Here is a 138,607-nt window from a genome sequence, read left to right on the forward strand (position 1 = left end):
TGAGCCAGTGTATGTCTATTTTGAAGAACATCCCTTGTGCACCTGAGGAGAATGGGTATATGATGTTGTGGGGTGGAACACTCTATAGACATCTAAGACCATTTGCTCAAAAGTTTGATTTGGTTCTAATATATATTGATTTTTTTGTCTACTTGATCTGTCTTTTTTGACAGTGGAGTTTTGAGGTCTCCCAATACAATTGTATAGGGCTTATTTGATTTTTCATGTTTGTTACTAATTGTTTTACACAGTTTGGTGCACTGGTATTTGTCGCATATATATTTATGATTGTTAGCTCTTCCTCTTGGATTGTTCTCTTTATGAGATGTAGTGACCTTCTTTCTTTCTAATCAGTCTTGGTTTGAAACTCACTTAGTGTGAAAGTAGAATAGCTACCCCTGCTTTTTCCTGGGTTCCTGTCACATGAACTATTGGATTTCATCCTTTGACTTCAGTCTATGAATTTCTTTTTTAATTAAATGTGTTTCTTGTATGCAGCACATTGTTGGATCTTGCTGCTTGATCCATTCTGCCATTGATGGTTATAACTGATACGTATTGGTTTATCTTTGTGATGTAATTTTCCTGTTGTTGGTTCCCTTTTTTATTCTCCCTCCCTCTAATTGTTTGCCTTCTCTGGTGGATTCCTTCTGTTGGGGTTCATGGAGCTGGAGTCCTTATTATCTCTTTCTAGAATGTCCTTCAGAACATTTTTGCTGGTTTGGTGGTCATAAATTTCCTCAGATGTTCTTTGCAAGGAAATATCTTACTTCTTCATCAATTTTGAGACATAGTTTTGCATTTTACATCAATCTGGATTGAAAGTTGTTTTCCTTTAGAACTTGGAGTACTTCACTAAGCTCTCCTTGACTTGAGAGTTTGTGCTGAAAAGTCAGCTGTAATTCTGATGGGATTTCCTTTATAGGTGATTTGTTTCTTTTCTCTAATAACTTTGAGGATTCTATTCTTTTTTTTGTGTGTGTGTGTTTCCTTTTTATTGGTACCGGGGATCGAACTCATGACTGCCTGCTTGCAAGGCAGGTGCTTATGCCGCTGAGCTAAATCCCCAGCCCCTAGGATTCTATTCTTGTGTGGACTCTTGACCATGATATGCCTGGATGTAGATTTTTTTTTTTTTGATCATTGCTAATTGGAGTTCTTTCTATATGCCTCACTTATGTGTATGTCAAATTCTTTTTCTCTACCAGGAAAGTTTTCTATCATGATGTCTGTGAGCATTTTTTAAATGTCATTTGTGGTATTTCCTGCTGTTTCATTGGGTCCAATCAATCTTAGGTTATTCTTTGTCCCATCTAGCAGCTACCAGATTGCTTTCCCATGGACCCTTGCTAGTTTTAAGAAATCTTTATTTTCCTGGTCACTAACTGTAAGCCATTATCTGAGATCCTGGCCTCGCATTGGCCTAATCTGCTTCGAATATCCGATTGCTTAAGTATCCTCTCATTTCTTTTTTTTTTTTTTTTTTTTTGTCTTTTTTGTTTTTATCAGTACCAGGGATCGAACTCACCACTGCCTGCTTGCAAGGCAGGCGCTTATGCCGCTGAGCTAGATCTCCAGCCCCTATCCTCTCATTTGTTTCCTGTGGTTTTTTTAGTTTAATTTCTGGGGTGATGCTTATAAATTGCCTATGGTGGGTTGCTTTATTCGTAGTAGTTAGCACACTTAGGTGATGATTACTTCTCTGAGGTATCTTCCAAGTGTAGCTGGCTTTTGGGTTTTGAGTATGTTGGAAGATCTTACATTTTCAGTTTGTTGGAGATGAAAAGTTGTTGCTTGTTGGCTTGGTCCCTGTTCTTTGGACCATGCCACTGTATTGTCTGTGACCCTCAGTTAAACTCAGTCAAGACCAGCAGCTATTTAGAACGATTATGTCAATTTTGGTTATCGTAGTATCAATAGCATCAAATACAGCCTAAAAAACAAGAAACTGAGCCAACCCTTCATGTGCAACTTTTAACCATATGAACTAGGTTTGTGATTATATAACAAAATATAAAATAAACCAGATAACTATATGCAATATATATAAGTCAGTAATATGTCAGTGTTGCTCTTGGGTTTAAATTTAAAATAGATTAAGGAGAAAATAGAGAAGTGGGAGAAGAGAAAGAGATTAGAAGTAAGGTTGGGGGACAAATGAGGATCACACCAACTTGGGGAAACTGGTGCAGAAGACTTAAGGAAAAGAGAGACGGAAGAGATAAAAGCAAGAACAGAACAGAACCCCCAAAGAGGACAGGAACAGCTTTCACACTCATATAAAAACAATGAAGCAGAAAGAGACAAAACAAAACAAACACGAAAAAGACTTCACTTCCAGGATTGTCTCTGGTTTCCCTCCTAGACAGCCTGTGGAGACAGTCCCAGATTGTGCCATTCTGTCCCTGGAATCCAGGAATCGCTTTATGGCAGAGTAGTGGGGAGTCTCAGCAGGCCTGCCCTGAGACCAGACTCACTGGGCTCACTGCGGTCCAAGCAGCTTCCATGGGTCTGTGCCCAGCCGGGAGCTGCTGGAGGAAGCTGGCAGCAGTTTTTGGTTCTGTGCTTATCCTGCCCATCTCCAAAATGGCTCCTGGCTAACTGCTCTCCCCCTGCAGGAGACTAAGTCCTCCGCACTCACCGCCAGCCAGTGTAGTCCTCCATGTCTGCTGCTTCCCTTCACTGCTGCTCTTGAGGGGTAAAATTTTTCTTCCTATTCTTCATTTTGTTTTGGTACCGGGGATTGAACTCACAACCTTGCACTTACCAGGCAAGTGCTTGAGCCACTGTGCTAAATCTCCAGCCCCTGCCTTCTTCTTCTGTGAAGTTTTTCTCTTCACTCTCTCTGTGGGCTTCACTTCACACTTCAGATTTTTCCTGGGTCCGGGGGACCCCCTGCCTGCCTTCTTCTTTTCCTCACAGTGCTATATTCCAGCGTTCGGACAGTGACTCTCAGAGAGGCTGTTTTCTCTACAGCCTACTGCTCCGCCATCTTCCCAGAAGTTGCCTCACGTTTTGATTATACGATAACTTGTTAGATGTTGGTCAACTCTGTCAACGCCACCCATAGAATTATTATAATCATTAACCATTATTAGAAGTTTGTTAGCTTTGTTTCTTCTTTCAAGCTCTACCATTGCTCTACTATGAATTATCGACAATAAGAAGATGTCTTTTTTGTCTTTCCATTTCAGAACACAGACTTTTTCTCTCTCTATGCTAACATTTCTTCCTTTTTCCAGTGTTTTGTTTTCTTTTGCAGATCGTTTGGCACTTCCTTCCTATTCAGTCTCAGTGTCCCAAATGTGTCTATTTTGTATTAATATCATTGAGTTCTGGAAAAGTATAAAAATTGTTATCTTATGTACTTGTGGTAAGAGTTTTTACTTGATAGGTTATTTTTCACAAATAAAATAAACAAGAACTAGTAAAAGAAAATAACCAGAACTTATTATTAGATTTCACTAGAAACAAACATCAAAGGTATGTTCTATGTTCTAAATAAAAGACAATGTTCTATGTTCTATGTTCTAAATAAAAGACAATGTTCTATGTTCTGTGTTCTAAATAAAAGACAATGTTCTATATTCTATGTTCTATGTTCTAAATAAAAGACAATGTAAAAATAGTTGATTTAAAATAGACATGCAAGCGTATCTCATGCAAACAAGAATGGCCTGACTAGTTGAGGTGACACATGCCTGAACAACTCAGAACAGTCAGTACATGAATAAATGTGCTGCCCAAGTGATGCTTGGGGTAAACTGCTATACGGTTAAAAACATAACCTCCTTGCTAGGCATGGTAGCACACACTTGTAATCTCAATACCTAGGAGGCTGAGGCAGGAGCATTGCTGAGAGTTCAAGGCCAGCCTGGGCTATATAATGAGTGTAAGGCCAGCCTAAACTATATATAAAAACCTGTCTCAAAAATGAATAAAACAAAAAAATGTAACCTCCTTGTAGCTGGGTGGGGCATGGTGGTGCATGCCTGTAATTCTAGCACTCTGGGAGGCTGAGTCAGGAGGATTGGAAGTGTGAGCCTAGCCTGAGAAATTTGGCAATCTAGTGAGAACTCATCTTTAGAAAAGGGGAGGAAGGAGCTGACAGTGTAGCTCAGTGTGAAAGCCTTGGGTTCAATTCTCAGTACTGCTAAATAATTTAATAAAAATTTTAAAAAGCAACCTCCTTCTAAGTCTTTCCACACTCTTTAGTCCTCTTTCTTTTTTCTTAGAGCTTTATACTATTATATTGTTTTACTTGTTTATTCTTTTCTTATCAGTCTTTTTCACTGAAAAGTAAGCTCCCAGGAAAGGGACTTTTGTTCATTCTAGACTCTGGCCTATGGATTTAGAATTGTGCCTGACCCATACTAAGCACTCAATAAACAATGGCTGAATGAATAACTGTATCCCCAGCACAGCCCTGCTGTGAAAGGAGATGAAGGCAATTCTTAAGGACACTGAAACTTGAGAGAAAGATCCTCAAAGGTTTAAAAAATTTTAAGCCCCATTGATGACTGTTAATGAGAAAACGCAGAGAGGAACTTCACGCATTATAGTGTTCCCTAAGTGAAGGTTAAATGATGCCCTGCACAGGAGTTCACACAGGATAAGTGGTAGGAGACTTGAGTCACCGCCTAATACGCTGTAATCCCCGCTTCCTGGGTGCGGAGAACCACCTGCTCAATCACAGTCAGAGCTCAATCATGCTGGGAGCGGTCCCTGACTTTCTGCAAACAGCAACAGTAACATTTCAGTTACTGTTGCCAATTTGAATCTTACTGGCTTCATAGTTTCCTTTAAATAGAATCTGTAAGCTTGTTTGGATTTTATTGTTAATAGTAAGCCTAAATGCTTCAGAAGTTAGTACTTTATGTTTGTATACATCTAAAGAACATTAAGACAGAAACTAAGTAACTTTGTGAGGATTTGTATCTTTATAAAGAAACATACTTCATAGTCAAGATAATGAAACACTTTGCAAACCCTCCTATCACAGGGAGGCACAGAGGAGTCCATGAGGGGGTTCTTGGAAGGCTGGAATAGTATCCTGGAAGTTGGAAGACCACCTGGCCAGTCCAGCCTCTCATTCTGTAAGACTCTTGATTCCGGGGTGCTTCCTTGGCAGTGTCTGCCTTCCACATAAGGATACCCATGCCCTGATGCCATCCTGTCACTTCCTTGGAAGTGACTGGGCAGGGCTCCAGTCTCTGTGGAAGGCGCAAGGCCCCAGTTGCTAAGAGCTCCCTGGTCACTCCCTCCCCAAGCCTCCCAAGGTGCATGTGATGGGGAGAGGGTTATTACTCAATAGGAATTTCCCCTGATGGTTTGAATTTTTGCTCTTGCATTTGTTGGGAACTGGAAATAGCCAGGGGAATGTTCCATTTCTGGCTGGAGAGCCCAGGGAAGACAGTTAACAAGCATGGCCATGGCGATCCTTGCCCTCAGAAGTGACCTCAAGGTCACTTGCTTGGGTTTTATTCCTGCAGTTTGCAGGGAGGGCAAGTATCATCCTTAGAAAAGCCTTAGAAAAGCTGAGACTGAAGAGTTTGGCAGAGGCTGGCAACCCAAGAACCTGTCCTGCCTGCTCTGTGTCAGTTTTGCAAGAGAGCTTGCAAGGGGCAAGTTGCCCACTACCCCCATCCCAGATGAGTCTCTGCTGGGCGGGAATGGTCCTATGGCAAACATCCCCAGCTGGGCAGAAGCTGGCAGTGGAGGAATTAGGCCAGGTGAAGGCTGAGGGCTGCTACTTGGGGTACATACAGGCCAGAGTGAACTCAGTTTCTCCAGCACTGGCTTCTCAAGGGCTCAGGACTCCTGATGTAGGAACTGCTGTGTGGGCTTTGGCAAAGGACTGGCCTCCAAGAGTCACCCATGAGTTCATAACAGAGAGAGCTGAGATGTGACCAAAGCCATATTGCATTCCAGAAAGACTGAAGCAAGGCATCTGCTATGTATTGGGCCTTATATTAGGCTGTGTGCTGTTAAGTTTGGTGTGAGTGAGCCCATTAATTAGATTTCTATTGGGGCCAGGAAAAAAAGTGAAGTCTGGCTTTCTAAGCTAGCAACTCAATAAACCACAGAGTTTTTTTCTATCTCCTTCTAGTCTTCTACAAACACAAGTTGGGGATCCCTTGTCTGAAGTCCTTGGGACCAGAAGTATTTCAGGTTTTGGAATATTTATACCTAATATGATACCTTGGGGGACAGAACTCAAGTATAAACATGAAATTCCTTTAGGTTTCACAAGCACCTTGTACACAAACCCTGAAAGCAATTTTATGCCATGTTTTTAGTGTAAGTTTTAATTATGAGATCAAGTGTGCATTTTTCCATTGGTGCTGTTTTAGGTTGGCAATGTATTTTGCAGCATCTCAGATGCTAGGTTTTTGGACTAGGGTGCTCTCTGTGAGCACTGTGCTCCTAGCTCTCAAGAAGAGACCATGAGGAGACAGCGACTATGGCTCTGCAGCTTGGAATGGAAGAAAAGAAAAGAAACTCTCCAAGATGAAGGGCTGTGAGGCTCAGGGTGCTATTAGTTCCCAGAATTTGCAGATCTTACCTCCGCGCATCTCTCCACAGGGCCGGCCGGCCAAGCACACACCATACGGCAGAGAAAAGGAACCAGCCAGCACTGATTTGCGTGCTGGTGAGCTGGCTTCTGCCTTCTTTCTTTTGCTGCTCACATCAGTCCAGTTCATTTTATCCTCGGTGACAGTTGGGCTAATGGTTGAATTCTAGAAGGCAGCTCTGGCCTGGGCCTGGCTGGAGCTCAGGGAGAACTGGGGCTCCTTTGGAGCCTCCCCACTTGCTGCTGGCACAGTGCAGCTGTGCGGTGGTTTGTCCAGAACCTACAGCATTGCAACGCCTTCTCCTTCCCTGGAGAGTACAGCAGCAGAGCAGCTATGACCCTCTGAGGTCACTTTCTGGAGCATGGGTCACAGGGGAGCCTCAGCCTGCTGCCCACGAGGGAGCCTGGAGGCCCCCAATAATAGGAGCTTCAGTCCTTCCTTGCCACTGTTGGGATGAGCTCCTTGAGTTTCAGTTCACGTCCCCTTTTATGGGAAATGACAAGAACTCTGGCTACAGCCTTGGCTCCTTTGTCTCTGCACCCAGCGAAATCCAAAGCACTGATGGGAAAGGACAACAAAGCCTGGCTCCGGGAGGAAGGTGGTGGCGTGGTCTCCTAGGTGAATCTTTTCTCCTTGTTGTTCTTCTTGCTGACTCTCCCCATATTGCCCAGGCTGGTCTCAAGCTCATAGACTCCCGTGATCTAGGCAGCTGGAACTATAGGCACATATAACCATGGGTGGGGTTTAACTGGGAATTGAACTCACGACTCACCTGTGCCTGTGCTGCTGAGCTAAATCCCAAGCCTAGTTTTTTTTTTTTAAAGAACTGTTTTGCTTTGACTTTTTATTGAAAACTTACACATCATAGTTTCTCCAGCTTCCTATTAAAGCAGACAAAGCAGCTCCCACCCAAGACTAAGCAGCCTCCTCAGAGAGTCATCCAGTGAATACTTATTGGCCATGTACCATTCGTTATTAGAGGGACATGACCACAACCATCTTATTTGCTGTATTTATTTATTTATTTTGGTACTGAGGATGGAACTCAAGATTTCATACTCACCAGGCAGGCACTTATGCAGCTGAGCCAAAGCCACAGGCCCCTTATTACTTTTTTTTTTAAAGACATGATCAGTATTTATTTGTTGCCCAGGTTGGTCTCCAACTTCTGGGTTTAGGAGATCCACCTGTTTCAGCTTCCCAAGTGCTGAGATTACAGGTACGGGGGTTATATGCTCAGCTCTTGCTTGGTCTTCATCTTTACTTCCAGTAACAGGGCTGGGTTCAAAGCAGTTGCCTGATAAGCATGTGTGGAGTGAATGAAATCAATTCAGAAAATTAATAGAATATGCATGTTATTGTCTCTTATCTTGCCCATTGATTAAGTTGGCAATTAATCACTATTAGAGTCAATAGCTGTGGGAAAGGTGTTATTGACTCAGATAATAAATATGCATGTGAAGAGATTTGAACCACAAAAAGAAACCACTGTTTACCAACCACTATGGCTAGTTTTTTGTTTTAAACTGACAATACTGGGTGATAGGATACAGAAAAATTGAAATCTTCATACCATGCTGTTAAGAGAGAGTAAGTTGTTATAGCAAATATGAAAACCTGTTTGGCAGTATTTACTAAAGTGAAACATATGTCCAACTTATGACCCTGCAATTCCATTCTTAGGTATATGCTCCAGGGAAATACATGCATCTGTTCAGCAAAAATACACGTCAAAGTCTGCATAGTACTTTTTATTCATAGTAGCCCCAAACTGTAAACAATGCAAATGCCCATCAACAGAACAGTAAATTACTCAGGCTATCATCATGTAATTTTTTTTTCTTTTGTTTTTTTGAGAGAGGCTCCCACTGCTAATGCACAGGCTGGCCTTGAACTGGCAGTGATCCTTCGGCTTCATCTCCTAAATATTGGGATTACAGGTATGTGCCTCCACACCTGGCTATCTTTGTGCAACAAAACAAACAAAAGCACAACAAAAAGCTACTGATGTTACTGACATATGCCACCATGTAAATGAATTGCATAGCCATTTAATGGAACTAAAAATCCAGGAAGCAAAGTATATGTACGTATTTACCTTAAGTTCAAAAACAAGAATAATTGTTCACAACACAAAGTTAGAATGCTATTTATGAGGGTCAGAAGTATAGGATAGAAGGGACACGAAGAACTTGAGGTGCCCAAAGTGCCTTCTGTTTGGACTTGGTGGGGGTCACATGGCTGTGGACACATGCCCAGAATCACTGGGGTATGAGCCTATGACTAGTACACTTGCATGTACTTGATTGTCTTTGTTCACTAATAGGGAAATAGAATGAATATCATAAACACATGTGTACCTTGATAGCCCTAAAAATAATCAACATTTTATGTAACCATGTTTCTCTAGTGAGGGTTATTTTGCTATTTTGTTTGCTTTAGGCAGGGTCTAGCTATGTAGTTCAGGCTGGTCTTGAACTCACTATGTAACCCCAGTTGGCCTCCAATTCACAGTGATCCTCTTGACTTGGCTCTCTTAGTCTGGGATTACAGATATGTGCCACCAAGTCCAACAGCCTTCTTCTAATTGAGAAACCCAAGTTTGTTAGTTACTGTCTGAATCTATTTTATAACACTCTTCCCTCACACTGTGGCCATTCTCATCCTCTGCTTTTCTCAGAAGATGGGTGTCTTTTTTTTTTTTTTGTCTTTTTCATTTTTATCGGTACCAGGGATCAAACTCATGACCGCCTGCTTGCAAGGCAGGTGCTTATGCCGCTGAGCTAAATCCCCAGCCCCGGTGTCTTTCTTCTTGTCTGTGGATTACCCTCTAGCTGGTGTCCTTAAGCCACAGGGTCCTATTTCAGGACCCTCACCCTCCTTTGCTTACATTTTTAACTTTCTCCTCTCACCTGGCTCCTTAGACTCCTTAGACTTAGAAACTCACATTTCTGCTCTCCTAGAAGAAATCCTCCTCTGATCCCACTTTTCCCCTAACTACTGGCCATCAGGGTGCTTTTGCTTCCATATTCCCTGCCTTCATTTATTCCTCACTTCGCAGTGTTAAACTCACAGCTTTAACTACTAAAATCAACAGTCCAAATCCTCCATGAATTTTCAACCATCACAGTCAAAGAACACATTTTAGGTGTCATCTGCCTGACTCTTTCATATATCTCATGTTGCTGATTCCTTTGGGTTTTTGAAACCTCACACCTTTGACCTCTACAACGCCACAGGCTCCAGGCTCTCCTTACTTGAGGCTGTGACCATTTCTGCGCTGTCTTTCAGGCAGTCTTGTTCCTTAACTCTCCCTCTCTGAGCATCACCTGCCAGGCTCCTCACCTCATATTCTCTCAGGAGTCCTTCATGGATGGCCTCACAATGTCAGTGCAACCCCACGCAGATGGCTCACAGATTGGCTTCCCCTGGGGTCAGGGCTACTCATTCATGTAAGTTCAGTGTGTTCCAACTCAATCCATGGTTCTACTCCTGACCCTTTTCTTCTGTTCTATCTCTTTTGGTTATACTTCCTCACTCACCAGATCATCCAAACTCTAAACCTGTGCATCATGCAAGGTTTCTCAACCTCAGGCCTACTGATACTTTAGGTTGGAGAATTATTTGTGAGGAGACTGTCCAGGTTGTCGTAGGATGTCTGGCAGCATTCCTAACCTCTACCCACCAGATACTGACATTAACCCATCTAGATGACAATCCTGAATGACTCTAGACATCGACCAGTATTGCCTGAGGAGGGAAGTCCAAATATCCTAGGACTGAGAACCACTGGTCAAGGTCATGGATCTAGAAGTCACTGTAATTTTGAACTAATTACTATTTCTCTGAGTCTCGGTTTATTTTCTCTGCTAAAGGAGCTTAAATAAGATAATGCACTATATATAAGCCAGAGTCTGTTCCATGATCTGTTTCCCCTCCTGACACCTAACAAGGCTCCCAAGGCCCTTAATTTTAGTTCCAAAGTATTTTATCCATCCACTCTCATCCAGACTTACCTGCATTATTGTGGCTGCTCTTCAGCTCACAGCCAGCCTGTCGCCCTCACACACACACTTCACACAGCACAGGAAAACATCCCTCCAGCCCCGCCTGTTGCCCATCTAGGACCAGATTTCCAGGCCTGCAGGTTAAGATACCTCTGCGCACCGAAGTTTCCTGGCCAGCTGTGTTAGCTCATGCTGCTCCTTCTGCCTGGGTCAACCTCCCACACTCGATCTGCCTTTCATTCCTGCAGGTTCCCTGGAGTTTCGTTTCCTCCAAAAAGGAACCATTCAGACCAGTGTTCTTCTTCTCTGTCCCCACAGTCCCTTGTCCACTTTCTCCACGATCTACCTCAGGTATCACATTTTTGTCTAATCTGTGCATGGTAGGGGTTGTGGCCTTTTGCAAAAAAAAAAAAAAAATTGTCAAGTATGTGCACTTCTTGTCTTGTCATTCCCTGAACAATACACTATATTATTTGTGTCACATTTACATGGTATTAGATATTATGAGTCATCTAGAGACAGTGAATACAAGAAGGCCACGCACAGGTTATAAATCAGCACAGGCAACCTCATGTAAGAGACTCAAGCACCTGCAGATTTTGGTATCTGCAGGGTCCTGGACACAAGTTTGATTTCAAATGTAAGCCCGACATGCCAGGGGTTGCGATGAAAGATGGACACATCTGCTGTCCACATCAGGGTCTAAAATGTATTGAAAGTTCACTTGCATCTTCAGACTCACTGTCCTGGAGGTGCCTGTAATTCCAGCACTCTAGGAGCTGACCGCTTCCCCCATCACCCTGAGACTCTCCTTGTATTAACTCTAGAAAGTCTAACCAGGTACCAAGCAGATTCACCAATCCTGACCTCCTTCCTCATCCAGTAACAATAAAGCTGTCAAACTTAAGGGTACAGCATCGGTCTGTGGAATCCTGAGCCAGTTTCGCTCTTCGAGCCTCAGTTTCCTCCACCTGTCAGGTATGTGTATATGCGAAGGGGCCCTGGTGTGCGTAGGCCACTCAGGACCCTCCGCCCAGTTTTCAGGATGATGCTGGAGGTCTGTCCTCGGCAGACCACGCTGGTCGACCCCGTAGAAGGCTCTGGCCGCTCCAGCCCGCCGAGCTTGCCGCTGGATATGGGACAAGCCAGCCGCTCTCCAGGAAGACCGAGGCGAAGCAGTCCCAGAGCCGGACACCAGGCCGAAAAGGCAGGCGGGAGCGCCGAGCGCCCTTCACTGGCGAGAAACCTGGCCGCGGCGGGCGGGGATCGCCAGGGTCGCGGGGCCGGGCGGGGCGCGGCGGCGGCGGAGTCAGGAAATTCCTTTCCTTTGCTGGCCCTCCCCGCCCCCTTTCCTGGGGTGCCCACTGGTTACCGGGAAAGAGAAAACGAAATGCTCTCCGGCTTTCCCAGCCCCGGGCCAGCCTCTGGCTTGCGGCCCGCGCGGGAGCGCAGGGCGGCCGGTGCGCCCGAGTCTGGGGCCTCCCCGCCGGTGCGCCGGCCCAATCCCGGCGGCTCTCGGCTCCCGAACGCGCCGCTGCTCGATCGCACAGCTCTGGAAGGTGTCCCCGGCTTCGGTCCCGTTCCGCGTAAGCTGGTGTCACATGAGCCGCGGGGGAGTGGGCACCCGGGGAGTGGGCGGGGGCGTGCGCGCCGGGCGGGGCCGCCGGTCCACCTCTGTGCAGCGGCCCGCCTGACGGATGCCAGGAATTCCCAATGAGCGGCGACCGGGGGAAGTTTGGGCAAGTCGGCCTGGCCAATGGAGAACCTCGGGAGGCTCTGCCCCTTCCCCCGCCTCCGCCCGCGTCGCCTCCCGCAGTGCGAGTGTGTCGGCCGCGCTCAGTGTGCGCGGAGATTAGGTCCGAGCGCGCACGAAGCAGGCAGCCAGCGAGCTCCCGCCGCCGCCGCCAGCAGCCAGCCGCCAGCCGTCAGCTGCAGCCGCAGCCTCCGTGCAGCGCCGCGGCGGAACCGGGCGCACGGGAGCTGCCCGGCCCGCCAGCCCAGCCCAGCCCAGCCCAGCCCAGCCCAGCCCAGCCCGGCCCGGCCGACTCCCTGTTCCCCACGCCGGGGCAGCCGCCGCCGTCGCCCGGAGAGAAGGTGGAGGAAGCAAGCCATCCCTTAGCACACGCGCTCCATCATGGACCATTATGATTCCCAGCAAACCAACGACTACATGCAGCCCGAAGAGGACTGGGACCGGGACCTACTCCTGGACCCCGCCTGGGAGAAGCAGCAGAGGAAGGTTAGCGGCCGCCCCCGCCCGTGGTAGCCCCCAGCTCTGAGCCCGGAGCCCGGACCCGCTCCTCTCGCCGCGCTCCATGCGCGGGTTCCGAATGGGTTCCCGGCGCACAGGGGCGGGGGCGGGGACGTGCGGCCGCGGTGAGGTGGGGTGTTGGGTTACAGGCGCGGGGCGGAAGCCCCATGCCCGCGAACGGCGATCTGAGCGCTGGGAGGTGGCGCCGCGGGCGGGCAGGTCGCCTCGGGGCCACGATCCAGGTCACCCCGCGGCTGCCGTGAGCATCCTCGCGTGGGCAGGGCTCGGGGGCGGTGCTGTGGAGGCTGGGGCTGAGACCCCGGCTCGGTGGCTGCTGGCTGGGATCGATTTTTCTTTCCCCTCCCCGCCTCCTGGCCGCCTCCATATGGCATGCGGTGGCAGCGCGCTTCCTGGGCCGCCCGGGTCTCAGTACCTGCGGGGCCGGGCGCCCGGGGCTCTGTGTGCCCCCGACCCCAGCCCGAAGCCAGGTGCTGAAGGGGCTGGCGGCAGGCTCGGGGTCTGTTTGGAGATGGACGCGCGAGGAGCGCGCAGGAAACCGGGGTGGGGGGGTGTCCGCGGGCTCCCGGCGGGCCTGTGGGGGCGGGGTCAGCACGGCGAACCGTTTTATTGCTTAACTCCGGGCCGGTGGCACAGGCTCTGCGTGTGCGTCCTGCCTGTCTGACTCCCGCTCTTTTCTTGGTCAAGAGCGAGTGTGGGCAGCTGGGCTTGTGTGGAGGGGCCCCAGGGCGCAGGACGGGCTCCCGAGATCTTTGGGGTCAGTTGTGGATCTGTGCTTAGCCTCGGAGCTGCGTCCCGGGCTCCGCGTGCGGGGTGCTCGTTCCGCCATCGGGGCGGGCTGGGGAGCTGGCGGGGAGGGGGGGGACCCTGGTAGTGGCGAGTGGCAGGAAGGGGTCAGAAACCGCGCTTGTTGGGGAGCGGAGCGCCCCCAACGCTGCCCTTTTTCCTGCCTGCGCGGTAAGCCCTTGCCCCAGGCGGCCACGTACTCTGTCCCCCCCACTCGCCCCCAGCTGCCGGCTCCCATCCGGTCCCTCCCCGTTGCATACTCCCCCCTCCGCTGATCCGGGAGTGGGGGGGACAGGATGGCTCGTCCCTCTGGATAGTGCGGTTAGGGCTGGGCTTGAGGGAGAGTGCTCATGTCCAAAAATGGTAACATTCACTCCCTTTTTTAAACTTAAAAGGAGGGGGGAAGTTTTAGAGAGCCGACTGAAGTTTTTTTTTCCTCAGCCAAAGGCATCCTGTATTAGCTCACTCAGGAATCCTAAGCCCTGAAACGGTGCCCTTTTTACTCACATCATCAGACACGCAGAGGTAATTTAAAACACAAAATGGGCTTCCTCAAAGTGGCGTTGACCTGCATCCCTGCGCCTGGGGCTTCTCTGTGCCCGGCCCTATACAGCCACAGAATAAGGGAAGGCTCTTTGACTTTGCAGCAGTTGCTTAAATCCCTATTCTCTCCCTGTTGGTCCCCTCTGGGACAGCGGGGACTGAAGGGCTGGCCACAGACCCCGCATTCATTCAGCTTGTTTCCTGGAACCACTGGGCTGTTGGAGGAGCTGAAAATTGTTGGTGGGGGGTGCAATTTGAAAATTGCCATGGGAGACCAGGCAGGGGACTCTTATTTTTAAATTTCAAGGTGAAGCCTTCTTGAGAATAGATTTAAAGTCAGATTGGGGGGGTGGGAGTAGGATGGTAGATGTCCTGTGATCTTCCATGGGATTCCTGCCTAGGAGAAGAAGTCCCTGCTGGAAGTAACCAGTTTGAACCTGGATGGGGCAGGAGTGATGACGCTGCCCAAAAAACCAGACCTTGGAATGGCTGTGAGACTCAGTTCCTGAGGGGAAGATGGATCCTGGGTTTACTATAAATATTCAGCGTTATCACATGTATGAATGAAAACATTAAATGTATTTGGAAAGAAAACAGATTTCCTGGACTCTGATGTGGTGGAAACAGGTCGCCTTGGAAATTTGGTCATCTTGGGATAAATACAAGAGTCAAGAGCTGGTATTGGCTGCTGTGTGTCAGGCACTGTTCTAATCATGTCACCTAGATTGTCCCAGTTGTTACTCCCAACAGCTGTGCGAGCTGGGCACACTGAAGGATGAAGCTATGGAGGCCAGAGAGGGAAAGTAAGCAGCCCTGAGTCCTGGGCTGGAGCTTGGTGGAGCTGCGGTATACCTGTGTTGGGGACAGGCAGCTTCCCTTCTTTTGTCCCTGTGGCCAGGAAAGCTGGGCCTGGCATCTGGAGTCAGAGGATCTTGGGACCAGGAGAGCCCATACCTGCTTTGGGAGGACTGATACCAGGGGACACGCACAAGGCCCTCTGGTTCCCAGGCTTTTATTTCCCTTGCCATTAATTCTCAGTTTCTTTCTGTGTTTTCACGTCTGCAGAATTTCTGGCCTGCCAGGTTCTCAGCAGAGTGACAGGGATATAGGGGAGTGGTATTATATAAGATTTACAGCAGTGAGTAGTTTCTTACACGCTCCTAGCTCGTGGGAGGGGAAGAGGTTGTGGAGAACCAGAGCCCACAGGTGGAGAGAGGCCAATCATTTCTGAGGGAAGCTGGGGAGAGACAGATGGGAGGAGGGGAAGCAGGACTATGGGATCCAGTAGTCTCTAGGTAGGAGAAAATAACTGGTTTTTATTTGTATCTATTTATTTATTTATTTTGGTACCAGTGATTGAACTCATGATCTGGTGCTTGCCAGGCTCCTGAGCTAAATCCCTGGTTCCTGGAAGGACCTGTATTTAGCCCTATTGCAGCCATCAGTATTTGTGAGAGTCTAGGCAAGTCATTTATTTCTTTGAGCCTTGTAAAGTTAGATCATTCCACAAATGTTTGGTGAGTATTGACTATGAGCCAGGTGTGGTCCCTGAGCTTCAGTGTTAGCTAGACCAGTTGGGTCCCTGTCCTTAGGGTGCTTATTTTTCCTCACCTGTAAGTAAACTGCATTCCTCCCTGCCAACTGCCCAGTGTTCTTGTGGTTTCCAGTGAAATGAGGCATTCAGAAATGTTTCCTTGGTGGAAAAAAGGTAGAAGTCTGAGCAGGCAAGAGGCATGACCCAAGGAGCTGAACGGAGTTGGCCATGGCTTGTCTCTTCTTCAAAGAATGCTTCAGTGAGGATTCTGGTCCTCTTGCCTCCAGATGCAGAATGCAGTTACAGAGTGGACAGGGCAGGGGGAGTGGAGGAGGTACCTGTGCTTGCCCACTATTCAGTCTTCCTAACCTTCCAGGCTAACTTGGAAGCCGCTTTTCCTAAGGGGTCTGCAGGACAGCCATGGCCCCTAGCTCATCTGGCCTCACATGAGTCTCATCCCACCCTTGCATGTGTGTATCTGTGTGTTTGCAGGCTGACAAGAACGTTGACATGGAGCGGTAACTTGGCTGTACACTTGTAAGCTTGTGACCTTGGACAAGTTCCTTTCTTAGGCTCCAGTACGTTGTTTATAAGTGATCTGATGTGGGTAGACGGGTGATGTGTAAATGGCAGTGACTGCTGTTAAATAGTGTCCTCCGTTTACTCCAAAGTCAGCTTCTGGCTGAATGTGTATTTCCCACAGCTGCTGGCCCTGTGCCTTTTTTTATGTGGAGCGGTTTAATCAGTATTTGTTGAGTGAATGGATGTTAAAACAGAGTGGACAGAGCGGTGGCCTTGGCAGGTGAATGAAGGTGGTGTGGATAAGGCCCAGATCCTGCTTCTGCACCCACACTAAGCCAGGTCCCAGGAGATAGGCCACATCGTTTATCTGCTTCTGGAAATCAAGGCCATCACAGAAGCTAACCAACACAGAGGCTGGGGATTGCAAAGAGCAGAGGCACTACGTGGCTGGGTTTACCTTGGGATGGCCAGGACATTAAAAGCAGGATGGTGCCCGTCTCACATCTGTTACATGAAGATTTAAATGACATACTCTAAGTAGGGAGATCACCGTAGCACCTGGCATGTGGTGAATGCTCCTGAATGATGACTGCTGGATGAACCTGTGTTTCTGTGGCCTTTACCAACAGGTTTTGCATAAACCTCTCTTTGAGAGAGCCAGGGTTGCCAGAGATAGGTTTCCGGGAATTACATTGTCCTTGACCTCTGACCCTGAGTTCTTCAGCTGTGGTTCATTCTAAGTTACCAAACCTGTCCTCTCAGTCTCTTTACCTAGGAAATGATACAGACTCTTGCCTCTCTTTTCCTGAATTCTGGGTAACCAGGATGAAGAAATGGATGCTAAAAGTGCTCTAAAAAGTCTCCTTGGCTTGTTACTTACTATATAGGGAAAATAACCACATAACATGAATGACCTCTAAAAGTCACTTTGCCGCCCAGCGTGGTGGTGCACTCTTGTAATCCCAGCACTCGGGAGGCTGAGGCAGGAGGATTGTTGCAATTTGGAGACCAGCCTGGCCTACAAAGTGAGCCCAAGGCCAGCCTGAACTGCACAGCGAGACCCTGTCTCAAAAAAAAAAAAAGACACACAAAAAAATCCATTTAGCCTAGGGGAGTTCCTCAGGCCCACCTTTTAATACCAGAGTGCTTTTCCTAGCCTCGGGTTCCCAGCCTTGTTTTACCTGCTGCAGTGCCTTCCTCTCCAAACCCTGTTCCACGTGGGTGTGCTGAGCACAGGTGCCTCGCTGACTGGTGTGATTGACAGCCTGGAGGAGTAGACCAAGAGTGGGGTAGGGCTGGGCCGCAAGGCCTCAGAGGCAGAGGCTGCTGGCTCTCAGGCAGCTGTGAGAAGGCCCAGAGTGCCCTGTGACCCAGATTTTTCAGTGTGTGGGGGACGGTGGGACCTCTAGGGACGCTGGAGCTGGGATTGCAGGAGTAAGAGGCTGCAGGCTCCTTCAGGGTGCGGGGTCCTCCTCTTCGTCAAGAGGGAAAGGAGGAAGCTGGTTTGCGGGAGGCTGGCTTCTCAGGGAAGCACTTCAGAGTCACCTCCCTTTTCATCTTCTTCAGGAAGGCCTGGGTCTGGGCGCCTGGCCAGGGGCCACAAACCATGAATCTGGCCTGAGGACTTTCACACAAACCTTGGTGCCTCCTGTGGGTCTGGAGCCAGCAGCCTCTGCCTGGGGCAGCCTCTGCTTGGGGCAGCCTGAGCCTGAGATAAGAGCTTGGGGTGGGCATTTGCTGTGTGGCTGCAGGAAAAAGCTTGGACCTGAGACAGTCAACCAATGAGTGTTAACTGAGCCCCTCATAGGAATCAGGTGTGCTGCTCTTTGTGTGGGTTCAGAGAAGTCAGGTTTTAGGTGCAGAGGGGAACAGAAAGATCCAGGGCCACATAGGCTATGCCAGTAATGACCAGAGAAATGGCCACCATTGGCCTGGAGCCTGGGGTGGTTGAGGAGGGACCACCATGAGACCGGGCTGGTGACATTTGGGCCCCAAAGCAATATTCATGACCCCACTTGCCTTTTCCATGTGCTCCCCTGAGGCACCCCAGAGTGGCCGTGGAGTGACTGGACTGGAGTGGCCAGGGCTTCCTCCAGATCCAGTCTCCTCCCAGGTGGATGAGTAAGAACTGGTTATCTCCAGCAGTTGGGACAGGTCATTTCTACAGACCCAAGATGGGCAGGAACAGAGTTTTCTCAAAGTTACAGGAGAATTCGTTTCCTCCTCGTGGTTACAGTGGCTCACATGCTGAATGTCAGCAGCTGTCCCTTGCACCTGCAGCATTTCCAGGATCCTGAGCCGCAGGTGTCGCTTTGGGACCCACGCTGGCATTTGAACTCCTCACAGCTTTGCTTTGGTGCTTGTAAACAAATGCTGGCACGTGCAGGAACCAAACACAAGCAAATGTGGACAAACCCCAGAGATGGCGACGTCCTGGAATTAGCAGCGGGGCTGCACCGCCTCATGAATATATTCAGCACCACTGGATGGAGCAGTTCAAAACGGTGACATTGACGCATGTGAATTATGTACCAATTTTGGAAAGACTGATAGAAAGCAGAACATGACGGTTGCCTGTCATCCCACCTTCCAGAGATGAACACTGACACAGGAGTTTCCGTGGCGTCTGCCACCCTCGTTCCCTGTCCTCATTTGCTTGTGCCTTGTTGATGTTCTTGCTCACGGATTCTAGGGCCAGAGCCCTGAGGTCCCGGGGAGGGAGGAGAGCTGAGATGAGATCTTCATAAACACAATCTGATGGGATCCTCTTTGTGAAAACTGACTAAGAATAGATAGGTGATAGGTGAGCACAGGCAAACAAGCCTGGAGGTAGGGTAGGGTGGCCTTCCCTGTCCCCCAGGTCCTGGTCCTTGGGGAGTGGGCTGGGGACCTGAGAATGTGAAGCCCGCAGGACCCCAGGGCTCACAGGCCGGAGCAGCTTCCCTCTGGGGTGGAGGTGTGCGGCGGGGAGGCCTGGGCCAACTGCTCCTCTGCAGGAGGTTGCTTAGCAATGGTGGGAGAGGTGACTTAGCCCACTACAGAGCCAGGAGGAGAATAAAAGGCAGCGAGGGTGGAGATACGGAGGATGTTGTTCCCCTGGAAACTGCCTGCTTGGTCCTTGGCTACTGTGGGCCACTTCTGGAGCTGGGATCTGCTCTCCCTATGAGGGGGCAGGGTCCTCTCCAGACCTGTCACCCCAAGGCTTGGGGGTGGAGAATGGAGGGAAGCCGTGTTTGCATGGGGCCTGTGTCAGACGTGTTGTGCCAGTGGCCGTGTTTAGCATTCACAGCAGCCTCGCTAGCGTATGTGGTATGATCAGTCTTCTCAGAGGAAGGAAGCTCAGGAGCTCAGAGACAGAGAGGAGCGCGCACGGCCTTGCAGAGGAAGAGTTGCCTCAGAGGGAGCTGTCCATTTGATTTGAAGTGTTTCCCGAGCCCCAGATACTGGGAGAGGAAAGTACACGCTGCCCACATGCTGGGGAAGGAAGAGAAGGTACCAGAGGAAGGCTGGAAAGGAGTTTTTTTAAATACTGACCAACAGTATTTATTAACAATGTCCCCATCTCCCAAATAGGTCAAAAGACTGAGTTAAACCTGATGGAAGGTTAAATGGTTTGCATTACCTATCTGTGCAGCAATCCTTTGAGGAGAAAAGGTAACTGTTAGTTTTCTAGACAGCAGAGTTTAGTAACTTGCCCTAACATGACCAGCTAATTAAACCAGATTAGGAACAAAGCCAGGCATATTGACCTCAGGACCTTAGAATTCTTGTTTTTTTGGAGGCAGTGTCTCTTGCTGTGTTGCCCAGGCTGGCCTTGAACTTGTGATCCTCCTATCTCCGTCTAAGTGGCTGAAATTACAGGCAGACTCTGCTCTTAACCAGGAGCAGACGCACTGTTTGCTTTTAAGGAGTTTATGTTTTAATTGAAAAACAAGTTTTAAATATAAATGAAATAAGAACAACTCGAGATGGTGTATAGTCAAGGACTCCTATGATTCATGATTCTTAACATTTATGCTTTCACATTAATCATGATGTGATATATCTCTGTTAATCATGATCAGCAAACTTGGGAGGTCTTATCCTTATTTTATTTTTTGTTTTTTGAGACAAGGTCTCACTATGTAATTTAGGCTGGCCTTTACCTCACTATATAGCCTAGGCTGGCCTCAAACTCAGTGATCCTCCTGCCTCAGCTTATCAAGTGCTGGGATTATAGATGTGTATGCCCAGCTATTTCCATGTTTTGTTTTGTTTTGTTTTTATTTGAGACGGTTTTGCTTTGTGGTTGAGGCTGGCCTTGAACTTGCTGTGATCCTCCAGTGTGAGCCTCCTGCATATGGGCTAATAGGTATGTACCACCACATTTGTCTGTATCCCCATTTTAGAGGCAGGAAAAGTAAGGCTCAGAAAAATTACGTAACTTTACCAAAATCTCTACTGCAGTCCAAATAAGGTAGGATTGGTTTTCAATTCAGGTCTTTAGCTAGCAGGTCCTGAGACTAAATAAGGTGGGCATAAACTTCTTTTTATTATTCTTTTTTGGGGGGGAGTGGGACACTGGAGATTGAACTCAGGACCTCCCATCTGCTAGGCATATTCTACCACTGAGCTACGCTCCCAGGCTTTAAAAAATTTTTTGAGACAGGATCAGGATCTTGCTAAGTTATCCAGGCTGGCTTTGGAGTTACGTCCTCCTGCCTCAGCCTCCTGAGTAACTGGCATTATAGGTGCACGTCACAGGGTGTGGGCCTTTCTGAATTCACTTGTGCTGGTTGAATAGATAATGGAGGGTGCTGTTGTATTTCTTTGTCAGGAAGCTTCCGGTCCCTGACCTGGGAGGCTCCTCACTCTCTCTGTCCCTGGTGCCCACTCCTGCTCCAAGTCAGTGGCCCGCCTGGTCTCTGCTGCCTAACCTGCTACCTCCTTTGTTTGGCAAGTCTTCCTTTGTGGTCACCAGGGGAACCAGGTAGCTGGCCCGTGTTTATTTTGATTTTTAAGTTGCATCCATGAAACCCTTGTGAAGCTTGAGGCGCTTATTTAAAGCCTTGGGACTGTTAGGAAAATGGGGTATGCCATTTTGGGGGCTTAGGTTGGCACTGCTGGGCTGGGAGCTTGTGAGCTGAGCTGGGGGTAGCACCAAGCAGGACAGTACCATTTCCAGACCCTAGCTTTGGCTTTGTGGGGCAAATTAGAGCCCCTGGTGGTTCTCCTCAGGGCAGAAAATCAGTCGATTGGGGGAAAGGAGCCACCTCTGTGTTAGATCATTGTTCCTCTTTCTTGGTGGTTGCACCCCTGGGGCTGTTTGGGCACAGTCACAGGTCACAAGTCTATGATTGGAGGCCAGACTAGGCCTGCTGGGGAATATGTTTATGGGCCTGAAGATTTATGTATTTTTTTAAAGTTCATCTGCAGAGCTGATTCTAACAAATGGGAGTAAGATGGCCTGGTGTTGAGCTCTGTTTTCCAGTCCTCTGTAGGTGAGATGACTCTGAGGTGGGCTCTTTCCAGCAGGTCCATGAAGGGACTTGGCCTCCCAGAGAGGCGCAGAGCCGAGCTTGCAGGTGGGTGGGAGGGATTTCCAGAAGCAGGCTCTGTGCGTTCTCCTCAGCTCCAGCCATGGCAGTGTCACCCACAACGCAGTGTTTTGGGGATGGATAGTGATGCAGAGTTTTTAATCCTCCTCATTCAAGTCCCAGCACAGGAACTAGGATCCTTACCTCTCTTCTCGTCCTAAATATAGACACAGGAGCTCCCAGAAGCCCCTCTGTTGCTTTTGGCTCAGGCCTTGGCTTTGGCAGAGGAGTGGCTCTCTTCAGACACCGCAGACAGCCTCCAGATAATACATCACAGCACTTGCCAGTCGAGTTCCCGATATTTTGGAAGGGCCTTTCTTTCCAGGAACCCAGAGTGCTTTTCCAGACTCAGACACGCGGGAGGCAGTCATGAACATGTTTTCCTAGGGCAGGGAAATAGGGCCAGACCCTTGGTTTCCTGTCCTTCATCCGGGTCATTGGTGTCCAGGACTGTTGGGAAGAATCTGTGCACACCATGAAATCTGGATATTTTCTACACTGGGGTCCAAATAAAGACACCTCTTTCTTTTGTCCCTTCATTTCTTTTGTTTGGTTTTATTTCGTGGTGCTGGGGATGAAACCCAGGGCCTTGTGCATGCTAGGCCTACCATTAAGCTATGTTCCAGCCATTCTTTTTTTTAAAGTTACACTGTAGTAAATTTAGAAATTGATTGTATGTAGTATTTTTTTTTAATGAACGCCACACTGAGTTCTCTGTTTGGTAGGCTGCTCAGCATGGTGAGAGCACCCTGGTGCCCAGCTGGGAGCCCTGTTGCTGACCCTCCTCACAGATGCTCCTGGGTGAGGAGGAAAAGGCCAGCATAGGGCTGTATCAATAGCTTGGGAGTACAGGACAGCCAGTGGGAGGAGCAGGGCATTTGAGAGGGCTTGGGGAGGCCTGAAAGGTTCAAGTGGTTACAGAAGGAGTTTTTTTCCTGATCTTGAAGCTAGGTCACAGTGACCATGCTGGTTTCAGAATTTTATTTCAGGGCAACAGTGCAGTGTGGAGTTCAGGCCCAGGGTTCTCCCCAAACCCCTTCCTTTTCCTCACTGCCATTAGCTACTGTTGCTAGCTTCGCTCTCTGGACGTAGTTTGCACCTTTCCGGCCTATATTGCTGGCTGTGGGTCTAAAACCCAGTCTTTGCTGTGCACCTGGTTCTTCCCACCTTTGCCTGGCGAGATGCACCTGGAGGGCTTGTCCAGGTCCCACAGTCCCGTGATGGGCAGGTGAGACTGGAACCCAGTTACCTGCCTCTGGATTCTTACTGAATATCTGCTGCCCGCTCCTGGGTGTAGTTTAAAGACTTGTTGGGCTTTGGTGAGGGAGGGTTGAAGTCAGTTCTAATTCTTTATTTTCTTTCTTCCCAGGCTGTTTTTGGCATCTAGCTCCTGTGCCCTGAGTGCCGGCTCCCTTGCCTGTGACTTCCTGGGGCTTTGAGAGTGCAGTGTTCAGGAAACCACACTACTTTGCTCCTTTTTTTTCTCTTCCCAGGGTGATAGTTATATTAGACAGGCTGGCCTTGAACTCATAGTCTTCCTGCTTCAGCCTCTCAAGTGCTGGGATTACAGGTGTGTGTCACTATCTTCAGCTCTTTTATTATTTGTTTTTAAATTTTATTTTTACTTTAAAATGAAAAAAGAATAAAAAGGATGATACAGAATTTCAAAACAAAATAAGCAGCGATTAACACTGGTTAATATATTGCATATTGTCATCTTCAAAGTAGTTCAGATTATATGATATAGGCATAAAAAATATGATCAATCAAACAATGAAAGTACAAACCATTCTTTTTGATTAACAGATTGATAGTATAACTATCTTGTGTGTGTTATATATACAATCTTTTCCTTTCTTTTCTCCTTTCCCCTATCCCAGTTGTTTATTCCTTTTGAGCAGTTCCTTTCTCTTTCCCTTTCATAATAGCTATTACCCATTTTGGATATTATTTCCTCTTTCAATTTTTTACATGAAGGAGACAATATGTGTTTAGACTTACAAGTTTGATTTATGTCACTTATGAGTATGGTCTGAAGTTGCATTCATTTACCTATAAAAGCCTCAACTTTATCCTTCTTTATAGCTGAATAGTACTCCATTGTATAAAATACACATTTTTTAAATCCATTCCTGGCTGATGGGCATTTGGGTTGTTTCCAAGATTTAGCTATTACAAATTGTGCTGCTATAAACATGGGTGCACCTGGGCACAGTGGTGCATACCTATAATCCCAGCACTTTGGAGACTGAGGCAGGAGGATCACTGCAAGTTCCAGGCCAGCCTGGGCTGTAAAGTGAGTTCAAGGCCAGCCTGAATCATGTAATAAATCCCTGCCTCAGAAAAGATTGAAAAAAAAAAAAACCAAAAAAAAAACAATACCCCAAAACCATAGGTGCTCATGTATTGCTGTGGTATGATGTTTTGAGATCTCCTAGGAAAATCCTCACAAGGGGAATAGCTGGGTTGAGTGGGACCTCTGCTCCTAGTTTTTTGAGGACTCTCCACACTGATTTCCAGTGGTTGTACCAGTCTATTCTCCCACCAACGTGGAGAAGCGTTCCTTTTTTCCACATCCCTGCCAGCATTTGTTATTGGTTGATTTCTTGATGATAGCCATTCTTTCTGGGGTGAGATGGAATCTCTGTATTGTTGTAATTTGTATTTCTTGAGTGACCAGTGATGTTGAACATTTTTTCATATATTTATTTGCCACTTGTATTTCTTCATCTGAGAAGTGCATATTCATTTCAGAAGCCCATTTTTGGTTTGGGTTGTTAAATTTGGGGGGCCCGACTTTTTCAGTTCTTTATATGTGCTAGATAGAAGTCCTTTGTCAGAGGGACACTTGGCTAAAGTTTTTTTTCCATTCTGTGAGCTTTTTACTCTGTTGGTGACTTCTTTTGATGTGCAAAAACTTTTTAGTAAGATCCCAGTTGTTGATTCTTTGAAGTACTTTCCATGCAGTGTGGGTTTTGAACTCTCTGCCTATCCCTGTGTCTTCAAGATTTCTGCCTACTTTGTCTTCCAGTAGATTTAGTTTCTATTTTAATATTTAGGTCTTCAATCCATTTTGACTTTAGTTTAGTGCATGGTGATAGATGCGGGTCTAGTTTTAGTCCCTTGCATGTGGAAAGCCGATTTTTCCAGCACCATTTATTAAAGAGGCTGTCTTTCTTCCAGTAAATGTGTTTAGCACCTTTGTCGAAGATCAAGTGGCTGAGTGTCTTTGTAGTTGTGTCTGCATCTTCTAATATGTTTCACTGTTTCTCAGGTCTGTGTTTTGGCCAGTACCGTGCTATTATGCTATTTTATCACAGTTGCTACTTTTTTTTAGGCTGACCTTGAAATCCTTGCATAGCCCAGGCTGCTCTTGAGCTCATGGTGATCCTTCTGCATCAGCCTCCCAAGTGCTGGGATCACAGACATGGGCCACCAGGCCCAGTTTTATTTCTTCTTGATGAAACACAATATGTAATGACAGAAAACTGCTGTGAATTTGGGAATGTGTCAAAAGGAATTTATAGCTGTGTCTCACAGGGGCATCTTGCAACATTTGGGAGCTAGTTCAGGTCTGCAAGGCAGAGGTTGTGCTCCTGATACAGTTCAGGCTTTGTGTAGACTGTCAGGAGGGACCCGCTTGGTTGATCCCAAGGTCCCTGGGGGCAGCCAGTGGAGCCACAGCCTGGTTGCTTGCATCCCTGTCTACTTTCCCTCTGTCACCCTCTCCTCTCCCCTGGGTCTCAGCTTCTCAGCTGTTGCTTTGCACGGTGCCTGGGCTTGAGAGGCTAGCGAGGGAGCTGGGCGGGACAGATGTCCTGGCAGCCGGCTCTTTCCCTCATTGCACTCTGGGGGCACTGCTGTGAAACTCGTGGCACTAATGACAATTGGAGCATGCCAAGGGGATGTCAGGGATCTGTGCCTGACTTGAGGCTCCTCAGTTGAAGGATGGTGGGCTTGTGAGGTCTCACTGGGGGCCCCTGGCAGGTGTGACTGCTCAGGAGCACCCCTGACCAGCCCGTCTGGCTTCCTGTGTGTTGCACAGCAGCTTCCTCTGGTCAGGAGCATGGGCAGCCTGCGGGAGAGCTTTGGCAGATGCTCTGTGGCTGTGATGATGATGATCAGAATTGCCACAGGCCACGCCAGCCACAGGGTTGATTCCCAGCCTGGGGATTCAGGTGTGCCATGGATTCAGGAGGAGGCCAGAGGCCAAGGAAGCCAGACTCATGATCTGAGGGGGCCAGAGCTTCTGAGCACCTCAACCCTTCTCATTCTCCTGGGCTCCCTCCCTGGCTGTCCAGGTGCAGGGCGGTGAGGAAGCAGCGCTGGCTTCCCAGCTCGCTGGCAGACAGTCCAACTGCAGTTTTCCTCATGGCCAGCTGTCCACCTCATAGTCCTCCTAAGGTACCCGTCATAGTGGCACATCCCTTTGCACTCTGCCCCTGTCTCCAGGAGGGTAGAGTCTTGCCACTTGGCTGAGCCCTGATTCAAAAAATCTGAGAGAATTTTTAGCCCTGTCGTATGCGCTTAGAGATCTCAAAGGAGTTAAACCCCAGGCCTGTTGGGCTTTCTTCTTCCAGGGCCCTCTCCTGAGAGGTGGGGGTCAGCAGCCCACTGTCCTTAGCCATCACACCCCAAGGGGTGTGGATCAGGCAGATGTGAGGTCCAGCAGGGCCTTCATTCACCTGCTTCCTTCCTTTCTGTTGGGCTAGGTGTGCAAAGGTTGGTTGTTTTTTTGAACTATGAGGCCAGAGAGCTGCTTGGCATACACCCGCCCTGTCACCTGGAAGCAGGAAGAATGTCGTGTGTTAATTAACAGGGTTTCAGGAGTCCTCCGATCTTACATTTGTGCTGCCCGTGGCCACCATGTGATACTGGTCAAGTCTCACCTGAGCCCTGCCTGTAAAGTGTGGAGACTGGGTTGTGGCGTGGTGGTGAGCTGGTGGCGGGATGGCAGTAGCAGCTCCCTTATAAGCTCTGATTGCTTGCAGGAGACCTTCTCCAGGGTCTGAGGCTGAGCTCGTGTTCTGTATTCTGGTGGGAAACAGCCCATTCAAGTGACCTTGAGATTGACCTCTGGGCTTCTCAGCCTAGCCCTGAAGCTAACTGTTATCTTTAGGAGCTTTCTGTGTCCTCAAGGGTGGCCAGGGTGGGGCCAGGTGAAAGCTTCCCTTGAGGGGTGGGCCAACACTCTGTGTCTTTGGCCATAGTTCACTTTTTGATCCAGGAATGTAGTTTTAGGGTGTGGCCTGGATGGGAAGCCAGGTGCCCTGGGACTGCTAGTTTGAATGGTCCACCCTCTGGGTGGGGTGGCTCTGGAGTGGGTGGACCTCTCTGCCCCCTGCAAGGTGGGCTGTTCAGAATCAGTCCTTTGTGTTGGCTTGGCTGGCCCACAGGCCTGCTGTGCGGGCAGCTGCCTGCTATGTGAACTCGGTGGGTCCAGCCTGGAATCTGCCCAAGCTACTGGTGTCAGTAGCAGCCTGGCCTTGTCTTTTAGTTGCTTTACTCAGAGCCCAGTGCTAGGCCTGCAGTCCCTTGCAGCCCTTTAGAGAAATCAGATCACAGAATGGCCAAGCCAGAGGGACCTGTGCTGCCACCTAACCCTTCCCCCTTAGGGGAAGAGACAGTGGCAGTCTGGTTTCCAGGTGCACTCTGCTGTGAGTTCATTCCTTGTGAGGCTACGCTTGGGAATCTGAGCACATAAACCATGGGCTGACATCATCCTTGTGGGTGGGCTCGGAGCACCTGTGGATGGACACACACAGCCCCTGGGGTCTTGGCCGGTGTGGGCTGGTCTGTTTTGGACATTGCTCTCTCTCCGACCATGCCTGACTCGAGTTTGCAGTTGAGGAGGGGAGCAGGGACGGAGGAAGTGATCTTGGTGTGACAGTTCCCTCTCATTCCCACATGTACAGCCTTGTCCTGAACGAGTCTGGAATCTGCATTCTGTCAGTGAATCACTGAAGCCACCCTGTGAAGAAAAGATATTCTGATAATTTCATTTCCACTTTACAAAAGCAACTTGAGAGATGAAGAAGTTGACTCCATGGCTGCCGGGCCACAGACCACATTGATGCCCATTTTCCTGGGTGCCAGGTTGTTCCTGTGGTGCTGAGCACCAGTTGGGTGGTCTGTTGCATTGGGGAAGCCCCTCAGTAGAGCGGCTTCCTGAGCTCCCCCTTCCTGAGCTCCAGATTCTCTCCTGACACACACATTCCAGGGGAACCTGGGGGTGGCCCTCTGATCCTGAAGAGTGAAGTCCCAGTGCTGTGTTTATCACTTTATTCAAAGTTCTAAATCATTTGTGAGCTACATGAATGGCTCAGGCAACTTAATCGCTCGTCATGGCCCTGATGGCCATGAAGCTCTGCTGGACCCTGCCTCTGGGCATGTGTGGCCCTTTCGTCTTCTGGAGAGCTCAGAGCTGGCTCTGCCTTTGCTGGCTGTCCTGAGCTGGCTGTCTGTCCTGGCTGTGTCAAAGTTGAGCTGATTCTGGCTGTGTGGAGGTGTCCCTGGCCTCTACCCTCCGAAACAGCTGTGATCATGTCGTCCCATCTTGATTGCAGGTGCCGCGTTGGCTGTTTCCTGTAGATTGCCTTCCTGTATGGCAGTTGGAAAGCATTTCCCAGGCTTTGGGCACCTCTGACCTATTACTGCAGCTGAGCTTGGGGCTGAGCCATTGCATAGAAAAGCTCAAGCAAGTGGGTACAATGGGAGAAGGGCAGCCAGGAACCAGTTTAAGCCTGTCTGTCACTTGAATCTGACTTTGCCTCTATGACTTCTTCAAGTAAAGTTTCTGTGTTCATTGTCACCTGGAGCCGTGTGCAGGGCTAAAGGAGCCAGGCAGATTATAGTGCAGGTCACTGTGCTAAAGGTATATATGGTGGTGGTCTCATAGGTTGTCACTGAAAGATCCTTACCACCTATTACAGTATTACGTTGTCTTTTTTAAAATTTTTAATAGAGCCTTGGTATATAGTTTAAGCTGGCCTCAAGCTTGCTATGCAGTCCAGGCTGGCCTTGACCTGCCGTTCAGCCTCCCAAGTGCTGGCTCTGTGTGGCATGAACCACTATGTCTGGCTTCACATCCTTGAGGCCTTATTTTCAGGGAAATCAGGTCGTATTCTCATTGTACCTTTACTATATATGTTAGATGCACAGTTACTTGCCTTTGTGTTACAGTTGCCTGTGGTATTCAGTACAGCACCAAGATGTTCAGGTTTGCAGCCTAGGGCCTATCAGCTTTCCTAGGTATGTAGTGGGCTGCACTTGGATTTGCATGAGTATGTTTTGATGTTCACAGTGACAAAATCAACAGAGTGCAGGTCTCTGAACTCTTGTGATGCTATGTGTTGGGGCTGTCCTCAGCTTTTTACATTTAAGCCCTGTGTCATGTGTCTTCCACGTGTTAACCTATATATTCCTCACAGTGACCCTGGAAAGTGGGTGTTTGTGCTTCCCATTTTATAGCTGGGAAAACCAAGACTCAGAATTAGTAACTTGCCTGAAATCAGTCTTGCAGCTAGTAAGCACCAGAACTAGGGTTTGTATCTAAGGATGTTCAATCAGTAACACCATGATTCTCTTGAGGACAAAGTGGTCATTGCACCTGGTGCCTGCTGGGTGGACTCATGGAAGAGTTGTCAGGATAGAACAAAAATGCTTGGGTCTTCCCCTGGGGGGAAGGTTGCCTTAAACCTGGAAGGGTCCTGTCGTGGTCCTTTGCAGGAGAATGTGGTTAGCAGCAGTGCTGAGGTCCCCACCTTTGGCTTCCTGCAGTCACTTAGCCTCTGGAGGGTGGAAGGGGAGCTTCATGCATGGGTAGGTGGAGTAAAAGGGCTCAGAAGGCCACCACTCCCTGCAAGTCCAGGCTGGGAGTCCCCTACTCACTGTCAGATCCTTTGGGGAGATCACTATAGCATTCATATCACAAATGCCAGGGAATTAATTGGGGGGGGCATCAAGCAGCAGGTAATTTGGAGTTTAATAATGGTATTTCATGCTGGAGGTTAATTCTTATTTCTCTCTTTTATCCATGGTACAAGTTAGTTACATGCACGGATGAGTTTTTTAAAACTTCTTATGGAGAATTCACATTCAGCCACAGATTGTGTTGTGAAGTCTCATGTCTGTATTACCAGCTTCAGCAGTCAGCAGCATAACCTGCCAGTAATTTGTAACCATCTGGATGGGTTTAGTGACCTCAGAGTCAGTGTGCTAGTCTGGCCTACTGGGAGCTTCTCAAGTGAAAAAGGTTAAGGAGAGAAGAAACACAGTTATAGGACAAATAACAATGGTCCTGTGTTGTGCTGTGCTGGGCACGCTGTGGGTGCTCGCCTGAAGGTCAAATATTCTGGCAGGTAGTATTGATCTCTTGGCTGGGGCGGCAGGAAAGCTGAAGGGTGACAGCGCTTGTGATCTGTGAGATTCTGAAGGGTGCGCATTGGCTCAGTAGCTGGCCATAGTTTCTTCCTTCAACCAGTGTTTCCTGGGATTGCCTTTTTTTAACTTTTCAGTGACATCTCAGACATGAAAAAGTACAGAGAAGAGTAAAGCATATGCCCATGTTGGTGGCACCAGGTTTTAACAGATACTTGTCATGTATCTCATTGTTGTGGGGTCATCATGGAATGTGCCTGATGGCTCCCATGTGACTGGGGCAGTAGGTACCACTGTGTCCCAGTGGACCTGGAATGGCACAGTGTTGTGGTGGTTAAGCACTTGTTCCTTCCTGGGAACAGTCAGCTGCATGGTCTTGCTTCTGAGCAGGACAGCAGATGAGCGACCCATGAATGGCACGTTCCCTGTCACATGGAGAGGAGTCACGATCTTTAGTGAAGGGACCTCCAAGGTGGACCCCAGCTCAGCTTGCAGAGACAGGTAAAACTTCTTGGAGAGGTGATAGTGTGGACTAAGTCAAATCCAGAGGGTGTAGGGTATGGCTCGATGGTAGAGTATTTGCATAGTGTTTGTGAGACCTCTGGCTGGATCCCTAGAATCTCAAAAAAAAAAAAAAAGTAGAAAGTATGAGTGAGTCAGCCGAAGGGTGCTGGGAAATGGGCCTGGCAGAATGCAACTAAAGACAGGAAATAGGGAGCGGCAAGCTGGAGAGGAGCATGAAGGAAGGGGGTGAAAGATGCCTGGGGGTAGCAGCCTCGGGGTCTGGTTGAGTCAGCCTGGAGACAAGCTCTGGCCATCATTGGTGTCATGGCAGGCGCCAGGCTTGTTCCTAGAACAGAACACATGGCTGTCTGACCTGTACCCCACACACTGAGGGTGTCGTAGACCAATATCCCACGTGTGGGGGAGCAGGAAGGTGGAAACTGAGTCAGGAATATAGGGAGGAAGCTGGCCACAGGCTGTCTTTGGGACAGGGGCCTTGTAGGGTGAGCCCAAGCAGGAGAAGAGGACTCGGTGGAAGCTGTTCAGAGATGGAATTTTGCTCAGAGTGGAGTTTCTTTTTTTTTCTTTTGGTGATTTTTTTGAGATAGGGTCTCACTGTGCAGTTCAGGCTATTGAGCTCAGTTTGTAACCCAGGCCGGTCTCGAACTCACAACCGTCTTTCTGCCTCAGCCTCCTGAGTGTTGGGATGGCAGGCATGAGCCACCTACACACATGGAGTGGCGTTTCTGATAGTGAACATTCCAAAGAAGGCTGAATGGGCAGCCAGGTGTGGCCTGCTGTGGGAGGCCAGTCAGATAGACCGGGGTAGGTGTATGCAAAGATGGGATTTGACACTGCCTGGCCTTTGAGGCCCCTCCTTGGTGTGTTCTGAGGATTGAGGGCACAGCAGGTGGGTTAAGTGACCATGGGCATGTGCCAAGGAAGACTGTGGAGGAGGTGCTGGCCCGTTGCCATGGGAACCATCTCTGCCGTGGGTTTCCATTTCCAAGGATGCCCGGGAAGGCAGTGAGCTCATTCCACCTGCAAGGTGATGAGTCAGCCCTGCCTGCCCTGCTTGATTTCCATGGCTAAACAGGACCCGGAGCAGCAAGCCCAGAAGAGATGACCCTGCAAACTAAAAGTCAAATCCCTGTCTACCCCTTCCTCAGGCCACCCACACTGCTCTGCTGGTAGTGAGCTACTGTCATTAGAAAGCAGACCAGACAGTAAAAGTGGCTGCCACCTGTTCTGGCAGCACCAGGATGGCCAGTGGAAGAGGCCTTCTGCCCAGCTGGTCAGACTATGGCCCTCCTCAGAGGGGGAGGCATCCTCAGCCAGTGTGGATCTGCCATGGCTATGCTGGCCGAGGGCTCGAGGTCCAAGGCTGGGCAGCTGCTGAGGGTGTGATTTCAGGGAAGCCAAGGACTTTGGAGGGAGAACATGGTGTGTGTGTGTGTGTGTGTGTGTGTGTGTGTGTGTCCATGTCCTCACGTATGTAAGATGAGGAACGCGTCCAGGAGGGTGAAGCATTGGATCTGACACGGCAAGGCTGAGGAGCGGCTGGTTATGAACAGTCCTAGGTATCTGGAGGTGGGGAATTGTCCACAGCTCTTCCTGCAGGGTCCCTCCCCCAGAACTCCCAGGAATGCATAGCATTGTGTGTGTGTGGGGGGGGGGCTGTGGAGGAGCCTTCCCTAAGGAGCCTGTCCCCTCCCCTCACCTGTGTGATCATCAGACCACAGAGGAGCTCTGCCTTTTAGGGGTGGGGGCTGCGGCCGAGGTAAGTGTCCTTGAAGCCTTTCATCTAAACATCTGTGTTTAGAAACCTATTTGTGTTTTTACCTTCGTGACTACATTATTTCGATAGCTATAATCATAGTGTTTATAAAACTTAACTTGCCTCCCCCCACTTGGCATTTTATCAAAAACATTTTTTCTTGTATTGCCGCACAGCCTTTATGTTTCTTCCCTGGGGAAAGTGAGATCTAAGTATAGAGATCGCTTCATGAATATATATTTATTTGTACTTTTCCTGTGCCTTCCCCAAAAGCACTTAAAGTGGACACACAAAAAGAAGTTTGGGTGGGTAGTGTGGCACATGCCTGTAATCCTGGCACCTGGGAGGCAGAGGCAGGAGGATTGCGGTGAGTTTGAGGCCAGCCTGGGGTACATAGTGAGACCCTGTCTCAAAAAACCAAAAACAAAACAGAGCAAAACAAAAAAACCCAAACAAGCAACAAAACAAAACAAAACAAAACAAACCCAAAAAACCACACACACTCACACACACAAAACACAACAGAGGTTTTGTTTTATGTTGTTCTTTGGTGCTGGGGATTAAACCCAGGGCTGGTTCTCCAGCCCTTTTTTGACTTTTTAAATGTTGAGACAGGATCTCACTAAGTTGCTAAGTTCCTCAAACTGGGCTGGTACTTGAGATCCTCTTGTTTCATCCTTCCTGAGTGCCAGGATTGCAGGCATATGTCACCACCGTTCCTGGCTGAACTTCTTCATCTTATAACAGAACATTTGTATTCTTTGGCTAACAGCTTCCCCAATTCTTCCACCCCCTCAGCCTTAGTAACTACTTAGTAATTCTACTTATTGTCTCTATGAGTTCAGCTTTAAATCCTACATATGAGATCATGCAGAATTTGTCTTTCAGTGTCTAGTTTATTTCCCTTAGTCTATCATTTAAAGTGGTTGCTTTTGTAAGTCAGCACTGATCCTAGTTCTAAGTTTCCTGGCTGCCAGAACAAAAAGGGAAATTAGAAATAAACATGCTTAGTTCCTAGTAAAAGGAAGTGTGCTATTTCATGGAGGAGACAGTTTTTGTGAGTACCAAATGCTAAGATCTTGGCCATTTTAGGAGAACTGTGCAGTGGGAGATGGGTCAGTATTTTGTAGAATGCACAGAAGCTCTTTTAGATTCTTGGTCCTTGAGTCAGCTGCAGGAGAGCCAGGGTGTGCTGTTACACATACTTGCCTGAAGGTGTTTCTGAGGAACTGGAGACTCAGCAAGGCTGTTTTTAAATGCCTAACCTAAGACACACAGGTCTGGAACTAATGTGGGGCTGCTCTAAGTTCAGAGGTTTTTCTGAGGGCTTTACTGGGAATTGTTTGCTTTGGGTGCTGGGCACCTGAGGGCCAGACCTGCTGCGTAGCTATGGAAACAAAAGCTTGGCCCACCTGTCTTTCCGGGAGGAGAGTAACAGTGGAGGCCGCAGCTGTGTGCCCGCAAGGTGCTCAGGCCACGGGCTCTGCCACAGAGCAGAGTCTAGAGCAGTGGTGGCGAAGGTTTTAGAACATTCAGTGATACAAACAGCCCGCTGTGGCACGGGTGCTGTAGGTTCACCACCACTGGTCTGGAGGCTCTTCAGGGAGGAAATAGTGCAGTCAGGTGGGGCTAGACCTCGACCTGTCACCTTTACACAGTGCTTAGGACTCTTAGCAATCTCCCCATGGTGACACAGTTTTGGATTTTTTAGCTTTTGGCTATTATAGATAATGCTTCTAAATATTCTTTTCATGTGGCCATTCTCCTGCATTTCTGGATAATACCCAGTAGCTGGGTTCATCAGTTGAAGGAGATGATCATTTGTGAATCATTTTAATTAATGAGTTACTTTTTAAAAAATCTTTTGTAAACAGCTTCTTGTAAAAGGCTAACCAACTTAACATGCTGCCAGCAATACACACCTATTTTTTTTTTTTTTTAAGGAAAGCTAGGCATAGTGGCACAGTCTTATAATCCTAGCTTCTTGGGAGACTGAGGTAGGAGGATCATGAGTTTGACTGGCTGAATTAGTGAGACTGTCTCAAAATGCAGACAGCAAGGGCAGAGCTCAGTGGGGAGCGCTTCCCTAGCATGCATGAGGTCCTGGTTTGATCCTCAGTACTGCTAAATAAAAAAGGAAAGTAATACTTATTATAACAAGTCTGGAAACTACAGTGAAGTATAAAGAAAAAAGTGAGGGTTGCCTGGGTTTCTATCACTTCAAGAGGTGTGAGGTGGCTGTGCTGCCACAGTGAACTCATTGCCTCTTGTTAGGCAGGGTGGCTGTCTGCGAGCACACCCTGTACTGGAGAGCGCTGATTTTCTTCTAAGCTGAACCTCTTCTCAGACATGGACGGAGCTGTCCAGCCCTGAGCTTTCCTTTCTAAGGTTCTGAAGGCACTGTTAGGATTTTAATCTAGTGCTGCGTACATAGAAGGTGGGTTAGGAAGTTCTGAATTTAAATACTTGGCAGAAACCTGTTAAATTATTATTATTATTATTATTATTATTATTATTTTTGTCTTTTTTGACACAGGGTCTCGCTATGCAGTTCAGCCTGGCCTTGAGCTCACTTTGTAACCCAGGCTGGTCTTGAGCTCACAATGACCCTCCTGCCTCAGCCTCCTGAGTGCTGGGATTACAGGCGTGAGCCACCACGCCCAGCTCGGAACCTGTTAAATTCTATCATCTGCTGGATTACAGTAGATTCCTCAGTGGCCACTGCACCCTAGGCGAGACCTGGGGCGGGTAGGGTGCCCAGCTGATGAACTTTGGGGGAAGCAGCGGTCAAGAAGTGGAATGTGTCTGAGGCCATTTTGCCCAGATCTGGCTCCTGACTGCATTCTCCAAGTTCCTGTGTGTCTACGAGGCCGGTCTGAAGAGCAGGGTGTTTTGGTCCTATGGAAGGGAAGTGGGGGAATCATGAACAAGAACTTAAGCCTGCTGTCTCTGTGTCTGGCTCTCACTTCCCCTCTGTACTTCTCAGAGCACAGCATCCCCGTGGTTCAGGTACTTCTTGTCCTCCACATCCCCACCCGCAGGAGTGACCCCTGCCTGCGCTGGCCGATGCCTTGCTGAACTCAACCCCACTCCTGGCCCAGAGCATCACTTCTGTTGCTGGGTCATTCCATTGCCACCTGAGGCATTACATACCTAACTGAATTCCCCACAAGCTGGGACAGACAGGATTCCTGGTCCTTAAATGGAGTGGGCCCTGTGAGCTCTAGGAACTGACCGAAGACTTCCTAGGTGGCCTCAGCTGTCACAAGGGGGTAAATATGTCAGTTGGTGCTGTGTACATGCAATACCGGGTGACTGTCTCTTTTTCGTGTGTAGGAGCTGATACCCAGAAGGCTCCTGTCTCCTGTATTCCTGGCCATTTCCTGGAGTTGGATGGGTTCAGGGCAGAGATCATAGCTGCAGAGCCATAGGTGTCCCTGAGGGGTAAAAAGAGATGGGTGCTTCAAGGACAGCCTCTTAGCATTACCTGGACTCTGTACCGTGGTGGCTGTCTTGGAGATACACTGGCGGGTGTTTGATGTCCCCAGGACTGTGTGTGCATCCTGTGACTGGCACAGCAGACACACAGTTGGGAGCCATCTTCCAATTCCCAGGGGCTGTGGATGATCAGAACTTTGGAGCCATGGAAGTCACCAGAGTGAATCTGGTTCAGGGATGTTTCTTTGGGGGCAGTGACTGAGAAGCCACTGGAATGTCTCAGCTGCTGTTCCTGCTGCTCGGATAAGGAGTTCTCCAGCTTGTGGCCATGTGGGCGGCTGGGATTGATTTGTTCCGTCTGGTATGTTAGCTGCTGCACCTTCCTCGCCCCTGCCCACCCGCAGCACCACAGTGAACCATAGGCTGTCCCAGTGAAAACTCGGGGTGATGGGGGCAGAGCCAGTGTCTGCGGAGAGATGCTGACTTTGTGCTGGGACCTGTGGAGGGGAGGTTCCTTTGCAGTAAGGCCTGGAGGCAGGTCATGCCATAGAAGGTCTGCTTCACGTCACCTGTATTAAATGGACCATCACGTCTTCTTTTGGGGGTACCAGTAATTGAACTTGGGCCACGTGCTTGCCAGGCAGGTGCTGTACCACTGAGCTTCCTCCCTGTTCCCTAGGGAACCGTAATTTCCCTGTGGTCTGTGGACCACTGGAGACATGTCTAGACCTAGGAACCAAATGCTCCAGTCTGATTCCAGTTAACTGCATTTCTAGTAGCATTTCAGGTAAAGCTAGAGGATTCTAGCTTTGTCCTTCCGGGCTATTCCAGTGAAACTTCATTTCTTCATGATTTAGACTAAAATTCATTGGCCATCCCAAATGAGAATCAGGTATTTTTCTGGACCCCAAGTCTCTATTTACCAAAAAGCAAAGGAAGTCTTTTTTTTTTTTTTTTTTTTCTGGAGGTGTTTGGTTTGTTTTTAAGAGAAAATAAAATTTCAAAACGAGATGAATGGTTAATACATTGAATATTGTTATCTTTAATTACCCAGAGTACAAGATATAGGCATGGAATGTTAGTACAAACCTTTCTTTTCAATGAACTAAGAGAAATTAGTAGTGTAACTATCTTATTTATTTATTTAGCTTTCCCTAAGGAAAGGAAGTCTTATTGCTGTCCTGACTCTGCTTACTTAGAAGCTGGCTCTCTGCAGGCCTGCTTTAAAGCAGCACTGACAGGGGAGGGGATCCCCTTGAGGGTTTGATTATCTGCAGGGATTCTGGGGAACTGCCTGTACTCAGCAGACAGCCCACACTGCCCATTGCTGTGCTGTGGACCTTCCACTGCCACCGAGCATAAATATACGTGTCCCCTGCTGACCTGTCCAGCGCTGTTGTTTGGTTTCTTGTAGGGAGGGCTTTGGACTCTGCATCCTGCCTTGTTCTTCCCAACCCAACCCACCTTAGTGACCTCTGACCTTCCTTTTCCCACTGGGCCATATTCTGACTGTGGCTGTTGTCTGGGTTCTGGCTTCTAGCCAGGCAGCCTGCCGGCAGGATTCAAATCACCCTGAACTTTGGGAACACCTCCTCTTTGTGGTGAGGCCAGAGCCTCCAACCTGGGAATCTGCAGCAGCTGTGTTTGGCTGGCATAGACTCACACTGCCCACTTAGGCCAGGCATCACAGCCTGTAAGACCCAGTATAACAGCCAGACCCCTAAGATTCTGTAGGGACTCTGGGTCAGGGAACTCTCTGGCTATTTCTCTGTCTGGTGAGAGCGTTTCAGGAATGGTATGGGGACAGTAGAGCAAAACAGGTCAGGGAGCTCTGAGATACAGGGCAGTTGAGGGTGGGATATGCCAATGGAGTGCAGTGGAGGTTGGTGGATATCAGAGTGGACCAGGACCACCAGGAAGATTGGTGTAGGAGAAGTGGGGTGAAAAAGATCTCTAGGGTGCTTAATCTGGAGGCAAATCTTCAAAGCCACTTATCTGATTCCACCTCCAGATCTGAGTCAGTCCTAAGGAGGCTGTCCAGCTGAAATAAAGACATGCTTAGAATGCCCTCTGTGTGCTGTCAGTAAGAGCAGAATGGAGAAAAGTGCTTCCATGTTTAACCAACTTCAGGGGAGGAATTATTATTGCAGTCTTTACAAATGGTAGATTATATAGTAACAAATAGTCAATGGACTGCTAAAAGGGGAATAGTATGTACATTATAATTGGTTCGACTGTAAAACTAGATAAGGATGATGATATGCAAAAGTGAAAATGGTACTATTAAGGATATAGAGTTACATTCTTACACAACAGTACTTAAATTTTATGGCAAGTCATGGAATTTCAAGCATCATCCTTCTTCAAATATTTTTCTGTTATCACATGTCCTTTTTTATTGTGTAACAACAGCTTGGTGAGTTTTTTTTTGAGACAAGGTCTTATTGTATAGCTCAGGCTGGGTTTGAATTTGCTACACTGCCTAAGCTGACCTTGAACTCCCTGTCCTCCTCAGTGCTGGGATTATAGGCCTGTACCACCAGTATCTGGTGCTTGCTTGGTGTGATTTAATCCTCCATTCTAAGCACTTTGAGTGCAGGCTCCATGAAGTACACAGTGTGTAACGTGTGGCCTAAGGCTGGGGTGAGGGAGGTGCCCCTTTGCTGGGGAGACCAGATGGATGCTGAGTCCCCAGGCAAGGCTGTGGCAGGAAGTGGAGGATAGTGGGTGAGGATGGGAAGTGGGAGGAGTTTGACCTCTCAACGGTTGGATGGCTCTGAAAGACTGGGAGAGCTTTCAGGACAGGGAGGCAGCCAGCCCAGCACTGGGGAAACCTAGAAAGACCAACAGAATCCAGTTGTCCTCAGATGGATTTTGTTGAGAACCTCACTGCTTTATACGAGCTCTGAGTTCAGTATAATGCCTCTTACCCCATTTTCCTTTTTCTTTGTTTTTCTCTGGTAAGGTGGAGTCTCACTCTGTAGTCCAGCCTGGCCCTGAACTCGCCCTGTAGCCTAGGCTGGCCTCAACCCTGCAGCAACCTTGCCTCAGCCACCACCCCATTTTCTAGACACTAGAAACTGAAGACAGGAAGTGAGTTCTTCTGAGAATCTCTGGAGTTCTGTGGGATAGGGTGGTGTGCACGCTGGTTCCCCATGTGTAGACCGTAGTCCAGCAGCAAGTTGCATCCAAGCCCTATCTGTGCTGAGCCTGTCGATGAGTCTCAAACTGGGGAAGCCTCCCCCACATCTCAGGTTTGCCCTTCTCGAGGTTCCTTTGGCTGGCTGTGACCTTGGTGATAGAACATCTACATTTCCTCTCAGGTAACCTGTCCTTTCACAGCTGTCCCTCCTGTGTGGGTACCAGGGACAGCTGGGGGCCACCATCTACACTTCCTGTTTGGGGGGCTTGGACATTTGTTTAAGTGGGGATGTGACTGAGGGTGTGCAGGGGTGAGAACCAGAGGTGCTGGCTCTTTAAGGCTGGACCTTCCAGTGAATTTTGGCAGAGGAGATACTGTTGGAGGGGGTGGGGGAAAGTCCCCAGCACATCTGGTTTGTGTTAAGTTCTTTCCCTTTAGAAAAGGGCTGTGTTTATGGTTTTAAACTCCAGCAGAGATGAGGGGCGGCGGGGAGAGGCGCCACTTAGCCCACTAGGCCACACAGCACAGGGACCATGTAAGTAGCTGCCTGCTTGTCCTCTGACCCGTCCTGAGTCAAACTGCTCCCAACTTTGAGGATATTGTGACATCTGTTTTACCCAGAGTTAAAGCAGGATGCTTGCCTTCACGCAGCCTGGCATCTGGACCTTGCCAGGCTGGAGCGTGTCCCTTGGGCCTCAGAACTCCTCAGAATTGGCCGACTGTCAACTCGTCTGTCTATAGTCCGCAAGTCCTGGCTGGGTCAGGGCAGTGCGAGGGCCACAGGAAGCTGCAGCCCGAGGGCAGCTTCAGCAGGCCACCCTCCTGAGCTTCCAGGATGGAGAGGCTGATTGAACCCTGGGATCCCAGCGTGGACTCTCAGCTGGTGGGTCACCAGCCCTCTTACCTACCAGATAAACAGAGTCCCAAGGACTCAAAGCTCCTCCTCCAAGGCCACCCTGGTGAGTCAGTGGCCTTCTTAGGACTCAAACCAGACTTCTGAGACTATCTGGCTGTGTGGTTGTGGCTTCTTGTGGCTCCTTTCCTTCCCACCTTGCTGTTCATAGTACCTTCATGCTCGGCTCCCTCGAAGAGCTGCCCGGGGACGGGGATAGGGAAGTGGGACTTGAAATTATACAAGAAGTTCACCAGGCATGAACATCTCCAAGGCAGGGCTTGCTCACTGCGGTTTCCTAAGAGCTTAGGGAAGATCATAAATGAGCGAGTGTGAGACTGGGCTTCCTGGCTGGGGTGTGTGTTGGTGGCGGGGCTAGGGGTGCACGCAAAACTGTTGATTCGGGGAGGGATACCAGGCGTGTGCCTCTGTATCCAAAACTCTCCTTGTTCCCAAGCTGCGTCTTGTCTTTCGCTGTCTTTTCTCAGTCCCTGATGTCACCCAGCTCTTACAGAAGCCTGGAATCTCAGAGTTGCAAAGGCCCAGAGATATCACCATTCCATCCCCTTCAAGTTGAGGAAACTGAGGCGCAGTACCACGCAGCTAGTTGGTGGGAACTCAGGGATTAGCCCAAGCCTGAGGCTCCCTGAGCTGCCCTGCCTCCCTCCTGTGTATTGATGTTGAGAACTGAGGGTTCCTCCTGGGTACCATCCTCAGCTGGCTGAGCCGCCCCATGTACCCCCCATGTACCCCCGTTGTGGAGGATGGTGGGAGTGTCCACCGAGTAGGCTGAATGAAAAGGGAGGGCTCCAGGATTGGGCCAAGTCATTCCCTTGTGCCTTCCTAGAAAGGGAAGGCAGACTGGCTGGCTTCCTTCCGGGGAACTTCTGAAGCCTGAGTCACCCTGGAGCCAAAGCCAGGGTTGGCTGGTGGCGGGGACTGTTGCCCCCTCCTGCGACTGGGGTGTGTGCACCCCGCTCTCCCACACAGCGCCTGAGCAATGTGGCTGGATCTGCCTTCCCTGCTTCTCTGGGGCCAGAAGAGTCAGGACAATGTAGCCCTACTCTCACTGGGAGTTCTCAAACACCCTCATTAGAAACTTTCTTGGTTTATAAAACCTTCATTGTCTGTCTGGCTTTATCATAAAACTTTGTAGCCTGCTTATGGCTAAATAAAAAACAAGTCCCCACAGGTAATGTGGATTTTTTTTTCTGTGTCACATATAAAATTTATGTGCAATTAAACATGTATATGTTTTGTTGTGATAAAACATAGGAATTTTTTTGACAGTCTTGCTATGTATTTTAGTCTGACTTTGAACTCACATTTCTCCTCCCAGAGCCTCCTGAGTGCTGGGATTGCAAGTGTGCACTAGCATTTGACATCTTAAACCTTTTTATGCTTTGTGGTGTTGGAGATTGAACCCAGGGCCTCTCTCTTCCTAGCCGAGTGTTCTACCACTGAGTTACATTCTTAGCCCATTTTATTTTATCTTGAAACAGTCTTGCTAATTGTCCACACTGGCCTCAAGTTTGCAGTCCTGCCTCAGCCTCCTGCACAGCTGAAATTACAGGCTTGTGGCACCATACTTGGGCCATTTTTAACTATCCAGTTCAGTGGCATTAAGTGCATTCATATTGTTGTGCAGTCATCACCAGCATCCATTTCCAAAACGTTTTCCATCTGCTAAACTGAAACAACTTCCCATCCCCTCCTTTATCTTAGTTCTAGTAAATAGGGAGATTTTCTGTCTGTTTTACCTCTCTCAGATCCTTGGGTAAGTAGAATCACACCCTATTTGCTGTTGTGTGACTGGGTTGTTTCACTGAGTGTAACGTCTTTAGGGTTTGTCCAAATAGTAGTGTGTGTCAGAATTTCCTTCCTGTTTAAGGTTGAATAGTATTTCATTGAGTACTGCCACAGTCCGTGTATGTTCGGCTGCTGATGACGTTTTGGTTGTTTCCACATTCAGCTATTGTGAATAATGCTATGAAAGGTCTGTGCAGCTTTCCTGTCCCAGCATTTGTGTGTGTGAAGCAGAGGTGGGATTGCTAGATCTCATGTATTTACTGATTGCGCCTCTCAGGCACTTGGAGCTCCTGAGGCAGAGCTGACAGATCAGCAGAAGGCCTTGGACACGACCCTCTCTCCTCGCCCAGTCTGCCTGCCCCAGTAGCTGTCTGCAGAGGCTGGCGGACTGGCCAGCTGGGTCTCCAAGGACACACCATGTCCAGTGCTCGCTGGCTGCCACACAGCTCTGGAGAAATCTGGGGCTGAGGAGCTAATGAGAAAGCCCAGCATGTTATGGAGAAGAGCGCTTTGGGGTCAGGTCCTGCCTCTGCCTTCCTCATGACCTCCTCTGGCATTAGGCTTGGGGGAGGGGCCTGCAGCCTTGTGTGCACCCTGGGGACGAGTGGCTTGCTGGGGACTCCAGGGTTTGCTGACCTTTCTTCTTCCTTTTCCCAGACTGTTTCCCAGAGTTTCAGTGTGTGTGACACATTTTTGGCCAGGGAGTTAAAAGAGACTAATGCAGAGCTTCCCAGTTTCTTTTGGAGCAGAGTTCCAGCTCTTTCTTGCAAACAGTAGGATCTGAAGTCAGCCCTTTATCAAGTCAGTCCCTAAATAGAGCCCCAGCCTGACCCTGAAACTGTTCTCGGCCTGCTGCAGGTGTGGGCTGCACTGTGAGCCTTATTCCTGTCTCCTGGAGGAACTGTGATGGCCCGATCTGTGCTCTGAACTCTTGAGGTACACACCTATCCTGGGTCATGTGTCTGTCAGCCCATGCTAACTTCCTGAGAGTGAGGCCATTTCTTGTTCTTCCATGGGGCCTGGTATTAGCTGGTTGGGTTCCTCCACAGAGACGCCCCTTTACTAATGACAGGTTATGCCTTCCATTAGGCCCATGGTAAGCTGAAAATACCCTAAATTGAAAATGCATTCGCCAGCCTACCTGACTCAGCGGCTACCCAGCTTAGCAGTGTGGTCCATAAGTGTTGTTCCCACCGATTATGAGATCAGGGCTGCCACTGGCCAGCATCCTGAGAGAAAGCATTGTATTGTATGTTGCTAACCCCAGGAAAGCTCCAGATTCAGGATTCCAAGTCAACTTTTTGGTGAATGCATGTCATTTTAGAGCCATTACTGTAAAAAAAATCAGAAGAGCATGCAGGCATGATAGCATGCACCTGTAGTCCTATCTCTTAGGAGGCTGAGGCAGGAGGATCATGTTGAATTTGAGGCCAGCCTGAACTACAGTGAGACCTTGTCTAAAAAAAAAAAAAAAAAAAAAGACTAGGGATTTAGCTTAGAGGCTCAAGCACTTGCCTGGTAAGCGCAAGGTTGTGAGTTCAGTTCCTGGTACCAAAAACAAAAACAAAAACAAACAAACAAAAAAACAGACAAACCAAAACAAAATTCAGAAATACAACCGTCATATGTTGGCAGCATCTGTGTTGAATGAATGCTAGGTGAGAAAAAGAAAGAAAACAGTAATGGAAAGAATTTGGGATGTTGGCATTAGGGAACTCCAGGTTTTGGTTTGGGCCCAGCTCTTTGCTAGCTGAGTTCATTCTCCTGAGCCTCAGCTTTTCCCATCTCTAAAATGGGGGTCAAAGAAACCTATCTCCTAACAAGGAAAATGACCATGATTCCAAAACTGTTACACTGGTTCAATGCAATCCCAATCAAAATGCCAGTAGCATATCTACAGAATTATAGAACACAATCCTAAAATTCATCTGGAACCAGAAGAGCCCCGGAATAGCAAAGGCAATCTTTGGCAACAAAGGCAAGACAGTGGGCACCACAATCCCTGACTTGGAATTATTCTATAAAGCTACTGTGATAAAAACAAGGGTAGTAGAAAAAAAAAATCAGTGGAACAGATTAGAAGATGCAGAAACAACTCCAGACACACACACTAAGCCACCTTATCTCTGACAGAGGTTCCAAATACATTCACTGGAAGAAAGATAGCCTCTTTGATAAATGATGCTGGAAAAACTGGCTCTACACATGCCGAAGATTAAAACTGGACCCATCTCTTTCACCATGTACTAAGCTAAAATCAGAATGAATCAAAGATCATAATATTAAAACAGAAATACTAAATCTGCTGGAAGATAGAGTAGGTAAAACTCTTGAAGACATTAGTGTAGGCAAAGATTTTATGAACAAAACCCTGATTGCACAGGAACTATTACAAAGAATCAGCAACTGGGATCTTACCCTTTTGAAAAGCTTTTGCACAGCAAGAAAAACCACGAACAGAATGAAAAGACAGCCCACAATGTGGAAGAAAATGTTTGCCAGCTGTTCCTCAGATAAAAGATTACTATCAAGAACATACAAAGAACTTGAAAAACTCAGTCCTCCCAGACTTAAAGACCTTGTCCAAAAATGGGCATCTGAGATGCATACATACTTCTTAGATGAAGAAATACAAACAGCAAATAATATGTGAAGAAATGTTCAACATCACTGGTCATTTGAGAGATGCAAATTAAAACAACACTGAGATTGCACCTCACCCCAGAAAGAAGGGCTGTTGTCAAGAAATCAACCAATAACAAATGCTGGCAGAGCCATGGGGAAAAAGGAACCCTTCTCCACTATTGATCAGAATGTAGACTGGTGCAACCACTGTGGAAATCAGAGTGGAGATTCCTCAAAAAATAGGAGTAGAGGTTCTATTCCCCATCTGGATATCTTCCCAAAAGAATTAAAACATCATACCACCGTGATATATGTGCACCCATGTTTATAACAGCAAAATTTGTAATAGCCAGATCTTGGAAACAGCCTGAATGCCCATTGAGGAATCAATAAAGTTGCATTTTTATATAATGGAGTCCTACTGAGCCACAAAGAAGGATAACTGGACACTTATGGGTAAATGGATGCAACCTGAACCATACTCATGTAAATATCGGATTGTCTCATACTGTCTCAGTATGAAAGCTGAAAGAAAAACAGGTATATACATATATACAGGTATATGTATATGTATATGTATATGTATATGTATATGTATATGTATATGTATATAAAAAGTAGTTAAGATAGTTATACTACTGATTTCTCTGAGTTCACTGAAGAGAAAGATTTGTGCACCAAGTGTTTGGCTAATTGGATGCAGATGTCTTGTGCTCTGGGTGAACGACTTGGGAATAACAATGGCAATGTATGTACCAATCTTACCCTGATTGATATGTTTTGAAATTTTGTTGTAGTTTTTTTTTCTTCGTTGTTGTCTTCTTTTTTTCTTTTTCTCCTTGAAATAAAATGGATTTGGGCGGGGGGGGGGCGCTTACTGTGAAGTCTGCGCCTCAGTATTAAGTGTGTAGTAAATAAGCACCAGCTGTTGTCATCGTGGTGCCCTCCTCTAAGTGGGCTGGGCTTGGGGGGAACCGGGAGCCCACACATCCTTCTGCTTCTCACAGTGCTGAGCGGCAGGAGGAGGGCGTGGCTGGGCGCAGCTTCCCTGCCTGAAGAAATCGATTCCTCCTCCAGTGATGGGAGTCACTGGACTCGGGCACAGCGCTGGCCACACGCTCTAAACTGGGCCTATGTGTGTGGGTGAGGAGGCACCCGGAGAGCGATGGGCCATGTTCCTGAAACACATTATTCTCAGATCTTGCTGGACCCCCTCGAAGCTCCTTACTCTAGCATCAGGACTTCTGACTGAGAATTTCCTACTCCTCTAGGTTGCTGTATGCTTTGTAGGTGGGTCCCATTACCCTTTCTAGAGTGTAGACTCTAGGACCTTTGTCTTCCTCCTATCTGGGGAGAGTGGCCACCATCTCCACACTTGAGGGTGCCTCTTTGTTATGAGACGAGGGGAACCACACCTGTGTGGGCTCTGCCCAGGCCCAGCAGAGGGAATCAGGGCAAACCTACATGGAGCTGCCTCCTGCTTTGTCTCCCACAGGAGGGCGAGTCTTGCCTAGCCTGTGGCCATCGGATGGGTAGAGCCTGGCTTTGGACTGCAGTGCTGGGGTGGAGGGAGCTAACTATCTTCCTGTAAGCCCGAAGGCAGTGTGTCTTGCAAGGCTCTTGCCAGGATTAACTGAGGTGATGGACGTAAACCAGCCAAGCTGGCGGCCCGCACTTAGTGGGCTTCCTAGAGCCGGACAGTTGTTGGTACCGTGTGGCTAAACCGAAGAGTGCTGATAGTTAGCAAACCTTTCTTCTCCTTGTCTGTGCAGTCTGAGATGCTGCAGGCGTCTGTGCCCTTCTCTGGCCTGGAGTTGCCCCAGCTTGCCTGATTACAGGATTCACCCAGAGTGTGGGGAAGAGTACCGACTCGTGGGCCACACCCAGGGCTCCTGAACTGGGATGGCGGCTGCCTGCTGGAACTGAGGTTTTTAGCCTTTGTTAGAAGTGGCCTATTTTGGGGATGGCACCCCTCAAGTGGCTGTCATTTGATCCTCCATGAGGCCTAGTGAGGGAGGCAGGTGTGGAAGCTGGAAGGCCCTGGCTTGAGATCCCTAACGCCCTGGTGATGGAACCAGAATTAGAACCCGGGTCTCCTGGTGCCATGTGTTCATTGTTCCCGCAGACATTCCACTAAGTGAGGGCCAACTTTCTAGAATGTTCAGTGGTAACAAATAGCTGGCTGTGGCACCTGTGCCGCAGGTTTGCCACCACCGCCTAGAGCATGGAAGATGTGGGGGATGGAGAAAAGTGGGGTAACAGGAAGGTGAGTAAGGCAGGCTGCAGTCTCAGCATTAGGGCTTGCAGAGAGCAGCCTGAGGGGCAGGTGGTGAGGTGGGATGCTGCCCCAGGTGAGCCATCTGGAAACTGAGTTCTGGGTGAGCATGGTGGGCCAGGGTCTTCTTCCAGGAGCCGCTGGGAATCAGCAGCTGTTACAGTGAAACTGGGTTAGACAGAGGCTCGATTTTGAGTGGCATGGGCCAGGTGGCCAGAACCAGAGCACCTGCCCAGGGACGTTGAAGTCCTGTGGGACGGCAGTGGCCCTTTCCCCCTGCTTCATTTCACTTAGTTGGTGTGTGTGTGGGGTGTCTTCAGAGGCCTAGTCAGAGGTCTCCTCTGTTCAGGTGGGTAACGGGCTGTGGCCAGGCACAGGACCCACTGCCCTGCTCACTGCCTCATCCCCAGGATGTTCCAGGGTGTCATGGAGGGTCTTAGGGCCTCTAGCTTACCTGAAAGAGACTCTGGAGACCAATGTTACCCTCTCTTCCCCAACCTGAGGGCAATTTGAGTCAGCCCTGAGGAGATGGGCTTGTAGGCAGCGAGGGTGCAGGGGCCTAGCTGGGACATGGCAGCAGTGCGGCTGGGTGCACGGTGGTCTGTTCCTAGTGCTGGACGGTCAAGAGAGAGGAGTGGGGCGGCTGGGCTCAGGTGCCTGCCCCGAGACCCTGAGTGACGTCGTGCACTTCCCTGCACCTTAGTTCTCTCACCTGCAAAATGAAATTATTGAGGGTCCCTCTCAGGATGGCTGAGAGGATTGAGTTGGTGCTGGCAGAGTGGCTGGGAACAGTGTCCTGCTGGAGTCCTGCTCCTGCCTTCCGACCAGGTCATCGGGCTGCTGCGGAGTCCAGGCAGGAAGCAGAATGTGTTGTGGGTGGCTGTGTGTCGGTCCATGGAAGCTTCCCAGTTTGCCCCTGTTGGCTCAGGTGTGAAATCAAGGCTAACTTCTCCGAAAGTGCCCACCCACCTCTGTCTCCATTGCCCCCGAGGTCTGGGCTACCTCTGTGGCGCCATCTCACCTTTGCTGCCTTTCCTGTCCACCCTGCTCTCTTGCTGTAGTGTCTTTCTGAGATGCAGGTGTCATTGTGTGTTACCCCCACCTGGTTCCCGCGCCCACCTTGTCACCCCTCATTCATTCAGTTCAGCTCAAATCAGACAAAAAAACCTCTTTAGCAGCTTCCATTGTTCTCAGGGGACCTAATCATAACATCCTGCAGGTGCCAGCTGACTCGGGTGCCAGCCCCCTTCTCCTCTTCTGTCACGCCAGCTCCAGGAGCCGTTTCTGTGTCTTGAGCAGGCCTCTGCCCCTCCCCGGGGCCTTTGCCATTGTGTGTCCCCTGGGCGTCATCATGTTCCTGGCCCCCTCCTGTCCCACACACATGCACAGGGTCACTGTGCGGTTAGGTTGACATCCCATGTCTTGATGGGCTTACTAAAAGCTTTTATTTTCAGGTGCCTCCATGTAGATGATAGATTGTGTGACCCCTTTACATTTACAAACTTTTCATCTAACTGGCACTCTTCAGCCATCGGAATTCACTGACCTCAGGGCAGGGCTCAGGACCCCCACCGCCCCCAAAAAAACCAGACCAGGGCCTGTGGAGCCTCCTGTCTTCCAGGACCCTTGAGCTTTGGTGATTCGTCATCATCCCATCACACTGTAGCTCCAGACTTAGGAGGTCTGAGCCTTTATCTACCCCTGATGCAGGGCCGTTGCTCGGTCAGAATACACCAGATATGGATGAATGTGCCCTGGCTCCTCCTGGGCGAGGCAGGGAGACCTGCAGTGGCCTGCTGTGGGGGAGCTGCTGACAGGGGCCAATCCAAGCCCAAACAAGCTGCCTGTGCACACCCTGCCATCCACACCACCAGCTTGGCTGCCCCTTCAATTATTCATTGTCTTTCTCAATGAGCTTTGTGTTCAGAAGCCAAGAGAGACAACCCAAACTCTTTCTGCCTCCCAGAGAAGCATGGCCCATCCTGCATCCCCAGAGAGGGAAAGGGAACTCAGCCTTCTCTCCTGGCTGGATGTGGATGTTGGAGCTGATTTATAGCTCAGTGCCCTGGGCTGCCTTTAGCTGGTCTCTGTTGCTTTAGACTGGTGTGGGGATGGGTGCAGGTTGGTGGGCAGAGCTGGATGGCCAGGGCTGAGTCTTTGTTATTACCCAGCTGACCTGGAAGAGCATCTGCCCATCGAGAGTGAAAGGGCCAAGGCTTTGATGTCCTACAGACCCCAATTCAAATCTCAGTTCTGCCTCTTGGTAGCTGAGCAACTGTGGAAGGTTGGCTGTCACCTGTGACCCTCAGTTTCCTTCTGTTGAACAGATTACCTGAGGTGTCCTACACCCCATCAAGTGGTGAGTGACTGTGACACAGTGAGTGGTTATAATACCAGGATCTTTGAGCAGCTGCAGGGTCTTAGTCCTCCTTCTCCCTCTCCCGGGGCTCCCCGGATCTGCCTTGGCTTCAACAGTCCCATCCTTACACTGAGGTCAAATACTGAACTTTCTAACAAGGTTTGGGGAGGCTGCAACACTAGGAGCCTTCCCTGGGTTGTTCCAGCTGCACGGGACCTCCTGTGTGGATGAGCAGCTGTGAATCCCTGATTTCTGTGTGGCCCGGCCTTCCCGGCGGAGGGGCTGCCAGCTCTACCCCCAGCAACATAGGTAGATGTTTCGGCAGACAACGTTCCTCTTCCTCAGCCTGTCCATTGCCCTAGGCTGGCCACGCCGAGGTGTGGGCTGGGTACTTCCCCAGCAGGCCTGTTATCCTGGGCTTGGTTCCTCCAGCCACTGAGGGGTCTTATGGATGGGGAGGGAAGGCAGTGATGGCAGTAGGCCATGTTGGCCAGGGGATGGGTGGAATTTTCTGTGGCTCTCAGGATCCCTGTTCCTCCTTAAATGCAGGGGTTTGACAATCCATCCTTCCTTCCTTCTTCCCCATAGTAGGAATTGAACCCAGGATCTTGCATGCAGTGGGCACGTTCTCTATCACTGAGCTATAGTGTTAGTCCTCTATGCTTTATTGGGGTACTGGGGGTTGGAGCCAGGGGTGCTGTAACATTGGGCTGCCCCCTTTTTTTGAGATGAGGTCTTACTAAGATGCCCAGGTTGCCCTTGAACTTGTGGTCTTCTTGTTCCCACCTCCCCAGTACCTCAGATTACAAACTAAAGTTGCTGGCCCTGTTTCTCTGATTGGGTCAGGGAGCCGGAACTGTGGAGCCTGCTGCTCACCTGCAGGAACTCACTGAGCACCTAGGTGTCTCTGTGGTTCCTCCATGGTGCCAGGAGCTATCTCTCTGAGGCAATTCTCTGAGCCCTGGAGTAGTTCCCTGAGCACCCTTTTTCCCTTTCACATACATTAATCATGAGGTCTAGACTCTGTCAGCTACTTAAGACATGCTAGGCTTTTCACATAGATTAGCTCTGAAAGCCCTTCATAACCCAGAAAGGTATTGTCCCATTTTACAGATGAGGAAATTGAGGAAACTGCTTTATTCCAAGTAGTATCTCAGTTTTATTTTTATTTATTTTTTGTGTGTTTGTTGAAAGTGGTTTGACCCCGAGGTCAGCAAAGCACATTCAGCAAAAATAACCCTGGAGGAGAATAAAAGCTAACTATGTTTAATTTAATTTTAGCTCTCACTATAAGTCAAGCATGATGCTTTTTAGTTTTTTCTACAATCCCAGGAGAGCTGGATATGATCATTCCTATTTCACAGATGAGACCACTGAGGCTTCAGTGGCCTACTTCAGAATACAGAGGAGTCATGTTAGGGCTGCCAGCTTGCAAGTTCTCCATGTAGAATGGTTACCAGCCTGGGTGGAATCCTCATCATCTGGGGAAATTTCTCATAGAATTGGGTGTCCTGTAGCTCTTAGTGTCTGTGCCAGAAAAACTAAATGACCTCACTTCTAGGTGGCTTTTCCTTCTTTGGGAAAGGAATGTGCAGGCCACTGGTGGGAGCTGAGGTCTGTGTGCTGTCACATCTGCGAGGGCGGGAGTCAGACTCCTGGGTGGGGAGAGGAGAGGGGAGCAGGCTGTTCCCACACTGACCTCCTGAGTGGGTGCTGTTGTGCAGTAGCCCATTTGTCCCTCTCTGGAAGGGTGAGGTCCAGGACCTGCCTTTGACTGTGTCTTGCTTATTAAATAAAGGCTCAGTTTTAGCTTGTTTTACTGATGTGGGAACCAAGGCCCAGTGAGGCCAAGCAACACATCTGGGGTTATACAGGCCATCGTGACAGAGCTAACAGTGCTGGACAGATGCGGAGGTCTCCAGGAGGAGACGCTGTGGGTAACAGCAGACCAGGGTGAGAAGGCAGTTGACTCTTTGGTAGGAGACTAAGCAGGCAGACTTAGTTTCTTCACTGGAATCGTATGTCCATCTGACTTTCAGAATGGCTCTTGACTTAGTTACTTTCTCAATCCTGGAACAAAATACCTGACACAAACAATGAAAAGTTTATTTTGGCTCACAGTTAATAGAGGTTTCATTCCATGGTCAGCTGGCTCCAAGGCAGGGTGGCTTGGCAGGGGCGAGACAGCTTATGGCATGGCAGCAGACAGGGATCAAGGGAGGAGAGGGATGTTCTCCGTAGACCCTTGCAGGCCACACCCACTGCCCTCCCTGCAACCAGGCTTTACCTCCCATGTTATACCTATAAACACACTAGTGAACTAATTCAGTGATGGATATCGTACATCCATGACCCAGTCTATGAGTGCTTGAGTCTTGGGGAGGGGATGTCTAGCTATAAACCATAACAGCTCTGAATTCTCCCAAGGGCCCTCAGAGCTCCTGGGCAGGGAGGTCAGGCCTGGGCTGCATGGTGGCCTGGGAACCTTCTCCAAGCAAGGTGGGCTTTTTGGACCAAACAGCTCCCCAGATTGAGCCCCTGGGCCCCTTGTTCCTTGGTTCTTGTGGCCGGCCGTTGGGCATCTGGCACTGTGGATCCTGAAATGGTCTGCACATGGGCGTGAACCAGGAAGTGCTGTGTCTCCTCCCCAGCCTGTTCCCACTGTCCTCCTCAGGCCAGAGGCTGCTCTGAGTTTCCTCTTCAGTGGGGAAAAAATAACATGATCTTTCTTGCCAGTATATGGAACCCTGGGAATGATTAACTTTGATTAAATAGAAAGGGGATGGGAAGCAACAGCAGTTTGTTGGGCTCCTGCAATGACAAGGGTGTCTTGATGGCTGTTTTGCATTTACTGCCCTGATCGCAACAAGGACCCTGCAGAGTAGTGATACTGTTTATTCCCATTTGTCAGATGAGGTGCTTGAGGCTTAGGTAGGCAAGAGCCAACAGCTGGGTTAACATTTTAAAGTGTCTGCTATGGATGAAGCACTGGACTAAGTCTTTAAGTCTCTAGAGGGGCCTAATTTGATCTCTCCCATTTGGTGCCATTGTAGGTTGTCACTCCATTTTAGAGATGGGAACACTGAGGCTGAGGTTCAAATTCTGTCCAGGAAGGCATTGTTAATGAGCCATGTAGTATGAGGCCGAAGCCCAGGTCTGTTGGATTCCAAGCCCTGCTGCTTTGGGTGCCCGTGGCTGCCTGTACTCTTGAGTTTCCAAGACCCTGGCACTCACATTTGGAGAACAGAGGAGACTGCCAGGTGGTTGTCAGCTTCTTCACAGCTGCTCCCAGGTGGGTGGGAAATAAACAGATCTGGGTGGAGATGTTCTGAAGAACTCTTTTCATGTGTGCAGTGAGCCAGCTGACTGCTTGCTTTGAAAGGCTGGCACTTGGCCCTTGCTAAGTTCATCAGATACTCTTATTTGTGTTACCAGAGCACCAGGCATCTGTGATCACTTCTGGGCAGGTCTTTGCTTAGACAAATCACTCAGGACCCACGCCCTGGCCAGACTGGCTGCCCATGTGTGGGGCTCCCAGGCACTGCAGGGCAGCCCGAGGGGGAGCGTACGCTCCCTGGCTGATTCGAGGTCGCCTTCCTGATGTCTGCCAGTGAAAGCGCTGACTGTGAGTGGCTGGCTCAGTCCTCCCAGGGGACTGTGGCCTGATGGTCACACACCACACCAGGGCTGTGGCTTTCAGTTGCAGCCACTAGCGTGGTCTCCTTGGGCAGCAGGTGGAGCTCAGAGGGTGGAGGTGGGTAGGGGCTGGTGAGTTGAGCTGATTTGACAGAACCTGGGCCCCAGCACTGGTTGCTCTCCAGGGAAAGACCGACCCCTGGAGGGAAAGGAAGCTTGTGTAAGAAGCCCTGTGCTGCTTCCCAGAGACTGAAACTAGCCAGAAGGCTCTGCCTAAGACCAGCACCCTGCTGCTGTCTCTCCCCATAGTTAACTGTTGCTGGCTTGGCTGCTGGCGGTGTTGTGTTCCTGAACAAATATTTATCATATTCTTAGTTATGTTCCTGATTATGAGTTTCTTTACAATAGTTTACACTGATAAAGCATTTCACAGTTCTCTGAGCCTTCTATAATCATATCTGTTATTTGATTCTTTCACTCATGCTTTTTTAATTTCGTACCAGAACTCAAACTCAGGACTTTGCCCTGCCAGGCAGGCACTGCGCCATTGAGCTGTATCTCTAGCCCTCACTCATTCTTTTAAATATATATGTATGTATCTGGGAGATACATACATATATATTCATCTTTTCTTGTTCATTTTGGAGCTATCTCTGCCCCCATAATACATGAGCACTGACACCCCTTCTGTCCTGTCCCAGAGTTCTTATATAACTGTTAACTACACACACTTCGGGCCAGACTTTCTTTACGTTTGTACACTGTAGTTATTTTTGTTTTAAACAAGTAATGACAGCATGACATAAAAGTATTCTGTGTAAAGCAAATGTTTCTCTCCTCTCTCTGGAGATTCTTGACCACCCTCCCTGGAGGCAGCCACTGACTTCCCAGGTCCTTGTGTGTCCTTTGGGATCACTGTAGCATCAAGCTTTTCGGGACTGCCCAGTGAACTAGTAACAAGTGTCTGCTGGCCTGGGAGGGTCAGGAGCTGGCAGTCTTGATACTGACTCTGATCATGTTTTGCATCCATTGAAATGAAGCTGTCTTGTGGAATTAATGAAAGTCCTTTGACAGGGTGTACTCCCCCTATCCATCAGTAAACCCTACACAGGCACCAGAGATTCTCCTGGTTGCTTGATTATGTCTTTTAGGCACTTTATGATGGGAAAAGTTTCAGGGCTCCAGCTGCAAAGTCCAGTTTGGGGTTACAGAGCTGGAAGGGGTTAACTTATCTAAGGTCACTGTGCTTGTCCGAGGCAGGGCAGTGCCCAGATTTCCTGAACCATGTCCCTTGAACAATAGCTCCCCTGGAGTGAACCAGGAGGAGTCCTTGCTTCCAGGGGAGGGAAGGATGTGTCCAGGAGAGGCGTGGTCAGCCTGTAAGATCTCAGCTGCCCCATCAGCCCAGCGGTGTCATTTGCTGCAGGTGGATTATCTTGTTTACACTGCGCCTTTGTCAGGGGGGCCCCTCTGGTGAGGTCAGGCGGGAGCTGATGGCCTGGATTGCTCATGAAGACAGTGAACATCGAAAGGGGAGCACCCAGCAGTGGGAAGGGACAGGAAGGAAGTCGGGACAGGCGACTGTTGTAGGCAACTGGACAAGGAGAACCGGCACTTGATCCTGGCAGCTCAGTTACTGGAGCACAAGTGCTCTCTGCTTTTGGGTGTGTTTGGTGTCAAATTGTTTCATCGTGTTTGTGTGATTGCTCATAGTTTTAAACCTGTAGTGTAGACAGCTTTGTGTCCTGATTTTTTTGGGGGTAAATTATATATAAACATTTTTCCATAATATGTTCAGAATGCATCATTTTGGCCATGTATTGTTCTTTTAAGTGAATGAATCATAATTAACTAATACCTTATTAATATAATTTGGAGCCATTTCTAATTTTTCCTGTTAAATATGGCTGGCGAGAATGTTTTCATGTTGATGTTCTTTATTTAGGGTTATTTACCCAGGATAGAATCCCATAACTAGGGGAAGGGCTTATGGCCATTTTGGTTCACTTTGGGAAGTTGCTTTCCTTTAAATCAGCCTTCGTGCAGAGACATATTAAGATCTGTCATTACAGTGGGAACTAGCAGAAACTTATTTTGCAAATATATGACACATACTTTCAAATTTACAAGTACTCATTATTCATTAATAAGCAAATACACGCTGTTTTAATTTACAAGGCTAGGCAATGTATATGTGGCACATCTAATTATAGTCACTTGTGTAATGTATTGGTTGCTGAGGAAGAGCAGAAAAAGAGTCCATACTACTCCTCACAGGAAGTCCTCTCCACTCACAGGAAGTCCTCTCCACTCACAAGAAGTCCTCTGTACTCACAGGAAGTCCTCTCCACTCACAGGAAGTCCTCTCCACTCACAGGAAGTCCTCTCTATTCACAGGAAGTGCTCTGTACTCACAGGAAGTCTTCTCTACTCACAGGAAGTCCTCTCCACTCACAGGAAGTCTTCTCTACTCCACTCCTGCTCTTCCCAGGAAGGTCCTCTCCACTCTTGCTAACACATTCCCAGATGGCTAATGTCACCAATGGTCATTTAAGAGTATTAACTATGTCTTTGATGCTTTTTTGAGCTCTCATGCATTATTGTACATGTTACTTCTTTTGTTAGAAGAGTTGGAAAGATTGATGTTTTCCCACTGTGGAATTGGAGATTCACTGGGTCACAACTCAAGAGTTTTGTTTGCTGGCACCTTTCGTGGGGGAGGGATTTGTGGTGTGTTTGATGTAAATGTAGCAGCATTTACACATGAAGGATTTCACATTGAAGTCCAGATGCTGGCTTCTCTTAATTAGAGGTATGGCGGGAAGGGTCCACTTTCATGGGTAGTGGTAGTGGTAAGGAGGGGCTGCTTCTGCCACCTTCCTATGCTCACATACACACTTGTACATTTATTTCTCTCTAGCCATGTTGTCCTGTGGGTACAGGCTGACTTTGACAGAGCCACTGTTGCAAGAAAAAATTTACAAGAATTTGTAGAGTTGAGGATGGTTTAATCCTGCTTGTGTTTCCGTTGGTCCCTTTTTGCTCATTTTTAAAACTTCTTTGTGCCATGGTTTCCTCACTTTTTTTTTTTTTTTTTTGGTATCGGGGATCGAACTCATGATCTTGTGCTTGCCAGGTAGGTGTTTATGCCACTGAGCTAAATCCCTGGCTGTTCCCTCATTTGTAAAGTGGTATGATCAGTAGTATTTTCTTCATGGTGTCATTGTGAGGATTAAGGTAAAGCACTTCAGAAGAGGATCTAGCCCATAGTAAGTGCTCAATAAACCTAGTGCCTGTTTTGATTGTTATGATCTATGGCCAGGTTCTCAGCGCATATACATATATATATATATATATATATATATATATATATATATATACATACATATATGTATCAGCAAAGAATCAGTATGGGGGATTGTTGAACTCATGACCGCATACCTGCAAGACAGGTGCTTATGCTGCTGGGCTAAATCCCCAGCCTCAAACACTTTGAAATGAGGTGGATTGTCTTTTTTTGGTGGTACTAGGGATTGAATTCACAACCTCGCACTTGCCAGGCAGGTATTTACACCCCTGAGCCAAATCCCATATGCCAGGTTCTCAGAGGGGGGTGATTTTTAGATGTCATAGCTGGGAGTGTGGGGTGTTCCTGGCATCTGGTGGGTAGGGGTCAGGGATGCTGCTAAACATCCTGTCATACATAAGACAGCCCCTCTCCCCACAAGGGATTTCCTGACCCAAATTTTCAAAAGTACTGAGGTCCATTTAACTGGCTTAGGCAACGAAGTGTGTTGATATGTAAATACTGAGCAGTCACTGTAGTCCAGCCCCCTCTTAAACCGTGGTTCTAAGTGGACCATCACTGGTCCTCCAGCTGGTCCGTGGGTAGATACCATTATTAGGTCTACTCTACAGCTGGGTGCCTTGAGACACAGCCGAACCAATCACTGCCCAGGTGTGTACATCTGAGATTTGTGTGGTCTTGACAGTACTTGCAGTCCCAAGGCTGCTTGTTCTGTGATGTGATCCTGTGCAAACCATCACCTTCCTGTGCTTTGGGTCTGTGTTACTCTCTCCTGCGAAGGTCAAGGCTGTGATCAACATGAACCTTAAAGATCCAGCTCCTGATGTGTGTGTGTGTGTGTGTGTGTGATCCTGTGTGCTCCAGATCCTAGCTGAGTGGGATTATTGACATATCCTTTGAGGCTCTAAAATCTAGACTGTAGTGGTGGTGGTGAGGACCATTTCCCCTATGCTTACTCTATTCCAGGCATAATATTACTGTTATTAGTACTGTCATTAGTATAAATTTCATAGCATGATTGTGCTAGTATTGTCTTATTTAAGCTCCATCTCAGACATGCCTGGTAGATGCTATGGTCTCCCATTTTACAGATATGGAAATGGAGTCTCACAAGAGACCTGTGTGGCACATTCTAGTGTTTCCAAGCTGAGAGCAGGGAGGGCGTCTTCTCCAAAGCCATAGATGTTTTCTCAACACAAGTTAAAGGAAACATCTTGACGTGATGGTTTCCAATAGTGCAATGGAAAGATGTTAGAGGAATCCAAAGGCAAGACAGGGCCTGTGGAGAAGGGAGACAAAGGTATCTTTCTGCCTCCATGGCCAACCACGTGGGCTGGGGCCCACTCTGTGACTTTGAGCGGAAGTGCAGATAGGTATACTCCCTGCTCCTCCACCGTTTTCGAGTCTTTAGGTCTCAGTGGAAGCTCAATTTCAGCGAAAAGACCCCTCCCCTCCTGAAGCATTCTGGGCCCACGAAGGCCTCCTAGGCCATGCATGGTATGGCTGAGCAGGGGCTGGGTAAAGTACGGAGACCACATGGGCCTTTGTCCCCAGTGCTGTTGCCAGCGTCTTGCAGTATTCCTGAGCCCAGGAATCCTGGGAAGGACAGTCGACCCCTCTGTCTCCTTGTCAGCCCTGAGCCCACACATGGCCCTGGGAGGTGGCTGAAGGAAACTCAGGATGAGGGGCGGGCAGGTAAGGCAGGGCCTGGATGGGGTTGAGGCATTTTGTGGCCTTCGTTGGAGGGAGGTTGAATCATTCACCTTATGGGTAGCACTGCCACCACGCTAGGCACCCAGGAGTGCCACTATGAGGTCGTGGGTTCCGTCACTTATGGCAATATGGCATTTTTCTTTTTGCTGGACTCGGGGCACTGTTAAGGAGGGGTGTCTTCCTGTGTCCCAGATGGAGGCTGCCAGCCCTCTCCCCTCCTGATACTGCTTTGAGCAGTGGGGGAACCTCCTACAGCTTCTGGTGGTAACAGCTGCTGTGACACTCGTGCCATAGTTTTGCCACCACTGCCTTAGAGCCTCCTGGGACACGGGAGCCCTCCCAGCCCAGCCACAGGCATGTCTGGGGCCTCATCTTTGTCCTCTCTTACCATTTACTGAGCTCGACTGATTGGCAGGTACTGTGCAAATAATTTTTAGGTGACCATCCCAACATGTATGAAGTGCTGTGATGATTCTGTTTTTCTGTGGATCCCATCTTACTGTCAAAGGAAGTGGTTTGGGGAAGTTGACCCAAGGTCACACAGCCAGTAAATAGTGACCTGAGAAGTGAGCGCAGGTCTGGTGACACCGTCCACTATTTCTTCCTTATGTCAAAACTTCGTAGTTCTTCTGCTTGGTGGGGGAAACGTCAGTATCTGGGAAGTGCTCAGGAACCCGGACCCCAAGACTGGGGGGCCTTGGGAAAGCTTAGTTCCCAGGCTAAGCACCAGGGCTTTCTCCAGAGCCCTGAACAAACACAGGTGTGTTTTTGTCTCTTGCGGCAGCCCCAGGAAATGGGGCTGGGTGCTTTCAACAGCCCCTTTCCTCTTTCAAAAGCAGTGCTTTTTGTTTTTTTTATACAAAAACTACTTCTTCCTCCTTTCTCTCACTCCCATCCCCCTCTTCAAGACCTGGTTAGTAAACAGGAGTTTCACAGTTCCTGCCATGGGGCTCAGAGCAGTTTGCACCAGGATCCTGCTCACTCTGGACCTGACACTGTGCCTTTGAGTTACTGGGCTGACCAGTTCCCTTCTCTGGGGCAGTAGGAATCCTTTGACTGAGGTGCTAGGAAGTAAAAGAGAGTGAGCAGTGGTAAAAGCCCCCCTTGTCCTCCACCCTGCCACCCAGTGTGGTGGTACTGTAGGCAGCTAAGTTAGGTAGAAATTAATAAGCAGTCAGACAGGATAGGCCCTCGAGAAAATCAGTGCAAAACGTAATCAAAACTGTGGCTAGAGGCACATCCAAAGAAGGCAAGGCCCTGAGATTAAAGTCACAAAGGCCAGGCTTACATACTCCCTGAGGGATGAATGTAAACTTGAATTTATACTGTACAGTAATTGGTAGTACACAGCCCATTAAGTCCAGATGTGCGTCAGACACCTGGGTGGGTGACCAGAACACCTGGACCCGTGCCTTTCCAACACGTTCCTGTTTTAAAAGTCATAGATAAAGGTTAATGATGTCAGCCTTTTACCCTTGGCTACATGCCCCACTTCCCTGTTGCATCGGTATTAGCTAAGCAGCTATACTTATAACCTATACGTCAATTATAGCTTGACCCACAGTGTATGCACATTATAAATTTTGCTATATAAATTACCCTTGACAAAAGGCCGCATTGCCAGCCCACTTCGGGGATCCCTCTTGTCTCTCAGGATCTGTCTCAACCTTTCCTACTCTTAATTTCCTTTGTCATTTAAAATCATTCTTTGATTTCAGGAGACAGCAAATTTGATACACCTGACTTCTAACAGGTTGTGAGTTACATTTTTCCTACTTCAGTGACACTGGAAAAAATTGACATGCAGACAGATGACTGATGGAAGACACTGTGCAAAGCCAAAGTAAATTGTGTTAAAATTGTGTTTAAAGATCTAGGCCAGGTGTGGTGGCACATGTCTGTAACTGAGGTGGCAGGATTCTACAAATTGGAAACCAGCCTGGGCTAGTTCAAGGCCAGCCTGAACTTCACAGTGAGACCCTTTCTTAAAAACAAATCAAAACAAAACAAAAAGGGATTTAAAAATTCTCTCACTATCTGTGCTGGCAGTTAGAACCCCAGAAATTTTGAGGCAGGTTTTTGCTGTGTTGCTCAGGCTGGCCTTGAACTTGTGATCCTTCTGCCTCAAGTTTCTGAGCAGCTGAGATTACAGGTGTGCACTGCCATGGCCGACTAAAAATTCCTTACTATTTTTTTACACCAACAAAAAAAAGTTATCAAAAAAATGAAAACACAAGCCAAGAGCCCTCTTTCCCCACTAGGTTTGCAGAGTTAGTGCTAGAGGAAGGGAACGCAGACCCACTTCCCTGCTGAAGCCCCTTTTTGCTGAGCTACTGTCTGTGTCTAGAGGGTCCCTAATAGCACCATTTATCCCACTACTCCCTGCCCTGCCCATGCAGCGTCACCCACAAGGTGCTGATGATCTGCTGGCCTCTCTAGCTGTGTACCAGTTTCTCACAGCTGTGTAACTTTTATACTCACTAGAATGTCTGTCCACTGTCCCAGCCTGACCGCCCTGGAACTTGGGTATGAAAGTGATCACTGAATCCCTGTCTCCAGAAGATGGGAGCCACTCCCCAGTCTAGGGGTGAGGGACTGACATATAGTGGTCCTGCAGAGGGCCATGGTAGGGTGCAGTGGGCTGTGTACCTGACCTTTGCAAGGCTCCTCGAGGAGGTGACAACTTCACCTTAGAAGATGAATGGAGTTAATCACTCAGATTCAAGGACAGTCCAGGCTGAGGGATCAGTCATGTCCCTTGTATACCCCCATTTTGTGTGCCGGTCTTCCCAACTCTTGGAGGTGGCACACACCCTATATAGTGTCATAGCAGAATGCAGGTATGTTTGCAGGAGAGAGGGTCCTGGATCACTGGGTAACTGCTGAGATAGTGTCAAAGCTGAGGCCCAGAGCTGGGGCTGTCATAATCCTCGCCCTCTGCCCCTCCTCTCCTGTGGGGGAGTGGTGCTCTGTCCTCCAGCTTCCTGCTTACAGGCTCTTTAACTTATATTTGCAAATCTAGACAATCAGCCCACTGTTCTTTGCCTTTACATCTCTGTCCACCCCGCTTCCCTCTCTTCCTTCTCAGTATTGGGGATTGAACTCTGGGCTTTTACACTGAGCTATGTCCCAGTCCTTTTAAAATTTTTTGGAAACAAGATTTCCCTAAATCACTAAATCACCAGGTTAGGCTCTAAATTGTGATCATTCAGACTCCGCCTCCCAGTGTCCTGAGATTACAGGCGTGTGTATACCCACACTTCTTACCCCAGGACTGGCAGAGCAGCTGGAAAGAGTGTGAATGGGCCCTGGGACTTCGGCTCCCATGGTAGCTCTGTTTGGTGCAGAAGAGTGCCGTTGCCTGAGAAGAGTTTGGCTGAGACAAGACAGCTCTTGCTCTGGCTGCTGTGCACTGCCAGCTGGAGAGAGACACTGCCTTAAGTTTCCGATGGCCATGTGCATCAGGGCCTACATTTTTGTCTCTCATGTGTTGAGCCACCTTGTTTCCTGATTGAGCCCCTGGGCAGTGCTGTTGGTAAAAGACAGCGTGGTTGATGTCCTACTCCATCCTAATCTGCTTCGTGGAGAAGGAGCTACAGAGCTAACGGTCTTCACAGTGAACCTCCTTATGTTCCCTTTCTGGAATTATTCTTCTGCTTTTGCAGCTCAAGGTGCCCCTCACCCCCACCCAAAACGCAGACACCCCATCTCTGAATTCTGGTCCCAATTAAAAAGTACTAATTCTTTCCCTTAGTTACTAAGAGGGAAGGGGTTTCGGTAGCTTACCCAAAGGTGTCAATGGGGCTTAATACATGACCTGTGGATAACTGTGAAGGACTTACGGCACTTCCGGATGTGAATGGGGATGATGTTTTTAGAAGGGGTCACCTTAGAGGAGGTGCTGCTTTGCCCACTATGCTGGTGCCACCCAGGCCCTGGACTCTGTAGGGCATCAGTTCTGGGCTCACAGCCTGGCCGATGAGGTGAAGGAGACTGCATGGGACGGCTGTGCTGAGAAACTCTGGGGGCCCTGCTGCGTAAATGGCGGGTGACATCACCAGCACAGATAGTACCGTACAGGACAACTGGAAAGACAGCACGAGGCAGGCGGGTCCTGGGAAGCCACTGAGGCCCTGTTGAGGGCCGTGGACCGTGGACTGGTGGAGGAGACTGACTTGCTCTTCTTCGCTTCCTCAGACCTTCACCGCGTGGTGCAACTCCCACCTCCGGAAGGCGGGGACACAGATCGAGAACATCGAGGAGGACTTCCGGGACGGCCTGAAGCTCATGCTGCTGCTGGAGGTCATCTCAGGTGAGGTGGTTGCGGCCCAGGACAAGTTTGTGGATGAGGCCGAGTTAGGGTCTCCTGAAAACCAAGATGGGAAGATGTGGGACTGGGAGATGAGCTCGTGGTCCTGCCTCCAGCTCTGTGGGTGTCCTAGACAAGTCACTTTGCCTTTCTGTGCAACATCATCGGTTACAAGAAAATACTGGGATTCTGGGGCAAAGATAACCCTGGAGGACCAATCCCCCAAAGGGCTCTACTGTGCCTAGCTGCTGTGATCCCCATGACCGCAGGCCACTCCACAGACTCCAGGCTGTCCAGGTGTCTGGAGGGACAGCTCCATTTGAACACACATCTCAGCTGTTTCATTGGGGCCTCTCTTCCACCATTCCTTAAAGGCTGGTGGCCCCCAAAAGTCTAGCTTTGGTTTATATGCTGGACAGTGTCAACTACACTGATGCCACAGAGTCCTGGGCCTTAGCCCAGACCTCTTCTCTGTTTAGGGGCCGTTTTTAAATACTGAGTCTAGCTGGGTATATTTATCCACTTTCTGTTGCTATAGCAAAATACCCAAGATTGAATGGTTTATAAAGAAGAGAAATTTAGCCGGGTGTGATTGCACACCTGAGTTGGAGGCCATCCTCAATTACTAAGACTTTACCTCAAAAAAAAAAAAAAAAAAAAAAAAAGCAAGGCTGGGGATTTAGCTCAGCATCATAAGTGCCTGTTTGGCAACTATGAGATCTGGAGTTCCATCCCCAGTACAAAAAAAAAAAAGTTCTTTATTTAGCTTACAGTTTGGAGAGGTGAAAGTCTGGGGTCAGGTGACCCCATCAATTTGGCCTCTGGCAGGTATCCTTGGCTATATCACATGACAGATAGCACCACGATAGGAGAAGTCACGTGGTTCAGACAGGAAACCAGAGAGGCGGCAGGACAGGCTTACTCTTTTGTAACAGTTCTAACCAGGGTCACACAAACATCAGATTCCCTCTGAGACACCCCCTGCCATGACCTCACCAGGCCCCGCCTCTCAGAGGTCCCACCATCTCTTAACATCACTGCACTTGCAGGACAAGTCCCATCCAAACCGTAGGCTGGGACATCTCTGTCACATGTCCCGCAGTGTCCCCTTGTATGGCTAGGACTGTACTCATCATTCCTGGCCCTAGCAGACCACTTCCTCCCGCAGTCTTCAGCTCGCCTTCCTCACCCAGTCTGGGAACTGCAGATCACTCTGTGTCTGCCTTTCACCCCACTCTGCATTCACATTGGGTCCTCATGATCCTAATCTCTGCCTCTGCCGCATTGGTGTGGGCCCTGGCAACTCCCACACAGACTGTCCCTGGAGGCCGTGGCCCGCCCCTCCCCTCCCCACCTTCTGCCCCTACTCTGCAGCCCAGGGATCACCCTCCAGCCCAAATATGGTCATGCTGCTCCCTGCTGCAAGCCTTCTGTGCCTCCCCAGGGCTCTGAGCCCGAGTCACATTCCTGTGTGTCTCACAGGATCCTTGGTGAGCTGGCACTTGTATTCCCAAAAAGGTAGCAGACCTCAGGCTCTCTCGCACCAGGAATCTTGATCTCCCCAGGTGACGTGTGCCCCATCTCATGACAGTAGTTCTCTTTTTTGAAAATAGTTTCCTATATGTACTTCCTTTTCAGGTAAAACTTGCGTGGGTGTGTGTAGGGGGGTGCGGGTGTGAATATCCATAGCACAAAACTACGTTTTCATGCGTGCATACTGTTCAGTGCATCAGTAATTCACATTGTTGTGCAGCCATTACCACCATCCACCTTCACAATTTTTTATCATCTCAAACTGAAATTCTGCCCCCACTGAGTGTAGATGCCCCATTCTCTCCTTGGTACCCCTGAACCCCCCACAACTACCACTGTATTTTCTCTTCTGTCCTTGAGTTTGATGACTCTGAGTACCTTGCAGAAGGGGAGTCCTGTGCTATTTCCCCTTTATGACTGGCAGGTTTCACAGAGTGTAATGTCTTTAAGGTTCACTCATGGAGTAGGATGCGTCTTGCCTAACGACAAATCATGCTCCATTGGGTGTGTCAATGTGTTTGGTTTATCCATTCGTCTGCTGCTGGTTTAGATTGTTTCTATCTTTTCTGTGTTGTGAATAATTTGCTGTGGGCAAGAGTGGATGAATACATTTTTCTCTTGAGTCCCATTAGGGGTTATATACCTGGAAGGAGAATTGTTGGGTCATATGATAACTTACTGTTAAATTTTAAGGAACCAACTATTGTACCATTTTGTTCTGCTTTTCAGAAGGTCCTTTCCTGCCTCTTCCTCAGTGTTCTTTAACTGAAGACCAGTCAACCTGCATCACTTGTCATGTTTTATGACTCAGCTTAGGGGTGCCCCCAGGAACTCCTGCCAGCATCTGATTTGCACCCCCTGCCCCTTGCCGTGTATAAAAATCCTATCGATTCCTGAGCTATATCTCTCATCATATGGTATAATCTTTTGGGGCTCACTCATTTTCTTCCCTACTCCACACTGAACACAATGGGGGCACAATGCAGTGTCTCTGTGTCCCAGATGCCTTGAACTTAAGTGGCAGACGCATAATACCCCAAAATTACTAGGCTGACTGGGTGCCCTCAGCAGACTTATCAGCCCCCTGTGCATCCCACCAGAGAGGTCTGGGTTGTGCCCACAGGGAGCCCTGAGGCCCTTCTGTGAGGCATGTGTATCTCTCCTCTAGGGCTGAAGATGGTCTGGTCAGCAAGATGTCATTTTTTTCCTCCTGAGGTTTTGCAGGTGGTCTGGGGGAGGAGAAGGAAGGAGAATGCTGCCTACAAGCTTCTCAAAGTGTCCCTGGACTGCCCACACTGGAATTAGTGGGACTTCCTGTCAAAATGCAGACTCCCAGGCCCTGACTGGACCCTCTTAAACCATGGAGGTGACCTCTAAGCATAGCAAGTTCTCCCACTGATTCTGTGCTGACAAATTGGAGAACTGTTGCCTGACCTTGGAAGACTTCCCCATCCTCCCGAATTTAGCCCTGGTCACTCCTCTGGCCTCAGGGAAGTCTAGTTCAGCTTGTGTGCAAAGCTGGTAATTGACTGGCTTGGCAGAGCCTAGAGCTGTCATATCAGCGCTGCCTCCATCCCTCCTGTGGGGAATAGGGAGCCCTGTGCCTCTTCCCTGGTAGGAGATAGTGGGTGCCTTGCTGGGCCTGAGGAGACCCCTGAATGAGATTAATAAGAAAGCAGCTGTGTTCTGCAGGAAAAGAGGCCCAGTTACATTTGTGTAGGGAGTCTGCTGCCTTCCACAAGCTAAGGGGGTACCTGTTGAGAGGCAGACATGGTCCAGTGTCACACTGCCAGCTTGGAGCCTTCTTAGCCAGACTGCTGCTGTCTGGCTGGAGGTCATGGCATACACAGGCCTGCTTTTCCTTCACCCTCATGGACTCTGCAAGCTTCACATTCTTTTTCTGGGCATGACCACACATGTTGCTTTTTGTGAATCCTTTTAGGAGGTGCCTAGACACTCTGTTTGGATTTGCCTTACTTTTTTTTCTCATTGCTGAGACAAAATACTGATGTCCCAAGTTAAAGAAGGAAAAATTTGTTTAGCTCCCAGTTTGCAGAGGTTTCAGTCCATAACCAGCAAGGCAGGGTGGCACATAGCAGAGGGGCAACAGTTTATAGTGGCAACAAGAGCAAAAAGTGAGGAGTGAGAGAGCAAACCTCTTTCCCTCCATTGTACTGTATGCAGGCTACTCCCCATGCAGGCCGTATGCACCCAAAATCTCTGAATAAACCATGAAAAAATCACAAACTCTAGAAGCCCATCCCTATGACTCCATGAGGCTTTGGGTAACATCTAGATATAAAACATAATATCCAGCCTCTGTCTCCACAAAGACTCATGTACATCCCTTCATGCAAGAGACATTTTAGTCCATCTCTAAGGGTTGTCAGAGTCGTAACAGTTTTAGCATTGATGAAAAGTCCAAATCTCAACTCTCCTCTGAGATCTAAGACAAACTCATAGTTGTGAGTTCTTATTCAAATGAAAAGTTAAACATTTCCAACATTCAATGGTACAATATAGACATTTCCATCCCAAAAGTTACAAACGAGACTATAAAGGAATGGGACCAAACTACATTCAAAATCCAGGAGGGCAAACGTTAAGTCTTGTAGTTCCATGTGGAACATCCGAAGCAATCTGTGGCAAGTTGTAAGCTCTAAAGGGGTTTTGTGACTCTGTGCCTGTGGCAGTTCCAGTGGTTGTAGCTCTCATGGCTTCTCTCTTGGGTCCAGTCTGCCCTCTCCTTGCAGGTTTCCTCAGATGATCCATGTTCCTGGCTTCTCCAAACTTCTGGGGTCTCCTCTGCACCTTTGGCTTCACTCTCACAGCGTCACACACTGCCCTCTCAGGGGCATGCTGCCTGACATCCCAGGCCTTCTAAAATTGTAGTGGAATCCTTCTTAACCCCACAACTGTTGTATTCTGCATCTGCCTAAAACCAGCACTGTGTGGATGATGCCAGGGTCTGCTGCCAGCTGGAGCCTGGCTTCCTTCTTGGCTGTAGAGGTCAAGTGCCTGGATTACTGAGCACTCTGAATCCATTTCCAAGGAACAGATTTTCTAGGCCACTGCCATTCTGGCACATGGCATGGCCACTGCTATTCTGGAACCTTGTGTGGCACCTGCCATTCTGTGGCTTTCTCCTCAAAGCAAACTCTGATTTTTGCAGTTTTGAGGCAGCAAAGGGTGGAGACTTGTTGCTTCTTGTGATGTTCTCAGGCCATCTTTTGTGTTCTCCTATTCCTTCTCAGCAATCAAGATCTCCTCAGCTCTATCTTTGCAGACCACAGCTTTATTGGAGCTTCTTTTCTGGCTAACCTCATGTTTTAAATCATCCGCTAGACTCTGCTCTTGATTCTCAACATAAATCTGGCTAACTGTCCTCAACAATAGCCATGCCACTGCCTCAACATTTGACTGCCTTGAAATTGATTCTGCCAGATTAATTAGACTGCTGCCTTTAATCTTAGTCTCTGGACATAAGCAACATGCAGACAAAGTTTTTGTCAAAGTCATAACACACATCATCTAGAGTGCCAACAGCCAATGTAGTTCTAATTCCTAGCAGAAATCTGAGCCTGGACTTTACCTGGCAGGATTTCTTTCAACTTTCTGGTCTTCTGAGTCTACCAGAATCTCCCATACAGAACAGCCTAAGGCATTTCAGCTCTGCACTTTCAGATGACATCTCCAAACTTTTCCAAACTCTTCCCACAGGCCATTCCCAAAGCCCCTTGAACCACATGATCAGATATAGTTACATCAACAACCCCACTTGTGTGGTACCATATTCTGTCTTAGTTACTTTTCCTTCATGCTAAGACAAAATACCTGGTGCCCAAAATTAAGGAAGGAAAGGTTTATTTAGCTCACAGTTTGTGGAGGTTTCAGTCCATAATCAGCTGGCTCCAAGGCAGGATGGCACATGGCAGAGAAGGAACACTTCTGGGTGGTGGAAGATAAAACAAAAGCAACAAGAACAAAAAGGGAGGAGTGAGAGAGAAGACTCTGTCTCCCTTATATTGTATGCAGGCTGCCTGCCACAGGGTGGATATAGTACCCAGTACCCATAATCCCTGCATTGGACCATGAATTGATCACAAACTCTAGGATCCCAGCCCCATGAGTGCATGAGGCTTTGGGGGACTATCTACATATAAAACATAATAGGGTTGAAGTGTTCATGGGATATCTAGAGAAGTAGTGCTCTACCTCACGCTCCTGCAGCTTCTGTTCTTGAAGCTCAGTGTGTATGTATATATATGTGTGTGTGTGTGTGTGTGTGTGTGTGTGTGTGTGTGTGTGTGCATGTGTGGTGGAATGGAAGCTGACTCAGAGTGGAGCTGTGAACACTCACGGGAGGCTGTGTAACAGGATGGGAGCAGTAGTCTGAAATGTGGAGGTATTCATGTGGGCAGCGTTTTCTACATCAGGGGACTTTTCCAGGATACATTAAGACACCTACACTTGCAGTATAGTCTAGGGTTCAGGGCCTTTGCACACAGTGCTCTTCTGCCTTGATTACTATTCCTTACAGTGTTTAGCTGACTTTGAGTCTTTCCTGATCATTCTCAAATTCTCTCCCATACTCCTGTTTTGAAAGAGCACTGGATTCTTCTTGGTATTTGTTCATTATATGTTTCTTTAGTTAAAGTCTGTCTCTCCTACTAGATTATAATTCCATAAGGACAAGAAAATATTTCACTTATAACCCCTAGTCCGATCCCTGGCATATAGTAGGGTCTTAATAAGGAAATACTTATGAATTAAGTACATGCAGGTTTCAGTCTGCAAATGAATACATGCAGGGAGAGAGGAGAGGCAGGGTGGGCACTCCTGTTTCCTTCTGAGGTGGTCTTCTGCAGCACCCAGAGGGTGTGTGTGCCTGCACGCATGTACCTGTCCATGGGCACCATGGATGAGTGTGTTATGAAAGCAGCCCTGGCTTTCGACAGTTCTGTCTCATCTGTGTATTCTTCCTCGATCAGGTGAACGGTTGGCCAAGCCAGAGAGAGGCAAGATGCGGGTGCACAAGATCTCTAACGTGAATAAGGCCTTGGATTTCATAGCCAGCAAGGGGGTCAAACTGGTGTCCATCGGCGCTGAAGGTGAGTGGGGCCCACCCTTAGCTATCCCAGGGAACATGATGGTCTGCATCCGCTAATTTCTTTGGCCCTTTCTGCTTTGAATGCTGGGCTCAGGCATCAGCAGGAACATTTGAAAACAAGTCCTGTCAGCCTGAATGGACGGCGCTCTGTGTACCAAGAACTGACCTCCCTTCCCTTTCCCATACTCCGTCAGACCCTTTGCACCATGCACACCTTCAGTTTGGACCACTGCCCCCTCACCCATAGGCCTGGCTGCATATTGCTGCCTGCAAGGGAGAATCTGTGGCTGGGGTTGTAGACTACTGGGGATTGGGGGAGAGGCTGCTGAGCCCTGAGGCTCCATAGGCCTTCAGGAGACTGCTGATCCCAAAGCCATGCTTTAAATAGCACTCTCCTACAGTATAGCTTCTTGAATTTCTTCTCATCACTTTGAAAAACTTTTTTAAAGATGCTGTTTGAATGATTATTAGCATGTTCTTAATTAAAGGCAGTGGCACGATTTCTGGTGTGCTCTGAGATGGCTCTGAAGGCTGGGGGAGCTGGGTGAGGGCAAAGGAATACTGTAATGAGGCCCTCTTAGTAATATGGCCTGTGGGCTCAGCAAGCATTTATCAGGCACCTGCTGTGTGACACCAGAGATCTGAAGATGGATACAACACGGCTGTGATTCAAGATCGACCATGGCTACCAGGCATGCACTATGTGGAAAGTACTGTGTGAAGCCTTCAGCCAGCAATCTCACTTAGACTTCACAGCCACCCCAAAAGTAGCTCTGATTATTACCCCAACGTTACAGCCAGGAAGACTACTGTAGTTGCTCATGGTGCGTTGCTTACTTAATGGCCCAGGTTTGCATGACACCAGGGAAATCTCCCCAGCAGGCAGTCTGTGCTTCTATGGGCAGGATCTTGCTACCATTGAATCCATGGGATCAGATCTCTTCTCTTAGGACCTCACTTTTTTTCTTTTCCAAAATTGAGGGATGTTATGTGAATGCATCAGATAGAGAAAGTTAAGCAAACCATGGTGTGTGGAGTTGAATCCACCGCACATAGGTCTTTGGAAATACTGGAACTCAGCCTTGCCTGCCTGTTTGTGTGTCATCCTTGGCCTCTTCTGGCTGCAATGGCTGAGTTAAGTAGTTGCCATGGAGAGTATATAGCAAAGGTTTCCCATGCCTGCCTTGAAGGGCTTTCTGATGGGCAGAAGCCTTGTCTTCTATGTCCTATGACCCCAACTCCTAGCAGTGATTTGGACACAGCAGATCTCAGTTATCACTTGCATCACTGTAAGCACTTGCATACAGCAGGGTACTCTGCTTTGTGATTGGGAGAATGTTGTCTGCTTTGTAATAATTAGAAAAGAACTCTTTTTTTTTTTTTTAACTTTTTTTTAATCGGTACTAGGGATCAAACTCACGACTGCCTGCTTGCAAGGCAGGTGCTTATGCCACTGAGCTAAATCCCCAGCCCAATTAGAAAAGAACTATTTGTTGTGTCAAGGAGAAGCAATGACTTGGCAGACATTTTCAAGCAGGGGAAGCCGAGGAAGATGCCCCACTGTGGTCTGGTGCCAGTTCACATGCCCACCGGGGCAGAGAAGTGCAAAGTTTGTGAGTGGAGCTGGACCGAGCAGCAGGGCTGGGTGGAGAGTGGTGAAAGAGAGCTGGCCCGGCTCGGTGGAGCGGGCACCACAAGATCTGTTTGGGAATACAGTTTCAGCCACAGCATCTTCGTGTACTTCGGAAGATGCCAGAAAGCCAGATTTTTAGAATGGAAAAATAGGCGACAAACTAGAAAAAAAAAATTTTTTTTTTTGAAAGATGCTTCCAAAGAGGACGGAAGGGAGAAAGAACAGCAGTTACCAGTACTGGCTGTGCCCGGTGGGGTGGGATGCTTTCTGAGGTTATCCTTTGACCTCATGCCAGGCCTGTAGGTTGACTGTGAACAGCCATATTTCACAAATAAGGAAACTGAGGCTCAGAAAAGTTGCCTTAGAGGAAAACTAGTCAGTTGAGTCCAGACTCTGAATCAGACTGCCAGTACGTGACAAAGGCGTTGGAACTCCAGGCGAGGTCTAACTTTCCTGTCACTCTTCCTGCCTCCCCATGGGACGCAGGACCCAAACTGCACAGCTCATTTGTCTCCGAAAGGAGGTGGCAGGTGGTTTGTGCGCTTGTTGAGGAGCTAAGTCACACCCTGGCGTGAACTCTGCCTTTGCCTGGCCTACTTCATGCTCCGGTCCTTTAACATAGGCCTAAAGTAGGGTATTCTCAGTGCCCTAGGCAGTTGGTGTACGTAGCTGGGGCCTCTGGTCTGAAATAACCTACCCCGATTCAAGCCAGCTATGTGGAGCGGGCTGGAAACTCGATGAGCCTCCCGGTGGGCTCATTCTGAATGAAATGAAGTCTGCTGTGATAGAGCAGGAAGCAGAGGCAGTGGATCGGGTCACCTGGACTGAGCTCTGCTGGAAGGGGGCAGGTGTTGCTGCCAGCTGTCCTGATATCAGAGCATCCAGGACTTCGGAGTGCTGTGCTGGGGACCAGACCCTGTGGGGACACCCCCCACACACACACACACCCAGCATTTGAAGGATTGTCCTGTGGTACAAGGACTGAAGTGGACTGGACTTTCTGGTCAACACGAAAGGGTAGAACCAGGTCTTGGAAGGGAGACTTCCGGGCAGACCCATTCTGGAAAATGGGAAAGAAAACTTCTCCAGGAAGGTCTTGTGGTCCTTGTCTCTCAGGGCTCCAGGTGGAGACTGGAGGCAGAGCACTTGTGTGTGTCAGGAAGGGGTCAGAATGATCCCTGAGATGTCTTCTGTGGTAGTTTCTTCTAGAATGTCTGCACTTCACAGGATCAAGACGTGGCCCGGAGGTATGGTTGGGATATAACCAGGGGAGGATACCCAAGGAGGACTTTTTTTTTTTTGCAGGGAGTTAAGTAAGTAGTGAAGGGAAGGTGTCCATAAGATGACCTGGGAGCTGAAAGGAACTGGTCATGTGGATATCCAGGGAGAGGACTGCACTGTGAGCTTCCTCCTCTCTGAGGGAGGGGAGCCTTGGAGATTTGAACAGCCAGGTGTCGAGGTGTCGACTCTGCCTATTTACTCAGGAACTCTTTGTACTTTATGCATTTATTGAGTTTGCAGTTTGGGGCCCTGATAAATAACTGAACAGTAAACTGTACTTTGCATCTCAGGTCTTTGGCCAGGGGTAGAGTTCTACAGAGAGAATTTCACTGTTGAACAACTTTTAAGATGCTTGTCGCTGTTGTCAAGTGGTTTCCCTCCGGGTTGTTCTCGCTTCTCTTCCTCCTGCTCTTCCTGCCAGGTTATACTAGCTACAGTGTAGTCTTGTTAGCATCAAGGTATATCTGCTTTTTAACTTCCATAGCTTCATATTTGGGAAAATTTCCTTGATTCCAAGTAAGGTAGAACATTCTTACAAACTGGCTATTTGTAGTTCATGTTTTATGATGTGTCTATTCATATCTTTCATCTGTTTACCTGTTGGGAATTTAGACTTTTATTACCAGTTCAAACTTGTTTAATGTTAGATGTTAAACCGTTAAAAGTTGGAGATATAAGTGCATCTTTAAAAATATTAAAGCTTTAGAGCTGGGCGTGGTGGCTCAGGCCTGTAATCCCAGCACTCGAGAGGCTGAGGTGGGAGGATCGTTGGGAGTTCGAGACCAGCCTGGGCTACAAAGTGAGCTCAAGGCCAGCCAGAACTGCATATCGAGATTCTGTCTCAAGAACACCAAAAAAAAAAAAAAAGTATTAAAGCTTTAAGAACTGGTTTTTGTGGGTAATAGTGCTTCCTCTGTTGTTAACAAAAATATCCATAGCCTTTGCTGTCTGGGCTCTGTCCAAGCCTCACTAGGGGACTGCGCCTCCTTAGTGTCTGGGAGCAGCCTTGGCCAGAGATTGCTTGCTACTCTGTACCACTCTGGTCACAGGGCTGCATTCAGTTTTGCCCTCACCTTTGAGGAAGGGGCAAAGATCTAAGAGTAATACCTTCCTGTTGGGAATCCAGTCTGTTTAAGGAGTTTGTCAGACACCGACCTACTGGATGTAGTCAAAGCAAATTGCTGCTCCTTGGAAATGGTTCTTGTGGTTCTGTTGAGTGTCCTCTAAAGCTAGTGTTGCGGGAGGGGAAAAGTGACAGTTTGGGTGTCTCACTCTCAACTGAGAGTACCTGGCCACAGACCCGGTAAATGTCCCCTGGTCTGCAAACAGGAGACAGTAGCAGTCTGAATTTGAGCAGCCTAAGGGACTGCTTTATGTTTGTCTTTCTTGCTTTTAGGCCTAGTATAGTTAAAAAAAAAAAAAAAAAAAAAAAAAAAGAACTTAATAGAATGTATAGCATTAAAAATTCTAAAAGGTACTGCTTAGACCAAAGGTTGCAGGTCATCTCTAAGAAGTGACTTTTTAAAGAGGAGATATAAAGGAATTTATTAGTTAAGTATTTAAAAGTGCACACTCAAAGAAGCAGAGCATGGGCTAGACAGACGGAAGAAAAGAAGGAGGCTACATTTTAGAACTTGGCATATCTGTGTTTTGGGCTGGAAATTTGTGGCATTGATAATCTGCAGGAAGTTGTCCTTGTCCAGGTTTTCAGGAAAAAGGGTAACCCACCCACAGAAAGATAATGCTCCTGGGAAAAACAGGAGCCCCAGCAGTAGTTTTTTTCAAATGGGTGATTAAGTTGTTTTTCCTAAAAACATTCTTTGAACTCTCCAGGCCTGTTCTTTTTATCATAAGATCCGGTTTCTGCCCTTTACTTTAGCAACTAGGCTAATTTATGATTTTACAGTGTCTTTAGGGGACTTTGGGTATGATGGACCTAGAAAGAATTGTAAATAAATTTAAGGACTCCAGATATGGATGACCTTGGGTAACTTTGTCCTGGTATAAATTTAAAAACTGGGCCTGGTGGTGTACGCCTGTCGTCCCAGAAAGCTGAGTCAGGAGGGTGCTGTGAGTTTAAGGCCAGCCTGGACTAACGTAGCAGAACCCTATCTCAAAAAAACAACAAACAGGGCTGGGATTTAGCTCAGCAGCATGAGTGCCTGCCTGGCAAGCACGAGGTCATGATTGATTCCTGGTACCAAAAAACAAAAACAAAAAAGAGGTACAAAAATTTAGCTATGATTTTCCTTGTCACATTTCTACCTTTCTTTCTTCTATCCTACTTCACCCCACTACCGTCACCAAAAAACCCCCAATAAAAACAAAACCTTGGTTCTGTTACTCAGAAGGAGTGTGGGTGGCCAGGACCCATCTTAATTCTACTGCTTCAGGCTGAAGAGGGGCATCGATGCCGCCTCCCCAGGGTCCAAAGTCTCATCCATCTGATCTAAAGGAGATGAAGAAAGATGGGTTTTGTTGTCTGATGAAACATCATTGTTTGATAGTCTGGAAAAGAGGACAAGAACATTAGCAAGCCACTGACATTTAAGTTTCCTGTCAAAACTGTGTTAAATAAGCACAGGCTAAAGATGACAGAGTCGTGATGAAAGTATCTCAGAAAGTTGTAGACCTAGGCAACATTCGGCAGAAGCCCTTCGTCTTTAATATTTTAACCGCTACAGTGATATCTGGTTGTCACAAGGCTCCAAGCTCGAACTTTGCACTGTTCAAACAGCAAAGTTAAAAGAATCAGCATAGTGTTTGTGACTTCACTTGATATCACACTGAAAATCTGACCGAGGGGCTGGGGATTTAGCTCCGCAGCATAAACACCTGCTTTGCAAGCAGGCGGTCGTGAGTTCGATCCCTGGTACTGATAAAAAAAAATGAAAAAGACAAAAAAAAAAAAGAAAGAAAAGAAAATCTGACCGAACAAACCTGTGCGGATCAAGGGTGAGTCTTGGGTCGTGTCTCACCTGGGACACCATGGGGTGACACTTGAGTTTAAGCGTTGCTGTCACAGAGCAACGTAGACCGCTTGTGTTAGCGCATTAAACCGTTCGTCACTGCTTTATTTTTTAATGTTTAATTTGTATAAAATTTTCTAACCATGCTTCCAAAGATAGTGATACCAGCAGGAAACTAAGAGGAAAACTGTGAGGATCATGACAGTTATTCTCTGTCCTACACAAAAGAATTTATAAGTTTTGAACTTGGAAACCATTATTTGGTTTTCCTTTAGTTATGGGAAAAATATTTCAGTTCCTTAACTTTTCGGTGTTTGAACACATTTGTAATAAATTGAGTTCAGGAACAAAGGTATCCCTATTTGTTCAGAGGCGTTAACCCAAATACAACAGGTGAGGTTGAGGAGTGTGCAGACTCGTCCATGTTTTGACAAAAAAAATCTAATATTCTCTCATTTTAATTATAGTAGTGGTGAAGGAATACACTAAGATATCTATGTGTTTATTACCATAGAGCCTCTAAAATTTTTTACTTTCAGGCTCAAATTGGATCCAGCCCCTATTTTGTAGACCTAAAGCCTTTTCATAGTGACCAGATCCATATAATCTAAACATCTAAGTAATCTTGTACCACAAAGTAACAAGTAGCTAGAATATTTATACTGCCCCTTATTCTGTAAGCACATTTGTACAAGAAGCCAAATCTTTACCTGAGAAGTGCTGGAAAGTATATTGAAATAACACAATGTCACTAGGAGTGGCAGAAGCTCCCATTTTGGAAGGGCTGGTGCGTCTGAGTTGTGATCTAGAAGCCATTTGATTTAAAACCAGAAATCTACCTTAGTGCTCAGCTCGTAATACTGTGAGGTTGGTCTGGGGGTCAGTGGATCATTCAGGATGGCAGTTTGTAAAACCCTGGCAAGATTGTGGCTGCCTTGCTCCCCTTGGCCGTTGGTGTGTAGATGGCTGTTTTGAGAGCTGTGATTTCTGTGACACCCGAAGTTCACAGAATTGCCAAACTCTGTGTGATGGCTTAGAAATCTAATCCCTCTTCGGTCAGGTTCATTCAAGGCACCCCTTCTCTGTAGCTTTTCCTGACTTGCCCACTGTCTGCACCTTCGCTGTGACCCATGTGGACTTCTCTCTTGGCACTGGTTGATTGCACTCACTTTTAAAAAACTTCCTTTAGGGGCTGGCAGTGTACCTCAGAGGTAGAGCCTGTGTTTAGTGTATGTGAGGTCTGGGGGTACATTCCCACAAATGAATGAATGAATGCATGCATGCATGCATGCATGCAAGGATAGCCCTCCTCTTTCCCTTGAGAAATGGCACGTTGCAGTATTTGATTTTTGGCACGGTCCATTGAGTCATGTGGGCGATCTGGGAATGTTAATCTTGTCCCTGGTAAACCCATTCTAATGTCCTGCCACCCTTTCTGCAGAAATTGTGGATGGGAATGTGAAAATGACCCTGGGCATGATCTGGACCATCATCCTGCGCTTTGCCATCCAGGACATCTCCGTGGAAGGTGAGTTTCTGCTCTGTTCCATTCCTTCCCAAGGCTTCACCTCTGCCCTTGGCACTTGGCACTGCCCTTGGGAGAACCTGAGGCCACGTCCTGTTGTTCTCACCCACTTCTGAGCAGTGTCTCTGTGTGCTAGTCTGCATTGTGAAGTAAGACCTAGTATATTTGGGGTACTGGTCCCTATAGAGTTGGGCCAGAACTCACAGGGTACAGCAAAAGCTGTACTAAAAGAAAGTTTATATCTGTGCCTACATCAGATTTCATGAGTGACCTATAGGCCTGTTGGCTCCAAGAAAACGCCTCACTGTGGGAAAGCCCACGGCTGGTATTGGAAGCCAGGAATGTAACTGAACCTTGAGGGAGGAGTACAGGTAGAGGGAGCCGGTTCCAATTCACCACTTTTCCCAGAGCGCCCCCTGGTGGCCCCTTGAAGGTTTGCCAGGGCCACCACGGTCTAGGGTAGTGATCCCCAACTTGATTTCACATTCCAGCAGTTTTTGAGCTCTGTGTCTAATATTGATACATTTAACTTGAAATATTTGTGTATTGCTCTTTGCATCATAAAATACATATACAAATATATAAACATACCAAAGCAAAAATTTAAAAGAAAATGATTATATTTTAAAAATATTTTAAACTTATTTTAGTGGCATAGAATTTTTTTTTTTTTTTTGGGTGGTACTAAGGATCGAACTCATGACCTCATGCTTGTCAGGCAGGTACTTATGCTGCTGAGCTAAATCCCCGGCCCTTGTGGCATGGAAATCTTAAAACATTTTTATTCAGTGGAATTCCCCCTCCCTGACCCCCCAGTGCTGGACATCAGACCCAGGGCTCCCACCTGGTGGCAGGTATTCCCTGATTGAGCCATACCCCTAGGCCTTCAAAGAAGTTTCTTGATGGAGACCACATAGATTAAGTTGCTTTAATATGCAGCCCTTGGTTTGACACTGTGTGATAAATTCCACTTGTAGGTACTTAGTATTTGGGTCCATAATAGTCACTCAGGGTAGGTTCATGTTGTCAGCAGTGGGTGTAAGTCCATTTTTCAAATGGTCTTGTTCTTGTTCTTGTTCTTTTGGAAAGGTTTATTTCACTCGCAGTTTGTAGAGGTTTCCATCCATAGTCAGTTGGCTCCAAGGCAGGATGGTCCGGCAGAGGGCCATTGCAGAGGACAAACAGTTCACACAAGGCAGGGTGGCAGGGCGCCAGCAGCAGCAGCAGAAGGAACCGTAAATAGTCTTATTGATGCTTTTTTTCCTCCTTTGGTGGACTTCTTGTCAACACTGATGAGATTATCATTATTTTAAATCTTGTGACATACCAGAAACCTTGAACTAAGTAGAGGCATTAGCTTTGCTAATTTTTAAATTGTTGCCAGGGAATAGTTTAATAAGAATTTCAGTTTTGGGTACTGATGGTGGGACTTTCTGTCTCTTCCTTGAGCTTGTATCTGAGATTATTATAGTCTTTCTAGGCACCCATTAGTGTCATTTTGAGAGTTGAAGGTAATGAGATCAGCCATGAATCCGTTTCCTTGTGTACGGCAGCCTGCTTTTCACAGATGTGAGCACAGGACAGTGGTGTGGTTTGCAGCCTTTCCTTTCAGATATCTGCACTATGCAGTTCAGGCTGGCCTTGAACTCACCTTGTAGCCCATGTTGGCCTTGAACTCAGTGATTCCCCTGCTTCAGCCTCCTGAGCGCTGGGATTACAGACATGCACCACGATGCCTGGCAAGACACGTAACTTCACACACATGGCAGGAGATGGCACTGGTGCCGACGTGTAGTAAATAGAAGCCCAAGACCTGTGTTGAATCCTCATGCTGTCTTTCTGCTTTGCAGGCTGCATAATCCTTTGTGTGGCAGCTGCTGGTAATTTAGCTCCCCAGGACTACTCCAGCTCCTTCCCACAGTGGCCATCTGACAGAGGTCATGGGCTTATCTCGTATACTGCCACTTCCTTGAATAAGTTGGGGAAATAACTCAGGACTTGCTTCTCTCCTTGGCGATAGCAGGGTTGGAATCTAGAGGTCACAGTCCCCTGCCTCCCCTGGGCCACCTGCTGATCCCTGTGCCATCCCCTTCCCCACAGAGACCTCTGCCAAGGAAGGGCTGCTCCTGTGGTGTCAGAGGAAGACAGCCCCTTATAAAAACGTCAACATCCAGAACTTCCACATCAGGTGAGTGCCGTGGGCCAGGTGCTCCGGGGAGAGGGGCCACCTCCCTCGAGAGCTCCTGGGCCCCTTTGGCTGGTCAGGGTTAGCTCTGGGTCAGAGTCAGGTCTCTTGGGTAGGAAGTGCCTTTTCTGTAAAGGAGGTGTTGGGGGCCGGGGATTTAGCTCAGTGGTATAAACACCTACTTGGCAAACGTGAGTTTGTGAGTTCAATTCCTGGTACCAAAAAAAAAAAAAAAAAGGTGTTGCTGTCCCCTGTGTCCCTTCCCCACAGTGTCTTGGACACAGCCACTGCCTGACACACCTTTGATTGGTGTTTGTGCTACTGGGACGATCACCAGGGAGAATGTCCAGGGAATTCCAGCCCAAGATGCCAGACCAGAAGTCTAGGGCCACGGACCTTGGTAGGGGAAGATAGATGAGACAGTTTTGTCTCCCTGGCCAGCCTCTTACAAAGGGGTGCCCCTGGAGTCATGCCAAGAAGAATCTTTTAGCCTAGCATGGTGGTACAAACCTATAATCCTAGCAACCTGGGAGCCTGAGGCAGGAGGATCACAGGTTCAAGCCCAGTCTGAATAATTTAACAACTTTAAAAAAAAAAGGCTGGGGGTGTCTCTTAGTATGAGGCCTTGGGCTCATTCCCCAGTCTGCCCCAGAAAGGCAGAAACACCCTATCTCTTCCTGTCTTCACTTAACATTTGCTCTCAAGAGTGAGGTTCTCATCTCCAGAGTCAAGCCAGCTCTGTGTGGTGCTTTGCCCTGATTAGTGCCCTGTGCCCTGTGTTCAGCCCACTTACCAGCCTGTCCCCTCTGTCTGCCCCGGCAGCTGGAAGGATGGCCTTGGCTTTTGTGCCTTGATCCACCGACACCGGCCTGAGCTTATTGACTACGGCAAGCTGCGGAAGGTACGTGTGCTCCCCTCGCCCCAGGCTGCCACCTCCTGGGACAGAGCTGTGAGAGCCTAAGGGATGCCGATGAGCCACCCCTCAGGGGTGGAGCCCGATTTACTGAGCAGAAACTACCTGTTGGGGCTGCCTCATTGCCAGCTTCGTGCCATACACTTGTCCTTGGGCACACACACAGTCCACCAGGAAAGTTACGGAACAGGTGGCAGTGGTGTCCTGAGGGATGAGCACTTCACCCTCCTGTTCCAGGTTTGTAAGGTGGTGGTATACTCCAGTGAGTTTAAATATTCCAAAAGACACCATACCCGGCATCGCTCCTGACCTGTTCCACAGTCACGGCTGCTGCCCGCCTGTGGGCTCCTCTTCTTCCTTTGTGTTTTTGGTCTGGAGTGGCTGTGTTGAGGGGGTGGTAAGCAGCCGGCCTCATGCTGGTTCTTGGGGTCTGAGCTGGACCATCTTCCCATGGCCCAGCGTGTCTTTGAGCATCTCTGGAAGCAGGGGACAGCTTCTCTCGAGCGGCTCTGCTGGGGAGAAAGTGGAACCCGGCCTGCATCAGGAAAAGCACAGTCAGTCTGATTTCGGCCAAAGCACATGGAAGGAGCAGGAAATCCACGGCAGCAAAATTTCCTGTGCCTTCTGACCCACTCCATGTCTGTTTCTCCCTGTTGGGTGGCATCTCGGCCTTTCCTTCTCTCTAGCTCATTGCTACCAGTGAACTCCAGCCCAGATCCCCCCACACACCCGGCCCAGAGCACCGGGAGCTTTCCAGAGCTTGCACAGGTTGCACATGGGGTAGGGAACCAAGGAGCTCTGACTGGGTGGCTCTTGCTTCTGGCTTCACCGGTGGGTGGCATGGGTGAGGCCCTGCAGTTCCTGGGGCTGGTGGGTGCACTGGGCCCTGGATGGAAATGACCTTCACTGCTTGGCCCTGTTTGTATCATCATGGTTGTGGCCGCTGTCAGGTACTTTCCCAGAAGGATACCCCCTGCTCTGTTTTAAGAAATTTTCTCCTGAAAATGTTGCTAATGAATGTATTTATCCCTGTACCTGTTACCCGGTAATTTTCACTTGAGCGAACAGGAAAACTGAGTCCTGGGCCTGTAAAGTAGCTTGCTTATGTTAGTCTGGGAAACCAGCAAAGGAGCAGAAGGGTCAGCAGGGAGTTCACCTTGCCAAGCGCCCCCGCCAATCAAATATATTTAAAAAAAAAAAACACCGCGTATGACAGAAAATGTACCATCTTTGCTGCTTTATGCGTGCATTTCATTGGCATTGCATATGTTCACACTGGCATGCAGCCATCACCACCATCCATCCGCAGAACTTCCTTTTCATCCTGCAGGATTGTAGCACCCTATACAGGAAGCACTAACTGCATCTCCCCCCTCCCCAGCCCTGGCAACTTCCTATCCTCAATTTTTGACTAATTCAGGTACCTCAAAAAAAAAAAAAAAAATGCGGAATCATACAGTACCCACCCTTCTGTGTCTGGAGTACATCACTTAGCCTACTGTCTCCTGGGCTCGCTGTTGCAGCACGTCGGAATCCTCCTGAAGGCTGAACGACACACTGTTGTGTATCTGCACCCAGTTTTTTTATTCCTCCATCCACTGATGGACCCAGGCTTCCACCCTCTGGCTGCTGTGAACAGTGCTGCCATGAATGCACAGGTCTGGGGGGTCTCTGTGAGACTGGTGTACACTCGGGAGTGGAATCGCTGGTCAGGGCAGCTCTGTGTTTCATTTTTTGAGGAACTGCCGCGCTGTTCTCCACAGCAGCTGCACCGTTTTACATTCCTGCCTGTGATAACTCCTGTGTCAGTTCCACGCCCAGAGATCCTCACCTCTCTATGTCCTTACCAGTAACAGCCAAGCTTTCTGGAGAAGGTAGCAGGAACATGAATAGGCAAAAAGTTGTGGCTGTTTGAAGAAGCTCTAAAATTTTGTGAAATGAAAGAACCAAGAGGGTCCTCATCGAACTCTGAGTTACGGATGGGGAAACTGAGTTCAGTCACTCACCCACTTTCCGGCTGGCTGGTGGCAGAGCTGAAACCGGGTGGTGACTTATTTATTCCCAGCAAGCATTTCTTACCAACTTTTTCCTACCTTGAAGCTAGCTACAGGCCAATAATCTTTGCTCCATTTTTATGAGGAAGAAAGTTTCAAAGAGATTCTTTTTTTTTGGATACAAGGTTTCACTATGCAGTTCAGACTGGCCTTGAAGTCACTTTGTGGCCCAGGCTGGCCTCAAACTCACAGTGATCCTCCTGCCTCAGCCTCTGGAGTGTTGGGATTACAGGTACATACTATACATCTGGCAGGTACATTTTGAACCCTCAACTAGTGACTCTGGTGGTGAGGCCAGTTTTACTCATCCAGAGTTGCCCTCTGAGGCTAATAGAAAGTCCTTGTCCCCCATTTTAAGTGGTCACCCAGTCTTGGGTAGCTAGTGATTTTTCTGGGCTCTCTCATCACTTCCTGCTCATCTCCCTCCAGGACGATCCCCTAACAAACTTGAACACAGCCTTTGATGTGGCAGAGAGGTACCTGGATATCCCGAAGATGCTGGATGCTGAAGGTAAAGGCACCACCCTTTCCCAGCTCTGCGTCCCCACTCCCAGCAGCCAAGGAGGCCCCGGCTAGGCCCCTGAGCAGGAAGGGAAACGGCCTTTCTTCTGGGACATCATCTGCAGAGCTGGGGGATCACCTGCCTGTCAGGGATGCTAGGACTCCCTGTGGTTCAGAGGGAGAGAGGTGCCAGCAGATACTGTACCTCTGTGCGCTATTTCGGCATGGATGGCTTGCAGGTGGCTGTCGTCTTTGTCTTAGAGTTAGGGCAGTGAGTAGAGATAGGGTAGAATGTTCCCTTTTGGTCCAGCTCCTACCTCCAGTCTGGGGTGGGAGGTCACCTGGCTGGGCAGTGCCCTCAGAGCTGCAGGGCCCTCAATGGACTGGATGTGGTGTTTGCTCTTGGCGCTTCTGAGTTTAACCTTGGGCTCACACCTTTTTCCCATGGACACCGGAGAGCCCTGGGTTGGCCTTTTTCAGCAGTCCCAGCGTGGAGCCATCTGCTCAGCAGATGCCAGCCAGCCAGAGGACATGGCTCCCCTGCAGGGAACCTTTGCATCCCAGTCCCTGCTGGCTAGGCAGTCTGGGAGGGGACAGGTTCAGGGGTTGATAGAAGAACATTCTTAGCAAAATTGTGGTCCTAGGCCCAAAACTCAGCTCTTCCTGACTACTAAATCCAGCTGTACACCTGTACCGTACATAGCAGGTCCAGTGGGTAGGCAGAGGTTCTCAAGGGAAGGCAAGCATCCAGCAGCATAGGAACCCAAGGACCTCAAGGCTGGCATTAGTCTAGGTCTCCTTGTCCTCACATCTGCCATAGCCCCTTCAGAGAAACCTGGCACTGCAGCTGCTTGCTATGAGCCCTGTGGGTCCCTGCCGCTCAGGCCCATTCCGAGCTGCCCATGCTCTGTTGAGGGGCTGGCAGGAGGCCTGGGCTGGGGTCCAACACAACACAACACCGGCTGTGCTCCCTCCCCACCAGTGGCATTTGAAAGTTGAAAAATGTCATCAGGAAGATTTTCAAACATGTTCTAAAGCAGAGAGAATTACAGAGTGAATTTTCATGTATCTGACTTCCAGATGTAATGGTTATTGAGACTTTGTTGCACTTTTTGACTTGTTGAAATACATTAAGCCAGATCTGAGATAGCCCATGTTACCACTACTACTACAGAATACGTGCCTTAAAGTTATAGATAGTTTTTAGATAATTGTAAAAGAGTTTTCACATCTGGCACATGGATAATAATTCCTTGAAACATCTGTTGCCAGTTCATAATCAGATTTCCCCACTTACCTAAAAAATGTCTCAGAGGTGGTTTGTTATGACCAGAGGCAGCAAGGCGAGTCCATGGTGCTCGGTGGTTAGAGTTTGTGTGTCTTCTCTAATCTGCAGTCTTTCTCTTCTCTCTCTGCTCCCCCGCCCTTTGCAATACTGGGAATTGAACTCAGGGCTTGCACAGTGAGCTACATGCCCAGTCTTTTAAATTTTGAGACAGCGGCTCACTAAGTCACTAAGTTGCCCTGAGCTTATGGTCCTGACTCTTTCATTCTTTCTGTTGAATGTGTGTCAGAATCGGGGCCTGCTGTCTTGTAGACCATTCCTCCCTCTGGGTTCATCTCCTTGCTGCCGCCCTGTTCCTCTTTTTTGTGTCTTTTTGAGGCAGGGTTTCACTATTCAGTTCAGGCTGCCCTTAAACTCACTTTGCAGCGAAGGTAGGCCTCAAACTTGCAGCAGTCTTCCCGTCACAGCCAGTGCTGGGATCACAGGCGTGTGCCACCATGCTTGGCCCACGTTCTTGATAGTGCGTGTTGTCTGTGGAGTCTGCGTGGCACTGTGTCTTTTCTAGTGGCATTGGGAGGTGTGCCATGTGCTCACCCACGGGTTTTAATTCTGTACTCTTCTTGACAGACATTGTGGGAACTGCCCGACCGGATGAGAAAGCCATCATGACTTACGTGTCCAGCTTCTATCACGCCTTCTCTGGAGCCCAGAAGGTACCTGGGGCCCCTTGCTCCTCCCATGCCCAGCACACCTCATGCCAGACCCCACACCATGCCTCCTGCCCCAGTGCCCGCCTGCCTGCCTCTGCCTAGTAGTGGGCATCTAGATGGCCTGGATTCATGGGTAGATTTAGCCCTGGTTCTGGAGTGGTGTGTTGTTCTTGCTTGGCTCCTACCCCTCCTATACCTCGTCTCTCTCCATCTCCGTCTCTCTCTCTTTCCTTCTGCTTTTGTCACTGAGAAAGTTGTACAGGAGTGCCCCTCTTGGCACCAGCTGACTGGCGGAGGCAGGAAGGGCTGTGTGGGGGAGGTCAGTCATGTGGTCCTTGGCATAAGAGTCAGTCATGTGAGCTGCAGCCCCTGCAGGTCACATCTGTCCTCCACAGCAGCAGGCTTTCCTGGGGGAGGCCCTTGTGGGGCGGTAGTGCCTGTTTCCATGTCCTCACCTTCTGCAAAGATGTCACAAACCCTACCCTTGCTCCCGTTCACAGGCACAGCTGATTGGGTCTGCCCCTGGCCCTTATGGGCTTCGTGTTTTCTTCTGTGTGCTGCCTGGGACCCCCATGGGGTTGATGTACTCTGTTCCACACATAAGCCCAGCCCTGGGGGCGGGGAGAGAGGAGCTGGGTGGCTGTGAGCACCTTCAAGTGCGCTGGCCTGGGCTTGCCTGAGGTTAAAGTCCAGATGAGCAGGTTCTACAGTCCACAGGGAGAATCCACTGCAGCAGCTCCACAGACACTGAGGATGTGAACATTTTCTGCACAGGATTAGCTCAGGCAGCAACGCCCCTGCCCCCAGACCTCACAAGCAGGACCCCAGAGCAGTGTGGCATCACATTGACTGCAGACCCTCCACAGTTTGGCCTGAGGGCCTGTCATGCTCTGCATGGTGCCTGAGTGATGTGTCTTAAAATGCATGATGGGGGGCCTTGCCCCACCCCAACTTCTGCCCAGCCTCCTGGCCCCTGCCCCATTTCTGTCTCTCTGCTCGTTTCTCCTCTGCTTCGGGCTCTAGTTCTCTCTGCCCACCATGGCTGTTCAGGTTTGTTCTATGCTGCGCTGCTATTTGCTCCTCTCAACCTCTTCTCCTTCTCTGTGCAGATGTGTAGGCACGCTAAGGCCGGATGGGACGGCCATGTGACCTAATGTTTCATGTCCCTGCCACGCCTTCTCAGGGGCACAGAAGGTGAGCTCTCCCTCGACCTCGCCCGCTCTCCCTGCCGTCTCCGTCCTCCAGGGGCGCCCCACAGCCGGCCAGGGATGAGAGGAGGGGTCGAAGCCCTGCCTTGCAAGGGACGGGACGCTCTCTGAACCCTGGCCAGGACACTTGAAGATGCCAGAGAACCTCTGAGTGGCCTCCATGTCTCTTGTCACAGAGCATCAGGCAGAGTAGTTCCTGGGGCCAGGAAGGGAGTCGTAATCACAGCCTCTTCCCCTGGGCCCTGGACTCTGCACCCCACACCTGTGTCCTAAGCAGCATGTTCTTGGCTGCCCTTCCTACCCATCCCTCCAACAACCAGGACCCCTCACCTCTGACTCCCCACTTCCTGCCTGGGCAAGGCCATCTTCTCAAATTCAGCCGGCAGCCAGGCAGAAAGAAGTATTCCCACCTTCTCCCTGTTGTCTGGGCCAGGGGCCTGCCTGATACTTCGCAGCCAGGCCTGCTGTGCATAGTCATGCAGATTTCACACTACATAATAATACCATGCGTGTACTGTAGACAGTGGAGATGGAATATTTACTACTGAAATTCTCCGGAAGATAGCAGTACAAATGTCTGCTAACCAAATCCGGAAAGAGGTACCTTTAAAAAAAATTCCAGAGACACCAGATGCGCCAGCAGCAGTCCCTCTCTTCACCAAGGCAGAGCAGTTCCACCCGAGGCTCCTTCAGACGTCCCAGCCCCCAGAGAGCCCTCTGCAGCCCCTAGTTTGCCACCTGCACCTCTTCCTCTCTGTCCTACTCGCCTCTGCTGCTCCCTCACTCACCTCCCCTCTGTGCCAGGCCATGAGTGCATCCACCTGCCGTGGTTGGGTCCCAGCCTGGTGACCGTGCCATGTACTTGCCCACGTCCCTGGCCATGCCAACTCTGCTGTGGCCTTTCCTGGGTCCGCCTCGCCTGCCGTTTCTCCCCCTCCTCTCCTTCAGGGCCTCTGTCCTAGGCTTCATGCCTCTCGGTGCTGGCCTTGCCTGTCTTGAAGTGACTCTGTCCTGGCTGGTGATGATGCTCTGAAGGTTGTGCTGGGTGTGTGTGGCATGTGTGTGGCACCAGTGGGTGGCAGCCTGCCCGATCGCCGCCTCTATGTTCTCTTCCCTTTCATTCCTGTTGCAACCATTTCACGCTTCTTTTGTCCACATCTGAGGATGAGGTCACTATCTGGGGGTGCTGGGAGCTGGGGGGGTGGTCCCCTTGAGTCCCGGGCGCCTCTAGACACTGCTGCCGTATTGTCTTGGAACTCAGCAGGCAGGGGGATGGAAGAAGGAAGAGGAGTCCTCTTGCCTTGACCACCTCGTGGCTGGCACTGATGGGAGCCTGCCCGGAGGCCCTCGCTCCTCTACCATCTTCCTTTGATTAAACCATGAGTGGTGGAACTAGAAAGAAGACAGTGTTCTAACGCGTGTATGTACTTAACCTACAGCAGCACAAATGTGAGCTTGTACAAGCATATGCCGTGCAAGTTGGTTGGTTGACTTTCCTCATTGGATGAGGACTCACTTCCGGGTGACAGGTTGGCTTTGGTTCTGACTCTTCATCTGCTCTCCTTCCTGGCTCTTTTTCTCCGGAGTGTCAGAAGGGGTGGAGAGCAGCGAGGTTTTGTTCACATAATTTGGGCTTTGAGGGTCGTGTCTGTTGGTTGGTGTGTCTGGGCCTCAGCCCCTGAAGGCATGAACTTGAGCCAGTGCTGCAGAGCCGGCTGTGTAGATGGTGCTGTCTGCGTCCCTCGCTGATCCATGAGCCACTTGACCCACCGTTGTGACCCTTCTAAGAAGATGAGCCCTGTTTCTGCCTTCAGAATTCGTAGTCTCAGGGAAAGCCCAGGAAACAACAGCAGCAAGTCCAGTCACTGCCTGCTCTGCTTCACAGCTGAGTCAGGGCCTCGTGTGGCTGCAGGGCCCTGGGGACTTTCTTGAGCGGTAGTGCTTGAGCTCAGGTCTCAGAGCTCAGGTCTCCAGGCTCATGAGGCCTGGGAAGGGGATGGAAGCTTCCAGGTGGGAGTGATTGAAAGCTGAGACAGGAGGCTGGTTATCACCTTCTGGGCTGCTGCAGAAAACCAAGATACAGTGGGAGAGGGACTGTGTCACCCAGCCCTGCCACCTGGGGCCTTGTCAGCAGAAACACCCAGCGTGGTGCCACTTTGACCCTGGGGAGAGACTGTCAGCTGCTGTGGGAGGAAGGAAGTGGACAGTTCTAGCTAGATTGGGGGAAATTTTAGACTAAAAATGTCACTGATGAGAGCCTCATGGCTTTGTGTGAATCTGGGGGTTGTGACTGGTGGGCCACATTGGATATTTGATATCACCTTAACTTACAGGAGTTCCTCTCTGTAACAGTTAATTTGTAGCTGATTGTGAAGGTAGCAGTTTGGCTTAGGACAGCAAAGTACTTCAGGGATAAGAGATTATAACTTTGAAAATAAAATAAAAATACTTTAATATAAAATCAAACATGTGCATTATGATGCATCGTGATACTGCTAAATGTAGGTCACAAAGAAAGTTAAAATACAAAGTGTGGATGGTAAACACAGATATCCAGGACCCTCTACAGTTTTCTACAGTGTTTTCTTGACTTATTGGTTTGCTTAGATTCTGTTACCCTATGTTCTATCCGTCTTAGGAGAGTCTAGGCATCCCGTTCTGGCTCTTGTTTGGATCCAGAGTGGCCTGTCTGTCCTTTCAGGAATCAGCCGATGCTGGGATTCACCTGGGTTTTCTTCTAAGTCACTTCCATTCCTGGCTTTCTCTCTGGGGTGCGTCTCTCCTGCCCTGAATTGCGTCTCCCACTTGAGCCACTCATGGTTTTTGGTGCCCCAGCCCTAAGTGCCCAACAGAGCTAGGGGTTTTTGTTGTCATGAAAAGTCAGAGTAGAAAGCTGCTCCTGGGGTGGGGCGGGGGTGGGCAGGGCTAGCTCCTGCCATACCCTCTGGTCTTGCTTGCACACCACCGATAGTCTCCAGGAGGCCTGGCCCCGCTGGTTCTTCCTGAGCTGACCTCATCTTATTCTTGGGCTGAGTCTCTTTTCATGAGGGACCCAAGCTCAATACATCTGTCAGCAGTTGCCTTTGGGACTGCAGCCTGCTAGTCAATGGGAGGAGGGCAACAGCCAGAGGGAGGAGGGGCTGAGGACTCTGCCTGTTCTTTTTCTCCAGGAAGCATTTGCAGACTAGTCCTTTATAAGGAAAGCGCCATTTTGTCCTGTGGTGCTGCCTAATTTCCAAAGGCAGGGCGGGTTGTGCTGCCCACCTTCTCAGTGAGTCCCTCCTCAATCTGAGACTGCCCAGGAAGACAGGCTGGGATGTGGGCTTGAAGAAAAGGGTGAGGCTTGGTGAAAAGTTCCCAGGAGGCCCATGCTGGAACCCCTGCTTCATCTGAAGGAGCCCCTGTGACCACAGAGCAGCCAGCAGGCTCTGTTTGGGGTAGGTGAGGCTCCTAAGGCCCACAGGACACCTCCGTTAGAGTACAGCAGACTTGGCCCCACTTAATTCACCAATCAGGTGAATTGCTCGACACACCCAGTCTAGGGCCACTGAGCCCAAGGTTTTAGGGACTATCTTGGTGAAGGTGGGCTTTGACCGTCTGAGCTTGGCAGCAGTGGCGACTGCTTCCCGGCTGTGAGTGCTACCCGGGATTGTTTTCTGATTGTGAACACAGTGGTGGTCACCTCCCTCCTTGCATAAATGTCTGCTGGAGGAGAGCATGATGGCTCTCCCTGACCCCCTGCCCTTGCCTTCAGCGGAAGTGGCCGTGGTGACTTTCCGAAGCTTGCTACCCCAGCCAGTCTCACGTGGTACACCAGCACGATTCCCATCACCCTCCATTCTTCCTGTGCCCCTCCTACAGACTGACTCCAGGGAAGGAGCGTCCTCCTTCAGAGTCTTTTGGGATTCCCCTGATTTCTCAAGGGTTCATAAGAAGAATGACAATCATCCAGGAACTGTGTGTGTAAAATGGCCTAAGGCATCTCCAGGACGGTTTGAGCTGGGGACAGAGGGTGAAGGCTTTGGGATGTGACAACTTGGCTCAGTTTCTTGAGATCAGAGGATTCCTAGGTCACCCTCAGGCCATTCCCACTTTCCTCTCTTGGAATCCCAGCCTGCTCTGACATCTTGTCCTTAAGGTTGCAGTCTCTTGACTTTGTACTTGAAGGGACTTTTTGGGTGACCTCATTCTGCCCTGCCTCATACCCTAGCACAGTCCCCCACGAGGCACATGATCTGGTGGGTGCGGGTCCTTTTTGAAAAGTTCATGGGAAAACGTTCACATCCCTTTAGTCATCCCTTCTAGTTCTAAGCACTCTCTTGGAAAGAGTTTTCCTTAGGGTTAGGGCCTGTCTTGCTAAATTTGAAAGGCATTTTGTCTTATTCATCACTACCAGGCACCCTTCATCATTTGCAGGTCACCCGTCCCCAGGGCCCCTCAGTACACACCTGTCTTCTCCCGGGTGTTACCCTCTCTGCTGGGGCTGTCTCCTTTCACCTTGGGGCCCCAGGGGGTTTCAAGTTCACTTTCCCTTGCTGCAGGACTAGAATATGTACAGGGACACAGCTGGATTGCAGGATCACCTACAAGAAGTAGATTTAGGAGCATGGGGTCCTTTGGGAATTCGGTACACAGCGCCCACCACGGCTGCAGAGTCAGTGCTCCCTGTGGGCTCCTAGGCCTTGGTGTCTGATCACCATTTGCCCCCTTTTGTTCCTTTCAAGGCTGACACCTGTCTCATCACCAGCACTTGGTGCAGACTGTGAGCTTCACTTTCCCAGTGGTGCCCCTGCTAGTTTTCTGGGCATGGCCCATACTGAGTTGGTCCTTAAGTCCTTCTGTGTGTACTGGAGAGTTTCTCTGAAGAATTGTGGGTCAAGAGCCTTGAGAAATCTACAGAGATCTTGAGAGCCCCCACTGTGTGGGCATCTTCTCCCCAGTCTCCCAGATTTGAATTCTTACATTTCCGAGACTTTAGGGTCTGGATGGATTTCCAAGATGGACTTGTATATCCTTACCTCTCTACCTGAACTGTTTCATTCTTTCAGGCACTGGATTAGTTTCTTCCCAGGTTGGGCCTCAAACTCAGGCCCTTCTCTCTCTGGCGGCCTAGGGCAGCCACTAAGGCCTCTCTCCAGATAGTGGGTTCCTCTGGCCTCGAGACCTGACCACAGGCCGGCAAAGGGGATGGTGAAAAAGAGAGGAGGAAGATAGTTGCAAAGCTTCAAGAGTTCAGTTCCCTTCCATCCATGGGGATTGTGGGGTGGGAAGGGTTTGTCCACACAGGTGTGTCCAGCTGGCCCGTGGCTGGGGCTGGCTGGTTGTGACTCTTCGTTTCATTGCCAGGCGGAGACAGCAGCAAATCGCATCTGCAAGGTGTTGGCTGTCAACCAGGAAAACGAGCAGCTCATGGAAGACTATGAGAAGCTGGCCAGTGATGTGGGTACCCCCCGGGCTCCTCTAGCCTCTAGCTCCTCCCCTGCAAGGTCCTACACACCACCCTGAGAGAAAAGGAGCCCCCAGAATCAGTACTTACAGATCATCCTGGGGCCAGGTGTGGTCTGTGATCCCCCTACAGTTACCAGCTCTGGCCTCCTTGGAAAGTAGGGAGGTGGAGGCGGGTGCCGCTTTCAGATACTGGGAACCTAGGGACACTCCTTCACTCCTGAGCACGTAGCGTTTTCATTTACCAAGTGAGAGTTGAGGTATCAGAGGCCTTGCCAGCCCGGTGTGCTGCTGTGTCTGTTTTGCTAACCAGAACAGGGTGCACCTGGTATTGAGAGAGTTTGGCTGGGAGAAATCACTGCGTGCTCATACATCACAGGTCCATTAGGGGCCGGGCTGGTACAGGCCTGTGGTTGCTGTCCTGACCTTGGCTACACTTGGGTTGAGGTTCTATTTACTTTTTTTTACAAGAATTCAGCCTTGAGCTGTTCCCCACCCGCCGGCCTCTTGACAGATCTGTGCCCAGCATAGCAAAAGCCAGTGCGTAGGCTTAAATCCCTGTCACTCCATCCTGGCTGGGTCACTATGACAGGTCTGTGAGAGCCTTGGTTACCCATCCATGGGTTGGGGGTGATCACAGCATTGGAGCCCCATGGTTCTCCTTCTAGCATCCTGGGCTATGCCTGGCACTTTGCAGGTGTTCCCCTACTTCCTGTCACCCTTCATTTCTGCTCCTTCTCTACCAGCACCCAGCCCACAGAGGACAGTCCAGGTTGTTCCTGCCTGTGCCCTTTGCAGCTATCTCCCCAGAAGCCAGCTGCTTTTCTTTTGGGCCAGAGACTCACATGCTAATACCCTTGAAAGTCCAGGGGCAAAGGAACTCAAGGAATAGTTGTTAAACTTCTCCGTGGTGTAGATGAGGAAACTGAGGCCCAAGCTATTTAGGACCTCGGCCCTGAGCTCAGATCTTTTGCCTATTGGTTGAGCTGCCTCTGGTTCCCCTGCTGGCCAGTTGGGAAAGCACCCCAGGATGGTGCTGGGGAGGCCGTCACCCATGCCCCCCTCCTCAGAAGGAAGGGATTAGGGAGGGAGGGAAGCTTGGCCCTCCTTCCAATCCTCCCTCTGCATGGCATCCTCATCCGCTGCCTCTGGCCTCCCCACCCCAGCTCCTGGAGTGGATCCGCCGCACCATCCCGTGGCTGGAGAACCGTGCACCAGAGAACACCATGCATGCCATGCAGCAGAAGCTGGAGGACTTCCGGGACTACCGGCGCCTGCACAAGCCGCCCAAGGTGCAGGAGAAGTGCCAGCTGGAGATCAACTTCAACACGCTGCAGACCAAGCTACGGCTCAGCAACCGGCCTGCCTTCATGCCCTCAGAGGGCAGGATGGTCTCGGTGAGTGCCAGTGAGCCCCAGCCCAAGATGCGGTGTGACATGAAGCAGCACCCTGGGGTAGGGGCCATTCTGCCTGCGTGCACTGCCCCAGAAGTCACTGCTCCCTTTCCGATTACCTCTCGGGCCCTGACCCAAATGCAGTGGGGCAGCCACCTCTCTCCTCTAAGCATTTGGCATCAGGCTTGTCCTAGGCTCCTGAGTATCCACCCTGGACTTCCCAGCACCACCTAGTCAGCCGAAAGCCCTGCTCACACTGAACCAAGCGGAGATGTTAGTTTTTCCTTTCATGGACTCTGAAGTACTTTTTAAAAAGCACACACACCTTTATTACCTTAAAAAAGTAATAGCTTTTTTTTGTAGGATATTTCAAAGGGATACATAAATAAGATACAGAAAATAGGAATTATTCATAATTGTACTATCCAGTATCAATATTTTAGGAAAAAAAACTTGAAAAGATGCTTTTATGTTTCTGTATCAGGAGACTCTTAAAGCATGTTTTATATAACAGGCTACCTTTAAAAAAATGTAACGCATTGTGACCCTATCTTTTTATGTTACTCATTCCCCCTTAGCCTCAGGACTTCAGGAGAAAATGTATAAGGCCAGAGAAACATGCAGAAGGATTTAATAAATTCACTTTGGCAGAGTCTTTTGTCCTGTGAAGTAAAGTGTAGCGGGCATCTTCGTCAGGACTGGAAGGGGACAGGCAAATGGATACAGTAGTGGGGAGAGGCAGGATCAGGACTCCTGAAGATGGAAAGAGGGCCTTCAGTGTGGGCATTCACTTTGGGAAACTGCAGGGGCTTTCAGGTGGCCAGAGGGGTCCCCTGGAGAAGTTGGAAAAGTGCCCTCTTGTTGGGGGGCGTTGCAGCCCTGGGATACATGGTAGAGAGAATGGCGAACAGGGCCTGTTCAGCCCAGTTGTGCTCACTGGTGACCTTGAGCTGCCTGGGGGTGGCCCTGTCTGGAGGGCCGTGTAGGTTTGCATTCAGTCCCTGCACTCTCCCCGTCTTGCCTGGTTCTCCCAGTTACTTCCCAGAGGCCTGAAGGCCTGTGGCGCCTGGTCAGCTCCAATGCCTGCTTGTGCCATCATGGCTGCTCTGGTTCCATGAATGGCCCCTGCACCTCTGCAGTTGACCAGAGTCCTGTCGGAAGCCAGAGTGGGCAGAGAAGGCTTGGACTCCTTCCCCCAGAGTCCCATACTCAGTGCCCCATAGCTGGGTAGTCCATGTGATCCAGACCCCATTACCTGCCCAGGAGATCTGGTTCTTGGGATCCCAGTGGTATGCCAGCAGTGGTGTGTGGGGCAGCCTGGTTGGCGAATGTGGGGCTGAGATGGAGCAGCTGTGGGGGGCCCACCAGGGGCTAGAGGACCTAGGCCCAAACCAGGCCCTGTCTTAACCTTGCCCTTCCCATTGCCCATCCCCACAGGACATTAACAACGCCTGGGGCTGCCTGGAGCAGGCAGAGAAGGGCTATGAGGAGTGGCTGCTGAATGAGATCCGGAGGCTGGAACGGCTGGACCACCTGGCGGAGAAGTTCCGGCAGAAGGCCTCCATCCACGAGGCCTGGACGGATGGTGAGGCCAACCCACTTCCTGCCCCCTAGGGCTCCTGGCTCTATAACTGCCCCCTACACACACATTCACACACACATGCCACCAGCCACAAGTCCTGGCTCTTGTCTCCTCTTCTCTATTACTAGTGTTCTGGGCCTTTTGCTTACCTCAGGTTCCGCATCTGTGAAGTGCGGATGGTAGTCATACCAACCTTGTAGATTCCTGAGAATTGATCACTGGGACAGGGGAAGTCCTGAGAAGAGTTCCCAGCATAGTGCAGTGTTGTATGGGTGCTGGGGTTTAATTGTTCTTGTGAGTCCTCCTGGTTTGAGTCCTCCTCCCCCTGCCCCTTAGCGGCAGCATGAACACGGGGTGGGCTTACCCTGGAGGTTGTTTCTGTGTGTGGAAAGCTTGGTTGATTTTCCCCTTGTGTCTTGGAGCACTGAGGGTGCTGTAACACATGACTGCATACTTCATGGCGGAAAGCAGCAGAAATGTATCCTCACAGCTGAGGAGGCCGGAAGCCCACACTGAGCTGTTAGCAGGGTTGCTTGCTTCTGGATCTCTGCACTTGTCCCCAGCCTGGGAGACCGCAGTCTATGGTGTTCCCCTGAGGCTGTGTCTCTCCAGTCTCTGCCTTCTACACCTGACTTTTCTCTGTCTCTGACTGACTCTCTCCTCTTCCTAGTGAAGTTCAGTCATTGGGTCTAGGGCACACGGATCCATTTAACCCCATCTTAACTGATTATGGGTGCAGGCTATTTCCAAATATTTCTAAAATACTCTGTCACATTCTGAACGAGTTGAGGAGGGCACGTTAGTCACCCTAACATAGCCTCTTTAGCGTTGTGACACTTAAATGCCAGCACATTTTCTGCTGAGTTCAGTGCCCAGCAGGTAAAATGCATTCCCCGCAGAGCAGCCCTGGACATTTCACAGGGCACCAGGGCCTTTGCCTTAGGACATGTGTGTCCCCCTTACTCTGACCTTGTGGCACTTGGAGCTCATGTCTGCTTATTGATGGTGCTGTTCCCCTCGCCATGGTGGCTTCTCTATCTGTGGATTCTCCCAGCTATGCACTGCAAGGTTAAAAGCAGTAAGCAGTTGCATCTGTACTGACCACATACAGGCTCTGGTCCTGTCATTGTATAACAGCTATTGATATAGCATTTACATTGTATTAGGTAACACAAGTGACCTAGAGACGACTTAAAGTCTCCAGGAGGACATGCACAGGTCACATGCAAGTACTGTGCCATTTACTATTAAGGACTTGAGCACCTGCAGATTTAGGTTCCTGGTGGGGATATAAGAACCAGTCCCCTGATACTGAGGGACGCTGGACACAGGAAGACCATGGAGCTACAGCAGAGAGTCTGAAATTCTGTCTTTTGGAAATTGGGCCTTGATATGTTGCCCGGGCTGGACTTGAACTCCTGGGCTCATGGGATCCTCTCACCTCAGCCTCCAGGGTAGCTTGGGACTACAGGCGTGCTGCCACCACTGTGGGTGGCTTCTAGAGCTAGGGCATGATAGCCACAGAGGAAACACAACTGGGGCAGAGGACTTCAGTAGGGTTAGGTGTCATTTTCCCCTTACACTTGTTATATCGTTACTCTTTTATGTTGTTATTTAAAGGAGAGAGAATAGAGGGAAAGAAATGCCCTACTGGGGATCACAGCCTTGCCCCCTGCAGCTCTGCCTTCTTTTCTGCGGGGCTCAGCATCCTGTGACACTGCAGATGGTGAGGGTGGCAAGTGAGCAAGGCTGGCGCGGGCCCGCCCTGTGCCCCTCCTTCACCAGGGGCTGGCAGCCGGTCACACAGGGCCTGTGGGTGGTCTCTACTCCTCTCTGCTCTCCTCCTGTGGAGACCGAAATCCAGGAAATACAAGTCCTGGCTGTGGCCCACTGAGAGGGCGGTGCCCCTAATGGTCAGAGTAAGCTCTGGCCACCAGTGGGTTTGGGGCACAGCTCTCTGATGTGCTGACAGCACTCAAAGTGATTAGAAGGGGTCCCCGCAGGCTGTTGGTGACAATAATAGTACCTGTAATTGGAGAAGTTCTGAAGGTGAGGGCCACTGAGGTGCTTGCTGTGCCCTTTTTCTGGTAGTACCACAGGGCACGGATGGCTGTGTTTCTTGCTGTTTAAAGTGAACGCTGGGCTCTGTTCTTCCCACGTCTTCCCGCATAGCCTTCCTATGTGGCCACTTTCAGATGCCCTAGGAATGTGCTATAGAGAGAAATGACTTCTTTTCCCAACCAGTCCCTGGAATGAAATGTTGTGGCTGCACATCTGGTTTCTCACACTGCATCACTGGGCAGTGGACACCTTCAGGGAAGGAACCCCCAAACTTAGAGCTCCTGGTGCCTGGAGAGCCAGGTGGCTGGGGTCCTGAAGATGTACCTGATCACCCTGACTCCTGCTCAGCTGTGGGCTCTCTCTCTGAACCTAGGCAAAGAGGCCATGTTACGGCAGAAGGACTATGAGACAGCCACCTTGTCAGAGATCAAGGCCCTGCTCAAGAAGCACGAAGCCTTCGAGAGTGACCTGGCTGCCCACCAGGACCGCGTGGAGCAGATCGCAGCCATTGCACAGGAGCTCAAGTAGGCCCACCCAATGCACCCCACTTTTGGTGCTCTGGTGCAGGGCTGGGGTGGAGCTTTGCAGCTTTGGTGGGGTTCGGGGTGGCAGTGGGGAGGGAGGTGGCATTAAGATGGTTGCAGGTAGGAAGAGGGTTGATCCAGAGGACAAGGGCTGTCTGTTCCTCCTGGTGGGGACAGAGCCGGGCACTTCCATCAGTCATTATGTGGTACTAGTGTAGGACCAGAAGATGACCAAGTCCTGGTTCCTGGCACTGGGCTTTCTCCTTGTGTCATTGGGCCTCAGGGTCAACAGAAATCGGTATCGGCCCTTGCTTGTTGAGGTAGCCACTGGAGAGCAGGACTGGCCTTCTTTGACCTCCTGTTACCTCTGGTCTCCTAAAAGCCAAGGGATCGTAGTAGCAGGAGACCCTGGTAGGGCTGCTTTAGGGAGAGGGAGAGCAAGTCCCCTAAGGAGCCTGTGTCACCTGACTTCCTCATCTCTTGCCTCCACAGTGAGCTGGACTACTACGACTCACCCAGTGTCAATGCTCGTTGCCAAAAGATCTGTGACCAGTGGGACAATCTGGGGGCCCTCACTCAGAAGCGGAGGGAAGCCCTAGAGGTAAGGGCCCTGGAGGGAGGGCAGAGCCAACACCTCTCTGCTTCTTGGTTCTCTTTGCTTTAGACGCCATGGAGCCAGGTGTAGTGGCACGGGACCCATAACCCCAGCATGGTTGAACCTAGTGTGAGCAACTTAGGGGGACCCCTGTCTCAAAAAAAAAAAAAAAAAAAGACTGGGGATATAGCTCAATGCAAAGGCCCTGAGTTTTGCCCTCAGTAGTGAGGGTTAAAAAAAAAACACACACACAGTCCATGGACTCACTGGACTGTCCTCAGCCTTGGCCTGATTGGGAGACTCACTTTGGCAAGGAATCACCTACCTGTGGAATCACATGCCTCCTTTCTTGCCCAAACCCTTTCTCACTCCCCTAGTTGAGGGCATTCAACACCCCATCCTTGGCTGTTTGACATCTTTATTGTTCAGCAATCCATTCTCTCTGGACCCTGGGCCAGGTGCCTCCAGTGAGGAGTGGGACACCCACCCAACACCAAGGACCAGTGCCCAGGGCAGTTCTTCTAAACTGGACCCACCATGAGGGTCTTGATGGGGGTGAGGTGCTCTGGAGGTCACAGTACTAAACACCCCATCTGACCCTGTTTGGCACTGCAGCGGACAGAGAAGCTGCTGGAGACCATTGACCAGCTGTACTTGGAGTATGCCAAGCGGGCTGCACCCTTCAACAACTGGATGGAGGGGGCCATGGAGGATCTGCAGGACACCTTCATCGTGCACACCATCGAGGAGATCCAGGTGTGCCACCCCCTCCCCAGGCTGCTGGCTCACACCCAAGTCACATTTCCCTATAGGGTAGACTGAGGAAACACATCCCCAAGATTTCATAGATTTGAAAAATTTGTTTTTTTTTTTTTACACGTGGTGTAACACAGAATAAAGAATAAAAGGAGTATATGAATAAGGTCTCCCTACCCCTGTACCCCCCCACTTCTCTGCATACATAGAGAAATATATTTATTTATATCCTTTTCTCTGTACCTTTTTTAAAAGATATAAAACAAGGAGCTTTTATTATATACTCTATCCTTATTCTTTAATTTTGACTTTTAACATTTATCTTGAAGCTTACTTCATATCAATTAACATCTTACTCAACCTTTATATAACTACAGAGTATTAGATTCCAGAGGTTTTACAGAGAGGACTGAGGAAGTCATTGTTGGGGAGGTCGCCCAGGGAGCAGAGATATGGGGTCACTCTTGTCCCTGATCTGACTGCCAGGTGGTAAATGGTCAGGGTGGGTGCTGTCAACCTTACCACTCCCAAAAAATGCAACTTGATTAGTTGGCTCTGGCTTCACCTTCCTGTCACCATTCTGTCTTCCTGGCTGTTGGCCATGAGATCTGATAGATACCTGCAGGTCCTGGCCTCCCTTCCTCTCCCTCCCTTTGCTCATTCTGTCCAACAGAAGCACTGGTCTATACTGATTCTTCATCCTCCTGTTTGTCCAGGGATTGACCACAGCCCATGAGCAATTCAAGGCCACCCTCCCCGATGCGGACAAGGAGCGCCTGGCCATCTTGGGCATCCACAACGAGGTGTCCAAGATTGTCCAGACCTACCACGTCAACATGGCAGGCACCAACCCCTACACAACCATCACGCCTCAGGAGATCAATGGCAAATGGGACCATGTGAGTTGGGGGGCCGGGCCTGAGGGCATAGGCTGAGTCATTACACATTTCCTGAGGGCAAGGATTTTTGTCTTCTCATTGATTTCATTTGCTTTATTGTCTCAGAATAAATACGCATTATTTGTCTCCATAGCTAGTGAATTTCTGGAACAGGTTGACATTATTCCTGTTCTGTTCTTGCCCACATTTTCCCCTCATGGGTTCTCCTCATCTGGCATAAGGGGTGGATGGCTGGCCCATCCCCAGAGTCTTGTGGTTGTTCCTGGCCCAGGTGCGACAGCTGGTGCCACGGAGGGACCAGGCTTTGACAGAGGAGCATGCCCGCCAGCAGCACAACGAGAGGCTACGCAAGCAGTTTGCAGCCCAGGCCAACGTCATCGGGCCCTGGATCCAGACCAAGATGGAGGTAGGTTCTGTGGTGGGAAGCAAACCAAGGTCTCCCTACCCTTCCCAGCAGCATCCCTGCCAACCAGCTTGCCAGTGACCTAGGCAGAACCCATGGAGAACTGAGGGCTGAACTTCTTGGGATGTGGAGCTCATGATGGAAGGCTGATGGCTGGATCCCAGTGTCTGACTGGGGAACCAAGGAGCTACTAAATATGTGACAGTCCCCCAGGAGAAGCAGCTCTCAATTTCCCAAGCCAGTTTCATTCCATGGGTGTGGCTCAGTGGCTAGGCCTCCCCTTCCTGTCACTGCTCCCCCTGCAATGGGTTTGATCAAAGAGAATGATCTTCCCAGAGCCAGAGCTTTAGCCCTCCTTAGTCTGGTGTAAAACTTTTATAGTGTGGACTAGACTGAAGGATAATGCAGAAGATCAAGAAGTCACAGCTTGTCCTGGGAGATGGCAATTGAGTTTGTGCACCTGGTGTGTGTATCCTTTCGTATGATAGTGTTTAGTATACACCTTGATGGTGCAAGCTCCATACCAAGGAGGTTGCACCCAGGCCTGATGTGCCTTGCTGGTACCACTTTTGGCCTCTCAAGGGCTGGGAAGGAAATCGAGAATCATCCTGGGGCCTCACTAGTGACCTTGGTGGCCAGGATCCACCCCTGGCCAGAGTGGGGTGATCTGACAAGGCACCTCCTTTGGATGAGCAGGAGATTGGGAGGATCTCCATTGAGATGCATGGGACCCTGGAGGACCAACTCAGCCACCTGCGGCAGTACGAAAAGAGCATCGTCAACTACAAGCCAAAGATCGACCAGCTCGAGGGAGACCACCAGCTCATCCAGGAGGCGCTCATATTCGACAACAAGCACACCAACTACACCATGGAGGTGGGTGGGGCTGGCCAGAGTCTGTCCCTGCTTCTGTCCTCTGCCTGGGCTGGGGAGGTGGGGGAGTGATTATCATCTCCCAGGGAATCTGGTCATAGTCGGAAGATGAATATGCACTTCTCTTTACCCATGAAGCCGAAGTTTTGATCCATAAGGCCTTTCAAGTGCCCTAGGGAACTTGCTGAGAATGCACATCTGTAGGCTTGGCCTCCAGAGTTCAGTTCGTTAGTCCTGGAGGGGAACTCGGGAATCTCCACTTTCATTAAGCGCCCACAGTAATTCTGATGCTGCTGGGCTCTGAGCTCTGGCTTGGGTACCTGCTTCCCAAAGGACCGCAGCTTAGTGATGGGATATGTTTGAGAAACATGTCACTAGGCACTTTTCTCACTGGATAGACAACATCGCCTGTGGTCATACAAACTAAGATAGCTATAGTGTTGCGGAGAGCACTGTCTCATATGTGACCCGTCACTGACCAGGTCATTAGGAGGCAGTTCACTGTACCTGTTACAGCGGTAAAAGCATGTGTGCATATGTGTGAACATTTATGTGTAGCTGTTTATTCTTTAATCTTTGTCACTATCAAAGCTACCTGTTCCCTAACCGACCCCCGTTGTCAAGTCGTGGTCTCCTTGCTGTCTTAGGAAGAGGCCAGCATCCTGGTCCCTTTATCCTCCAGGCCCTGCATCCTGGTAGTTTTTTCTTGGCCTGGTTCTCTTCGCTGTGGTGATCCTGTGACTCCAGGTAGAAAGCTGAGTGATTGCTCTGGCCGTGTTCAACAGTCCAGAGGAGGAAAGAGCAGGGGCGGCTTGGAGCCCAGGCCTGGGGCCCAGTTGCTGACAGGCCCCTCCCTGCCTCCAGCACATCCGTGTGGGCTGGGAGCAGCTGCTTACCACCATCGCCAGGACCATCAACGAGGTGGAGAACCAGATCCTGACCCGGGATGCCAAGGGCATCAGCCAGGAGCAGATGAATGAGTTCCGGGCCTCCTTCAACCACTTCGACCGGGTAAGAGTACACCCCTCATGCCCTTAGAGGGGCCCCTAGCCCCTGCCCCAGGGCCCTGGAGGGCACTGCCCAGGCCTAGGCTACCATGCCAGACAGGTTGTTAGGCTGTGAGGAGGAAGGAGAGGAACTATTGTCCATCTGCCTTGGCCCCTGGAGCTGGCCTTGGAAAGCCTTCTGCTGTCCCTAAACCTTACCCACTTTCCAGGGCAAAGTGCTTGTACTGGGGGTGGGTGATGGCTATCCTTACCCCTTGCTGTCCTGCTGTGAGTCAGCCTTTGGGAGTGAGGGTCTCTAGTGAAGCCCCACTGCCCCTAGCTATGAGGATTGTCCTCTGGCAGAGGAGCGATCTCCTTCCTGCCCTGCCCAGGTGGCATCTGACCTGGGTTCCCATCTCAGCTTGGGGCAGGCTGGGTTTTCAGTGGGCTGCCTCTTCCCAGTGCCCTGGGGCTGCGGTGGCCATGGTGGTTGGGGAGCATGGGGTCAGGAGCTGCCCACCCCTCCACCCGCTTCACTGCCCTCCAGGCACCTGGGTGGGCAGAGCCCTTGGGGACAGCAAGGTAGCCTGGGCACTTCTGGGGGAGCTTCTCACCCTCATGGCTCATTGTGTTCCCCTCCGCCCTGCTTTCCAGAGCAGGGCTGTGTGTACCAGGGCAGGGCCCCCTCTGGAACCTTGTCTGTGTCTAACTGTGTGCACTTTTATTTCCCCCCTCCCCGCCCCTCCACCCTCTCCATCTGCATGCCTTTGTCCCTGTGTCTCCCCACACACGCCACCCTCTACCCGGGGCATGGCCCACCCCTGCCCCTCACGACCTTCACCTCCCTGGCACCGCATGGCTCGCTGCCTGGCGCACCACGGCCCCAGGATCACTCCGGCACGCTGGGTCCCGAGGAGTTCAAAGCCTGCCTCATCAGCTTGGGTTATGATATTGGCAACGACCCCCAGGTACTTGCCTCCTGCATGGAGCACGCTCAGGGGTGACCTCCGGCGCGAGAAATAACACGTTTCTTTTTTTTCTCTTCTTTCTCTGTCTGGATCTCTCCACCCCTCTTCCCGTGGGCCACGGGGCTCATCTTCCTGCTGTCCCTGCCTGCCCCATGTCGGGCTCCTCCTTCACCTCTCCGACCTCTGACCTCGGTGTCTCACGGGAACCTGCGGGGTGCCCGCCCTCTTCTCTTCTCATCGCTCCTCATCCTGTGGACGGAATTTTGCATCTCCCTGCTCTATCTGACTTTTCCGTGGAAATTTTCCCTGGACATTCCTTCTACATTCCTCTTTCCTCCCTGACCTTCAAACCATGACCCTCCCCCTCCCCTCGGGCCACCTGTGCCCTGTCTTCCTGGCCCTGGGCTGGCCCTTCCTCCTCCACCTGTCCCTCCCTCCTCTCTGGTACCAACTGCCCCACAGAAGAAGACAGGCATGATGGACACGGATGATTTCCGAGCCTGCCTTATCTCCATGGGTTACAACATGGTAATGTAAACCTCACCCTCTGTCTGGCAGGCCTCAGCCACGAGGCAGCCGGCTCGCTGGCTGGAGAGGCCGAGTCCTCACATCATACGCCTGAGGCCCTGGTGAGGGTCGCCCTCCTGGAGAAGCCTCCAGTCCCCCGGGCTGGGGGAAGACAGCACCCTGAAAGCTGTGCCCACTCATGGGGCCTGTGTGTGACGGGGAGGCCTGGCTCATCCCCCAGTCTTTGCATGCAGGCTCACCTGGTATTCACTGTGCAGACAGGGCTCCCACTCTTCCAGGGGACAGCAGGCTGAGCCCCAGGCTGGCAGGAAGGATTGGCTGTTGGGATGGTCCATGTTTGGGATTGTCTCTGCTTCTTCATCTCCCATGAAGCCTTAGATTTCTACCTCTACTCTGCTGATGGCTCCGGCCAGGCCTGCCACCACTCTGCCATTGTCCTACACTCCGCCATAACCTTAGTGTGCCTTCCCTCATCCAGGTTTCTGAACAGGGTGCTTCATTGGGCAGTCAGGTGACTCCTGGCTATGACACAAAATGTGGTGCCCACAGGCTGCCCAGTAAGCGGGCAAGGACTGGGCTAGAAGCAGTGAACCTGAGAATCAATCCCAGTTCTGCCATAACCAGTTGTGGCCTCACATGAAGTGAAGGGAAGCTTATAGGAAGCTGTAAGGATTGAACGAAAGAATTTATCATGTGTGGTGCATGTATCTAATACTTAGAGGTGGGGGAGAACAGATTCTGGAGCCAAACTGCCTGAGTTCAAGTCTGAGATCCCTACTTACTGGCTGTGTGACCCAGGGCCAGGAGCAGCCTGTCTATGCCTCAGATGTTTCATCTATATAGTGGAGATAAAAAGATTGTATATAGTTGTTGTGAGGACAAAATGAATTAAAATACATAAGGCATTTAGAACAGTACTGGCATAGAGTACATGCTGTGTGGGCGTTAGCCAATGTTGATGTTATTGTTATAATACTAGCATTATTATTTTCTCCAAAGGGAACCCAGGCACATGTAAAGGGTGAGAGCACCAGGCTAGGTCTCCACTGTTGAGTACTAGGTCCCTATGAGACCTTCCAGGCACCCCAGGGTAGGTCAGAGGCTGCCATGCCCTCTGCCAATCACAGGTTACTGTGAGTCCCAGGGGCTTGAGTTCCATCTAAGAGACTCTCAGCAGGCCATGGGCTCACAGGCCTGGGTTGGCTGTTCCTCCAGGGAGAGGCAGAATTTGCCCGCATCATGAGCATTGTGGACCCCAACCGCCTGGGGGTAGTGACATTCCAGGCCTTCATTGACTTCATGTCCCGAGAGACGGCAGACACAGATACGGCAGACCAGGTCATGGCTTCCTTCAAGATCCTGGCTGGGGACAAGGTAGGTCTCCTGTGGCGCGGGCCCTGTGCTGGGGTGATGAACACTGGGTGGACTCTACCTGGAAGGGCTGAGATGTGAGCACCTCAACTGTCCCATTTTCTATGGTCCTATGGGGCTGCTCTTTGCTGTGCCTCTGTATGCATTTCAGCAACACCAGGGGCTCAACAGAGGTAATAGCTTAAGGGGCTCCTGCAGGGGGGTGCTACTATCAGCGGAGGACCCTTCACTTGGGAAGAAGCAATGGTGGAGAGCAGTGGAGTGGTTTGGGGTGTGGCAGGACCATGAAAAATCCCTCTGAGAGCCCCTGGAACTTAACTTTCACATCCTTTATCGTAACAGGGATCAAACTCACAACCCCACGCTTGCAAGGCAGGCGCTTATGCCACTGAGCTATATCCCCAGCCCCGACCTTTCACATCCTTCTCTCCTGCTCCCCCACTATGTTCCACAGCAAGAATGTGGAACATAGTGGGGGAGCAGGAGAGAAGCATATCTTTGTCATTTTTCTACTCTGAGCAATGGCCTGATTCTGATTTCCAAGTCTTTGGATACCTGGCAGCACCCATCTGACAATGGAAAAGTTGGTGAGGGTTGGGGGGTGGGGTGCAGAGAGGCTGTCTCTAGAGCGGCCAGAGGCCCAGCTCAAGGCTTGCCATCTGCAGTGGTCACTGGTGGGCCTGCATACTGCTCAGATTCTTAGCCATCTTTAGCCCAGGGACCTGAAGGGATCTGCTGGAGCCAGAATTTCTGTGATATGGAAAAGACTGAAGTGGAACTCAAAGAGATTTGGAGAGGAGGTACCTGTGAAATTCACAGGATAATCCTTAGGCCATCCTCTCAGAACTAAAAAGATTCAGTTATGAAAAGCGAAAGCCAAAAGTGACTATAATTCCTGAAATGTTTCTTAGATAGCAAAAGCTGAACCTACAATGTCCCTCAAGATGATTTAAATTCAAAGATACCTTCCTTAGAGTCAGAACAGCTGAGAGTTTGGAGGATACTTAGAATCCTGAGGAGGAAAACAGACCCCCAAAAGGGCCTGGTCTCTGATACAGAATGATGGGAGGACAGCCTTAGTCTTAATCCTGGGGATTCAGATGTAGAACCGTGGCTTGGGAGGTGCACTGTGATATGGGTCAGGGTCCTCTCAACCCTCAAACTCCAAAAGCAGCAGCAGCTTCCAAACCACGGAGAAGCTGGAGGGCAAGGAAGGTACCCAGGCTGAGAGTTGGCTGGAGTAGGGCAGGGCCCACACTCATGGACTGGTCAAGACTGCTGGCCGGATTTTGGATGCCCATACTGGATGCTCGTCTTCATCTACTCATTAAAATTAGACTTAAAAGTGGGCACTGAAGAGCCCATTTGAGGGTGTGAGTTTTGTGTGTCCCACCAGAATGCCTGCAGGTATTGCCTGGCACAGTGATCCTGAGGCCTCGGGTGACTCATGAGATTATAGGTGTACAATTGAGTTTGGAAAGAGGCCACAGTAGGTAAAGAAGTGCACAACAATCGGTTTTAAAATATATATTCCATACGTATATACGTATATAAACAGACACGTAGATGTCTGTTCATAGATCCAAAAGAGCTGAGAGTAAAAATGGGGCAGGCCCTGGGTACCTGACTTCCGGGGTCGGTTTACAGTCGCAGGGTTTTGCAGCAGCACCGCCCTGCTTTACGGCCGCTCGGCTTTGCGGTCCTGACCATACTTTTTCCGCAGAACTACATCACCGTGGACGAGCTGCGCCGGGAGCTTCCACCTGACCAGGCCGAGTACTGCATCGCACGAATGGCCCCGTACACCGGCCCCGATTCGGTGCCTGGTGCTCTGGACTACATGTCCTTCTCCACGGCACTGTATGGCGAGAGTGACCTCTAACCCGCCCGTGCCCCTCGCCCCTCGCCCCCTCCGCCTTGCGCCCGCCCTGCACCGCCGCTGTCCTGTTCTCCTGCCCGTTTGGTTTCAGCGCTCAGCCTCCGGCGGCGGCGGGGCAACCTAGAACCCACACGGCATCGAGTCCCCCAGCCCGCAAAGTGACAGTTTACAAGATTATTTTCTGCAAAAAAGAAAAAACGTTTAAAAATTAAAAAACAAAAAAGCAACAAAAAAATTACATATTTTATTATAGAAAAGTATTTTTTTCTCCACCAGACTTAAATGGAAAAGAGGAAAAATTAACTATTTGCACCGAAATGTTTTTGTTTTATTGTGACATAGGAAAATAACCAAGCACAAAGTTATATTCCATTCTTTTTACTGATTTTTTTTCTTGTATCTGTTTCATCTGCTGTATTCATTTTTCCGATCTCATGTCCACCTGGTGGGGGTTGGGAGTAGAGGCACATTGGTGCATGTGTGTTTGCTAGCTCACTTGTCCATTAAAATATTTTATGATATTAAAGAAAATCTTTTGAAATGGCTGTGTTTAAGGAAGATAACTTACATGGCTTCTCGTCTTTAAGTCTTTTCAGAGGTGTGGCTAGTCTCTTTATCAGTGTACTTTTAAAAAAAAAAACAACTCCCTTTTAAAAGTAGGATAAACTTGGAGGTTGTGGACGACTTTGATACTGCTTGGCACAGACCATATTAAAAACAATGCTCCCACCACAGCTCTTTGTTCGGTGCTTGCTGTTGGCTGAAAGGGTGTGTGGGGTCAGGGATGATGTGGGGGCCACTTGGTCCTACCTCTAACATGCTTTTGATTCTGCTGTGTTCTATTGTCTTACACTTGAGGTGTTTTTGTTTTGAAGAAGAAAAGCTGGTATCCTCATGGGACTGCCTTAGAAATAAGGCTACAGGGGCTGGGGATTTAGCTCAGCGGCATAAGCGCCTGCCTTGCAAGCAGGCAGTCGTGAGTTCGATCCCTGGTACCGATAAAAACGAAAAAGACAAAAAAAAAGAAATAAGGCTACATGTGAGGGACTTTAGGCCCAGCCTCCGTTTGTCCTCCCTTAGCATCAGACAGCTCCAAGATCTGTATTTCTCAGTCCTTTGGTTTTTACCATAGAGACCAGCTTAGGTGTCTGAGGGTCGTCTTACGCCTTCCTGTTTAAACTGTCCACAGAGGGGCTGGGTGTAGCTCAGTGGTAAAAGCACATGAACCCTTTTACAAGGCCCTGCATTCAGTCCCTTGCATTGAAAGAAGAAAGTCCCACAAATAACAGCCGTGCAGCGTTATCTGAACATGGAAGTTCAGAATCTCAGGCTCTGCCCCTGTCATACAGAATCAGCATCTTCATTTTTAGTAAGATCTCAAGCGGTTTGCTTTAGCTTCTCATTTTTTTCTTTTTACCCATCTTCTTCCTGAGGCTTTTATTCAAAATGCAGGCCATCAACAAGTCTTTTTTGTTTTGCTTTCAGGGATTGAACTCATGACCTCATGCTTGTCAGGCAGGCACTTATGCTGCTGAGCTAAATCCCTAGCGACCAGTGATTATTAACAGAACAGTGTAATACAGAAGCATAACAGCCTTTGAGATCCTATGGCTATGTTTGGAAATTGGGTCTGGAATCAAACAAAGAGTTCAAATCAATGCTCCCCGCCCCACTTTTTGAGTCAGAATTTCGCTATGTAGTTCAGGCTACCTGCGAACTCACTGTGTAGCCCAGACTGGTCTTGAATTTAACGCAGTCCTCTGAGTACTGGGGTTACAGATGTGCACCTCCATGCCCAGCTATGATGCCCTTTTAACATCGGTAAGCGGTGCACTACAACTCCTTTCCCTGTTAGGTAGAGATAGTGGTACTGATGTAAATTGGATCGTATAACAGAGCTCATAGAATACTAGGGATAGAAATACTAGCTGTGACCAATCTAATTTTAAACTTTGAGGCTGTCTTAACAGGATGTAATCCTTCATTAAAGGGATAAAGCCTCAACTGGAACTTACCTGGGGTGGAATCACAGGTGAGTCTTCATTGTGAGGCATTCTTTTTTTTTTTTTTTCTATACATTTTCTTTAGTGAAGAGGCATTCTTGTTTAGAGATTGATTCAGGGAGTTTCTCAAATGCTGTATCCTTGGGAAAGAAGGCCTGGACCGAAGGGCTGAAAGGAAAATGGATCTTGATTGAGGAATTGGCATTTGCTTTGGGAAGCATGCTTTAGGTTTTCCCACTGATGATGGAAAATAAGTCTCTGGTGGCTGAATTTCTGAAGAAAACCATGGGTCAAGGCAGATCCTGGTTTCCAGAGGACTGAAGTGTTTCGAGAGAGGCGGGCACATGGCCTTCTCTATTTCTGTGCAAACCTAGGAGTAAAGTGGAATGAGAGTTCAGCAGAGGGCCAGGGATTTAGCTCAGTGGCATAAGTGCCTGCCTGCCAAGTGTGAGGTTACGAGTTCGAGCTCCAGTACCAAAAAAAGGTTTTCTAAATCCTGGGGGCAAGCACTTTAATGTCTTTTTTTTTTTTTTTACTTTTTTGAGACGGGGTCTCGCTATGCAGTTCAGGCTGGCCTTGAGCTCACTTTGTAGCCCAGGCCGGTCTCGAACTTGGAACAATCCTCCCACCTTAGCCTCCTGAGTTACAGGCGTGAGCCACCACACCTGGCTAAGCACTTTAATGTCTTGATTTCCAGAGCCTTATCAGTGTTCATTTCTTAAAAATGTGTCAAGTCATTTGAACAAAAATACATGCACTGTTATTCATAATTAACTTTCACCTTATTAAAGCCTGTGTTCTTAATGCCATCACACGTGTTTGTAATACTGATAATACGTTTTTCTGTAAAAATACACTTAATGCTTTAATCAGTTACACATATGACAAGTTAAATTCCCTCTAAGACAACCCCATTTGCAAACTTCATTAAATTCCTTTAAGCATTTTAAGCCATATTTGCAAGTTGTAATAACTCTCCAGGATGTCACACTCCCAACGGAGGCATATTCAAATCCAAAGAGTGAAGTCGCACAGTTCAAAGCAATTGAAAATGTTATAAAGGTAATAAATCAAGCCCCTTGAGCAATCTAGGCTACTTACTAATAATTCCCTTACCTCTCCAAAATTAAAGTCACATGTCTAATTTCAATAATACTATTCAGGAAAAAAAAAACTAGCTAGAATAACAGTTTGGGCAGAGCATTTCCCCAACATTCAAGAAACCCTGGTTTCAGGCTGCAAAACTGCCTAAACAAAGCCCCATATTAGCTAATATATGCTGGCTTCTCTCATGTATTTGAGCACTTTAATCCATAAATTGTCCTGATGGCGTCAGAACTGCTGAGCACCACTAAAGTTTTAGTACTAAGAGTGGTTTACTTATTTGGTTTTTTGTTACAATTTTTTGGCTTTTTGAGACAAGGTCCCTCTTTGAAATATGGGCTGGCTTTGAGCTTAGTATGTAGCCCAGGCTGACCTTGAACTCCCAGTAATCCTGCCTCAGCTTCCCAAGTGCTGGGATTATAAGTGTGCACCAGTATGCCCAATTTAATCTTTTTAATAGATTTAAGCCCCTTAATGTTGACTTTTGGGGTCAAAGTTTCAAACTCCTGATTTAGATCAAGTAGAGGTGGTAAACCATGACAAATGGGCGTTCGCTTAGAGGTGCTGCCAGATTTCCCTGAGATGATTGCAACAGTATCATTTCTGATGCCCTGGAGCCCCTGGCTGTCATCTCACCTGCATCGCCCTCTGTCTCAGTTACTTTTCTCTTATTGCTGAGACAAAATACTCAACACCTAAGACAAAGAAGGAAAGGTTTATTTAGCTCAGTTTGTAGGGGTTTCAGTCCATAATTGGCTGGCTCCAAGGTAGGGTGGCATGGCGCAGGGGCAATAGTTCATGGAGCAGAAGACAGCAAGAGCAAAAGAGGCAAAAGGGGAGGAGCCAGGGAGAAAGCCTCTTCCTCTCCATATTGTGTGCAGCTGCCTGTCTCAGGGCAGGTATAGCACTCACACCCATAATCGCAGCACTGGTCCATGAATCAATCACAAACCCTAGAAGCCTGCCCCCATGACTGCATGAGGCTTTGGTGGGACATGCAGGTACAAACCATAACACTTGCCCCTTGCACATCCTTTGTATTTTACCTTCACCCACTTTCCAGCCTCACTGTCCAGCTCCTTTACTATCTGACTGCCCTGGCCCAAGAGGTGGGTGACTTCCTGTGTCAGGGTAGATGGATTCACAACATCTCTTTCCTGTCCATAAAGCCTGTGCTTTCGTGTGTCTGTCTGATCATATGCCTCACTAAGGACTTTAATGACAATCAGTCTTTAAAAACAGTTTTCTCTCTGGACTGACAGTCCCTTAGCAAAATCCTAGCAACCCAGTCTGTCTCAGAATGTGCCATGTCCTCCATCACTGGAGCAGCTCAGAACTGTCTCTTGGGCCTAGGGTGAGTGCCCAGGGGGTCACTTGGCTAATGAGTTAGTGAGGTGTTATTTTTCCAATATTGTGACAAAAATGCCTGAGACAGTCAGCTGGTAAGGAGGGAAGATTTACTTTGGTTCTGTGGCATCAGAGATTTCAGTCCATAGTTGCTTGGGCCAGCTGCCTTTGGGCTTGTGATGAGTGGAGTATCGTGATAAGAGAGACTGGCAGACTTTACTTGCTGGTGGACAGGAAGCAAAGACAGGAAGGGTGTGTGTCCCCAAGATGCCCTTCAAGGCACACCTGTGGTGACTTAAATGCCTTCCTCCAGGGCCACCTGAAAGGCTCCAGCCTCTCCCAATACTTCTGCAACCTGTGCTGGGCCCTCTGTCTGTAGCTGGCATGAATGGTGGGTGCACCTCTGACCTTAAGATGCCAATGCTATCCACCACCAGAGGTTGAGACTATGGTCTGCCTTTTCCCTAAGGAAAGAAACATAAACTCTTTCAACATCAGTACTTCGCAAGGGAAACCTGGGCTGGAGTCTACCTGCTGTTTACCAGCTGGGTCCCCTTGGACTGGGGGCCACTGCTCCTGGGCTAGGTTGGTATCACCTTTGGGACAGCTCCAGAGATGATCTTGTAAGAGCTACTGCAAATCAGCAATTTTCACATTTTCCATTTTCTTGTTCCTGAAATGAGACTACAAGTGAACACCTTCAGTAAGATCGAACCTGCAGATGGGCACCCAGCAAGACAGGCACTCCCTCAAATCCTGATCAGGGTGTGGCACTCTCAAGAAACAATGCATTAACAATGCTATTGGCAGCACAGGGGACCATAGTGTGGGAGCAACAGCACTTAAGAAAAGACTCAAAGAATTCAGAAGAGTTGGACACTTCATTTGATGGCATATTGACATGTTTTCCTCATATTTTCCTTTTTGTCTATGCACATGATAAAAATGTCCCAATATAGTCAAAATGAGGCCCTCCAATAAATATGTAATCAATGTGGATAAAGTACATAGTGAAATTGTAAATGAAGAGGCAGTGGTGACAGTTTTACACCTGTTTCTTGATAACGTACTATCTGTAAGTTTGATTGCATTTTAAAGTCAGTGATATAGGGGCTGGGGATTTAGCTCAGCAGCATAAGCACCTGCCTTGCAAGCAGGCGGTCGTGAGTTCGATCCCCGGTACCGATAAAAAAGAAAAAGAAAAAAAAGACAGAATGGATTGCTGTCAACCACCCCCCCGCAAAGTCTTCTGGATTCTATATTTGATAGGAAAAGTAAAGAAAAACTTCCCTTTGTGATTAATTCAGCCATCTAAGTTCCAAAAGCAATGCAAGCCATCCATTCTTAACAGAATTTCTCTGCTATGGGCTCATTGCTCGCTCTAGGCATCTTCCATTTCTTGTCATGTTTTCTTGCTCACAAGTCCTCTTTGTCAGGCTTTCCCAGCCAATGGCACCACAAGAGAGGTTTGCACACACTCACCACCCAGGAGAGCCGGCTTCTGGAAGCAAACTGCTCCAGAGATGGCCTGTGAGCACTTGTTACAGTACAGTAATCTCTTTATGAGGAAGAGACTTCTTGAGTCGCTGGGCTTTTTTTTTTTTTTTAATTTTATTTAAGGAGAAAAAGAAAACAGAAAAAGGGTACAAGTTATATAGAATTTTTAAAAAAACAGCAGGAAATCACTAGTTAATAGAGTACATATTGTCATCTTAGAAATAGTTGTTTGGGGGCTGGGGATTTAGCTCAGCGGCATCAGCGCCTTCCTTGTAAGTGTGTGATTGTGAGTTCGATCTCTGATACCGATAAAAATGAAAAAGACAAAAAAAAAAAAAAAGAAATAGTTGTTCGAGTTGCAAAATTAAAGCATATAAAGTGGACATTCAAACAGTGAGACCGCAAACAGTTCTGTTCAATGATCCAACAAAACTCAGTAATATGGTTATCTATCTTATACGCTTAAATATACATGCAGTTATATCCCTTAGAGCACTTTATTTTCCTCTCTTTTTTTTACAATGACAATTACACATTTTGGGTTTTATTACCTCCCACAGTTCTTATTACTTTTTTTTTGAAGCGAATAAAACCAAATGTGACAAAACAGAGTCAGTCAAATCAAAAGGATGGACAAAGTACATAATGTAAAAACAGAATACCAGGTGATCAACAATGGTTACCATAATGCATCTTGCTATCTTAAAAATAATTGCCTATATCATCAGTTATAGTAAAATTGAACAAAACAGTAAAGAACAAAACCAAAACATTGGAGACATTACAGGACTTCAAAAGAAGATAATAGTCAAACCAGAATGGGCATCATAGTGAATCTTATTGTCTTCACAGTTGTTGCCTATACTCTCAAACTTGGTACTATCAAGCAAAACAGAATAGAGGAAAATCAGTCAAAACAAGATGGTGAGAGCAATACAGGGTTTCAAATCAAGTTAATAGGAAATCAAAGTGGGTTACTATAATATATCCTGCTATTTTTATTTAGTTTTTCCCTTAATTAAAAAGATATAAATAATAAAAAAAGGAGATTGAGGTAAAAGAGGACATAACAAAGCAGCACAGGTCAGAACACAACCATTTAAGCAAAATGGTGTTTCACCACAAGATATCCCGACATAAAAGTAGTTACCATAGTGTCTCTTTCCTTGAAATCTCTGAGTGTAACTTCGTATACTGTAGCATCAAACATATCAAGACAATGTAAAACCATTCAAGAGAATGACAGTATTACAGGGTATTTAGAACCAACTAACGGAAAATGAACAATGGTTTCTGTATAATCTTGTCTATAAAATTTTTGTTTATATTATCATATATAATAAAATCCAATAAGATACAACATGTTAAGACTGATGAAGACAGAAAGAGCAAAAGCTTGATGGGATTTCAAAACAAGATATTAAATCAGCACTAGCTATTATGGTGTCTTGTTTTCTCCAAAATAGCTGTTCCTACCATCCAACCTTTTCTGCCTCATTTCTGTTGAGCTCTTTGTCTGTCATTAGTTGTCAGTTTGTCTTCTTCATTTCACTTTCTGCTCCATTCATTGTGGCCTCTGTTTCTGGAATCTTGGTATTTTTATTTTTTTAGAATGTCCTGCAGTATTCTCTGAATAGTTGAATTGGTGGTTGCAAATTACCCTAGTTTCTCTTTATCCTGGAAGCACCTTGTTTCTCCATTAATTTCTAGGGACAGTTGTGCAGGATATATCAATCTTGGCTGGAGGTTATTGTCTTTTAAAGCTTGAATTATTTCACCCCATGCTTTTTGTGATTTGATGATTTGTGCTGAGAAGTCTGCTGTAATTCTGATGGGTGTTCCCTTGTAAGTGATCTGTTTCTTGTCTCTGACAGCTTTTAATATTCTGTTCTTATATTGGATTTCTGGAATTTTGATTATTATATGCCTGGGTGTAGCTCTGTTTGGATTGTAGGTGGCTGGGGTCCTGTATTCCTCATACATCTGAGTATCTTTACTTTTTCCCATATTAGAGAAGTTCTCCTTGATTATTTCTGTGAATAGCCTTTGCAGTTCATTTGTTTGTATCTCTGCTTCTTCCTTTACATTCTTAATTCTTAAGTTATAGATCCTCTTATCATCTTCTAGCCTTTGCATTGTTACTGCGTGTTTCCTTGTTATTTTTAAGAAGTTTTTCCTTTCATGCTCCCACATTACAAATCTGTTCTCCAGTTCAGATAATCTATCTTTAGTTTCTTTCAAGCTGTTATGCCAGCTTTCAGTAGAGTTTTTAGTTTCCTGGTAATCTCTCTGAACCTGCTTCATGTATTCTACGTTTTCTCTAAAATTCTCCATCAAACAATTCTCCCCTTTTTTTCAATTCTTCCATTCCACCATCTGTTTTTTCTTGGGAGGTGTTTAGCATTTCTCTAACTATTCTACTTATATCTTGCTTTACTTGGTTAAATACTTCACTTTTGAACTCGTCTATGAGGTCCCGGAGATACCACTTTATGTCTATTGGTGCTGTGCCTGATATTGCGTGTTATTTGTCCTCATTCTCCTTTACATTCACCTTTCCTGGATCAGTGTTCTCAGGATTGAGGACTGAGGACCCTTTCTTATTGCTCCCTCTTCCCATACTTTTTGTTCCTTCCATACAAGTGTATATAGGAGGCCCAATTTCTTTCTTTGTCAGTTACAGTTTGTTTGAATCGTGCCGGCTAGGTGTTCCCGCCCACTGCAGTGTACTAGGGAGACACAGACCTGGGCAGCCTCTGCTGGGTCCACCCCTCCAGGTCAGTCAACCTGCTGAAGGCTTCACTGCATTAGGGTGCACTGCCAGGTGCAGGGCTAGCCTATTGGGTCTTAGTCTGCAGTATCACCCAGGTCAAGCACTCTCCACCAATCCCACTTGAGAGGGAATATGTGACTGAAGTCACTGCAGCATCCTGTTCTGGCTAGTCTGCCCGGTCCCAGAATGTCCTGTGTTGGAGCCTCCTAGTCTATGGAAGAATCCCCATTCCTCTCACTCACCGCAGGTCAATGCAGGGGTCCCCGCCAGCTCTGCTCTCAATTCAGTTCACCGATTCCCGCTCTCAGAGCTTTCACATCTCTATCCCTGCTGTGCTGATTCAGATGCAGCAGCGGTGGCAGGAAATTCAAATTGTGGCTTCCAGAGGTGCGGGTTCCAGCTTCGGCACTGAAACTTTAGCTGTTCCAGTTGTAGCACTGGGATTGCATTTCTAGTTGGTTTCTCTCAGTTTAGTTCATTCCTGGGTCAGCAGGGTATATCTCCTCCTGCTTAGGACTCCTCACACCACACCATTCCTGGAATCTCACAGAGATAGCCAGCTCATAGCTGCTGTTATCTATCCACCATGTTCCCCAGAAGTCAGGCTTTTGTTTTGTTTTCTGACTTTTTATTTGTAGGGGGGGAGGATGAGGTGTGTATCAGACTCTATGGATATAATGCATATATTGGAATAACAAAGATGTCTCAGTTCTTACAGAAATTCAGACAAGTAGTGTCTCAGCCTAGTTGGACTGCTGGAGCAAGGGAATGGACAGAACGTCCTTCCCAAAGGCTGGGTGAGTGCACACATGGGCACACCCAGAGTGCTGGCTTAGGTCTTTCCCAGTCAGTCTTGTGCTGGTCAGCATTTCCATGATGACTCACGGTCATGTTGAAGCCAATAAAATAAAGAAGAAAATTAGAGGCTAAAAAGATCTTAGTAATAATGACAGCGGTAATTTCGTGAGATTACATTGCATAGGAATAAATGGAAATCCCTGTAACTCAGTCTGAAGAAAACAACCCAAGGCCAAGGCTGGCACATGTGGGAAGGTCATGTGGAACCGGACTGAGATGATTCTAAATAGGACAAGACAAGTGTGTTGAAGTGACTTCAAGGGGTTAATTTAATCTTGGGAAACCCAGGAGTTGTTGATACCTACATTTTCTACATCCAGCCAAGCCTCATGACACATTTCCTTGTTCTAATTCAAGGTGGCCATGTGAATTTGAAATACTTGTCACCCAGAGTCCTGATCAAGAGGAGAGGATGCACCCTATTTTATAAGGAAGTAGAAGCGCATCAGGGCACTAAATTGTCTGATAGAATTGAGTGGAGCTGGGCTCGGTGGCACACACCTGCAATCCCAACCCTCTGGAGGCTGAGGCAAGAAGAGTGCCACAAATTCAAGGTTTACCTGAGTCCATAGTGGGTTCAAGGCCAGCCTGGACTACATAATGAGACTGCGTCTCCAAAAAGAAGCAAAGGTTTATTTTGGCTGACAGTTTATAGGTTTCAGTCCATAGTCACCTGGCTCCAAGGCAGGACAGCAGGGCACAGGAGCATCGTGGACATGCTGCTGCCGGCATGGCTGCCAGGAAGCAGGGTCAGGGGAGGAGCTGGAGATCCTCTTACAGGCCATGCTCACAGCCAGCCGCCTGTTCTGAGCGGGCCCCGCCTCCTCACTGTCAGCTGAGTCCCCATCATCTAACTTCTTTCCACACGATCTGCTTGTGAGTGCATGTGGCTCTTGGGGGAAATCTAGATAGAAACCATAACAAGGTTCATCTGGGACTTGTCCTGAGAACTACAATTAATGGAGAGCCCCACGGACTTTCCAGGATTTCCTTTGGGGAGAGGGGTGTGTCCTGTGGTGACAGGTTCTCCTCACAGCAAGGTTCGAGTCTTGAGTTGAACCCCATGGTGAAAACAGTAATAAAGGAGAAAGGGAAGGTACAAAGGTGACAGCAGAGGTGGCTGCAGAGGTTTCACCGGTCCTTAGTGACTGGCAGAGGGACCGGAAAGGGAGAGTGTCCATGGGATGTCAGTGTTGGACAGGCCCTGAAGTGTCCAAGCATTCTCCTCACAAGGGAGAGAACAGGCCGGGGAGCATCAGCTGCCTTGTTCTTGGTCCCTGGGGTAGACTGAGGCAGGTTGTATAACCCCAGCCTCCAGACAAATGGCCCAGGATTTTATTTAGAATGGCAAAGTTTGGCCAGGCCTGGTGGCATATAGCTGTAATCCTAGCACTAAAGAGGCCGCGGGAGGAGGATGAAAGTTTGAGGACAGTGTGTGCTATCTAGCCAGTTAAAGGCCAGCCTGGACTGCACAGTGAGACCCTGTCTCAAAAACACAAACAAAACCCAGAACGGTAAAATCGGAAACCAAGGTAAGCTAGAGAGTGAAGTAGAGAGATTTTGGTGAGAAGATGAAATGACTCATGACTGTCCCCACCCAGCGTCACTCATTGCCGATACTCAGGAACCATGCTGTTGTGTACTGGTGTATTGGGATCCTTCCAGGAGCAAGAGACCCAAAAACCCCCCAAGCTGGTAAAGCTGGGTCAGTTGCTGGCCCCAGGACCTGCTGTGTCCTGTGGTAACACAGATTCCCAGATGTGAGGCAGGCCTTTGCGTGGTGTCCGCGGGACCTAGTTTCACTGGTTTGACTCCCTCCCTCTGAAGTGGCAGGGGTGGCCAGCAGCGCCAGTGTCCCTAGCCTGCCCTTTCATGACTAGCAAGGAGATCCTTTGAAGAAAGCGAGGTGCCTGTGGCTGTGTGCATCATGGTGGCCTGGAGCGGCAAGGGCTTTGCTCACTGGTCTAAAGCCCAGCGGGGGTCGTGTGCCCGTCCTGGAGTGACAGGTGTGCCCCTCACCAGCCCACCTGGGTGCAGTGGAGCATGAAGGCTCTGCAAAGAGCAGACGGCAGTGCTTCCTCAGCACTCTCAAGGACCTGCTGGGGACAGTGATGCCCCTGGCAGCCTCTGTCCAGACCTCAGAGGTGAGCACAGGCGGGACACTCAGACCTCAGGCTCCTGCTATGGGAGTTGGGGAGGGGACAGGCACCACTGCAGCCCCAGCTGGCAGTGTGGGAAATCATGAGAGGAGGTCCCTGATGTACAGTCAGGTGGCACTGGAGGATCAGAAAACTGTCACTGGGTAGCCATGGGAGACCTACGATTTAGGAACAAATTTTTCATTTTGTAACTCAAAGCCAAGCCTTGGTTCAAATCCCAGCTCTCCCCCTAACTTGATTATTTTAAAGCCTTTTGGCTTTAAAATTGCTGCACATCTGTAATCCCAGCACCTGGGAGGCTGAGGCAGAAGGATCGTTGCAAATTCGGGACCAACCTGGGCTACAAAGTGAGCTCAAGGCCAGCCTGAACTGCACGGTGAGACCCTGTCTCAAAAAGACAAAAGAATCCAAAGCAAAGCAAATATATTTATATTTCAAAGCCAGTGAGAGAATTGGGTTCTTAAACAAAATAGGGCTTTATTGGATATATCTTAAAGGCTAATTTAAAAAAAAAAAACCAATCTGTGTTATTGTAGGTTATAATTTAATTTAGGCAGCATATATTCTCAAGAGACTGTTTGGAGCAGAGCAGCTAACCAGAGTCCGATAAGTCCCGCAGGCTTCACGTTCCCCAAAGCCTGACAGAAATCCTTTGCAGAAGTGTTCTTAAAAATGAAGTGGGTGAATGCTGCCCTCCAGTGGTCAAGTGCATCATTGCAGCATCTCAGCAGGAGGAACAGGAAGCCAAACCACCCCTCCCTCGCGCCCACCTGCTTTCCAGGGTTTGGATCTGTACCACAGAGCGACTGCAAAAGCAGCTGGGCACATTTAGCAAGAGAAAAACAATGGGGGCTGGGGTTTTAGCTCAGCGGCATAAGCGCCTGCCTTGCAAGCAGGCAGTCGTGAGTTCGATCCCTGGTACCGATAAAAGTGAAAAAGACCAAAAAAAAAAAAAAAAAAAAAACAATGCCTGGCATTTGTTGAGCATTACTTGTGTTGGCCATGCATTTAATCTTTATACTATTATTGTGCTTATTAAAAAAGAGGAGGAAGGGGCTGGGGATTTAGCTCAGCGGCATAAGCGCCTGCCTTGCAAGCAGGCAGTCGTGAGTTCGATCCCAGGTACCAATAAAAAGGAAAAAGACAAAAAAAAAAAAAAAAAAAAGAGGAAGAGGAGGAAGCCAAACGGTTTTAAAATAATGAGTTAGTGGGAGAGCTGGGATTTGAACCGCAGACTCTCCAAGTCTCAGACGCAGTGTTTTATCCACCTTGACAGAGGCCCTTGGACTTCTTAGGCCCAAAACTGTTCCGTGGTTGAACGGGCCGGGCACACGAGGTGGTGCTGTGCACACCGAGCAAACGCGCCTTATCTCTAGTCTCAGCTCCTCCTCTGAGCACAGTGACCAATAACATCAGTTTGGTATATAGAGGGGATCCTGGAACTCCAGCCCCCACCCCACCCCCCCTTTCCTGGCTGCTATGTGGTGAACATTCCTGCTCCACCACCCTCTCCCGGCATGATGTTCCACCTCACAGCAGGTCCAAAACCAGGGCCACGTGACCATGGACTGCACTCCGAACCTGTGAGCAGAATAACCCTTTCCTCTTTTAGGGTAGTTAGGTCAAGCACCTTGTCACAGCAGTGTGAAGCTGGCTGACACACGAGGGATGACCGCTCTTGGACTTCTTCCCGCCCTTTTCCCGGCCTGAACCCAGAGGAAAGTGTCACACAGAGCCACCAAAAAGTCTGAACAAACCAGCCTCACTCAAGTCCTGCCTGTCACATGTTGTCCTTCTGTTCTTCAATCACACTTCTGCACCACTCTCCAAAGTGTCTCCCTTCCTTTGGGTCTTCATTTCTGAAGGTTCTGGGGTCACATAAAACTGACCTGAATTGTTATGCTTTTCTCTTGTTCATTTTTGCTGTAGGAGTATAAACCATGAACCCTGGCATGGCTGAGGAGAGGAAACCACTTTTTCATACCTTCAAGATCAAATGAACTTACTCTCTCTCTCTCTCTCTCTCTCTCTCTCTCTCTCTCTCTTTCTTTCCTAGACAGGGTCTTGCTATGTAGTCCAGGCTGGCCTTGAACTCACTATAGAGTCCAGGCGTGTCACGTGACCTCTGGAAGATTGTACTATACTATACACTTATGAGAGAATGAAAAGGTGAAATACTAGCATCTTAGTATTGGCGTGAAAATAGTTTTGAGCCAGATAAGGCGGTGCACACCTGGAATCCCGGCACCTGGGAAACTGAGGCAGGAGAATCACCTCAAGATCAAGCCCAGCCTGGACTATATAGTGAGTTCAAGGCCAGGATCCCCTTCCATCTACCAAACTGATGTTATTGGCCACTGTGCTCAGAGGTGCTTGCTGTGGGTGTCACAAAGCAGGTGCCTTCGGTAACATTTGCCTGCATCCCATTGTGATTCTATAACTCCATGTTACTTACATGGGGACCTCTGCACTTAGCAGGGTCTGCTCATCCTAGGCACAGACATGTACTAAGGGCGTGAGTGTAAGCGAGGTTCCTGCAGGGTGAGAACTCCGAGGAAGCCTTCCAGGGCACGGTGGGCTGCAGGGGCAGCTTGATTTGGACTCCGCTAGGCTGGTGGGGAGGAACTGTGCATGTGTGGTACAAAGAACAAAGCGAAATTCAGGGAGGGCACTTGTGGGGGGCATCAGGTCCTGAAAGAGTAAGGGCTGCTGCATATTGCGAGGAGAAACGTCCCTCTGCCTCCAGGGGACAGCAGCTTGGTTTGGCCTGCTGTCCCCTGGCTCTCTGTAGGCTGGGACCAGACAGACCTTCCAGTGGCCTGTCACTGCTGTTTTGAAAGTGGGTGCTCTAGCTTGGCCACCCTGCCAGCCAGTTCCAGTCAGTGAGAGAACTTGAAATTAGTGTCTTTCCCAAAACTGTCACCACGGGAAGGCATTTCTGACTCTTTACACAGCCCTGGATTGGGTGGAGGAACAGGCTTAGCTGGTAAAGAGCCCAGCAGACCTGGGAAGGGAACAGGAAACCACAGCCAGGGGAGGGGAGGACAGGAAGTGAGGCCAGGCCCAGAGGCCAAGTTCACTGAGCCACTCCTGTGGGGAGTAGAGAATAGGCTTCCCAGAAGCTTCCTAGGGTGCAGCTGAAGGGCAAGCAGCCCCCAGAACTCCGGAGGGAGCATGACGTGTAAACAACAGGAACTCAGGGCTCACAGCCCTGGAGGCTGCAAAGTCCCAGATCAAGGTGCCGTGGGTTGGGTCTGGGGTGACCATGTCTGGGTTCACAGATGGCATCTTCTCTCTGTGTCCTCACGGGACCGAAGGGATGGAGAAGCTCTCTGGGATCTTTTTTGTTTTCGTTTTGAGATGGTGGTCTCTCTGTGTTGTTGCCCAGGCTGGCCTTGAACTCCTGGCTCAGACTTCTGCCTCAGTCTTCCTGGTACCTAGAAGTACAGGTGCTTCCCTTGGGAGTCGTTCTTAAAGGCCACTAGTCCCTTCTTTGAGGTTTCTACCCACAACCTGATCACCTGCCGAAGCCCCCTTTGATGCCATCGTGATGGGAGTCAGGTCCCCACACACGAGTTTAATGTGGACACAAATATTCAGCATATTGCAATGAGAATTACAATTACAAGTCTGGGGGCAGAGATGACAACCTGGTTTTGGGCTTATCCTTTCTCACTTCATCTAGAAATAGAGGAGACCAGGACAACATAGTGGGAAGGCAGTGCCTTTGGGGCCCAGCCGTGAATGCTGTTCTGCTGTTCACCAGTGTGTGACTGCGGAACAACTCAGCTGCTCTGAGCTTCTTTTCTTCCTTGGAACTCGGGGTTCTCGCAGGAGTGAGACGCACAGTGCCTGCAGCATAATTTAGGCTCACCAAGTCTCACACGCAGTTCATTTTAAGACACACCTGTACGTTATGTTTCTCTAACATTTGAGAGAGAGGGAAATATACCCACTAAACTGATTTGCCACAGCAGTAGTTATAAAATGCTCCCAACTGTCAGACACAATCAAGTGTTTAAAAACTAACACCAAAACTGTAACTCAGAATTGATAGAGTGCAGTAGTAATTCTTTTTCTTCTGATCCATGTTTTTTATGGTTCTGTACTTTTCTGCCCCTGGAACAGAGCTGGCTGCAATAAGCATGCACTGAGTGGCCCCAGTCAAGGAATCCGCTGTGACCCTGTGCGCCCTTGTGGCCCATCTGCATCCGCTGCTGGCCTGGGCAGCTCATGCTTCAGGGTCTCAGCTCTGCCCATTGTTCTGGCTTCTTCTGTTAGCGGGTGCTAGAGCATACAGGGCTGGTTCCCAGGGAACCACTCTCTCTCTGTCTCTCTGTCTGTCTGTCTGTCTGTCTCTCTCTCTCTCCCTCTCCTTCTCCCTCTCCCGTTTTTGTCCTTGGCAGTGACTAGGGGCAGAGCTGAGCTACATAGCTGCTCAATTCCTAGCTGTCCCTGTCATGACATGTTGGAATTTCATACTCCACCCCAAGGCCTGGAAAGAAGCAGGGCGGCCTCATTACAGGTGAGGAACCCAGCTGTAAGCGTCCTCGAGACTCCAGCTCGGGTGAATCCCGTAAGACAGACACTGTGGTGCTGTGTGGGCCAAGCAGAAACCAGGACAGTGTGGAGTGCATTCTAGAGATGGAAAGGACAGGTTGACCAGAGCCCAGGCCAGAACCGGCCTATCCAGCAGGCACCAGCTACTGGAAAATTAAGCTTGGGGAACATGAAGAAGCCTTGCTTTAAAAAGAGAAACACACTATCTCAACAAAGTGATTAAAGAGAGCTTAGTACTTACATTAAACACATGCCTAAATAATAATATTTTGATATGTCGTGTTCAGTAAAATATGGTGAAATTAATTTCACCCGTTTCTTGTAGTTATTTGATGGCACTACAAGGCCAGTTAGGACGACAGCGCAGGTTCACATTCTACTTCAGCCTGCAAGGAGCTGAGGGCCAGGGTAAGTGCCCCCGCCTGCTTTTCCCAGCTCTGGTCCCTCTGAGATGAACTTTCCTCTCTCAGCTGTGGAGTGACATCTCTCAATGGGTCCCTACTACTCCTGTGGGGGCCCCTAGAAATTCTGCGTGTCTCGGTTGGCAGGTGATGGATTCTCCAGGATGTGGCTGTCGACCTTCCTCCGGCCCGTGGTAGAGGTGCTGGGCGCAGCCCCGCAGCCCTCCGGTGCAGGTGGAGCTGCGGGAGGGGGAGGTTTGAGGCCAGCCTGGGGGCTGGGGGGGCCCGTCTCACAATAAAAACCTTCCGAAAGGCCTGGGGAGGTGGCTTCGTGACAGAGCGATTGCCTATCTTGTGCAAGGGCCCAGGTTTGAGCTCCACAACCTCTTAGATAATAATAAACTTTTAAAAACAGAAATAAACAAAGCCAATTTACAGACCTGTACAGCGACCATCGCCCCACACCCATCCTGCCTCTCTTCCCTCACCGTCACCCAGTGCAGATGGCTCCAGATCAGCGGCACGGATCTCTCTCTCTCCTTCCTTCTGCTGATTCTATAGCCTCCAGCACATCCTCAGGTTTACCAGCAGCCTATTGGGTGTGATTCCCAGGGGGTTTTTTGCTGCTATTCACTTTTTTTTTGCCGATGAGGAAATCCCTGAGCATGCGCCTCTGCAATCACGGTCCTCACAGTAGTGGAGCTGCAGCCTTGGTGAGCAGATCCCTGATGCCTTTATAACCCAGTGGTCTTAAAACTATTCTAAGTTAATTCCAATGTCTTCAGTGTTTGAACAAGCCCAGTGTTTACAGATAATCTATAAGGATGATGAAAGCTTTGATCCGAGAAGTGGTAGAGATGTGGTACGTGTGTGTGTGTGTGTGTGTGTGTGTGTGTGTGTGTAGACGGCTGCAAAGGGTGGCATCTTTCCCCACCCATCAAAAGTATCATGATCATCACTTCTGTGACAAAAGATTAACGAGGGAAAGGCATCACATATTGATTGAATCAAATTTTTATGTGACAGTGATAGAGGCACTTTGGAAAGGAAGACTAGGAGACTCAGGGAAACCATTTTTATCTTTATGCCTCTGTTTGATGAAGATTGCCAGCAAGGGGGGGGGGATGGCACATGCCTGTAATCCCTGCACTCGGGAGGCAGAGGCAGGAGGACTGCCATGAGTGTAAGGCCAGCCTGGGCTACAAAGTTAGCTCAAGGCCAGCCTGAACTGCAGAATGAAACCCTGTCTCAAAAAAAAAAAAAAAAAAAAAGTGTCAGCGAGGGGCAACTGTGCTGGGCAGGAGGTCTGATGTGATGGTACAGGACTGGAGACCTTGAGGGGCAAGGTTTGTTCAGGCTTTCCTCAGTCTCCTGTGAGCACTTCCTCCTGGGAGTACACTCCTGTCGGGGTCGCTCCCGGCCGGCAGGAAAGACACACGACAAAGTCTGGCAGTGTGCAACCTTGCCTTTATTTGTCTCCGCGTGGGCCCCGCGAGGCCTCCTCTCTGCCACCAGCCCTTTCTCGCCGGTGGACTTTCTCTATCTCTCTCTGTGCTTTCTCTCTGTGCTTCTCCCTCGTGGCAGGAGAGGCATTTACTTTTATAGGGTAACAGTGGCCAATCAGTTCAAAGCGCGCGATGCGGGCTGATTGGCTAACATCAGTTGTTGCTAGGCAGACTATTCTATTGCGCGGGCTGCTTACGTCGCCAGGGCAATCAGGGGGCAGGAAGCAGGCGCCAACTTGGCTCACTCGATGGGAGGGGCAATCTAGCTCAGGCTCCGCTCCCACCCACAGGCCCTATGTCCGCCAAGTAAGGCGACCGGTGTCGGCCGCGGCTCCCAACATCTCCCCCTATTTTATTTACTTTGAATGAATGTATGCATTGCAGCCCGCCCTGGATCGAGTGCAGAGGCTTATGCCCTGTGTTGAGGCCCACCGTAGGCCCTCGGCTTGGACCCTGGTCGGCCGCCCCCGGGTCCGCCAAGGCCTTGAGACCCTCGTCCTTTTTCCAGGGCCAGGAGTGAACTGGACGGAACCTGGATGCACATAGGCATGCACTCATGCCCCTCCGTGTGATCCCCTCGGAGAGACATCTAGATCTGGTCAGATTCTAGTAATCCAGCGGCTTTCGTGCGCCATGGGGTAGGGCCTGGCTTAGGTCGAGTCGTGCTGGGGAGGCACGCTCTTACCCGTCATTGACTCACCTACCCTGCTGTGTGGTGTCATTAGGGAAGGAATGCGGAAGACTCGCCACACCTAGACCCGGTCGTAGGCCAGAGCGAGCCATGCGTAGGCCTGGGGGTCATTGTGCCCATCACGGGCTGCTGCCAGGGCTGCATGGGCAACCAGGTGTACTTGACGCCGGGCCGCCGCAAGGCGCCCATTAATAAATGATGTAACCCATCGGAGCAAGAATGGTCCTATAAGTAAGAGCAGAAGCAAGGAGTACAGGGGACCTAACAATGGTAAAACATAGGGGAGCAAGCCATTCCAGGCTCCCCAAAAAGGGATTGTCCTGCAGTTCTTTTAGTGCTCATCTTGTTGTTGGGTCTGCGGTTGGCCTCTGGTGGAACAGGCCTGATCTTCAGTCGAGGGACTTGTCGCATGTCAACCTCTCTGGGACCCACAGTGGTTCTCGTCCCGATTCCTGCAGAAAAACACAAACCTCGCCTCGGTTCCAGCTAACCACCGGATCCGGGCCCATCCATTGTCATGCCATAGATAACCGCGCCTTTGGAGGCAGGCCTTGGCTTACTCCCCCTTTTTATTTTTTATTTTTTTATTTTTTTTTTATTTTTGGTCTTTTTCGTTTTTTTTTTTTTTTTTTTTTTTTTTTTTTTTTTTTTTATCGGTGCCAGGGATCGAACTCGCGATTGCCTGCTTACAAGGCAGGCGCTTATGCCGCTAAGCTAAATCCCCAGCCCCCGTTTCCTCAACCGGCGTTTTTCTCAGCCTGCTCGGCAGAGTAGCCGCCCATGAAAATACCGTCCGCCCCGCGGCGCAACGTCATAGGACGGCGGTCGCGACAGAGTGGAACGGGGCGTCACTTCCTGTGCCGGCTGAGAGAAGGGAGGGTTCCCTGTAGCGGCCTCTCGGCGGGGAGCCGCTTCTGGAGAAGAGCTCCAGGGCGGAGCGGATGGCTCTCTATCTCCTCCCCGCCAGAGAGCGCTCGGGGGCCCTTTCTCCTCTCTCTGCTTTTCTCGGGCGGCGCACGCACACAATTCGCGGCGCAACTCGGCATAGGAGTCAAGGCACGCATGTATCATTTCCCACAGGGGGCGAATAGCCGGCGAAATATCGCCTTCCAATTCCGCCGAAGCGAGGTCCCCGCCTAACTTCTCCCATGACGGCAGGTTTAAATGCCCTGTGGGTAAAAACCAGGGAGCCACCCTATCTATCTCTGCTATGAATAGTTCCAGTGTTTTTTGACCTACCCTGAGGTCTCTAGCTTTTAAAAGCTTCCTAAGGGCCTTTACCAAGGGCCGCGCCTCCGCGCTCGGTAAATTACCCATCCTCAACCTCTAAGGGTTGTAACTCACCGGGTGTGACTTAAAGAACCCGTCACCTACGCGTGAGCCTGAGGGGAGTCTAAAAGCCCTGTAGGTGCGCGCCACCCAGAGCCCAGGCTTATCCCCAACTCACCTGTCCAGCAGCACCACGCTGGAGCGTTGCACACCACCGCCGTGTCTCGGGGTTGATCAGTCCCCGTGCGGGTCACCAAATGTCGGGGTCGCTCCCGGCCGGCAGGAAAGACACACGACAAAGTCTGGTGGTGTGCAACCTTGCCTTTATTTGTCTCCGCGTGGGCCCCGCAAGGCCTCCTCTCTGCCACCAGCCCTTTCTCGCCGGTGGACTTTCTCTATCTCTCTCTGTGCTTTCTCTCTGTGCTTCTCCCTCGTGGCGGGAGAGGCATTTACTTTTATAGGGTAACAGTGGCCAATCAGTTCAAAGCGCGCGATGCGGGCTGATTGGCTAACATCAGTTGTTGCTAGGCAGACTATTCTATTGCGCGGGCTGCTTACGTCGCCAGGGCAATCAGGGGGCAGGAAGCAGGCGCCAACTTGGCTCACTCGATGGGAGGGGCAATCTAGCTCAGGCTCCGCTCCCACCCACAGGCCCTATGTCCGCCAAGTAAGGCGACCGGTGTCGGCCGCGGCTCCCAACACACTCCCCCAGGGAAAAGGGGGAAGTTTCTAATTTTAGTGGGTCTTTTTTTTTATTCTAGGGATTTGAACTCAAGGCCTCTCTAGGCAAGCATTCTACCACTGAGCCGCATCTCCAACTCTTTTTAAATGTTTTTGAGATAGGGTCTCAGATGCCCAGGTGATTCTCCTGCCTCAGCCTCCAGAGTAGCTATATAAGCACTGGTTACTGCTCCCAGAGTGGGTTCTAGGTTTTACGACTTGCTTTGGGGATGAGGGTCTCTGGTTTCTATGAATCCCTTTCGGTGGAATAAACGAGCTGGAGACAGGAGAGCCGAAGGGCAGAGAGAAATCTTGCTTCTGAGGCCCTTTCAGTCTCTATAGCTCAAAACACACAGCCTGCCAAGGTGCCCTATATTGGGGGCTTGCTTTTGCAGCTCTCTCATGTGTATACAAACACTGAAATATGGTTCATGATTTTCCCCTCTTGTTTACAAAGTCTGGCGCTTCTCTTTCGGAAACAGCAAAGCTCAGCGGGAAACTTGACATCAGACCTGTGTCCTTGCTTCTGACCCGGTCACGTCCTCCCCTGGAATTCTGCTGCGGGCCGGCAGGTGGCGCTCGTGCCATCCTGTGCAGCCATCTGTGAGCCTGGATGTAAAGATAGTAACCCAAAGGGGCCCCGAACATATAATTTTCAAACCTCTTATTCCACTAAGAGGAAAACCTCTGAGGATTTTCTTCTGGGAAGAGCAATTAGCCTAACCTCTTAGGAGGAGCTTGCATCGTTGAACTAGCCTGGGAAAGTAAAATATCCTCCCAAGAGTCATCTTGGGAGGGTGGAGAGAAACCACCAAGCAGCTTGTGGGAAGGCGGGCGAGGGAAGGGCTGGGAGCCTGCTGGGTCTGGGGCTCGGAGTGGGACACGCGTGGGTCGAAGGACAGCGGGTCTCCACCTGTGGCTTAGGCTGGAGGTGGTTAGACGGGCTGGGGCTGCAGGACGGGGAACAGCAGCAGTCTGTATGTCAGCAAGTTGGGGATGGGAATGGGGCAGGCGGGGTGGGCCGTCCTCCAGAATGGGAACCCAGGCCACTGCTGGAGGCTCCAAACACCCTGGCGTGGCGGGAGGTGAAGAGGGACCCAGGAGAAGGGATGAGCTGAGTCAAGGGCATGCAGACCTTTACAACACGGGGTCACTGGGGGACACCCCAGCAAGACCCCCATGTGAGGGGACGCTGGGGCGTGGTGCCCCATTACAGATGAGACCCAAGTTGCTGTGGTGTCTGCTGTTTTGAAGAAGACGCCTTGGTTTGTCAAAAGGCTCTGACAAGGGGAGGGAGGAAGAGAGGGACTCCAGACATGGAGGATTATCTTGGACTCCACAAGGATAATGTGATCTTAGGGGAAAGTGAAAACACGCCAGTGTACAAGTGTGTGCACACGCAAACACACAACACAACCATAAGACTGCCAGTAACTAGAGCCAAGGGAAGCAGCCAGATGACCAGACCTGTGTGACCTTGGGCAAATAAACTGCCCACAACGCAGTTTCCTCACCTGTAAAAGGAGCCGTATTAGCGTGGACCTGAGGGCTAATAAAAAAATTAAACACAGCTCAGCGGCACAAGTGCCTGCATGATATGAGCAAGGTCGTGAGTTCGATCTTCAGTGGCAAAAAAAAAAACCAACAGTGCCTGTAAAGCACGTCCCACGGTTCTGGTATCTACTGTAATCTCCCAAATGATTGCTGTTGTGATTCACCATGACTATTGTTATCAGTGGCCATTTCCTAGAAGAAGAAGGGAAGGCTTGGTTAGGGTACAGAGGAGCAGAATGCATGGGATGGGAAGGGAGAGCCTCTGGGAGTAAGGTGGGGGGGAGTATAATAGGCAGCTTCCTGTCACTGGGATAAAATACCTGGCATCTACAATCTAAGGCTTGTTTTGGCTCACAGTTTCCGTGGGTTCAGTCCGTGATCGGTGGGCTTTGAGACAAAAATGGTATGGTGGGAGAGAGTGGTGAAGGGAAGCTGATTGTATAGTGGTGGCCAGAAAACGGAGGTGAGCAGGAAGTGGCTGGGGACAGAACACAACTCTTCCAGGTCATACCCTCAGGGACCCATCTCTGACTAGGACCCACCTCCTGGCAGCACACTCAGCTTCTGAAGGCATCAATGCATGAATCCACCAATGGGTATGGCGCCCCATGATCTAGGCACCTTCCACAGGTGTGCTGTGGGCCATTTTAGATCCAAACTATAACAGGGTGAAGAATCTGAGGTCCCAAAGCACGGTCCAAGGAGGACAGCATCCACTCTGTGGAGCACGTCGGAAATGTAGGCCAGGCTAGTGACGCAGGACCAGCTTCTCATCAAGCTGTCCAGCTGGTTTGTTTGCACATGAGGGTCTGAGGAGCACAGCGCCTGGGCAACCTCCTGGGTTGCAGAGGGGAGAAGGCTGGAAGGGACTTGGGAGCCATTAGTCACACCTCTGAGTACGTCCACACGCAAGTTATGTGCAAGGAAATGTTTATTGAGGATTTTTCCCCTTTTGAAGTAAAATTTATATATAATAAAACATACATGTTAACTCTACCTTCCAGTTTTAACAAACACCTCTAACAATGTACCAGACCTAATCAAGGTAAAAAAACATCACTAACAACCCAGAAATTCCCTTCATGCCTCAATCAGTCCTTGCCCCTGTCTTTAGAGGCAATTGCTGTTTTGATTTTTTTTCCCACCCTAGATTATTGGGCCCGTTTTAGAACTCCATGTAAACGCAGACACTAGATCCCCACGCGTGGCTAACTCAGCATAATTCTTTTGGGTGTATCTACGTGGCTGCGCACACCAGTAATCTGTTTCTTCTTGTTGAGTTGTGTTTCACTGTGTGCACACACCACAGGCACTTATTCTCCAGGTTGTTTCTGTTGTTATTGTGAATGAAGCTGTCATGAACATTCCTGTGTAAGTCTTTTTGTAAACATGCGTTTACATTGTTGGGTAAATGTTGCTAGGTCCTAGGGTAGTAATTATGTTTAATTTTTGTTGTTTGTGGTACTGAGGACTGAATCCAGGGCTTTTACACTGAGCTACATCTCTAGCCCTTTCATACAATTTTTTTACTTTTGAGACAGGGTCTAAGTTACTAAGTTGCCTAGGGTGGGCTCAAATTTGTGATCCTTCTGCCCTGGCCTCCCAGAGTGCTGGAATTATGTATGCACCACCATGCCTGATTATTATATTTAGTTTTGTAAGAAATCACTGGAATCTCTTGCAGAGTGGTTGTATCATTTTCTACTCTTACCAACTGTATTAGTCAGTGCTGGCTGCTTTATCAAAGTGCCAAAGATGATGGTTTAACATGCTTCTGCTGGCTTGAATCCCATTGGTGGTACATGCACAACTGTCCCACGGGGCAGGCAGCTTGTATCACTCACAATACAAGTGCTAGAGTCGTGCACAGGACACTCAGGCATGTACCACCAGTGGCTCGAGCCACCAGCAGGAGACATGGGAATTGCAGCCCTTAGCAAACATGTTAGACCTCAGAGCTCCTATTCTGAGTTCTGGAGACTGGCCGTCTGAGATCAGGGCGCCAGGGTGAGTGCTGTCTTCCTGGTTTGTGGGAAGCTGCCATCATGTGACCTTTGTGTGTGAGTGGAGAGAGAGACATCATGGTTTGTGGTGTCTCTTCTTGTGAGAACACTAAACCTGTAAGATCTGGGCCCAAACCTTATGGTTCCGTTCACCCTTAACCTTAATGGTCTCAATGCCAATACAGGCAAGCTGGGGGTTAGGACATCAATGCAGGAATTTGGGGGAAACTCAGTACCTAATTCCAACAGTGCATAAAAGTTCTAAATTAACATCTTTGCCACTATTCAATTTTGTCAGAATTTTTTTTAAGTTTATCCTTTTTTTTTTTTTTTTTGTATCAGGAATTGAACTCAAGACCTCACACTTTCCGGGTAGGCCCTGTGCCGCTGAGCTCTCCCTCCAACTGTGTTATCCATTCTTGTAGATACATATTAAACTGTCACTGTATTTTTGTTTTGTTTTATTTTGCATTTCTCTGGTGACCAGCAATGTTGGTGATCTTTTCGTTTTTATTTTGATTATATACAACATGTAACATAAAAGTTACTATCTTCACCATTTAAACGTTCAGTGGTATTAAACGATTCATAATGTTATACAACCATCACCACCATCCATCTCCATAACTGTTTTCATCTTGTAAAACTGAAACTCTAAACCTGTTAAACAATTCTCATGCCTTTCCCCAGTCCTGGAAATCACCATTCTATTTTCTGTCCCTATGATTTTTTACTACTGTAGGAACCCTTTTTTTGGGCTAGGGTCTCATTATGCAGTTCAGGCTGGCCTTGAGCTCACTTTATAGCTCAAACTGGTTTTGAACTCACAATGATTCTCCTGCACCACCACGCCCAGCTTCTAGGAGCCACTTACAAGTGAGCTCGTATATTAGCTGTTTTTTGCTAACTAGCTTATTTCACTTAGCAAAACATCCTCAAGGTTCACGTTGTAGAACATGTCAGAGCTTCCTTCATTCCCCTCCCATCCTCAGAGTTTTCTTCCTTTTAAAGAGTAAATAATATTCCATTCTATGTACACAATGCTTATCTATTTGCTGTTGATGGTTCTCAGAAGCTTCCATGTTTTAGCGATTGTGAACAAAGCTGCTATGCCTGTGGGTACAGATGTCTCTGAGAGCCCCTCTTCCAATTCTTTAGGGTACATACCCAGAAATGGGGTTGCTGGTAGCCAAGGAGGAGGGGGGTGGTTGGGCTTGTTCTTTCTAACAAACCTGGAGTAAGAGATAACTCAGGGCTCTCAAGAGAGCTACCTCAGGCCTCCTCAGGGTGCACCCTCAGTGTGCTAAAGACCTCTAATAGGTCCTGCCTGTCACATGTCCACACCAGGAGGAAACTTTCAATGTGTGAACACTTGAGGGATGAACTCACACTGTATCCAAGCCAAAGCGCGAATGGTGCACATACATTCCAAATACTTCCTCACCAACACTCATTATTTCCTGGAGGTTTTATTTGTTTCGTGGTGCTGGATTATAAACCTACGGGCTTAAGCCTTCTAGGCAAATGCTTTACGTGGAGCTGCGCTCTGTCCTTACTGGCTTATTATCATAGCCGTCCTGATGCTTGTGAGGTGGTGTCTGACTGTAGTTTTGATTTTGCCTCTTCTGAAAAGACAGTTCTTTTCCTACTGAATGGTGTTGGCACCCTTGCTGAAAGTTATTTGACTGTATACAGGAGGATTTATTTCTGAGCTTTCTAGACTGGTCTTCACATTGGTCTTTGTGCCAGTACCTCATTGTTTTGATTATGGAGACTTTGCAGTAAGTTTTGAAATACAAAAATATGAGTCTCAGTAGCTTTGCTCTTCTTTTTCCAAATTATTTTGACTCTCTGTGGTCTCTCATGATTCCATATGAATTTTAGGATGGGGTTTTCTATTTCTGAAAAAGGATCATTGCAACTTTTATACGGATTTCACTGACACTGTGGAAGTAACACTTACTGATATCTTAACCAAATTAAGACTTCTGATCTAGGAATATGGCAAGTGGCTCCATTTATTTATGTCTCTTTCAATTTCTTTCAGCAATTTCAGAAACACTGAAATGATACCCAGGATTTGGAGGCAGATTTATTTACACTGATGGGCACTGATCGGGATCATTCCCAAGATACCAGGCCCTGATCTCGGGTGGTCTAGGGCTTCTATGAGATAAGCAAGCAGGAAGTACAGAGGACAATGGCCTGTCCACTGGGGACTGGTGTACACAGTGTGCACCACAGTGACCAGCTGCTTGTAAGAGACAGCAGCAACCTGAACTGGAACAGGAGCTGTTACCTGGGCAACTAAGAAACTGATGTTTATGGCTGAGTGGTGGGTGGTGGCTCTTTCTTTCTTTCTTTTTTTTGTCTTTTTCATTTTTATCGGTACCAGGGATCGAACTCACAACTGCCTGCTTGCAAGGCAGGCGCTTATGCCGCTGAGCTAAATCCCCAGCCCCTGAATTTACTTTTTAAAAATTGTATTATTTTGTTTTTAAATTTAATTTAGTTAGCTAATTAATTTATTTTTGAGACAGGGCTTTACTATGCAGTTCAGGCTGAACTTAAATTCACTTTGTAGCTCAGAATGGCCTTGAACTTAGAGCAATTCTCCTGCCTCAGCCTCCTGTGTGTTAGGATTACAGTTATGTGCCGCCACACCCAACATTATTTTATTTTTTTATTGGTATGTGTTTCAACACATAATGATTACATTCAGCTTGGGGAGTTTGGTACATATACATATCAAAATCTGATTGTTTTTACTTCCCATATCCCCCATCGTCCCCTCTCCCTCCATCCTGAGACTCCCTTGCCATCTCTACCAAGACTGCCTGGCTGGTTGTTCAAATGGTTCCTTATTTTTCTCCTTAAATAGTTTACATTTGGGTTTCTCATATTAGAGACACTGTGTGATATTTAAACTTTTTTTTTTGTCTTTTTTTGAGATGGGGTCTCGCTATGCAGTTCAGGCTGGCCTTGAGCTCACTTTGTAGCCCAGACTGGTCTCGAACTCGCAGTGATCCTCCTACCTCAGCCTCCTGAGTGCTGGGATTACAGGCATGAGCCACCATGCCCGGCGATTTTTAAACTTGTGTGTGTGTGTGTGTGTGGGTGTGGTCCCAGGGATCAAACTCAGGACCTTATGCTCACCAGGCAGACATTTACACCAATGGAGCTAAATCCTCATCCCTACATTTAAATTTTTGTGACTGACTTACTTCATTTAGCACTGTGGTCTCAAGACCCAATCATGTTTCCTACAAATGACTCAAAATTATCTTTCTTTTCTTTTTCTTTTTTTTTGTACTGGAGATTGAACTCATGACCTTGCACTTGCCAGGCAGGCGCTTGTGCCACTGAGCTAAATCCTTGGCCCCTAAATTATCTTTCTTTCTGGCTGAGTAGTACTCCATTGTTATATATACCACATTTTTTTTTCTTTTTATCGATTCCGGGGATCGAACTCACGACCACCTGCTTGCAAGGCAGGCACTTATGCCGCTGAGCTAAATCTCCAGTCCCACATTTTCTTTATTCACTCATCTGTTGTTGGGCATGTCAGCTGCTTCCATGATTTAGCTAGTGTGAGTTTTGCCACTAGAAACATGGGTACACACATACTGCTGTAGTGGGATGAATTAATTTATTATCTCTAGCTGTTTTTTGTAGAATTTTAAGGCTTTTCTACATGTAAGATTACAGTCTGACCAGAGACAATGTCCTCCTTTTCAATTTGGATGACTTTCATTTCTTTTTTTTTTTTAATCGGTACCGGGGATCGAATTCACGACCGCCTGCTTGCAAGGCAGGCGCTTATGCTGCTGAGCTAAATCCCCAGCCCCTTTATTTCTTTTTCTTGCCTAATTGGTTTAGTTAAAACTTCCAGTATGATGGTAAGCAGAAATGGTGTGAGAAGACCTCTTTATCTCCTTCCTAATTATGGGGGGAAGCTTTCAGTCTTTCACCATCAAGTCTGAAGTTTGCTATGGGGTTTTCACATATTAATTTTGTTACGTTGAGGTAATATTTACCTATTCTTTGTTGGTTGAGTGTTTTTTAAATCATGAAAGGAGTTGACTTTTGTCAGATTTCTTTTCTGCATTGTTTGAGCTGATCATGGTTTTGCCTGTTAATGTGGTATATTAAAGTGATCAGTTTTCATGTTGAGCCATCTTTGCATTCCAGGAATAAACCTCATGTGGTCACGTGCATAATCCCTTTGCTGTGCTGCTGAATTTTGTTTGTGTATTTTTTTGAGGATTTTTGCATAAATGTCCATAAGGGATATTAGTCTTAGTGTCCTTGAGTATCTTGTCTGGCCTTAGTATCAAGATAATGCTGGAATCACAGGATGAGTTAGGAAACATTCCTAGATTCTCAGCTGTTTGGAATTTTCAGCTGTTTAGAAGTACTGATGTTAGCTTTTTAAATATTTGGTAGAATTCACCAGTGAAGCCATTTGGTCTAAGGCTTTTCTTTGTTGGAAAAGTTTTGATTCCTGATTCAATATCTGTGCTAGTAAAAAGTCAATTCAGACTTTCTGGGTTTTTTTTTTTATGATGTCGTTTTTTTATGACGAAAAGTTTTGTGTTTCTAGGAATTTATTCATTTCATCTAAGTTATCCAAATTTTTAGTATAGAATTATTGGTAGTACAGTACTGTCTTATAATGTTTTTATTTTGACAGAATTGGTGGTGTTGTCCTCACATTCATTTCTGATCTTAGTAACTCAATCTTCCCCCCTTTTTTTTACTCCATTAACCTAAAGCTTTGTCAATTTTGTTAGTCTTTTCAAAGAACCAGCTTTTAGGGGCTGGGGATTTAGCTCAATGGCATAAGTGCCTGCCTTGCAAGCATGCGGTTGTATTAAAATAAAAGAACCCGCTTTTGCGTTCACTGGTTTTTCTCTATTGTCTTTCTATTCTTAATCTCTATTCGAATCTTTATTGTTTCCTTCCTTTGGTTAATTTTGAGTTTAATTTGTTCTTTTTCTATTGCTTTAATTTGCAAAGTTAGGTTCTTGACTTGCGATCTGTCTTATTGTTAACGTAGTACAGGAGCTCGTGGACTATTACAGCAAAACACAGCACCCTGGTATGCTGATTTTTTAAAATGAAGGGTTCCTTTCCTGAGTTTCCACTGGCCTAACACATTGCAGAGAGAGAGGTTCAAGTCTGTCAACACACCCTGAAAGATTTGTATACAAACAAGAAAAAAGATTTGTCACACACCATTGTTTTTACTTGATTTCACTCAATATTCTTCAGAGAAACATTCACACATCATTGTTCATTCTGTGGGTCAAACAGACATTGTCCCAGGTCACTGTATATTCTCAAGAACATTGAGTTTCCTTAAAAATCATTATGAGCCCTGAAAACTGTCTACATCCCATATTCTTTTCCTCCTCTACAGAAATGGGGTGTTTAAAAAGATTTTGAATCATGCTGGGTTGCAGAGATTACAGTGTGATTATCCTCAACCTTCAGAGAGCAAAGGGAAATTTCCTTTCGTCCCTACACTAGTGTTTATAGCTATGATTTCCTCCCTCAGCACTGTTTCTTCTGTATCTCCTAAATTCTTCGTGTTGTGTTTTCATTTTCTTGAGTGTTTTCTTTCCTAGTAATTTTTTCTTGGACCCATTGGTTGCTTATGAATGCGCTGTTCAATTTCCACAAATTACTGAATTTTCTACTTTCATTTGTCAGATTTCTAACATGATCCTATTGTGTTTGGGGGATGCAAAAAGATACATTTGCAGGAGATACATTTATCTTTTTAAATTTATTGAGATTTAATTTGGGGTTGGTCCCTGGGAGAGGTGAGTGGGCAGCTAACTTTCGGTTTAATGTTGCATGGGGCTACCAGGTGAAGATCTTTTGTATTCCTTTTTACTAGGAGGAGAGGGACAGCCGCTCACCTTCCTGTGGGAGCCGGTGACAGGAGAGGAAGCACCATACCTCTGGCTGGAGATGGCCTCTTATTAAAAAAGCTGGGCAGCTAAAATGGACTTCTGTCCATTACTACCTGTTTGCGCATGAGAAAAGCTCAGTTCTCGTTTGTAAACTAGAAATGAAAACACCAGCCTCACGAAATCCAAGGTTAGTGGTCCTGCTCTTAGACCAGAGGAGGCTGGGGTTGATTTGTGATCTTTAGAGCTCTGGTCTTTGGAGAGGGGAGGCTCCACTCAGCCTGTGCCAGGAGCAGCCACTAGAGGGCGTTCGCCGCCGCCTCCTCCAGCTCCTCCTCTCCTCCCCTTCCCCTCCCCCTCGCTTCCTGCTTCCCTTCCTCTCCGCTTTCCTTCCCGCCCTTCTCCCCTCCTCCCTGCCCCCTTCTTCGTTCGCCCTTTCTTCCCCCTTCCTACTCAGGGACCCCCTGGACCGGAGCCTCTGACCCTGAGTACTCTCCTCGCACACCTGCCAAGCCCCAAGCCCAGCCGGTGCGGTAGCATTTTGCAGGACAGCAGGTTGTCCCCATAAGGCCCCCATCTGGGGGCGGAGGGCTAGTACTCTGCCCAGCCCAGGGTGGTGAGAGCATTTGCCCTGGCCTGAGTTCCAGGAACCCCGATTCTCCGGATCCCTGTTTTTTTCTGGAGCTGAGGAGACTTCAGTCCTCCTTGAGTCCCAGTTTGTGGGACCACCTGCAAACAAATGTAGTTAAATATGACTTTTCTCCTTTTAATATCTCTTGTCAATTCTATTTGTAAACCCAGCTAGGGAAAGAAAAAGCCATTCTTGCTACCCGGAAGGAGTCTCTGGTCTTTCCGGTTCAAAATGACTGCGTCTTGTTCTTTAGAAATCTGCTCCTGCTGGGCTGGGGCGTGGGTGAGAGTCTTCACATTAACCCATGGATTGACCTTGCCTTGGCCCAGTTAATCAGTGCGATTGAAAACGGGATACATGCATTTGAAGCAAGGAGGAATACAGCAATATGTCTTCTACTGTAAAAAAACTTTTTTGAGACAGGGTCTCATGTAGTGCAGGTTGCCTTGAACTCTCTATGTAGCCCAGGCGGGCTGAAACTTGTGGTGATCGTCCTGCCTCAGCCTCCCAAGTGCTGGGATTTCAGGCATATGCCACCACACCAGGCTAATCTTATGAAATTTAAACCTTCACTGTATGCTTTGGTCACACTGTGTACTTTCCCCTTGGGACTCACAGAAGTGGCTGGGTAGCTCAGACTCCCACAGCGCCCCTCTGCAGCTCTGAGGTACTGAGGTGCATAGCCTCACATCAAGGCAACAACCTCATCCTCTCCCTATTTTGGCCACCATGTCAACCCACTCCTGGGCCCAGTCTAGCCCACCTCACTGCTGAGTCCAGATCCCAGAGGTGCCTTGCCCCGGCGGGAGGAGTCCTTGGCCCTCTCCATCGTGGCAGTGACCCTGTGGTGAGCCTCTTGCACACCATGTTACACCCCTTTTCTCAGACAAGCAGGATTCGGATGCTGACCCTCTGGCCCAGTGCGGTGCTGACGAGTGCTGTTCTGGCCAGGCTCCCTTCACAGGGCAGCAGTCAGGACTTCCTGGCTCTACCCCACCTCCCCCTCAGGCAGAGAGAGCCCGTGCAGTGGCTGGCAGGTCAATGCCAGGTTCCTCAAAAGCTCTGGAGCTCTCAAAAGCTTGCCATGGTGGACTGGGCCAGGGCACTATTTGGACTGGGAGTGCAAGAGTCCTGGGGCCTCTTTCCTGGGGAGTACTGATCATGCTGAGCCAGCATCCAGCCCCCGCCCTGCCCCCCTTTCTCATGTGGTTCTTCTTTCCCAGAGGCTTTCAGGAAGCCCGAGTTGCCTCCACCCAGCCGAGCCCTCCAGCCACACCATCACTTGCTCACTCGTCCCCTCGTCCACCTACTTGTTTGCTTATTCAGTCTCGTCTGGCCTTTCATCCACGTGGCCACTCACAGATCCCCACGCCCACTTGCTCTTGCTATCCCTTGTCCACTCTCTTGCCCGCTCACTCCTGCATCAGTGAATGTTGGACAGATCAGGTGCCCGTCCTGGCTCTGGGCACAGCCAACAGAGAAGTTCTACGTGGGTATCGGGGCAATGCTTTGGATTCAGGTTGATGCCAACCCTGACTGTGCTGCTTCCTGGCCCCCTGGCTATGGGCACATTTCTCAAACCTCCTTGAGCCTCAGTTTTCTCATTTATAAAATGGGGACCCCATGAGCCTTCCTCACATGGAGGGCGCAAAGATTGGCTCCATATCTTTGCATGTAAATGCTTTAACCAGAGCTCAGAGGGCCAAGCCATGGTCACTAGGCTCCGGGGCCCGTGTCTCAGCTCTGCTATCCTATTTGACTGTGGGCTGCCCCAGGACAGGCCCTGGCTCATCCCTCTCTCAACTGGGCTCTGTTTTCTGGGCAGCTGGTCCCCATTCCCACTGCTGAAGCAAAGGACAATGCTCAGTGGCTTTGCCACGCATCTTCTTCCCTGCAGGGCACCCGGGGTCAGGGGGGAACTCGCTTGCTCCCATCCCTCCCTGCCAAGGAGCTGTGCATGGGGGATCCAGCTAGGGATCGGAGGCCTCCTCTCTGGGGCTCATTCACCAGCAGAACATGCAGCTCCTGTTTCCCTGTTCTTCAGGCCCAATCCAAGTAGACTCCCCCATGCCCCACCGCCCCGCGTTTTTGGGGGCGAGAGGCCTCTGACCAGCTGGAGTGGGCTGGAGGCTCCACTTGAGTGGTTTCCTTGAGCCTGGACAGGCGGCCTGGCGAGGCCACAGTGTGCAGTGCGGGCTTCTAAGGAAGATCAGTGCTAACTCAGCTGGGGATGTGTCGGACTGGAGTGAATCAGACAGGAGTGTGAAATCTCCCCGCTGACTCTGACCTCGGGGAAGTCGTTGTGAGGTCCTGGTAGTGCCTGTGACCTACCCCGAGGGCCTGGCCCCAGGATGTGCTGCCCTGTGCTGTGCTTGGGCCTCCCCAGGCAGATGTTTGGAGTCCCTCACATCGTGGCCTTCTTGACGATGTGACAGCTGCTTCCCTAGGACGGGGCTCCCTAGTGTG

At 48.9% G+C, this 138,607-nt stretch overlaps 1 protein-coding gene across 8 annotated transcripts; it reads left to right on the top strand.

The window, feature by feature from the left end:
- Positions 1-12,631: 12,631 nt before the first annotated feature.
- Positions 12,632-105,689, top strand: Actn1 (actinin alpha 1). Of its 8 annotated transcripts, XM_063241077.1 has the most exons (23): positions 12,632-12,821; positions 61,866-61,984; positions 62,242-62,355; positions 65,103-65,110; positions 68,502-68,621; positions 75,945-76,031; positions 78,129-78,216; positions 79,036-79,114; positions 81,610-81,691; positions 83,594-83,679; positions 90,231-90,323; positions 91,496-91,726; positions 93,161-93,308; positions 95,740-95,890; positions 96,383-96,491; positions 97,101-97,241; positions 97,958-98,140; positions 98,412-98,546; positions 99,240-99,419; positions 100,281-100,427; positions 101,290-101,370; positions 103,114-103,272; positions 104,993-105,689. In XM_063241077.1, exons 1-23 carry the CDS (start codon positions 12,717-12,719, stop codon positions 105,149-105,151), a joined length of 2,805 nt encoding a protein of 934 aa, XP_063097147.1. In that variant the 5' UTR covers positions 12,632-12,716; the 3' UTR covers positions 105,152-105,689. The 8 variants fall into 8 exon arrangements, with proteins under 8 accessions (XP_063097147.1, XP_003472424.1, XP_003472422.1 ...); XM_003472376.5 differs by lacking the exons at positions 62,242-62,355; positions 65,103-65,110 and adding an exon at positions 101,833-101,898 and having other exon boundaries at positions 61,866-61,980; XM_063241072.1 differs by lacking the exons at positions 12,632-12,821; positions 62,242-62,355; positions 65,103-65,110 and adding exons at positions 13,071-13,092; positions 101,833-101,898 and having other exon boundaries at positions 61,866-61,980.
- Positions 105,690-138,607: the final 32,918 nt, after the last annotated feature.

This window comes from Cavia porcellus, unplaced genomic scaffold, assembly GCF_034190915.1.
Source record: "Cavia porcellus strain 051 isolate PalLab524CR breed Dunkin Hartley unplaced genomic scaffold, mCavPor4.1 scaffold_31, whole genome shotgun sequence".
Classification (NCBI taxonomy): domain Eukaryota; kingdom Metazoa; phylum Chordata; class Mammalia; order Rodentia; family Caviidae; genus Cavia; species Cavia porcellus.

Excerpts from the sequence above, each read along its gene's own strand:
- Actn1 (XM_063241077.1), top strand. The coding sequence starts at position 12,717 with ATGGACCATTATGATTCCCAGCAAACCAACGACTACATGCAGCCCGAA. Across the intron at positions 91,727-93,160 it reads CAGAGGGCAGGATGGTCTCG|GACATTAACAACGCCTGGGG; the intron begins GTGAGTGCCAGT and ends CCATCCCCACAG. Across the intron at positions 98,547-99,239 it reads GGATCCAGACCAAGATGGAG|GAGATTGGGAGGATCTCCAT; the intron begins GTAGGTTCTGTG and ends TTGGATGAGCAG.